The sequence below is a fragment of the Sipha flava genome, unplaced genomic scaffold, assembly GCF_003268045.1.
Source record: "Sipha flava isolate LNK unplaced genomic scaffold, YSA_version1 287_pilon_pilon, whole genome shotgun sequence".
Taxonomy (NCBI): Eukaryota; Metazoa; Arthropoda; class Insecta; order Hemiptera; family Aphididae; genus Sipha; species Sipha flava.
The window spans coordinates 114,791-238,368 of record NW_020272956.1 but is presented as its reverse complement, the minus strand read 5'-3'; the positions used below and the strand labels follow the sequence as shown (position 1 = coordinate 238,368).

General features: G+C 26.6%; 8 protein-coding genes and 1 long non-coding RNA gene across 12 annotated transcripts; 4 read left to right on the top strand and 5 right to left on the bottom strand.

Moving 5' to 3' along the window:
- Window positions 1-7,368: 7,368 nt before the first annotated feature.
- Window positions 7,369-9,884, bottom strand: LOC112685693 (iron-sulfur cluster assembly 2 homolog, mitochondrial). Of its 2 annotated transcripts, none has more exons than XM_025557634.1 (2): window positions 9,266-9,884; window positions 7,369-7,605 (listed from the first exon to the last, which is right to left on the bottom strand). In XM_025557634.1, exon 1 carries the CDS (start codon window positions 9,733-9,735, stop codon window positions 9,310-9,312), a length of 426 nt encoding a protein of 141 aa, XP_025413419.1. In that variant the 5' UTR covers window positions 9,736-9,884; the 3' UTR covers window positions 7,369-7,605; window positions 9,266-9,309. The 2 variants fall into 2 exon arrangements, with proteins under 2 accessions (XP_025413419.1, XP_025413418.1); XM_025557633.1 differs by lacking the exon at window positions 7,369-7,605 and adding an exon at window positions 8,302-8,705.
- Window positions 9,885-10,071: 187 nt separating this feature from the next.
- LOC112685692 (beta-1,3-galactosyltransferase brn-like) lies at window positions 10,072-11,364 on the bottom strand. Its single transcript, XM_025557631.1, has 2 exons — window positions 10,534-11,364; window positions 10,072-10,467 (listed from the first exon to the last, which is right to left on the bottom strand). The coding sequence occupies exons 1-2, from the start codon at window positions 11,298-11,300 to the stop codon at window positions 10,149-10,151; spliced, it is 1,086 nt and encodes a 361-aa protein (XP_025413416.1). The 5' UTR covers window positions 11,301-11,364; the 3' UTR covers window positions 10,072-10,148.
- A 3,810-nt stretch (window positions 11,365-15,174) lies between these two features.
- On the bottom strand, window positions 15,175-18,611 carry LOC112685679 (nucleolar protein 11). The gene is made up of 7 exons (XM_025557617.1): window positions 18,354-18,611; window positions 18,116-18,280; window positions 16,696-16,911; window positions 16,492-16,633; window positions 16,236-16,406; window positions 15,762-16,053; window positions 15,175-15,703 (listed from the first exon to the last, which is right to left on the bottom strand). Exons 1-7 carry the CDS (start codon window positions 18,480-18,482, stop codon window positions 15,175-15,177), a joined length of 1,644 nt encoding a protein of 547 aa, XP_025413402.1. The 5' UTR covers window positions 18,483-18,611.
- A 2,453-nt stretch (window positions 18,612-21,064) lies between these two features.
- On the top strand, window positions 21,065-21,922 carry LOC112685686. The gene is made up of 2 exons (XR_003148823.1): window positions 21,065-21,294; window positions 21,616-21,922. It is a non-coding gene; the product is annotated as an uncharacterized LOC112685686 (long non-coding RNA).
- Window positions 21,923-25,824: 3,902 nt separating this feature from the next.
- LOC112685696 lies at window positions 25,825-43,401 on the bottom strand (the record flags this gene model as incomplete). Its single annotated transcript, XM_025557638.1, has 13 exons — window positions 25,825-25,980; window positions 26,238-26,358; window positions 26,429-26,516; window positions 26,660-26,784; window positions 26,960-27,133; window positions 29,844-29,988; window positions 30,069-30,253; window positions 33,233-33,308; window positions 33,531-33,671; window positions 34,765-34,839; window positions 42,187-42,281; window positions 42,840-42,917; window positions 43,252-43,401. Coding segments are annotated over 13 exons (1,608 nt in total), but the record flags the coding sequence as incomplete, so codon positions are not given.
- A 2,095-nt stretch (window positions 43,402-45,496) lies between these two features.
- Window positions 45,497-62,711, top strand: LOC112685688 (polycomb protein suz12-B). Of its 2 annotated transcripts, XM_025557627.1 has the most exons (12): window positions 45,497-45,787; window positions 46,525-46,571; window positions 47,699-47,879; window positions 47,977-48,065; window positions 48,130-48,310; window positions 49,242-49,441; window positions 49,499-49,634; window positions 49,699-49,928; window positions 49,986-50,269; window positions 52,100-52,285; window positions 52,361-53,079; window positions 62,606-62,711. In XM_025557627.1, exons 1-11 carry the CDS (start codon window positions 45,697-45,699, stop codon window positions 53,073-53,075), a joined length of 2,340 nt encoding a protein of 779 aa, XP_025413412.1. In that variant the 5' UTR covers window positions 45,497-45,696; the 3' UTR covers window positions 53,076-53,079; window positions 62,606-62,711. The 2 variants fall into 2 exon arrangements, with proteins under 2 accessions (XP_025413412.1, XP_025413411.1); XM_025557626.1 differs by lacking the exon at window positions 62,606-62,711 and having other exon boundaries at window positions 52,361-53,231.
- Window positions 62,079-76,137, bottom strand: LOC112685691 (methyltransferase-like protein 22). 2 transcript variants are annotated; one of them, XM_025557629.1, is made up of 7 exons: window positions 75,357-75,640; window positions 72,933-73,041; window positions 63,915-64,034; window positions 63,622-63,810; window positions 62,933-63,100; window positions 62,733-62,832; window positions 62,079-62,666 (listed from the first exon to the last, which is right to left on the bottom strand). In XM_025557629.1, the coding sequence occupies exons 2-7, from the start codon at window positions 73,021-73,023 to the stop codon at window positions 62,480-62,482; spliced, it is 855 nt and encodes a 284-aa protein (XP_025413414.1). In that variant the 5' UTR covers window positions 73,024-73,041; window positions 75,357-75,640; the 3' UTR covers window positions 62,079-62,479. The 2 variants fall into 2 exon arrangements, with proteins under 2 accessions (XP_025413414.1, XP_025413415.1); XM_025557630.1 differs by lacking the exon at window positions 75,357-75,640 and adding an exon at window positions 76,056-76,137 and having other exon boundaries at window positions 62,080-62,666.
- On the top strand, window positions 76,089-81,304 carry LOC112685689 (protein disulfide-isomerase). The gene is made up of 9 exons (XM_025557628.1): window positions 76,089-76,284; window positions 78,891-79,088; window positions 79,158-79,426; window positions 79,490-79,723; window positions 79,784-79,984; window positions 80,058-80,228; window positions 80,289-80,420; window positions 80,578-80,673; window positions 81,128-81,304. The coding sequence occupies exons 1-9, from the start codon at window positions 76,110-76,112 to the stop codon at window positions 81,176-81,178; spliced, it is 1,527 nt and encodes a 508-aa protein (XP_025413413.1). The 5' UTR covers window positions 76,089-76,109; the 3' UTR covers window positions 81,179-81,304.
- Window positions 81,305-89,187: 7,883 nt separating this feature from the next.
- Window positions 89,188-108,319, top strand: LOC112685684 (fringe glycosyltransferase). Its single transcript, XM_025557623.1, has 11 exons — window positions 89,188-89,590; window positions 89,847-90,032; window positions 98,849-98,897; window positions 100,915-100,957; window positions 101,085-101,144; window positions 101,439-101,580; window positions 102,250-102,332; window positions 105,325-105,395; window positions 105,471-105,565; window positions 106,648-106,727; window positions 106,809-108,319. Exons 1-11 carry the CDS (start codon window positions 89,459-89,461, stop codon window positions 106,864-106,866), a joined length of 999 nt encoding a protein of 332 aa, XP_025413408.1. The 5' UTR covers window positions 89,188-89,458; the 3' UTR covers window positions 106,867-108,319.
- The last annotated feature ends 15,259 nt before the right edge of the window (window positions 108,320-123,578 follow it).

Below are 123,578 nucleotides of genomic sequence, written 5' to 3'. Positions count from 1 at the left end.
AAAAAAATTAAAACTTCAGCACTCACCAAAAATAATAACAAAAGTATTAAATTAATAATAATATTAATGTTCGTACAAAGAATCTAATAAACGCAAACTGCACACGGCACATTGTTTGACGAAACTAATGGCGATTAATAATAATAGTTGATCACATATTAACATCAATCTGTTTTTGTATTATACAATAATAATTATTATAGACTATAGTATTTATTTATAGTTGATTTGATGGCACACTGCCGGCAGTTGATGGATAATGTACAATGATGCGTTATCGTTTCGACGAATGACGTGATATCACGATAACGCGACACGATAAAATAAGTTTGGTCATAGAAAAGAGATTAGAGGGTTTGGTGCACAGATTAAATGTGCTCCGAATTGCCATGTATTACTAACCGACGTGTCGAGGCATGTAGCTAATTTTACACGGCCGCCCAGAGCACAAATTATTTGTGCTCCGTGATATTATTTAATCGTTTATAGACACATTTCTTAACATAAAAGTTACAAAAACTCTTTTTATTAATATATATTTTATATAAATTACAGAACATTTGAGTAATAATCAGTGGCGTAACCAGAACTTTTAATGCCCGTGGCAAAATAATCCAATCGGGCCCTTAGTTTTATAAATTTGGAAGAACGAGATATGAGGAATATCCTTCAAAAACTAACCACCTATACAATTCTACCCTTTAAGGCTACAAACAATAAAAAACATGTTTAGTGTAATATTATTTTTATAGTAAAATTTTACTAAACATTTTTTTGGTTTAAAAAATATATACAAAGCAATACAAAATTTAAATATTCAAAATTTCTTGCTTTTGCTTCGGCAAACATATCGATTAAATCTTCAAAGTCAACTTCTCGGGCTGTTTCTTATTCGATTGAAATTAATGCCAGGCCACTTAAACGATCTTGTATCATTTTACTCTTTAAATATCTTTTAATAATTTTTAGTTTCCAAAATGACCGTTCCGCGCTTGCACATGTAACAGGAATTGTCAAAAATAATAAAAGAGTAGTACATACTTCTAGGAAACTGGCTGTTAAAGAATGATTTTTCACCATTAAAAGTTGAGCAAGATCTCTAGTTGAATTAAGTTGATTTATTTGATTTTTAAGAGTTGATCTTACAGCTAAAATTTCACTTGTAAATGTTTTTGATATGCCTTTATCATATTTGTTTACCAACTTTGTAGCTTCATTTAAAAGCTCTAAAGCTGTTGCTGATGTGAGAAAAGATGGTTGTAAACATGTGAAATTTAGCATTAATTCATGAAAACTTGAAAAACGTTTACTTATTTGATTTATTAATATATCCAACGTTCTATTAAAAATAGTTACACGAAATAAGCTTTCTGAACAAGTTAAACGCATATCAGTACATAGTTCATCGAAATATCTTTTTACTACTTTACGACGTTTGTTTTGAAACTCTGTAGAGATAGACCAACTTTTAGCAACTATACTTGCTTCTTCCAAGAGATCATTAAAATTACATCTATATTCTTTTAATTGTTCATAACAGTTTTTTAATAAATTAGATGCATTATCTAAATCAAATGACTTTGACTGGAGAATTTTAGAAGTTAGGTTTATAATTTGTAAAATTTTACATTGAAAAACTAAAATGCAAATAAAATTATGATTTTCAATTTGTTTTTTAATCCCATCTGCTTCATTTCGCTCATCTAACTTAGAGTTGCAAAGTATAACTTTTGTTAAAGCTTTTTGAATTTCAACAAATCTAATTTTAAGCGCAAAAACTGATTCATAACGACCAGCCCAAACGACACGTCATTGACTAATAACAAAATAAAGTATAAATTAAAAGAACATCAAGTAATAACGACTAAACGACGGTCACTTTTTCCTAGAATAGTTCTAATCTGATCTAGTATCTAAATATAAATGTTACGTTCGGTTTCAAAGACAAACGATTGCGATACGCTTCATTGTTATTTCCATTTTACAAATAACAATATCATTAAATGTATAATAATATTAATATCGACAATGTCGACGGACTGGTAAATAAAATAATTTATAAACATAATCGTGATCAGTTATTAAATTTATTTTATTTTACAAAAATATACATATATTTTTAAACAGAATCGTATTTATAAATTTCACTATTATGATGATTTGTTTTTGAATGTACTATTTTTTTCTTGAAGGGCCCTCTAGAGTCGTGGGCCCGTGGCCCATTGCCCGTCATGCCACCCTATCGTTACGCCACTGATAATAATTAATTACATGTTACTATAGAAATCTAATAATTTTTTATATAATTTGTTTGGGTGGTTCACGTGCTCCTGTGCACCATACCACGAGCCGCCACTGATCTATGGTAGTACGGTTTAAAGTATTTAATATTGTAGTATGGATCAAAATTACAAGTCTTAACAGTGTAAATGCCAAAGATTTTGGTGTGAAACAATAATAATTGGAAGATAATTTGAGAATGTATCTCATATGATTAATTATTATACTGTATTACTTTGAATTTTTATCTCACAGATTAGAAAAGAGGTTTGATCATTTTTTCTCCTACATAGTTATGTCAATAATGGATTTGAGTTATATTTACCCGTTTAGATATCCATATATATTTTTATTATCATTTGGTATTCGTTTGGATCAATTTAAATAAAAATATATGCAACTTAAAAAATTAATATTTTCCCGTTTGTAATACTGATTTTCTGACCGTAATTGTAATTGTAATAATAATAATAATAATAATAATAATAATAATATACCTCAATTATTGATGTTCAAAGAGTAGCAATGAAATACTTGAGCTTAGTTATTAGGCAATTATAAATTATAAAATATTAATTTTTTATGCCCTATAAATCAAGGGCGAACCCAAGGGGACGGGTCCGGACCCCTCCATTGAAATTTCTACATACTCAACGACTTAATAGTAAATAGTATAATTGATTTGAATAATTAATCAATAGATTAATTAGATTTGAATAATTTTGTTAATTGTAAAATGTGTTATATTTTTACCTTGACCCTCCCCCGGAAAAAAATTCTGTGTGCGCCACAGAGTCTGACCGTAGACTAACGATGCACGATCACCGAACTCATTTTTTTCCGCGTGTACGTTTTCGACCAACGCACATAAAATGGCTACGCAAAAACAGTTTTAGATAAAAAAAAAACCACGATGGACAGCAACGTGCTGTTTGAAACTGTTTGACCAATAGAATCTAACGATCACAACGTACTAGAGCGAAACAAGATAACACTACTTAGAGCCGTGCTATTTGAAAACAGACCTCGTATAAAATTTATAAAATATAAATATAAAAGTCTTAACAATTGTTTACGCTTAAATTTAGTTTTAATTTAAAATGTGAAAATTTACATTTTTTAGCAATTTTTCAGAAACTGTGAATGAACAACATAACAAATGATGTTGTATTTGAAACTTTCATAGAAAATGTCAGTTTCTTTTATTTCGAAATTTTATGATTATAATATAGTTCGAACATTTAAAAAATATTGAATGTTTTCAAATATAAATTGTTTTAGTCCGGAACTTCGTGTTTTCAGTGCTAATTTTGTTACAATTTTAATAATGTAAAATGTTGGGATATATTATTTAGATCACCATCATCTTGTCCGAGAATTAAAATAACGACTAAAAAGTGATGTAATGAAAGTTATATGATTAGAATACAGAAGGTTGCAATAATAAACCCAAATATAAGATTTTCTAGTCTGAAATTCGGATTTGGCAGATTTTCGAAGATTATGGATTTCATTCACATCGTATTAGTATACGAACATCATCTCTGTGACAGTCAGATTATAATGTTTAAAGTATTAAATGTATTCTTTATTGATATGCTATTAATAATTGTTAAATTTTTCCAATCTAAAAAACAAAAATCAATATTTTTGTATTTATAAATATAATATGTATATGTTATGGTAATGTATGTGAAGTTGGAACTACGAAGTTCGTAGAAAATTTCAAAATAATATATTTTACCACAAATATTAAAACTCGAACTTACTTATCATAACTTAATTAACACAATACATTATTAGTAAATAATAAATTAATTTATATGTTAAATTCAATTAATTACTGTGTTAACTGTTAAAAATAAAATCATTCTTTTGACATCGAAGGAATATCATCTATAGAAATAATAAGGAGACGTCACAAACCAGTAAATCAGTAGGTACCTAGTTTTTCACTTGGCTCTTATTTTGGGGGGGGGGAGGCAAAAATTAATCACAATTTACTGACCAATTTAAAAATCTACTCACGTTCAACTTATGTAAATATTATACATTTTTACATACTTATGATACTATGAGTCGCTAGGCGGCTCGTGTTACGTTCCGTTACCGCTATAACCCCATCACGTCCGTAAACGTGTTTGGAAATTTGGGAAATTGCGGCAATGAGAAAATTTCACTTCACACCGTATACCCTCTGAGGGTCGTGGATACGGAGCAGGAGAATCATTTTGACCTACTTCTGATCACGCACGAGAGGGTAACCATTATACGTTTATCTCGAATTTTACCCGACTCGTTAGCACGCAGATGACCACGCGAGAACATAGCGTTTTCGTATGCCAAAAATGTTTCACCCGTTTCGACAACCAGCCTACGCGCTATAAGTGTAACGGTGCGGCAGCGCTCGCGGACCATATGAAAATATGTGGCCCGCACAAACCGATAGTACTCTTAATGCTGTTATGTGCATATATATTATAATGTCACGGGCATACATTCTATCACATAATGTTACAGATATATATAAATACTAAATCGATTGCATTACAATAATACAATGATTCCACTATGGCGGGCATGTATAGTTATTACACATTGTAGTATACCTACACTTAGGAATATAATAATCAGGATGCACTCTTGACCACAACATAAGGATGTTACAATCAATGCATATATTTTTAATGCTTGAATGCATATGAATGGGAAACACAGTAGTGGACAATAGTAAATATATTAAAATAATGACTAATTGAATGAACCAGTTAATGATAGGCATAAATCACGTATAAAATAATAATCATATGGATAATATATTAGAATATATATAAATGCGACAAATAATCAGAAGTTACACGTATGAATTATTAAACATAGGCCACATCCTTATCTAACAGAGAAAACTCCATACATGGAATTCGCGTATCAGTAACCACATCCGGTGGTGCATACGTAAATTACCAAACGATTAAAGATGTCCATAAGATCAGGGTATAAAAGGGGGTCCTAAACAGGCCCCATTTCAGATGTGTGTTAGTCTTGTTAATGCACGCACCTTTACGCCAGTTTGTTTTATAAATTAATTATTTGGACTTGAATAATCTTACAAATTGAAAAAATTGGAGTTGGAAATATTTCAATAAAGTTAATATTTTAAAGTCTTGAGTTATTTATTTCAACATTATTATTATTCTACATTGATTACGAAGCTGAATAGTTGAGTGTACTCATATCTCGTTGCACTGTCCGGTACCCATACACCGGCACGCAACAACGCCATCAGAGAGGCTACGGTGCGATTCGAGGCGTGGGTTAAAACGCAACGCTTACCGTTCATCATATACGCCGACTTCGAATCGTATCTCCGTAAATCGACCGAGGCGCGAGGCGCTAACACACGCGTCTCGCAAGAATACTGCCCCATGAACTACGGTTTTCTGGTAAATGCCGTGGATGGCGTGCCCGTGGAATTGCTCGAACGGTTCGAGATTCCGAGCACACCGGTCATCGTTCGCGGATCGGCTACGCGAGGGGACGTGGCGCGGCAGTTCGTCCTGGCGATCACCGAGATAGCGGGTAAATTGTACAAACTGTATAAGACGAGAATCACGGCTATCGTATGGAGCGTTGGTGAGGAGGAACTCGCGGTGCACGTGGCGAAAACGCATTGCAATCTGTGTCGCACGGCGTTCCGTGAGGAGAACCGCAAAGTCGCTCACCACGGTCACCTGTCCGGGCGTTTTATGAAAACATTGTGCAACACGTGTAATCTAAAACTAAAAAATGCCCAATTTTGTGCCATGCTTTTTGCACAATTTGTCAAAATATGACGCTCATTTTATCGCGACCGAGTTAGGGTACGATACCGAGAGGATCACCGTGATACTCAACTCAGAGGAGACGTATGTGTCTTTATATCACGTATCTTTTTTTTTTATCGGCCGGCACGTGTCGGTCGTGGTTTAATTAAATCGATAGTGGCTTATTAAAACTCTCCTTTCTGCGGCGGCCGTGTTGACCTTATGGTAAACTAAAAACTGCCCTTATGGGGTATCGTTTTGAGCAAACCGACTCGATACCGACACCGGTCTGCACGCGCATTTTTTATACAACTTTTGGTGTTAAAAACACGAAAAACGGCCTCTTGTTTCCCGAATAGATTGGCCAAGACGGTGATAACACCGCAATATCATTGCCACCCTACAACCCGTACACACCTGACAGGATAAACGCGTCCATCCGATCGTTCAAACATCAAGTTAAAACTGTTGTGACTATGAAAAAGACTGAACCGTTCGGATGACAAACGCTGTATTTTAAACGACCGTGTGCACACTTTGGCACACGGTCATTATGGTATTGAATAATTTACCCATTATTATCATGTAACATATACGATTTAATGAGCATGCTCATCTAGTCATTAGTTATAACAATTATTATTGTTATTGTATATAAATTGTATATATATTGTAATAAATGTATATTTTTATCCGTTATCATGTAAAATAATGTTTTATTATTATATATAAAGATTTTTATTATTATTATTATTTTTTTTTTTTTTTTTATCACGTATCATTATAATTATTATGTATAATCATAGCGCGAGACTGTCTTACATTTTTCTACATCTAAAATAAATTAAATCATCTGAACTATGTTCATAATTATTATTATTTTATTATGTATAATTTTATTAAAATACTGTATTACATTTTAATTCATCACTTGCCAAAAAAAAACTATACAAACCCTGTGTAAAATATATTACTATTTTATAGTAATTGCCTTTGTTATTGTTGTTTTCCATCTAGAATATAAATCTAAAACCCTAAAATTATTTGATAAGTAATAAAATATATTTTTTTTATTTCCCTGAAAACCATGATAATCTCTATAAAACATCACCGCTGTGTACCTCATGTATAATTACATGGCATGTTTATTAATAATAATATTATTAAATAGATAAGGTAATAATAACAATAAAACAATGGGCTTTAAATTAAATTTTTTTTTATTTATTAAACAAATTTAAAATTAAATGACTGACCTCGTTTATCTAAGTAAACAAAGCACAGCGTTTTTTCTACCCTATCATTGTATTCATCGATCTCGGTGTCTGTTATAACAATTGATTTTAGTAGAAATACCTCAACCCGTTCTATTAGTGATTCCTCCATCGTCGCCTTGACCGACCAGTCAAATTTGGTCTGCGCTGCATATAGTGAAATTATTCTATACTTATGATCTAAGAGTAAATCACCTACACTGATTACTGCCATTTCTTTCCGCATACGTTCGCCGAATGAATCCATACTATGGTATAGAAAAGAAAAAAAACCAAGAAAAAATGAATAAAATTATAATTACATTTTAAATGAAAAACTTTTCTTCAACAAATTATATTACAAACGGATAGTAAAGGATGGAATACTATCTAGACATTCATATATAAATTTATTAAACATAGTTAATTGTGAAAGATTTTCGTGAACGTAACACGTATATTCTACATTTATGACGTAGGTCGCGTATTGTACTGTAAATCAGTGTGTAGGTCGCATACTGGACCTTAAATCAGGGTGTAGGTCGCATATTGGACCGTTACCCATTTTTTTTCTATTATTGAAGTAATTATACCAGTTGCAATCAGTAGCGTACATACGGGGGGGGGGGGGGGCAAACCCCCAGGGCCAAAAAAAAATAAAATTGTTTTATTATTGATGACGTGTAATATATTCGTAGTTTCATTATTATGCTTTAAACTCAAAATATACAACTATACAAATATTATGATAATTAAATAATTATATTGATAGATATTTAAAAAGGTTTTGTCAACTATGCTGTTTTTATATTCCAATAGCTATTAATTTACTGTAATGTAAAAGTAAAATGTAAATTGGTAAAAAATTTGTATAAAATAATATCTATTTATAGCAGTTATTTATCTTATTTATTTGTGCAACGAAAAAAAAAAGATAACGATTATTTTTGTTAAACCTCCCCCCCTCCAGAGCAAGATAGAATGTACGCCACTGGTTGTAATCCATTGTTTTGGTTTAAGTTTTTTTTATTATTGAATTTTCTTACAATTTCAGTAGTTGAGCGTAATATAGAATTATCGATTTTACTATAAAATATATCGACTGATTGATAAACATTTTTGTTTAAAAATAGCGAGTTCCAGTCCTTATTTTTTATAAAATAAATAATATTTACAATAATACAATTATACAATTAAAATTAACAATAATTTTTCCAGGTATAGGTATTTACTAAAAACTTCCTCTTTTTGACACTTAATGGTTTTTTCTTTTTGATTTTTTATTTTATTAGTTTCTTCAAATATGTCTTTAAACCATGATTGTTTTTGCTTAATTTGTATCTTTCAGTCGTCTTTCAGATTTATTCAACTAGAATTGTAGATTTGATGATTTAATGATCAATTATACATAGTTTTATCAAAATCTCAAAAAGTAATTTTCAATAACACAAAATAAATAATATACATAACATATATACATAATATATACATACATAATATACAATAACATAAATAGAAATAGTGCTCAACAGGGACTTAGAATAAACCCTGAATATTAATAAAAACTGTATTGATGATAATTAATCTTATCAAAAAAAATTATAAATTGCTTGGATAATGAATGATATTACATAATATATTTATTAATTTTATATACACAGGTGTAATGACCTTAATTCTTTATGATCAGTATATTTTATATATAACTGTAACTAAGTGAATTAATATTACATTTAAATTTTTCAATGCCACTACGATATAAAAGTTAATTTAAAATGAAATATCTAAATGAAAATTTAAAACCCAGTTTAAAATTTTATGAATTGAAATAACAACCAATATTACTTATTTTTGGTAAAAAGTTTAACATTAAACAACCAAGTAAAATAAAAATAAACAATAAATAACATATTAACATAATATACTAACAGTAAATACTGCACCACAGAAAAATAGAGTCCAATCTAAAATATTCAGTCCATTTTTATAGAAAAAGATGCACCACATGAACAACCATCTTGTGCTTTAGGATTCCCAACTAATTTGAAAGCAGATCTAATTAACTGTTGTTCATAGTCCACTGTTGATCCTTTGACACATTCTAAAGAAGTTGAATCCACCACTATTTTAATACCTTGCTTATCAAATACACAATCATCTTTAGAAATATTTGTGTCTAATTCAAACTTGTACTGAAATCCAGAACAGCCACCACTTTCAACGCTCAACCGAAGAAATTCATCTTGATCACATATGGTTTGGAGACGTTTTATACATTCTTCAGTTACCTTTAAGTCATCTTCAACAAGTTTTGATGAAAATTTTTTTATATTCTGAGGACTTATTAATAGTTTGAAGCAGTTTTGTATATACTTGACAGTTAGTACAGGAAAAGTCATTTTACCTTTTTATTGAAGTTGTATATAATAATAAATAATAATTATTTGAGTGAACTTCGAAAATCAACAAATAAATCACAATTTATGCACTTAGAATTAATTCAGAATTATCATTTATCATCTATGAATACGGTTTTTATCAGCATAAGTACATAAGGTTAAATGTATCCTTATCATCAAATGCAAACTTGTTTACATTGAAAAATTGAGATAAAAGAATTTAACAGTCACAAGGTATTTAAAAATAATTATTTTTTTGAAATGTTTAAATTATTTCAATTTTTATGATAAAAATATGTGAACTTAAAAAAAAACGTTTATTATAATAATTGTATGTCAATATTTAATTTTATAACATGAGAATAATTTGTTAAAAATACAATTATATATTTTATCAGAAATTCTAAACAGTCTTATGCATTTCCATAACTTTTTTGTTCTAACCAAACATTATAAAGTTCTTCAGTATTATCATATCCATGGCTAGCTATAACATATTTATAACTACTTGGAGAATAATATTTTTTATAAAAATATATATATTTACAATGAAGAGGACTTATGTTTAATTTTTTTGCTAACAGGCCTAAGTATATATCATCGAAACGGAATAACTTGGTGTAATAACTTCCATAGTGAAATTTAATTAAAACTGCATGGGATAGCACATAAGCACCAGCTGTGACATAAGGGGGCCACATATGATATGGATATTCATTAAGAGAAACATACCTGTGAAAAATAATAAAATATTAAATACAAGCCCATAACAATTTGATAATAATACAATTAACTTACCATTTACTTATTTGATGTCTTAGTGGATAAGAATTAAAAACATATCCAGTAAATAATTCAATATCTGAAGGCAAGTTATGCTGTGATTGCTTTCCTTTAATCTCTTGGTTTAAATAATGTGGATATTCAAATGGATTTCGCAAATAACGAAGTAAATTTTTTATCGAAACATACATATCATCATCAGAGAAAAAATAAAATCTAGAATTATTACAGTGTGTCGATGCCCATTTAATTGCATTCAATGTCTTAATTGTGTTATTGAAGTATTGATCAATAAAATCATACTGCACTATATCACCATATTGTTTATGTTCATCTGTGATGCGTTTTTCTAAATCAATATCATAAGATTTTCCTAAAACAAAAACTGTTTTAGTAAATACATCAGAGAATCGACTCTCGAAACCCCATGTCTTCCGAATTACACTTCTTCTTTCAAAATTATTTAATGACGACTTAACCAAAATCAATAGATGAATGTTCTTATCGCATTTATTATTATTTGCTAACAGTAGGTCATATTCAAATGGATTAATTTTAATACAAGGTAATTGATCAGAATTACCGGACCGCATGTTTATTATGCATTTCGATATATTCGTTCCCAGCGGGTACTCAAAATCAGTAAAGTAGTCCAACTCGAAAAAATGAGTGAATACACCAAAATAATAAATTAAAAATAATATTATTATAAAAATATATTTTAAGTATTTTTTCAAACGAAATAAATTATACATAAAGTAAGCCATATCTTTCACTGGCATTATTTAACACAATTATTGTAAGAGCCTAGTAGAAAACTAGGTAGTTAGCAAATCATAAAATATACTGTTTAATGTTAACTATTACTTAGAATGATAACAAAACCAATGTTATGATAATAATATCACAAGCAAATTATTTTATTTTGTCTGATAATATTATGGACTCGTATAAGACTATTCTGTTGTAGTATAAGACTATTACGGTTGGTATAATTATATACAAAATTTCTTTATAAGTTTAAATTTTAATTTATTTAATAATTATTTCAGTTATAGTATTAATATTTACTTATCCTTTCATGTTATGTTACATAGATATTATTAGTCATCCTTATTATACTTACTGTACCTATTAAATATTAGTATGGACTGTGGTTCTAATGTTTAATAGTATTAATTTCAAATTAACAGTTATAAATTATCAATATATAATTAATATAATATTAGAAAATATCTCATGCTACAAATCATTATATTTCAGTTGAAACCAACTTGTGAAGAATAGTTTTTTTTTTTTGGTAAAAAATACAATACCTTTTGGTATTATTTGAATTATGTATAGTGCTTGAATTGTAAAAAATTGAGTAGAGGAGCTCAGTCCAACAATTTAAAAACTGTGTTCCATGGGCCCGATTATTTAAAACTGCTCCCACACTCCCTCTACCAATCTTACATATATTTTAAATACCACATTTCAGCTAGACAAATGCTAAGATTTCAAATATTAATTATTATCAATAAAACTAATAAAGTATATACCAGACATACAAGCTCTGTCCTTCTGTGTACCCCCCCCCCCTATTCGATTATTGAGTACATCTTAACATTCATTTTAGATACTTTTGTTCAGTAAAATTATCTTGACTGAATCCATGTGTTGTGACTATACCTTTGCAACACATGTTTGGTGACCAGATATTAAAATCTAAAAATAAAAATACATTTTTATAATTTAGCTCTTTTATTCAATGCATTAAGAGCATTTTGAAAAGTTACGTGTTTCCAGCCCAAGTGAATAATGTACAATTTATGAAAAATAATAAAATATTATAAAATTTCTATGAGCTCGATTGAGAACAAAAATATTAATAACCTTATAATTTTGCATTTGTATAATTTTAAATATTGCGAATGCAGTAAGCCTTTCTTTTGACTTGTGTTATGTTGAATATGATTACATTTTTTTTTAAAGACTATTCGGTGTATTTCAATAAATTCCCTTTTCTAATATTTTGCCACCAGTGGGCAGTTGCCCATATTGTCTGTCTCTATTTGCATTCATACCTTTATCACTAATAAAATGTTGTTTTTTGAACAACTGTTCAGTAGTGGTTCATTCATACAATGCTGAAAAAACATATTAGGTATGAGGTATTGTGGTGGATACTAGTGTACTATAATGGTACTAATATATGCATAAGGCTGAAGGCAAATGAATAATTAAATTTTAAAAAATAATAAAATTAGCCTAATATTTTAAAAAAAAAGAGTAAAATTGCATAACAATAGGACACGACAAGAAAATTAGGTAGATTTACAGAAAGAAGTATATCTGATCACCAGAGGCCGGATTTATATGCATTTAAAAAGTGTCAAATATAATGCAAATATGCAATTATATGCATTATGTTAGACTTTATAAAATGTTTTTTTTTTAAAAATACCACACTTTTATACCAAATAAAATTCTAAACACTTTATCAAAAACGAAAAAAATTATAATATCCACTGCCTTATATTTCAAATCATTTAAATCAATCTTAAACTTTTAGGAAACTTAAAAACGAGAATACAAAAAAAAAATACTAATCTTTTAAAATCATATTTTTGAAACTTAATACCTATCATGTCTATTTTTGCTCTATTCGAGGAAATTACAAAATGTACTGTAAATTAAAATAGTTAATTTATTAAAAACCTATTAAATATGCATTAACCTTCGAGTTATGCAATATAAAATTTGATGTGATATGAATCGTGGACATGTTAAATCTCCATAGACGTGCTGCTTATACGTGATATATTTAGTACAAACATGATAATGCATATAAATCCGAGCTCTACTAATAATCACCATACGTATAGTCGGCAAATGCACATCTGAACTATAGGCGCATTAAACTCTTACTATTTTCATTATTGAATATAAAATTAAATTATCTATTCTGTGATAATACTGTCCAGATGTTTGGAGGTTAGGTTCTTTTTTTTTTAAAAAAAAAAGCGCAAACGAAATTCAGGAGTTGCAGTTGTCCGAAAAATGATAAGGAACGGAATCGAAAGACGGTTGTATAAAATGTGTGTCCAACATAAAATTTCTAAAAATTATATTATAAAATTATTATTTTGTTTAAGAAGTTATACTGTTTCATTTGAATGATAATTATATTTTTTGATAATAATAACATATTTAGTTACATATAAAATAAACATAGGTATCAATTATATGAAATAATTATACATTTTTGAATGCTTATTTTTTACTACATACTTAAAACTAAAACATGTAATATTTTATATTATTTACATACTAGTACATAGAATATTAAAAAAAATTATGAAAAACATATATATTTTACGAAAGGTTCACATACAGTTAAATATTAAACTAGATATTTATAAACATACATGATATATTACATAGATATATAACATGGATATGTTTTTAGATGAATATTAAGAAGAATTGCAAGAACAGAAAAGCATTACCTTTTCCAATTACAATGGTTACTAAAATAAAACAATTCATAGTTTTAACTCGAAGACATCCATGATTTAATGTTATACCTACATAATTATTTGTTACCAAAGTTGTTTAAAATTTGGTACATTTTTATTAAAAATATGCAAACAAAAAAGTAAAAAAAAGAATAAAAAGTTTTGTTGGAAATATTCAAACAAAAAAATGAAAAGAATTAAAATTTTTGTTGAAAACAGTATAACCAATTAGTATTTTTCCCGCTTTGAAAATCGGGGGATATTGTATAACTTTTATCAATAGAAATTATATAATTGGATTTTGTAATTTTCAATTTAGTCAGTTGGTACTGCTTTTTCAAATTTCAGACCTTATCATTTTTCGGACAAGTGCCAATCACTCTCTGTCCAGATATTTGGAGGTTAGGTATGTTTAAAAAAAAAAAATGCGCAAACGAAATTTAGCCCATCAAATTTATAGATAGATACGAATTGGGTGAATTTGATCATTTCTTTACTAAATTACGTGCTGATGATAAATTATTCCATTCTTATACACAAAATTAAATTTTTTAAATACAAAACTACAAATTTTTGTCTTGGCAGAATATTAAGTTGAAATATAGTGTATGTTGTATTTTGGTATTGTGTAAAACACATCTACCTTATCGTATTGCCAGTTTGAATATGTTTGTATTTTGTAACAGTTTAATTCATTTGCATGCCCATATCAAAAGGATTATATTATATTCAATAGATTCCTCTAAGAAAGTTTAAATTAAAAAAATTACTTAACATTTTTATTAACTAATTTTTACTAACTAATTTAGCTAAGTTTCATTTTGAAAACTGATAAAATGAAATTGTGTTTAAGTACTGAATTAATTTTTAATTTTAACTGTTAATAAAATGAATGTTGCACATGAGTGTGTAGTCATGACATTTAAACTTTTTATATGACTCATATAATATTGAATATGTATTATGAAACAATTTTGTAAATTAGTTAAAATAAATCAAAATTTCAACTTATTCTCATATAGTAAATAATGATTTACATGTCCTATTCAAATGCAAAAAATCCAGTTAAAATATAAAAATATCATTTTTCTAATAACATACTTTACATGTATATGTTAAAAAATAACAAGTATGTTAAAAAAATATATAATTTTACTTAATATAAATTAATCGTTTCAATTTTATATAAATTGTTAACAGGTTCATCTCGTTTTTTTCTATTTACATTTTTATTTTTAACAACATGCATAGTATTGTTTATATTATTAATTGCTTCAACATAGTCACATTTACTATTAATTTCTTCTTGAACTTTTATTAAAAATTCAAGAACATTATGGTCGTTTGATTGTAATATTTGTTGATATGAGCAATCAATCAGCAGTATCATCCAATCAACCAATCTTTCTTCAATAAGTTTGTCTTTTATCAGTGAATATAAAGCATTTAAAATTTTTAGCATATTCTCAAATGATAGCTTATCTCGTAAGCAAGCTGGCTTATTTAAAGGTGGATAAGCAAATATTTTTACCAAAAGCATTGAATGTTTCACTGTGTTTAAGCTGCAATATGATATTATTTCAACCAAGGAATTATCAGTTATATCATTATTTTCCATTAGTAAATTAATTAATGATTTATCATCTTTTTTTTTAATATAATCACTGATCGTTATTTCGTTTAGTCTGAAAATATATAAATGAATGAAAAAGCGAATCAATTAATGACAAATAGGATTCTTACTTTGATTGAGATAATGCTGAAGTTGAAATTTTTTTATCGTTACACATTTCTTTTGCATAGACATCCCATTCAATTTCTTCATACTCATCATTTGGTTTAGTTAAATTATTGTCCATTAACAGGGATAAATTATTTCTTTCACAAGTAAAAGGAATCACAGCCAAGTTTTGACCAGTTACTAAAAGTAAATGATTTCCAAAACACCATAAATTTGGAGGGTCCGTATAGTTTTTAAAATGTTGTACAGCAACTACCATATTGTAGTGAAAATTGTATATTACTAAAGCAGCTCCTGAAATAAATATAAAAAAATATATTAAAAATGTAATATAATAATTCAACACATTAAAAGTAAAAGTACAATCAAAAATATGTATTTTATTAAATTTGAATTAGAAAATTCAAAATAGAAAGTCTAATAGATACTGTATTTTTATTTATATAGACCAATAGAGTTTCAATAACAAAACTAACCACAGCCTTTTGGTTCTGCTCCATAAAGACCTATACAGTCAGAACTGAGTTGAATTATTGTTACTTGTTTGTTTGAATTAACCAATGATATTTCAGTTAAACGTTTCCCAGGAAAGTCATTACATTCAAATTCTGCATATAATTCATTAGAATACAAGAATCCATTAGACCCTAGAAATATTACAAAATTAGATAATATAAATATAAAATTATTATTTAAATAGTGCTATTATATAAAGATCAATACAATACTTACAAAATGTTAAAACACTAAGCGAATCAGAATTTTCTCTTACACAATATCCAAGTAGTATATCAGTTTTATTCTTAAAAGATATTTGTAAATTAATAGGCAAAAATGTGTCCTCCAATGGCACTGATCGTAAAGTTTTCACATTCTGTAATTAAAATAATTTAATGAATACATAGCATATTTTTGTAAAAAAAAAAAAAAAATTACTTTGCTATCAACAGATACAACAATACATATAGCTTTTGTTCTGAGTATACATAATTTGGTTAACTCAATTGTTTCACCATCATTAATGACGGAAACTCGGACTTTTTTTCGATTTCCAATTGCTTCATATAAACATTCACAATGTCCATTTTCAAAAACAGCGATAGCTCCTTTAAAGTCCAATCTGGTTAAAAGTCTTATAATTTTAGCAGAAAACTGTAAGAAAATAAAAAAACATTCATCATATGTAAAAAATTAAAATATATTCCCTTTTGTTATATTTATTCATTTCATTAATTTAAATTAAATTTAGAATATATTTTCATAAGTAAATTTATAAAAATTACATAAGTACAGGAATATTATTATAATATTAATAATTATATTGAATAAAAATATAAAACAATAATTTAGTGTAGTAAATAATATTTAACTATGGCTCATGAAAGTATTTAGTTTCCAAATGTAGCACATAGATAATTTTTCATTGTTTAGGCATGTGGCCAGGTTAAATTATACAATTGGGGTGATCATAGCTCATGTTTACATATTCACTCTTCATAAAAAAATATTAGCAATACCTATACACAAATGGGCTGCTGAGGTTGAGGTTAGATTTTCTGAAATTTCTGAATGCAGTATATTATGTAAAATAAAATCAATTATTTTTGGAATCCTGATTCTACAGTTAATAAGTTAGTTAGTATTTGATTTTAAATTTCTTAATCATCTGTTATTACTGGTATTGTAATTAGTACCTGGATTGTTAACTGTCTTCAATGGTACAAGCCAAATTATTTAAATTTGTGTGTTCCATTATTTCTTGGCAGAAATATAATTATGCATAGTTATCTTTTCATAATAAAAAATGTTGAAGTATTTACAATTAATAAATATATAATTATAAACATATCACACCATACACAAACTATCAAAAGGAAAAAAATTAATTTGAAAAACCACAAATATCAATCCAGATCAAGTCTAGAAAAAATTAAGAAATGAATAATCATTATTATACAAATATTGAAATAGAAACAAAATTAAATTTTCTATTAAGAGTAGCGGTATAGGGTTACAGGTATTGATAAAATTGTATACAAAATGCATTAGTAGAAATTTTAAATACTTATACACCAAACAGTAATAAGAATTAAGAAAGTATGTTAATGAAATAGTATGATGTACAATCTCATCTACAACACATAATATAATACCTAGTTAATATTAACTTAATTACTCAAATTTTGAGTATTTTTAAAGTAGAATGAAGTGGTCAGTATTTTCAATGTTTAAATATGGTAGACATTAAACAAAATTTATTTAAAAATATTTAAAGAAATAAAAAAATTAAAACCTGAATCAAATTTTTAAGTTAATTTCAAGCTATAAATTATGATTTACTATGAAAATTACTCACATTATATTTCTTCATATCTTTCATTGTTAACGAATTACGTAACCACTTCCCAATTCTTGTATAGTTAAAAACACCATAATAACATTCACTTATAGGATCAAATATTACTTCTGAAGATAATTTATCAGAACTGCTCCAACAACGTACCTGATTTTGACTGGGCATCTACACAATGAAATATGATGGAGATGTAGCAAATAAAAAAAATCAATTATAATAGTTGATATTAAATACGTACATGAAAACAAGTAACCATATTTTTCGACAAAGTTACAATTACATTATCGGGTTCTGCATCGTTCGAAATCCCCAAAAAATTTGACTCAATAATTGAACCTAAACTAAAAGATGTATCTAATTTTATCATGATGTATTAATAATCATTTGCACCACTAAAATTGAAAAATTTAACTAAAAGTTTGTTGGTCGAAGTAGAAATGTTATCGATAAATTTTACTGTTAGACAAGAAATCAAACTACCGAATTTACAAATTTATACAAGAAAAACACGTGTATAAGTCTTATCATTTTTTTGATAATTATTAGCAGTGTGGGTCACCGAATAAATAAATTTGTAACATTTTTATTGTAAATTATTTCATATTATTCTATTAAAATTATTTTTCTATAGGTACAAGCAGTGGCGCATTTAATATATACTCGCCCCAGGGCAAAATAATTTTTCCGCCCTTCCCCTTTATCAAATATATATATATATATAAATATTACCTAGGTGACTAAGTATAGTATAATTTTTTTAATTTCTTATTAAATGCTCAACAATATTTTTTAAAATACTAATCAATACCGAAAAAGGTGTGAAAATTAAATAAATCATGAATACATCAATAATAAAAATTAGAATATTTTATCGCTCCCAAAAATTTGCCGCTCGGGGCATTTGCCCCTTTCGCCCCCCCCTTAAATGCGCCACTGGGTACAAGCATTGATTACAGAGTCATATACCGGGTTTACATTCAGCCACGGTCTTAGAAGATAATTATATGTTAGAAGATATCTTCTAAGTAGGGGAGGTTCTATGGGGAGACACTAGGGGCTTCGCCCCTTCCAAGTTTGTATTTCTAAAAATATTTTATTGTTAAAAAAAAATTACAAATACAAAAACAAAAAGAACATACTATTATACTATTTATTATTATAGAGACTTAAAAGTATGTAGTTGGAGGCAATAGCGCACACAGAATTTTTTTTCGGGGGGGGGAGGGTCAAGGTAAAAATATAACACATTTTATAATTAACAAAATTATGCAAATCCTTAATATATTTTGACTTTAATAATAGCATTGATAATAGAATAGACTATTCTATAATCAATGATACTATAGGTATTCAATACTAGCTCTTCATATTTCAAACTTGTAAAGTTTGGAAATTTTAACCAAGAAATCGGAGAAAATTTCGGGGGAGGTTACAACCCCTTAACCCCCCCCCACGTGCGCCACTGGTTGGAGGTAAGACTTATACCAGCTATCTATATTACGTTTAAAGCGTATTAGCGTAGCACACATTTCTGTTTCTTTACGGAGTACGGACTACGGAAAACGGGAATACTAAATAACTAGGGACATACTAAGGCCGTTTTCACACACACCGATAAAATTGGAACCGGAGCCGGAGCCGGAGCCGGTGTCGGATACAATGCAATTAAGTTAGTGCTTTCACACATAGACCGGACCGGTAAATTTGTCCGGTGGACGATTCCGGAATTCGTAGTCGGCATTGAATTCGATAATTCGAATGCCGGACTGATCTCCGAATTATCGATTTCAATGTTTTCTTATACAATCGTATACACACCGGTTGGCACAAGTTTTGTCGGTACCCGGGGAAAACCTAGAAATAGTTATATTAATATTATATGATTCCTTCCAAGTACCTTACACTTAATATAGAATGAATCCAATATCGTCTTTTAATGTTGTATCTTCGGTAATTCCTTCGAAGATACAGTGGCCCAAACAGATGGCGTTTATTAAGAGCAGCACACATTGTTGAGAACAACAGAGAAAAACTAAAACACGACTTCACCCAAGTGAGTACAAAAAATGTTTCCTCGCTGTATGTGAAATGAAACCGGAACCAGGTTAGGTTTTACCTTGTACATGTGAGAAAAGTGAACAACCGGTTCCGACACCGGCGCCAGTTTCAGTTCCGATTGATCGGTGTGTGTGAAAACGGCTGATATCTCTCGATAAGAATTGTATTGTTATTATTCTATAAATAATAATGTTGTTGGACCGTTGCGCATCGGCTTCGACTATTGGAACGCATTAACGGACCGTCCAGTGGCCTATACAGTATACACTAGTGGTGATAAATTGTGATTTTTTTTTTCAGTTGCAGTTGCATCTACTACTGAAAAAATAACAGTGAAAATAGCAGTGACTGCTTATTGATAATTTTTATTTTAGAATCACTATATTAAATAACTGCTACTTGTCCGATATTGTTATTCCAATTAACTGTTACTTGTTAGGTATTGTTATTCTCAGTGCTTGATTTGACAAAATTAAAGAAGGGGGACTCTGTTTGCTTAAAAAAAATTGCGTCTCCAAAACTTGTTAAGCGTTATAATTACAATGTATTAATAGTAGGGGGACGCTAAAATTTCTAAAAGTTAGAAGGGGTACTTCGTCCCTCCTCAAGTCGAGCATTGGATATTCTAAATAACTGCTACTTGTCAGGTATTGTTATTTCAAGTAATTGCTACTGAAAAATAGTAACTCCTACTATATGACCCATATATTAAAATAATAAAATGATTATAAGCAGTGGCGGATCTTATGGTGGGTGTTATTTTGATAATAATAATAGTCTTAAAGTACTTATTATGCAAGGCTTACAGATAATAGAGGTTGCCTAATACCGGGATTCTGTTAAAAATGGAAGTGGTGGAAATTGTACTATGACGTCAGCCGTCGTACAAAATTGTTTATCATAGCACTAATGTAAAATGTTAATTGTTAATACTTAATAGTTAATACATTGATAGTTGATTTACGTTTTACAAAGTGTTTATTACTTAACTATCAGCTAAATAAGTTTGTTTTCATGGCAATTCTAAAATCAAAAGGTGGTTCATGTTGTGCAGTTGCCTCATGCAAATATTATTCAGGCAAAGCCAAAAATACTGGTAAAACCGATTTGTCTTTTCACAGGTATGTTATACATTTTTTTTTAACTACATATTAGGCAATATTAAATTATACATATCTATTATATTTCTATCTATTAGTTTTTATTTATAACAGAAGTTTATTTTAATTTAAAAGGTTTCCAAAGGATGATTTGTTTCTTAAAATGTGGTCGAATAAACTATATACCTAATTAAAGTATTCTAAAATACTATGTCATGTTTATATTTCATAACTTAAATTCCTTGCCTTAAGTCATCACATTACAGGCTGTTATCTTTATTCCTTTTTTTACTTTAACAATGGTATTATTTTATTAAATAATTTTTATATTTTCTATTTTAGGCGCACGATGAGATTATCACTTTGGCTCTAAATGATAATGTATTATCTTCTTCTACTCAAAATTCAGAATGTGACCTAGAGTCAACTCAATTATTGAACTTGTCACAACCTCAAGATTATGACTATTCATCCAGATGAAATATTTAAATGAGCATTCCAGCAAATTATTAAAAAAAAGGAAAGCAAAATCTCAACTTGAAAAGCTCCAAAAACTAAAAAGACTAATGACGTATTTGTGGCAATATTATTATGTATTTTATATTTTTGTACAATAGTTATGTAATATACTATAAAATTGTTCTTTTTATTACATTTCCTACAATCTCCAAAAAAAATAAATATATCATTTGAAATTACTTAAATTATATTTTAGTAGTATAAATTCTTGATACTATTCTTAATGAACAAAAATTATTCATAAGAATGGTATAAAGTGTAACCATAAAATGTTATTATAAAAAAGTTAATAGTATGTACTATGACACTATGTAGTAGGAATGTGTAGTTCATGAGTTAGTCGACTCTTAAAAAGGAACTGGACGAGTCGAATCAGTGTTACAAGAGTTGACGACTCAGTGACTCAGTTAAACTCACAACTCACAACTGTACTACTGTAGATACACGAATCGACTCTCAACTCTGGATTCTTTTGATAACGGTTTGCGAATTCAAACGGAAAATGTAGTACCAACTTTAACAATAGTTCCCCTCGGATTTGGTTATTAATATTTTGTTATTGTTTCTTAAAACAAGATTCTTGACTTTCTGAGAAAAATTCGGAACGTTGTACGCTTAGTCATAATTAGTTTCATATGCGATAAGCTATTCATGAATATGGACTGTGAACTTGTGAGTCGAATCAAGAGTCGAGACTTGAAGAGTTGATTAGAGTAGTGGTAATCTAATTCAAACAAAAAGCTGGTAGTCGACTCTTTGATTCAACTCATTACATTGAACTGAGTTGAAAGATTCAGTTCAGCAGAATGAGTTGGAATTCCCATCCCTACTATGTAGTAACTCAAAAAAACAAAACAACGCATAAACACACAACCATTGTTGCAAAATAACTAGTTTACCAATTTACGAAATCGAAAGACCTATTAAGTTAATCGCAACCTGAACGCCGTGAACGATAAATACGATAAAAATGACAAATAATAGGAACCTATAAGGTAATAATCAACGAACTATAAAAGATAAAACTACGTTCGATATCGTATCGTTAATTGTGTGGGTGTTGGCGTGATAGGCGTGTGTGGTCGGTGCGAACCACTCACCACAAATGACTATCAGAAGGGTAGTCGTAAATAAGTACACGAAAGCGATGTTTTATATGAAAATGTGTAGTATAATAAATAAAGAATTTGACGGAGTAATAGTTAGCAAAATAAATCGTTCGACGGAACAGAAATATGAAATAGATATATAAAAACAAAAGGAACAAAATGGCGTAATAGACACAAGGCGAAAAAATAAAGACGTCGCGACGCGTCGGCCACGGTCGACGAATCGGTGGCGAGAGCGAGCAAAGCTCGACCGAGCGATCGCCGTAACCGTCGAAGCTCGCAAAACAGGCCGCACAACATTCACACTAACAAGGAACATAAAATAATTTAACAATAATAAAATACACAAAACGGGGTGACAGTTGGTACGAGTGATAGTGGGGCTATGCGCCGTATCTCCTAAATTGTACACTTATTGAACACTATAGTTAAAATTGATTAAATATTATGATCAGAAATATAACAAAAAATATATAGTAATAATATTTTAAATATATATAATATTTAATATTATACCTATGACTCACGGCCTAGTACCATGCTACTTGCGGCCCTTAGGTTGGGAACCGCTGCTCTATACTGTATAAAAACTTGTATATATTATAATATATAACACATTCGTCATTTATAGTAATAATTTTGTAACAATATAGAGTACAAACTACAAGTAACTCGTCACAATCAATGTGCTGTCTCAAAATGTGTACGACGGGTGACGTCACGGTCACGATAAGTGCTGCGGGGAGTCTAAAATGTTTACATGACTATGAGGCAACCTCTATTATTCATAAACCTTACTTATTATGTACAATTTGGGGGGGCGGAAAAAAATCTATTCTATAATCGGGCCGATACCGATACCCGATATAATAGCAGTAGCAGTTAAAATAAGTAGCTATAACAGAAAATATATATTATATTTACAATGTAACCAACTAATAATTTATAATAGTAACAAAAGTAGCAGTCACTGTCATTTTCATACTAGAGTGATTACTACTTTAAAATCAATTGTGAAAAATTACTGCTACTGCAATTTTATCTCATCACTAATACACACTTCTAGTTTACACTATATTATATAATATTATTTCGGCCTCTGCCAAAAAAAGTTTCTCTACACTTAGAAGAGTTAAACCTTGGCTTCGGTCAAGGATGGCCGAAGATAGACTCTCTGCATTATGTCTAATTGATATACATAACAAAGTGAACGTTTTAGGTAAAATAGATCATTTTATAGATGCGTTTGCAAATTCAAAAAATAGAAAACTGGAATTTGTGTTGTAAAAATTGTTAATTTGTATATGTTATTAAATTTTGTGGAAATTATAACCTAGGCCTTCCCCCGAACCAAGTCTCTAGAACCGCCACTGCTTCTAAGACCGTACATTCACCCATTGCCGCAGCTCCTCTCGCATTTTCCTTCTCAAAATAATTTAGTGGCAGCATCGAAAGCAGTGAATTTTTTTCAATGTCTAGCTAATTTTTCAGCAACCTAACCCGCAGTGCAAGCTTACATAATGTTCGATCAGTTTCCGTTAAAGTTGTTTTTTTCGTAGGTACTATTTACGTATTTTTTTTTTATTTTTTTACTTTTGTGTGCGTGTATTCTAATTAACTTTAAAAATGTAAGCTGATTGAAGTAGCGAATCAATAATACAATTTTTAGTACTACGAGATTGAAAGAGTCATGTATGTATTTGAACTCTATAGAGTGTCAAAACTGCAATTATTTCAGTATGCTCCATTGAGGGAGATAGAATACAAACTTAAATGTTACTAGTCAACCGTATGCACGAAAATAAAAGTAAAATCGCAAAAATTACGAACACACGATGTTCTTCGAATATTTGTGTGGTAACTGCATTCGAACAGAATGTAAATACGTACTAGCACTCGCGTTGTCGGTTCTATGCTTCTCGCTCAGTTTACCGCTGTTGACAATGCAAGGATTATACGATCAGCGTGAGCTACGTGTTTACATACTTGGCGCTGTCGGCTTTCATGTTCACTTCTCTGTTTACTGCCATGGCAGAATTTAAACGAAGTAATAAAATCGTAGAAGTCTATAATCAATGGTACAAGCCACGATTTCTTTACAGTTCTGTATACTTATTTCAATATATTTATCTTCATAGTTCATTTTTTCCGTGTTTTCACTGTTCACATATCATGCTTTTTGCCTTGTTGCCTACATACTAACCTACATAGTTCGTGGACCAAATGCCATGTGTTTACTTCAGTTTTTTTAATACAACTCTATGGTATGTGGCAATTTTTAATACCTATATGTTTTGCCATAAAATACAATTTACTTATTATTTTTATTTCGATTATATCGAATTGGCATAAATTTGGTTGTTAATAAAGGACTGGATCATAATAGCACTTTGTTATGAGATTTTATTTATTTATTATTCTACATTATATAAAGGATAAAGTATATTTTTAAATCAATAATTGGCATATTTAAGTTCTAGGTAGGTATTGAGCATTGATTTTAGAATTAACCAATTGTTTTAAATCGATTAATAAATATAAATTTATAAATCAAATTTTAATTAACAGTTGTAATAGTATTCATTTAAGTGTGCTGATGATATCGGATCGGGTTACTTCGAGTTAAGGTCCTTGTATAAATGTTTTATAGACATGTGGTTTTCTGTAAAATGTTGAGTTTAATTTAAAATTCAAATAAAGGCGTTCGTCTCATGCAAATATTAAATAGTATACATTTATTTTAAAAAGTGTAAATAAAATAAATAAAATATATAAAGAAATTTTAAAATAGTAACAATACCAAATTATGTAATAATATATATAGTTGTACTCTTATATTTGAACTTATAATAAAATAATGTAATTATTGTGTAAAGCAAAATAATGTATTGTGCAGAAAAAAAATTTGCTAAAATGTTAATATTCTATTCATTTGAAGTACTTTTTAAAGTCACAGGAGTAATAACAAACCGTTTTGAGAATGATCTTGTACTATTAGAGCCATAATTTGGATAACTTTCTTTTGGAGATTTAAAAATGGCTCTTAAGGATCCGGGTGATGTGTCATTAGTGTATGAATCTAAAATATTAAAATTTTATATATTACTAAACATTTATACTCTATAATATATTACTGCTTATTATAAATTGTAAGCATAAATTATTTAAATTATTTGTAAGGTATAATAAACTTTTTAATAGTATACTTAAATAGTGTAATGTAAAATTACAAATTTTTTCTTACTAATTTAAATTCTTTTAAATAATAAAAAAAATTTAATGAATGAAGATTTTAACTGACAAAATATTGGCGATAAGTTAAATTTTATAAATTACCTGTACTTTTTATGTGTGTATTTATTAATTTGGATGCTTCACTATCTGTAGTTTGAGTCTTCGAAAAAGATTTAACATTTTGCTGTCTATTGTATCCCGGTGACCACGTAATAAAACTTAACTGATAAATTCATCCAATATTAGTACCATTGCAATTATTTAAATAATTTATTTTGTATATTTATACTCACATCAAAAGGATTAAATCTTGAATTCAAACAGGATCCTCCGATATTTAAAGTATTTTGAGAAATTCCAAAAGCATATTCCTCTTTTAATCTAAAGTCCGTTAATCAATACATAAAGAGTATTATATAGATTTAAGTACAATATAAACTATATAGGAGGTTAGTTAATTTAATTTATGGTGTATATTAGGTTGCTACTATACTGCAGATATTTTAAATGATTATTAACATTACCTCAATGTAAGATAATTTGTTTTTTCTTCGTTTAATCCAGAGTTTATTTCTTTTATCACATTTAAGTATTCATTCATTGATGTTTTTATAGTATTATTATACTTTTTTGGTGCAACAGCTTTTATCTATAATCAATTAGTATTTTAATAGCGAATAAAATCATTGATTATTGAACATATTAAATTCTATAACCAATAGCTAACTAAAAAATAAAATATGTTTTAAAATCTACAATATAGTATAAATAATTACTATAAACACAAATTATATTCATATAATTTAAGTATATTTATACATTACTTTTAATATGACAATACCACAAGTGAATATACATATAATGTTGATAAATGTTAGACACATGCTCATTGCACCTTTTATAGCAAAGTCAACAGATCTTGTAGATGAATATTGTAAATTAAAAGTATTTATTGAATCTTGGTTAATACTTCTTACTGAAAAAGCCCATAATAGGCCCTTTAAAATAAATGAGACTATTAATTTATTTTTATTAACTAATATTTATTTAAAATCAATGATGTAACTATTAAAATTAAATAAAAATATTGACTACACGAAAATTTATTTCTATAAATAAAATTACCTATAAATGATAAACATAACCTTTTAAATATATAGGTGTAATTTTGGCAATTAAAAATTTTAGATAATTTTTCAATATTATATATTATATAATATATTACTATATTATATATGAACATACATTTATCTGATTAAAATCACAAAAGTATAAAATTATATGGCTGTTATACATTAACAAAATTTTTCTTCGGGGCCATTGGGCCAGGTAGCATATTAAGTGCAGATAAGGGCGCCCCCTTGCTATTAAAACACTACGCCGCCCAGGGGAAATTGTCCCTTTTGATCCCCTTCCCCATAACATGGCCCTGGGTGGATGTATGAAATTAATAAGACCCCTAAGAATGAATTGCTTATCAAGCAGATTGATTTTAGTAGGGTCATATTTTAAAACGATGGATAAATTGAATTAGATTTTGTTTTGTTCACATTTAACTGGTTCCATTAATAAATAGATTCTGAAAATAAATTTTGGTTTTACAGAAAAAGCACATTGAATACACTTCTTTTCAAATGTACTTTTCAGAACATCATGCAAAATGAGTACTTTCTGTTGGTAAATTTTCTGTAATAGTAACATATAATTTTGTTTGGTAATAACTATTATATATAAATAAATATATAAATACATAAACATTCTTTTACTTCTGTGTACGAAGGCAATAACTGTTGGTATATGTAATGGGCCATACATGAAGAATCTATTATAATTAGGCCATCTGGCATTTTATCAAGTTGTTTGTACTCTGAAATAATAGTCTGCATATTTGCTCGTTTTTATATAATTGTGAATTTATGCCATCTCTAATTGCATCAATAACCAATTTAAATAAATGTCACTATCAACATACGATTCATTATTTGAATTATGCTATCAAATGTGCATGTATTTGTGACGCTATAAAATGTATTATTGACTTCAATACTTTTTAGATTTCATAATATCTTAATCATATTTTCTTTATATTATATGTATAGATAATTTAATATATACTCGTATAGTTAATAAATAATTTTTAAAAACGATATGAACATGTTATTAATAATTATACTCGTGTACACATAAAAACTCCTGGGCCTCCACACAAGAATACTCAATGAGTCCCAGTATTCTTTTCTTTAGAAATAAATGAATAATAATTACATATATTATTTAGAAGTCCAATAACTCTACTTTTGGTATTGCTTGTATCATTTGAGTATAATATAGTAGGAGTTTTGTCTTAATAGGTCCCATTTCTTATTTTCTTATGAACTTTATACCTCAATACTTTCCATTTCTCAAGTACAATAAAATAATCATACGATATGTCTATAAAGGTTTTTAAATATTTTGATGATACTGTTTTATTTTTATTTGCTTTTGACATGTTTTTATTTAGATCTTTAATTCCAATGTTGGTTGAACCGGGTTTTGTTCATTCTTAATTATATATATTGATGTTCTGGTACCTATTGTTTATTTCTTCATTACTTAATGACTTTTCATATTGAATTTTTGGTTTATCTGCTAAAATATTATTTGTTTCAAGTGTGTGAATTATATGTATTTTTAAAAATTCGTCAAATCTAAGTGATAATGGCTTGTGTTTTAAAATGATGGTTTTCAAATCCTTGAATAAACTTTTTAAAGTACAGCTAGTTTTAATTGAATTTCCATACTTGAAAATTGGAATCATTAAGACTGACCAATATGATATAAATTTACAAAAATCTAATAATAGTTTTGATATTATTGTGATCCCCTGCACTACCTGTACTATTAGTTTCGTAATTTGAACATTCAATATACAGAGGTCATAAATACATTTGATTTCTTTGTAAATAGTATATCTATATAATTTATTTTTACAGACTCTTCTTGTAAATTTGTATTGTCTTTGTGGCTGTCGCTATTTATAATTGTCTGACCATAGTCAGTCCCGCATTAAATTGGATCAATAGGAAAAAATATCCTAGCCTTAGGTTTGTGCATCGTTGGAAAAATCCAAATTCATCATGTCGACAATCACCGGTATATGGTTGCATAACTTATGTAGACTATATTGTCAACATTTTTTATGCATTATAATTTATTGTTGTCAATTATCATAGGCATTTCCAGAATTTTTTAATAGGTCGTGTACAAGAAAAATATACAAATTCTTTACTGGATTACTAGAAGGAAAGGAAAATATGATCTTTACATTTTTAAAAAATCATTTTTACATTTTGATATGAGTACATACACGAATATAATTACAATTTTTCTCAATTCCTACTGTAATTTTAAACGTCGTTTTGTTGAAATCCTAAATTTAAACTAGCAGTTATTGATTCATTAAATTATTTAATTAATCAATTAAAGTGAAATTTTGCAGGTCATACCTGTGCATGAGAGCCACGACCCATAAATACGCTTATGACAATCACCACCGTTGACAATCATAGTGAGTATATCACTTCTCAACTATGGAATTTTATCTTAACATATGCATCACTTAGCCAGTGGTTACTGACTATTGACCAGTTAGTTATATACAACTTATAGTTATAAGTACTGAATATAAATTTATTATCGGTAAAACTTAAATTATTAAATACATACAGCATTGACAGAAGGTGGTAGAAGAGATGTAGATATTGCTACTCCAATCAAAGAAAATGTATTGTTTCCTAGTAAAGCAATGGGTACAGCAATCCCAACGAGAAACGCAAGTACAATACTGACCCATAAGCTACCAATATCTGTCCTATATGAAAATATAAGATAGAATAATATTAAAACCGATAATTTAAATCTAACAACATTATTTTTACTAAAAAACTTAACATGTAAGCCATTTCATCAGTTACCCACTGACTAGCATCTCGACCATCAAAATACGAAGTTATTAATCCATACCAAAATCCAATTAGTACACAAAGAATCAAACCAATTATTTCATTTACGATTCCCATATTTCTAAGTTTTTTATCTTTGATCATTGTTCCAAAGGTAGCAGCGTTTATCGGTCCCTGAGTAAAATAAAAATGTTGACTATACTGTTTATAATATTACTTTTTTACATAAATAATAAATTATAGTAGCCTAAAACTATTAAGTTTGAATAAATTGCCAATTATATTTATATACTTATCTAAATAATATAAAAGACCTTTTTTAATATTTATTTTCCAATAAAACTATTGAATATTTTTTATATTTATTTTTGATGATTTGTTCCAAATACTCCTCCAAGTGTTACTGTTTCTACGTCATAGGGAAAGTATTCATATATACGCCTTCGAGTGTTCTTTTACGTTAAATAAAACCAATATTCTGTCAATTAGAATTTTACAGTCATTTTTTCTTCAACTTGACTAACTTTAAACTTTAGAATTAAATGTATAGAATATACTAAGTTCTAAGAGTCTAAAAATTACCATTTATTTATTTAAATTCCATGGCTTATAAAATAATTTTTTCTAGGATCCAGGGGCGGATTGGCAATTATTTTCGGCCCAGGATATATGAAACAAACCGGCCCACGAACCGCAAATTATACTATTTTACCCCTCCCCCTCCCAAAAAAAATGCTTTATTTTGCATTAATTTCAAAATTTGTTTAGTTTCTAAATTAGTAAAATCTACAATAACTTTACTACAATTATAGCTATAATAGTTTTGGGTAAGTCACATGATTAATCAGTTCCAACTTGAACTTGAAGTTTGATCTTAATGCATCTTTAATTGTATATTTATTTTTTTGATAATTTTTATTTATTCTACAAAATAAAACTTCTTTTTGGTGATTATATAATAATATAGAGCGGCCCAAATAAGGATCGGCTCATTTGGAAGATTCCCGATTTCCCGATAGGCCAATCCGCCCCTGCTAGGACCAATAAGATTAATTTAACTGAGTTATATGTCTTTTGACCACACTAATCAATAATTTACTTGCCCAACATGTCGAATTTGGTTCAATCATTTCGTATTGTCAATGAATGTATTATGCACTACAGTAAAACTTCAATAAGACGGAACTTCGGTAAAACGGAAACCCCGGTAATACGGAAAATTTCTTTAGTCCTTTTTTCAATTTCATATAATTTTAGCCCGTTAAGACGGAAACCTCAAGAAGCTGGAAATGGACACGTTTTTGTATTAAGAGTGGATAAAAACTCTCGCTAAGACGGATATATGATTAACAAACATGATTTTTGTGTCACAGAATAAAAATATTTTATTATTTTTAGACAATGCGCAATGTCATCCTTACATTTAACTGTCTCAATAAAAACTATGAAGAACAAGTACTTCCCTTAACTACTCTAATAGAAAATGGCCTACAGAAGAAGCTAAAATTCAGTTAAGCTTTCATTTACCTATCAGCCGCGTACGATACGGTCTGGAGACACGATTTACTGTATAAATTTAATAAGGTCATAAAATGCCGATCACTACTGACGCTTTTAGAAGAAATCCTAGCAAACCGACGTTTTCAAGTATATCTAGGCAACAAAGGAAGCAGATGGAGGACAGTGACTAATGGGTTTCCTCAGGGTTCGGTACTAGCTCCTTATTCCATTTATATAAACATGACATATCAAATATGGCAGGAGTCAAGTTTCAATTTGCGAATGACATAGTAATCGCGTACCAAAGTAAGAATCTAAATGATGGTGTATCTTTAACTAATGACCTAGAGGTAATGAACATTTATTTCCGCAAATGGCGCTTAAAGCTGAATCCAGCGAAAACTGAAATTTGTGCATTCCACCTCAACAACAAACAGGTTAAGGATAAACTTGAAGTAAAATTTGACAAAATAAGAGCAATCCATAATATCTGTCCTAAATATTTAGGTATTACGTTAAATCGTGCACTGACATTTAAAGCGCATCTGAGTACCTTAAATAAAAAGATTCGATTTCGGAGTAACCTCGTACAAATGTTGGCTAGTACAGGTTGGGGTGTCGATACAAAAACATTAAGAATACTGGGCTTAGTATATAGTACAGCGGAGTTCGTGTTCTAAATTTGGTGTAACAGTGCCCACGTTGATAAAGAGTAGTTACGCAACTGAACAAGTTTATGAAAACAATCAGTGGAACTGTAAAATCTACATCACTTCAATGGTTACCGGTACTGGCAAACATTAAACCTCCAAACATACGAAGAAGGAAAAGAAGGGTTTGTAAAAACTGTTGTGAAAGCATGTGTTAACCTAAAACGTTCATTCCTGTATCAGATGCTACTCTAAACTCCGGAAAAAAAAATTAAAATCTAGGAATTCACCTGATGAGACTGCCAGGAAACTGATCAGTTCAAGGTACAATAGTGCTGAAGATTGGCGTTAACAGTGGGCTAAATTTTCTGCACCAAATCGCAAACTAATACCTAACTCTAATGAAGGAGTCCTAAGGATGAATCTTCCTTATAGCACTTAGTCTACATTAAGCAAGACTTCGAACAGGTCATGGCCGATACGGCGCTCTTCTATACAAATGGGGGTTCCAAGACAACCCAATCTGCGACTGTGACAGCGGAGATCAAACCATGAATCATGATGGAGAGCCAGGCCAGGGAAGGAAATTTAACCAAGGGTTCGAAGGCACACTATGGTAACTCCGGAAGCAATAAATTGGATTATAAATCTCGACATAAGCCTATGAAGATCTTAAGGACTCTTTTATCCTATATTTACGATTTTCTTACTTCCTTTACTTTTGATTATGACTCTAATTAAGTTAAACCACTATATTTCTATACGTATTATATACTACTTATTAATTTAAATCTTAAATTATCAGGTGAAGTCTACTAATCTAGGTTGTTCATTTGTTTTGCTAGTTTTGAGTAATTATACATTCATTTGTTAAACATTTATATTTTTGATACTTTTATTTATTTTAAGGATGTTTATATTTTATATACCTACAATAACATTTAAAATTAGATATATAATAAACTTATACAATTATTACATTCATATTTTTTGATTAACTCACCATCAGCGGAGACAAAAGCATGCTAGAAACAAATATTGTAGTTTCTCCTTGCATTAAACCAAGGGCTGCAACAGTTCTATAAATAATTTAACACATTATATTATCCCATAATTATAGTCTAAAAGGAAAATAATTTCTACCAAAGTATATATTTCTAAGCCAAAATAGTGTAAAATTGTTTAACAATAATTATAAATCAAATTAAATTATAATTATACTGTATAGATATTGTAAGAGAGAAAATAATTTTTTTTTATCAATTATGTTTGTAAAAATATATTTATATTATTTTACTTACACTGAAATAAGTAGAAGGATTAAAAAATCAAAGGTTAGCATTGCACCCGTTTCTATACCTTGAACGACTTGTGCAACGGCTAACCGAGATCTTACAGACTGAAGAAATTTTTTCCAGGATGATTCATACAATTTAGTTGAGCTAAAATAATACATTGTAAATTAAACTTAATTTTGATTAATTTACTGAATATTTTTCTAAAATTCTAAAATAATAAATCAAACATTTATTATATGGGTGCATAATAACAATAATTGTATTTGTTTTATTAATTTATAACTATGTATATCATACTGTATTTGATTATTGTTTATAACTATTATTGTATATTAATATCTTATGATCATAATAACATTATTACGATTATAAGTTATTATATACATTTTTAATGATATACAAAACGATTTTTTTGTGCATAACTGATAATAATATTACCTATATCAAAAGTTGTAAATATTGTTTATCTCAGGATTATTTGCAATCATAGGAGTAAATAGTATTTGAGAATTGAAGGGGGGAAGCTGGAGTATACAATATAATTATAATTATTTCTTGACTATGGCATAATGCCAAATTCCTGCAAAAATATGTACTTTTGCTTAAACTGAAATTGAATAAAATTAATATTCTACTTGCAATCAAATCAATTCCATTCACAAACTTAAGCATAAATAAGGGGTGGTTGCCCCTCTAGATTGATATTAATTGTTATTATATTAATTGTATTTATATTATATTATATATATTATGTATTTATTTAAAAATAATTAATATATAATATATAATAATAATATATAACAATTTTTATATTAATTGTTATTTAACTTAACTTACTTAATTTGTCTCTGTTATTGTAAGGTTGATTATACATTTAAAAAAAAATGTTTAAAAAATGTAATTAAGTACTACTAAATAATGAAAGTTAAAGTAAGGAACGGGGACCAAATTCTAAATCTCTCGTTTTCCAAACAATTGCTCATTCACTGAGCTGCTTGATTTTTTTTTTTACAATTTTGCAATTTCTTAATAAATGTCTAAAAATTATAAAATAGTAACTAATAGAATAGTTAATAATATAAAATCTTAAAATAGTATAATAAAAATAAAAACGCAACAAATCTTATGATGCAATAAAGACATAATTGCAATAATTATTTGATTCTGAAAACCTTGTTATGCGTTTTCTTTTAAACACATATATAAAAATATTTAATTAAGCTAAAATATCACGAACTTCTCATTTTGATTAGTTTCAAAAACTGGTTGTGTAGACTCGATATCTTGGTAATACAGTGAACAAGGCAAAACTCTAGAAAATCAAAATATATAGATATGGAATAAATTAATAAGTGTTAGAAGACTTCAATTAGTAATACATATTATATATTATTAATTATAACAGTGGTCCCCAAACTTTTTTTTATTTTATGCACCTTTGAAAAATGTAAAAAAAAAAACTGACGCTCCACCTACCCTTAAAAAATTACTTTTATTTGTTTTAGTAATACAAAATAACTATATATTATACAAATTACCATAAGGAATTATATGTTTTTATAATTTTAAAAATCAAATGTAAATTATGAAATATAAATCTACTTATGAAAAACATTTTTTACATTTTTAATTACAATTTTATAAATGTTTATACTATACATATATTAAATAAAATAATTAGGGAAAAGATTGTTTTTTTTTCTAAGTCCATAATTTATGGGAATATTTTAGAAAACGCGTAATGTACATCATTTTCCACATTCAACCGATTTCTTTGTTTCCTTTTTTTGTATAAGTAAGGAAAAACGAGACTCACAAAGATAAATAGACAGAAATGGGATTAATATACTGAATGATTTTTCTTTCACTTTTGGATACGAGGTACTTAACCTGCGAAGAAGTCAATCACTATAAAATACTAGTAAAATTATTATCGATTGGGGACCGGCTGAAAATTAATTTAATGTTTTCAAATTTATTGATTGTAAAATGGTACAATTATATGAATGAAAAAATTATTGTTATTTCATCAGTACTATATAATCCTTGTACAGTTTATAAAACTTTCCCCGCGTTGGGAACCACTTATCTATAATATATATATATATATAACTCATATCAGAGCCGTAACAAGAGTAAGGCACCAATGCAATGGGGTTGCTAAACTATGAAAATTGTTTTAAATTAATTTGGACAGTTAAATAAATTAATACTAAATTCCTTTTATCGGTAATTGAAAAAAAAATTGAAAAAAATTATGTCAATACCTTAAAAATAAGACTTATATTTTTTAAGTTTGCCGACAAAATATTGAAATTAATATTAGACTGTCGATTGACGATTGTCATATTGATTTCTAATGAGCAAAGTATAATATAACAAAGATTAGATATTATGTACTTTTACCTACAGCATAATTTCGACTATCACTTCTAGAAACTGTGGTAAAATATAATCGAAAAACCTTGAGATTTATTTCTAGATATAAACAATGCAGACGCAACAGGTCTTTTTTTTAAAGTTATTCCTCTACTAAGCCACTAGTTTTAAAACAAGAACCATGTGCTGGAGGAAAAATTTAGAAGATCGCTCAATCACTTCATAGTGGCTCATGTGCGGAATATAGTTGAGGAAATTAGGAAATCCTTGGTTATAGGCAATTTTAAGAAACCACGATGAATGTTTCTTCATAACCAGTCATATGGAAATTTAATAAAATATTACATTTTTTTGCATTAATAAATAACTGATATTATACATTAATATTATTCTAACGCAGGTATGGGATTTTAAAATAGAAATGCTCCCTTATATTCTTAGATACTGCCATGTCACACACAAATTGCATTAACATTTTTAGTTAGTACATAAATATGTTTTCGAACATTTTTTTCATCCGGATTATGATCATAATATGATGGAGCCAGGGGTGGATCCAGAGTCGATGAACTGTGGGTCAGCCATTTCAAGAGGCCATTTATTAGGGATGAAACTGAATTAGAAATGAATACCTTGTAAAAAAAAAACACAATATGCTCATAAAAGTGTAAAAGTATATATTTATATTACATTTTAGAATTAGTGATACCACCGTTAATGACTTATTTACGATTAATAAATATAATCTAATTTTATCAGTGAAAAAAACGTACGGAATAAAATATGATTTACTTTCTACTAAAACAATATAATTTAAAATATAAATTATGAATTGAAAATTTTTAAATTTTAAATAAACATGACATTCATTTTTCAATTAACTCCGATGGGCCAACTGTCCATAATTAATATTTTTTAACAATATTGGCCTCTTGAAGACTTCTTATATTTTTTAAGTGTGACTATAAGTTAAAGTTAAAAATAAACTGAAATATGACCCAGTTTCCTCTCACCCCCAAATGGGCCGTAACACGATTACGCTTGTCCTACCTTTTTATATGAAAAAAACACAAAACGATTACGCCCAGCTAATTAGATCGATAGCACAAGGTTTTACCTTTTACCTGCAAAAAACGCAACACGATTGTGCTCAGCAAAGTAGCTCGATAGCGCTCCATGAAGTATAAGGTCTTGCCTTTCTAACAATTTTCAAATATAGTATTTAACGGAGCGCTATCTAGCTAATTTTCTGGGCGCAATTGTGTTGCGTTTTTTGTAGGTAAAAAGGTAAAACCGGGTGCTATCGAGTTAATTAGCTGGGCGCAATCGTGTTGTGTTTTTTCCACGTAAAAAGGTAGGACGGGCGCAATCGTGTTTTACTGCCCAAATGATGCTACTCAGGGACGCCCGGATAGGTGGGGCTATCGCCATTCCTGAGATTTTTTTTGTCGGTTAAAAAATTTTTACAGATTTTATTCAGTATATAAATTAAAATTTAACAATGACTTTTTTACTATGTTTCAGCACTTCATACCGTTTAAAGAACCAAAGATGATAAAAACATTTTTAATCAAAAATTGTATGATTCAAACAATTTATTTACTACTAAAAATAGGAGATTTTTATTACTTTTTGAATAAAATAATTAAATATGATGTAAATTTGATCAAATAAAGTTATTTTTTGCTTAAATTGTATTATATTTTTTCTTATAAATATTTGAGCTGATAGTGTAATTTTATATTAACTTAAATTAGTTTAGATTTTTAGAACATTATTAATAATAATATTACAAAATATGAATATATGAAAGAGGTAGTGAAAAATGTGCCCATAGATTATACACACAATTTTTTTTGCCTCCCTGAGCTATATTTCTGCGGGCATCCCTGATGCCACTGATTTAATTGTATAGTAAAATAAAATATCTCTATGCCAAACACCATGTAAGATACCATAAATAAGATAAATGTTTACAATGATAATTATGAATAAACTTAGAAAACAAATATTATATGATCATATTGTTTTTTTGTTACAAGCAATACATTTATAATCCATTTTCAGCTCTTCTGGTCTCTTGAAATAACCTGAACCAAAGTTTTCTAACTGTGGATCCGCTCCAGGTTGGGCCCTTATTTTAAGAATAAATCTCAAGGCCCCCGGTGATTGCCGAGTATCCGGGTGGGCCAGACCGACCCTGGTGAAAATGGTGAACCATTGTTAGTGCTCGAAGATTTTAAGTTTAAAAAATGAACTAAATCAAAAATGGGTATTAAAGGTACGGTATCCAAAACACAATCTATTGCGGTGACATGTCGTTAGTAACTTCAAGCATGAAAATCATATGGACTGGTTTGCAACGCGCGGAAAAACACGACGACCTAATTTTGGGTTGCTGCGACCAACAACAATACTGCTCTGGGAGCAGTACTGCGCGATAAATCGCCACGAAATTTCAAAGCGATTGTTGTAAATTTTCCACGTAGTGGCTTCCACTTTAGTTTTTTCTGCATCCGAAAACGAAATTCTTATACAAAAGGTACAAAATAATTAGGTTCTTTATAACATTAGAGATTAGGCGATTGTAAAACTAACTGATTTACTACTAGAGATAATAAAAAATCGAACTGTTGACAATTTAAACGGAAATTTGGTACATTGTATTTTAAATATCTATTAATAAGTGTTTCATAAAATGCTTCACTTTCTCGATATTTAAATATTTCTTATATAGGTTTTATAGTTTTTGGTAATGAAGTAACATCCATAATTTGGTCTTCATCTTCTAATAAAAGTGTTAGAAAAATGTTTTTATTATTAGAAATATATCTATTCATTGTAAAATTTAACTTAAAATACGTTCATACTCTGACAAGTTTGAAAATAAACTAAAACCGTATTATATTAATTATTATTAAGTTAAGTATGAACGCTGATTGAAAAACAGTTGTGCCGCTGTGACATGTCGCATCTTGGAAACCTTAGTCCTTCACTACATGATTTTTTTATTCTAAAATAAAAAAAAATCTTATCTTACAGATTAATACCCGTAGAAACCAATAAAACTATTAAAATTATTCAGTTTTAAAATCTAAGTACTCAATTTTACACAATTTTTAAAAATATATGTATGCACTACCAAGCGTTATTAATATTTTTAATAATCTTATATTTTTACAATTTATATAATATTTATTAATGACAAAACAATTATAAAATCAAGTTATATAAGTTGTAATATATTGAAGATGTACTGTTAAATTGTGTTCTTCGATTTTTTTTTATGTGATGCAAGTAAAACGGTGCTTTTAAAATGTAACTTAAATCATAACCACGAAGCAAGTGTTCATATTAATAGACAAGTTGTTGCTAATTAGTTCAAAAGAAAAGCAACAGAACAAGTTGCAACACGACCATTAAAATCATTTTACAATGCATGAAGTGCAAGAAATGAGTTAGATTTGACCAGAGGCGGATACACAGCTAGAAAACAATGGTTCAAACTATTTTCAAAAGGCCATTTATTAGGGCTGAAACTGGATTATAAATGTAACCTTGTAACAAAAAAAAAAACAATATAAGATCATATAATATGTGCATTTAAGTTAATTCATAATTCTCTGTGAAAACATTCACATTTATTTTATTTTATGGAGTCTTGCGTGGCTTAGAGATGTTTAACTGTAGTATGGCGTCATTCAGAGGATGGCAACTGAGGAATTTGTCCCAGTATAGTATTAATTTCGACCTATAGTTGGTAAATTTAAAAAATAGGCTGTATGTTGATTGCGGCAAAATTAATCTTTTTCTAAAAGTCGATATGTAAACTGCGGCAAAAAAAAAATTTAAGATTTTACAATCTGCGAGAAAACTGATAAGATACATTATACAAACGGCAGTAATTTATTTTATATACATACCTATTATATATACTATTTATTATATTATCTAAATTATATATACCTACCTATGTGTACCTATGTATGTATATCGTTTAATTAATTATGAAATGTTGCGTCTTGCATACAAAGTGATATGGTAAATCCAAATATATTTTTAAGTTTTAATGAAACATATCGGTGTAATATTGGTTCTTTTACTTTTGATAATACTAATTATGTATAAGTTGACTCATATATAAAAATTAAAAGTGCAGAAGAAGGGATAATACAAAAAATAAATAAAGCGACAACGCAAAAATACAAATTTATCAACGAACAGCGACAAATGAAAGAAGATGGACGAATTTCAAGATATGAATTTTTGAAAAAAGTATGTTTTAAAAATAAACGACAAAATGTTAACCTTTAGCTACACGCAATCATTAAGGTCTCTTAAAATAATTTTTAATAATAATTATATTTTTCAATTTTAAAAATTGGTTTTTGTGACTAATACTCTAAGAGTCTCTAGACTAATAGCTGTCAAAAGACATATTATTCCTAATTAAACGATAAAAACGATAAACGTGTATATAACGTTTTTAAGGTTATCATAACAATATGTATATATAGTATATATAGAATGTATATATAATAAATTGTTGCAGTTTGTATAATGTATCTTATCGGTTTTGTCACTGATTGTATAATAATTTTTAATAATTTTAAATAATTCTTAATTTTTTTTTTTGCCACAGTTAATATTTAAACTTTTAGAAAAAGGTAAATTTTGCCGCAGTTTACCATCTTTCAAAAAATATAAGAAGTCTTAAAGAGGCCGATTTTGTCAACAAATATTAACTGTGGGTCAAGTGACCTCCCATAGATCCACCCCTAAATTAGACGATGTGCATTCTAATACGACGAAGCGTTTATCGTACTCGTAGAAAAACATTACAAATATTATCGAAAAATGAAACCAAAGTGCAGACAGCATTAAATAATTTGGATACAAATACATATAAGGGTGAGAATTTAATGCTTATAAATGACAATATGTTGAATATAACATGGTTTTTTTTACAGAACAAATTTTTAATTTTTATGCCATTGTGCAAAAATATTTGTTGTTGAAACTTTTGAATTTTGTCCTAAATATTTTTATCAGCTTTTTACGAAACATGGTTTTAAAAATTGGCACTTAATTTCACTAATATTTTCTTTCCTACTGTCAAACAATTTATCAAGTACATACAAATATTTATTTCGAGTTTTGATTAGTAAATTTGCAATGGCCAATTTGACTTTAATCTAAAATCAGTCGTTATCGATTTCGAACAAGCTATACATTTTGCAACTAAACAAGTCTGATCTTCAATATTTCTAATGGGGTGAAGATTTAATTTATCACAAGCTTGGTGGAGGAACATCCTTTGTTTTGCATTATAGATTTAATATAAAAATCCAGATTCTGACATAGGAAAATGGCTATATTTCATTTTTGGTTTGTCACTTTTTCCACGCGAAGTTGTGGAGGAATGTGTTTGTAGAAAAAATAATGGCAATTCAACCATTTAATTCAAATATCTAACCAAATTCGTTAATAATATTGTTGAAAATTATATTTCATCTAATTCAACATTCCCTTTCATATTGTGAGCCCTTAATTCAATAAGTTTTAAATTAATGCACGTGAAGCTTTTTACGCTTTATTTTCTTCGAACTTTTATTCTCCCAATCGAAATGTTTTTGTCTTTTTAAAAGCAATACCTAATCGAAACACAAACAAGCACATTTATAACAATAAATAGTACAGAACAAGATAAATATATTTCAAATAGAACATATTCAACAAAAAAATTAATAATCAATTCTATTATTGAGAAATACAAATCTGGTGAAATGACCAGAAAATAATTTTTAAAATAAATTTTTATTAATATAATAATATCAAATATTATTATTGTAAAAAAGTTTAAATGTGAATTAATGTAACTGGTATAACTTTAAATTTGAATTTATTTATTCATATTATATTATGTATTAATAGCCAAAAAAAAAAATCAGTTAGTTTATCATTTATTTTTATTATATTTTTAATTATATCTTAATTTTGAATAATTAACGATAAAAAAATAACTTGTTAAATGTGAAAAAAAATATTCATTTATTTATATTATATTAAGTATTAATACTCAAACAAAAATTGGTTAGTGTATTTATTTATTATATAATTATGAGATTTTTTTTTTTTTTTGATAAAAGGAAAGGGATGCATACTTTACTTAGGTACTAGAAGAGCTTCTTACGGCTCTGACTCATATTATATATGTATAATGTATATTATAATATGTGTTATATATAAATATTTAAATAATACAATGAATTATAATTACACTACTGTTGAATTTAATTTTACTCCGATGTCATTTTCGATAAATAAATCCAAAATATGTTCACAATGTTCATTTGAAGCAATCGTAAAGGTTACCTGAATAGATTGAAAATCAAAATTTTCAATAATTTTAGAATAATTACTTTTATAGTATAGTATAATATGCAAAACAATAATACAAATTCTTTAAGAACACTACTAACTTATGTTAATTACTTTACCAATCAACTCATAGGTGTAAACTGTAGATGAAGGGGCAATTCCCCCCCACTAATAATTTAACGGGATAATGTTCCCCTTGATATTTTGTAAATTAATTAGAAAAATATTATAGAAAAGACATTTTATATTTGTAAGAATTATTTTATCGATAAATGTACATAATTTTTTTGAACTATTAACTATTAAAAAAAATTACAGATTAATCAAAATGTACTTGTTCAATAGATGTGCCATTACAATACATCATGACGCAGATTAAGTATAACTAGTATTTTAGTATATGGTATATCAACATAAAATAAAGTTTCTCCTCCCACTTAAAAATTACCCAAGTTACGCCCATGAATAAACGAGTTAGTAAAATATAGTATACTATAATTCTTTATTTTTTTCTTTTTTCTTTTTACAATTTATATAGGTTAATATAATTACCGAATTAAACCTATTATCTTTGCTTCCAATCCACACAGAATTTGATATTTTCAAACTACATAGAATCATTTCCAATTTCTAAAAAATTAAATATGTTTAAGATATTAATCATTAAATTATAATGAATTATGATAATAAATACAGTACATATATAAATTAATTTAAATTTAATTAAGTTTTTTGAACTAGAAATTAAAAATTTGAAATTTTTAGGGTAAAAAGGTCAATAATTAATTATTATTTTTGGAAATTAAGTTTAGACAATCGGAAGCGAAAAAGTGTACTAAAATTGTTTTAATATTCTCTACATATAAATAAGTCGCATTCTGCTCATCCAAATCTTAAGAAAATTGAGTGTTATAAACATTTTACAGTTACCCATTTATTCTTTTACAGTAAATTTGACACTTACTTTTTCCATAGTTATTAAATTGATATTGGATACTTTATCATCCTCTGGTAAATTTTTTAAATCAGAATTTTTGATTTTGGCTGAACAATCACATGATATATTTCGAATTAAGTGAATTTCATGTTGTTTTGTTGGAATTAAAATATTAAACAAAGCCATTAAAAAAATAAAACTAATTAATAAAGATAATTTTCAACAATTTCTTATAAAATACGTATAGGTATACTGACAAATAATGTGTAATTTAATAAAATATTAGTAACTCATAAACTGATTAAGAAACATTATTTGTTTTTGTATAATGTGAATTATTTCAATAATTGATAAAATGTATATTTATGAATTTATAATAATAATTGATTAAACGCAAATTTTCCCCAAAACCAAAAGATAAATTAAATTAAATGTACAATAAACCCATAATTTATTGTATGCGTAGGTAGAATAAAAATATTTAAATGTAGGTTATAAAATATAGATTATTCGTGTAAACATGTCATATTAGACATTAACATTATATCCAAATAATATACAAAATCAAAAGCATCCACATAAAAACTATAGCCAAATTTTAATCTATATAAGTATTATTACTGTGAATAAGGAAATAACCCCCAAAATTATCTCTGCATTTTGGACTATGGCTCCCTCCACCTAGAAAATTATATCCTGGATCCGTTATTGTGTATACCAGTGTTGTGTTCGATACATATATATATTATAGAGACCTGATAGTATCGAAAACTGAACGATCGACATGAATCGGTTTCATCCGGCTTCTATTTAGGTTCAAAATTCATAAAAGCAATTGGTCGTTTACACATTTATGGTTTAGTTTCGGTTCGGTTACGCTTTTGACAAGCGAAAATATTATTTAATTATCAATTTAAATTGTTAAATGTTGTTGTTTCCCACGAGTGATTTGTTTGATATTGACATTAATCGGCTTATTTTATCAGTCCAATCATGTGCAGTGCTGTGGGGACAAAACAAATAATAATCTAAGCCTCCGTACTTCCTTAATTTTAATTCCTTAAATTGGTATAAAATACACCAAACCTCATCGGTGTGGTAAGGATAGAGTGCACCTAGTGAAGTCGATTATTTCTTCTTCTTTTTTTTTTTTTATTATTCAGGAACAAAATGGCAAAAAATTTGTCCTTTCTCTATATTAAATATTGGTCGACTGCGATTTCATATTTAGTTGTGAAATCAAGCCTGATACGAACCGAGTGCGTGCATAGATTTTTCATTCGTTTCAGATGGCAGTCGAAAATGTATTGAAAACTTACTGAACTGAATTAATTCGTATAAGTGTGAAACCGGTTAAGTCGGGGTCTAAACATTATTTTAGCGGCTTTTATTATTTAAAAATTGATGACCGTAAACAATGATGTATGGTCACAATAGTAAGCATTGAAGGAAGATTTAACAAATCATTTATAGATTTTTACTTATTCTTATCCCAGAGTATTTTGTTTAGTTTTTTTAGTTTTTGTTTAGTATTGAAGTGGAAAAAATGTATAAAAAAAAAAATTGACCGGGATACGTGGTTTGGGCCAGTGCCCATTTGGGCAAGCTCTGTATCTTTATACGTTCAAACCAATCCGGTTTAAAACTTAACAATAACCATGACACGATTTGTTGCTAAATAATAAGGATGTAGAAAAATATCTTTTATTTTCAAACTATACGAACCAAATAATATACTAAACTAATAAATGTTGTGCTCCTTGACTTAGTAGTTTTAAAGAATCCATCGGTTATAATATATAATATACTAATTAGTATGAAACGGTACACTTGGTACAATAATAATTATAGGTGCAACGTTACACGGTGCGTGGAGTACTTGGTGATTGGTGAATACCAACAATTGGATATATTATTAAATAATTTACATTTATACGTAAATGTTTTTTTTTTTTTGAATACAACGGATAATAATGATTCAAGTGTTGAAATGAAAAGTGTGACCAACGTTTCACGTTTGCGAGTAACAACTTCTTTAGTAATTTAAATGTTTTAAGCTATAAAAAACTTTTTGATCATGATAAACTTTCAAATATATTTATAGTCTACTAATTTTTTAACTAAACTTGAAATTTATCTTTTAAAATAGGATTTTAATGGATATTTTGATGAAGTTATATTGTCTTAGGTAATGTGGCTATACTGTGTAGCTCGTTATCGGTCGTTGTCCCCCGGAACGGCTGTTGGCTTCCCGTTGCCATCGCCTCGCCCTTTGCCAATGGATCGTTTCCAATCTTCCATTGTTTACCCTCCTCGGTTTTTAGATTTACGTATTTTTTTTTTTTTTTTTAGTTTTAGTTTCTAACTTTTTTTTACAATTTTCAAGTTTTAGTTGTGTTTATCGATATCAAAACTAACCGCTTAATTTTGTGTTCTATAATTTTTATAGTTATAAGCTTACCGGTTTTTAAAATGGCTCCTAAGAAGAGGGAAAAAGAACTGGACAAAAACAGAATAGATCATGCACAAGCTGATCATGAACTATTTCTACAAGCCTTTGAAAGTAAGTTGAACAGTTATTTAAATGGATATATGAATATTTAGTTGAGACTTGGTTGTCTTGCAAAGAAAGTTATAATATATTGTTCTTATTAACATTTAATAAATTATACGATTTTTATTATAATATAACATTGTATTTATCTACCTACCTATTTTTTTTAACAAATAAAGTTAAATTAATTTTTTAAATAATATATATTAAATAATATTAGATCAATTTGAATAAATTCTCACTGTTTTATTTAGTTGTTTTTATTTTTTTTTTTAAAAATGTATATTTAATTTTAATCTACCTAACTGAAATTGAAAATGCATTATTTAATTATTTGAATTAGTTAATAATAAGTATTGATTATATAATAAACTATATATGTATAGTAAAGAGTATAGTTAATATTAGTTTATAACATGAACAAAATTAATTTTATATTTTATTATTTTTGATTTTTTTCAGGTTGGTATTATAGTCTTAGATTAAATTTAGTTTAGAATTTCATTACTTTTTAAGTTCTGTAATATCTATATAGTATTATGTTCAATGCATTAAGTAATATTTAGTAGTATATTATTAATGTATTGATCATAGTTATACATATATATCTTAATGTAAAATGTAATAAAATTCTAAACAAGAATAAGGAAAATGTAATTTAATGCTGTAATACCATATGATGCATTGAACGTGTATTTAATTAATGATACATTTAGCAATTTTAAAATATTTAAAAATTTTTTCAGAACCCACCCAGATTTACAAATATTTAAGGAATCGTAGTTTATTTTCGGTAAGTTATTGTTATTGTTTTTAACAAACTAAAAATGTATATATATATCATAGTCATTACTAATATAATGGTAAAAATTAATCAATTTGATGCACTTAATGTAGTATATTTGTTGATGTTAAAAACATGATGAAAGTTTATATAATTAGAAATTTGGTCATTTTTATGTATTATCTACATATTATTAATTATTTCTTATTTCAGCGTTTCCTTAAGTGTGTTCTATGGAACCTTAGGGTTTCTTGGGATAATGCTAAGGGTTCTGCCAGATGTATGTGATTATTGAGAAACTTATTTTATATTATATTTGGAAAAATTATTATTTTATATTATTTAAAAAAAATTGTGTTTTAAAACTAATTTTAATAAAGAGTAATCATTAACAATATTAACAGTATTATTAAAAACATTTTTGGAGTATTGGTTTTCCTATATTTTTTGTTTTTTAAAAAAATTGAGTTGAATTGGAATTAAAGACTTATTACTAACTACATATTTTAAAGTATATATATGTACCCCGGAGGAAAAGAAAACCATGTCCATTTTATAAGAAATTTAGTTAGTTTCATGTCCTTGTACATTTTTCACATTATATAAAAGTATACAAGGCAATACGTCCAATTATCAAAAGTAATGGAAATAAGGAGCAATAAAGCAATTTGAATTAGTCACGAAGAAAAACAAATTTTTAGATGAAAATTATCGAAAATTTGACTTCCTATAAAATTACTATTTTGTGACATGGTTTTTTTTACCTCCATGGTACAGATTTACGAGTCATTTTTTTAATTTATACTTATTATTAATTGGTTATGCTGTATAAATACACATATTTAATTTAACAGCAGAAAAACTTATTTTGAACAGGTACTTAGTCTTTTTTTTTTTTATATTTAACTATAAAATTTTCAGTACTGGGTGTTTAAAAATATTAATTTTATAACAGTAAGTTTAAAATAAATGATGGATTACATTATGGTACATAAACTTTTAATTCTCAATTTCATAAATGCATATAACTACAAAATACTTTTAACTTTTATATTTAAAACACTTATTACTAAATAACAAATATTATATATCATTTTTAAAATTGTCTTTTTATTAATTAATAACTTTTGCTTTAGCCTTTATTTTTAGTCAGAACATTAAGCTACATGAGAGCGAATCGTCCAAAATCAAAGCGTCCCAAAAAGAAATTGGATATTGACTCATTGTTAAATACTGTGGAAAAAAAACTTTGTGAAAAGAAAACATGCAGCAAACGATATTTAACAATTACTTATATTGGATATTATGATGAGAAAAGTAATTTTATATTACTATCACACTGAATTAAGTGTTTTTTTTATTATTTATGAATAATACAATAATAAATATTACTTTTAATTAATTATATTCACAGTGAAAAATGAAAATGAACCTGTTAAAATTGAAACTAGTCTTATGAAAATTAGTCACAAAAAACGGAAAGATACTTGCCCATTTTCATTGGTAGAGTAATAAGTAAATAAGTATAATTTTTTAAAATTTAATAAGTTTCTTGTTATTATTTTAGGTTTCTTACGGGTTATCATCTGTTCCTGTCAACCCAACGTGCACTCAATTAGGATCACAAGCTGCTATAGTTTCTATTCCAGTTGATTCAATTAATACTATGAATGGACAATTATCTAAATCCCATCATTTATTAGTTAGGGTTACTAATGTAGCTTCTAATTCAGATTCTGAAAACACTGGTCGGTTAAATATACTTATTAATTACAATAATAACATACTTCCTAAATTCTTAAAATAATTATTTTATAATATATTTCTTAAGAGTAATATACATAAGATTATTTCATTATACTATTTGACAATTCTATGAATATAAATGAATCCTATTACAGTAGAACCTTGATTTTCTAGGATAATGGTGGGGAGAAGTTATATAGATGAATGAAAACCATTATTAATCGAGACTAATTTTTATTTATTAGTACATTTTATTTAAACTATGTTGTGTCAATACATATTGCCCTGTTTTAAAATTATTTGGGCTTGATATTTGATGTAATCAGTCTTTGTTTTATGTTTGAAATAATTTTTTTTGAATTCAGTATATTATGGAAGTCAACATTTTCCTGCTTACAGAAATTCAGGATGATATCAATTCCATAAATCTATAATATAGTCCATACATTGATTATTAAATTAGTATTATTTAATTTCCTAATCTTTGGAACAATATACTGCTTATGTGCATTTGCCTTTACTTTTGGTACATACAAATTTTGAGAAGACTGACTGTGGTTAATTGTTAACACAGTTAATCAAGGTTTTACTAAATTTATGAACTATTATTTTAAATCTAATAATATAGTTGTATATTATTTATAATTATTTATTTTCAAAAATGTTATGCCTAAAAATGGCTGTAGTTAATTTAATTCTTTTTAATATATTTTAAATTTATTTTATTGACTGTAAGCATTACTATGCTTAAGAGTAAATACTTATAATTTTACTAATTTAAAATGTATGGGGTATGTTTTAATTAAAAAAAAAATGGTTAAAGGATAAAAAATTAATATTTGTATCATTTTTATTCAGAATCTATGAAGTTAAATTTCATTACATTTGTGTGATTAATGTTTCTAACTAATATGTATTTCAAAATTATTTCAGAACCGAGTCAAAAAAAAAGAAAAATGAGTGTTAAAGAAGGCAACGGAGTTACTAAAAAAGAATTTGGGGCAAATTTAATAATACACGACAAACAAAATCGTTGTTTACTTAAAGATGGTGACTATGATTGTATCGTGGAAGAAATAAATATTAGTCCTGTTTCAGCTGCAGGAAAATCAGCTTCATGGGAACGTCTTAAAGTATATATATATTTTTTTTTATGTATTTAATTTTTTTAAAATTTAAAATTAATTTAGGAAGTAAAAACTGGACCTCAATATAGTGCTTTTGAAAATCGTAATAAGATTAAATTGCGTTTAAAATGGTCAACTGAGCCTAATAACACTACTGTTGAATATCCTCTTGTTGATAACAAAGAAAATAATTGGCCAAGTATTATATAATATATATATATTAAAATGTAAAACAATTTTTAATACAGTTTATGAATATTTAGCATCCAATTCAAGAAAGAGTAGCAGTGTACAGAATGCTAATGGTTCTATGGATAATTCATCTAATAAGTTGAAAATAGTATATCAGTTTTTGTACAACAATAATAGTCGTCAACAGACTGAAGCTAGTGAAGATTTACATTGCCCATGGTGCACATTGGATTGTTTTACATTATATGCATTACTTAAACATTTGAAACTTTGTCATGCACGATTTACTTTTTCTTATGTTGTGAGTTGTCTTAAAGAATATTGTTATTTGATTTTATATTAAAATTAAAAATTATAGCCAACAGGATCTGGTGCACGAATTGATGTTGCAATAAATGAACATTATGATGGGTGTTACATTGGTTGTCCACAAGATTTAATTGCACAACCACAAAAAGATGAAGCTAAGAGTGTTGGATATCGTATAACTCGAGTTGGTCCTGTTAGACGTGCAGTTGTTTCAAAGATAGTTGTTTGTCACCCAAAACGTCTTAGACGTGCATCTTTATCAGAATTTCTACATGAATTGGAAGATACTGATGGATATGATGGTCAGAGGCCCTATGTTACTGGACATAATAGGTAAATAAAGAAAGATATACTTAAGTATTTTATTTATTTTGTAAAGATAATATAAATTTAAATATTTAATATTACTATATTAATTATTTCCTTCTATCAAATTTATAAGTCGTAAAAATTATAAATATAAGAAATTTGGTTCTTTTAGTAAATCAACCAATATTATAAAAATAAATAGATCCATCTAACTTCTTTTACTCAGAATCATTTTTTTGAAAACAACAGTACATCGGTTTCTAGTATAAAATACCAATACAGCCATACTATTCACTCATTTTTGTATTATGTCTGACTATGGAGTTTCAATCAATCTTAGAAGCTTGCCTTTTTTCATTTTTAAAATATTTAAATTTATTAACTATCATACCTATCTTGCATTGTTTTTTGAATAATATAACAATAGTTCATCAAACATAACATAAACCTTTATTTGAAAGTATTACTGGTTTTTATTTTAAATTATATTTTTTAATATTCTAACTTATTCTATTTGTTAAACAAATAAATAGTTCTGTATTTGTGTGTATATTTGTTAGTAAATGTTGGAAATTCTATCTTATTGTTATCATTAGGGTACGGATTTTTATGTAATTACATAATTTTATTGAATGTAAATTTCTCTATTACGATTAAAAATAAGCACGTTTCATAACATCCTGAATAATATAATACTTTTTTTATTTTACATATTTTTAAATATTTCACATTTGCATACCATTTCAATACAGTTTTTATTTAATTTACAATTATTATATTGGAATTAAATGAAAGTAGATATTTCAAATCTTGATTCAGATACTATAATATCTATTACTTCTGATATTATGTAAAATAATAACTTGCAAAATAATTTAGCATATATTTCCACAATTTTTTTTTCTTGGTTAAAATAATAAAAAATTAAAAACATTAAGTCTAACAATAATTGAGAGTTTTGCAACAGTGGAAAATGAAGGAATTCAATGTAATTAAGTTCAAGGAGAATTCGGAGTTATAATAAAAATTAATTAAACTACGTACTGAGTAATATGATGGTCTACAAAAAAATTAAAACTATTAAAGATAATTTTATTAATAAAAATGAAAATATGTCAAATTATATTAAAGTAACACCATCCGACACATATGGTATGAAATATGCCCCATTAACCTCGGTAGATATTGAATGCACCCACAGCTGCTATAAGTTGACTTTGAAATCTAACCGCTGTTCATTCAAATTTGAAAATTTTTAAATGTACGTTGTATCCAATTGCTTTGAAGAAGAACAATGAAGATTAAATGAATAATTATTTATTAATAATCAAAAATTAATGTAAAATACTGATATTTTTTTGTTAAATATTTTACGTTTTTTAATACAAAATTTAGCAAAAATAAGAACATAAATATTTACATATTTTGACTTTCTTATTACATAAAAATCCACGCCCTAGTTATCATTTATATTTATATATATATTTTTTTATTTAAAAATTCATTGATAACTAGGCCATTGATATGTTCAAATCAAATAAGGTTTTAAATGATCTTCCATAATATCAAATAATTCCTTTGCATATAATGAATGTTTTAGCCAAATCGGTTGAGGTACCTTTTTCTGAATGCACTGTCATCAGTTTCACTTCCAAATGTGATGACTTCTCTGATTGAAAAAACTGCCTATACCTCCTTTTAACACAGTTGAATCTTCTAAAAACAATTTTCTTACTATAATAGTATTATATAATATATATTATAATAATATTTTGCTTATACTTTTAACATTAAAAATAAATAAAAGATTGTTATTATTATTTTTTTTACATCTGATTTAAATATTATGTTTAGATTATATCATCATACATCTACATGTCTCCCTATTTATCCAAGAGAAATGGATGTTGATAGTGAAGATGAAAGTGACCCTATATGGTTAAGGAAAAAGACAGCAATGATGATTGATGAATTCACTGATGTTAATGATGGTGAAAAAGAGATAATGAAAATGTGGAATTTACACGTTATGAGAGAAGGGTATGTACAGAGATATTTTATTTTGTACATTTAATACTTAAAAATATTTATAAAATTGTCAAAATGTTGTTTCAGGTTTGTCGGAGATTGTCAAATACCATTAGCTTTAAGCATGTTTGTTGAGAATAAAGGAAGAGATATTCTTAGAAAAAACTTATATAGAAATTTTATGCTACATCTCTGTAATTTATGTGACCTACGTCTTATAAGTCCAGTAACATTTTATACTACTATACAAAAATTACAAGATATTATAGCAGTTGATTCGGAAACTAGCAATGTTTTATATGAATCTTTCGAAGCACAGCGGAAATATTGGCGTGAGGAAGGTGCTAAAAAAGCCGAAGATCGTACTGAAATCAGGTGTTTAGTGCAAAGCCCATTGCAGTCTGATATTGGTACTAGACGTAAACCAGCTGGATCATTTTATCCTTTAAAACTTCAAGATAAATTAAAAGGAAAAGTTATGAAACAACAAAATGGTCGTAAAGGTACTACAAGACAAAATCCTCCTGCCACTAAAAATGCTAACATTGTTGATGAAAAAAAATCTGATAAGAAAAGTGACAAAAAAGGAGGATCTACTACTAGATCTCAATCTGCTGTTCGGACTGATAAGCCAGATAAACCAGTTGAAAAACGCAATAGCACATCTTTAAATGGTGAAGATCATAAAATATCTGCAACTTTCACAGTTAGACGTAGGACATTCCCTACATTGACTGATAAGAAAAAACCAGTTCCTGAAAAATTGCCAACCAATGTTTCTGAATCTATTAGGCGAAAATAAATAGGTAATTATTGTTGTGATAATTTGAAAGAAATTGTAATCTATTTCCCAATATGTCTAAAATGATTTAATTTATATTGTCTTAAACATTCTCTCAAGTTCAGAGACAAAACATGTTTATTATTACTAATATAATTACTACGATAATTATTTTATGATCAAATATGATTTTTTTATTATTAATCTTTGTACAGTGGATAAAAAAATGTAGGGTCTTGTTAACATTCTTAATTTTATAATTAAGAGTGTACAACTATTATCTCATTAGTTTCATCATAAAGTTCTAAAGTAATTGTTCCATATTTCATTTAAGAATTTCTTAAGCTATGTTGTTATTTGAAAATTTTGAGTTAAAATTATTGATATATTTATGAATTAATAGAATTTAGGTGTTATTGACTTTGTTGAGAATAATAATTATATTGTGTATTATTGTAATGATTCAATTAGTAATCATATATTTATTAAATTTCAACAGTGAATGCTATATGAAATATTTTAAAACAATTTATAAGTTTAAATATTAGTAATATAATACAATTTTGTCCTCGCCCAAGTACAATTAATTTATAACTGTAAATTTATTAATTTAACATGAAATTTTACTGTTAATAGTTTTGGGTTTTGAATATATTGATACATATTTGTATCCCACCCATATTACATTTATAAATTTATGTGAGCTCTTCTTTTCTGGAATTGACTTGTAACTTTTTATTAATTTTATTAAACCTGCTGTTTAATGAATTGTAGCTACTAAGACAGGGTTCTCATTCCACTGTACTTTGATTATATAATGAATATTGTTCATATTTTTAATAATCTGATTAACTTTAATTTATCCATCATTATTTGTACAGTTTTAATACTATATTTGATACAATTCAAAATAGCAAAATAGGTTTATTAACATTTAAAGAATTTTATTCCATCTATTTATGAATGCAGTATTGTTTTTTAAGTGTTATTAAGTGCAATGTAGCATCATAGTATGTAAGTACAAATCACTCATTTTTTTTTATAAAATGTATATAAAAGTTTTATTGTTTCAATGTCAAATCTAGTAATGGGAAATCTTGTGTAAAACTGCAGGGTGTAACTATATAGTCTTGCACATTATTTTTGGTTATTTTAGGTTTTTTTTTTTTGGTGCGACTGTAAGTTATGTTAATCCTATTAATTATATATATATCATTATTTGATATTCTTAATAAATCTAGGTATTATTTAAAAATGTAATATTGTATCATTTATGTAATTATTGGAATTACTTTTTGATATAGATATTTTTGAAACAAATGGTAGTTTTTTCTTTGTTAAAATAGAGTTTTCCTATTTATATATTATTGAAAAATAATATGATGAGCTAATTTATTTCTAAAATTGTATAAAAGACTTAAATGCTTAACACCTTATTATAATGATTTTATTGAGATAAATTGTTTAACTTATAAATATATACACAAAAAATCACAGATAATTTTAATGTATGTATAATTTACACTGGGTTTCAACTAAATACTTTAAATTATAGTTATGGGTATATTCACATATTTATACAGGGTTTGTTTTATAAGATAATACTTGTATTATTTATTATTATTTTCTATTATATAATTTTGATTTATTTAAAGTTTGAGTTTTCCCAATTACTTTTATATATTTACCTAATATTTTTTTATCAAATTTTTCCAATGTAATAGTATAAGAAAAATTTTTTCGGATCTCATTTTTAATTGGTTTTTTTTCAAAATTTCAAAATTTGAAGAGATAATAAACAACATTTAATCAAATATGAAAAATATTAAAAGTCCTCATGTAATTATTTATTTATAAACTGTCCTTAACTAAGTATTTGAAACTCAGATTAAAAATGATTATTTCTATTAAAAAAAATGTTATGGCGTTTATATAATATTATAGCACTTTAAACATGATTGATAACTTATAATGTTAATTTTTATAGGCCTTTAAGTTATAGACTGAAGGTGTAATTTAATTTAGAATTAACTTAAACTTAATTTAATATCAAGAGGATATTTAATTTTTTATTTTTAATCCATAATTATGTGGCAAACTAAAAACTAATTGATACTCATATTAAAAAAATAATGACATTTTTAAATATCCTCTTAGATTGCTTAAAGTATACACATTTGTGGAAACTGATATATATATATATATATATGTTTAATGTCTTATAATGTATTCATATTAGATAATATTTTGAAGTTTAGATTTAATTATTAAAACAAAAAAAACTAAGAGTTCAAGATTAAATAATATGTAATCAACCATTTAGATACTTATCTTTGTTCATCAGTTTTCAAAATTTTAAGTAATTTTTTTTCTTTTTCACTGCCTTTAGTTCACTGCCTTAGTATCTAAATTATTTCTAGGCCTTTAATTATTATTATTTATTTATTGATCAAAAAAGACGTACTTCAAAATCAGCTTCAAATACAATTACATTTTTATTTTATAATATTTTAATGAGAATATTATTATATTAGAAATTAAAGTATATTGACTGTAATATAACTATTATCACTCTAACAATAATTTATTATAATACAATCATAATATGTACAATATCAATATGTAATTTATATGTTTAAAAATGTTGTTGTGTCCATATTATGTGATAATCACATTATTTATATTATAATTAAATTGTTCATACAATGCAAACAAACTGCAGTCTTAAATTTATTTTAATTTGTGATGTATCCCTTTTGGGTTATTAAATTTAATTTAATATGTATTACTATTCATTTTTGATTATAGTAAATGGGATTATTAAAAAAAAAAAAAACCTAACTGTTGACAAAGGAATTTGTCTGAAAAAAAGGTTTTGTAGTTAATTTTTTTTTATTATTAAATAATTTTAGTATTAATATTAATTTATTTATTTTGTTATATATTAAGCTATGATTTCAGATAAAAATTACTAATTTGGACAAAAATTATAAGATTTTTATTTCAAGTTTAAATTTATAAAAAGGTATATTTCTTATTTTCTACGATGAAGCCTTTTCTGCCCCCAACTGTCTTATAATGCGGGTGCATTAATTGCTTTCGAATTTTTCTTTTTTTTATCTACTCTAAATCATCTCGAATGTTCACAGTCGTATTTTATATTAAAAAAAAATCTGAAATAGATCGGGATACTTTTCTGTTATTATATCAAATTTATCCCAACTGTTTAATCCAGAAATGTAAATATATTTAAAATTTTTAATTATAACAGATTGATAAAGGTACTGTGGTATTAATCAATAATCATATCGAGCTCTCCGTTTATCAGCTCTCGGCAACCTACACCTTTCTTAAATCCTCATTCACGGGTATGTTCGAAAATTCAACTCTAGTTAACTACATATAACCCCCGTTCGAAAATGTCATGTTCTTCAATCTGAGTTAACTCCTGTTACCCTAGTGAAATAGGTTATTCGTTACTCTATTAATAATTAATAATAATTGATAATTCTTATCATAATAAATAGATAATAAGTAATTATCATGTATAATCATTTATTTTAAATTATTTTCAACACGTTATTTTGTTGCTTTATGGTAACTTTGTAGATAAACTTTTCATCTTAAACATTCTAGTGATAACCGAATATTATAATTTTTATTGCACAACATTATAATCTCACTTGAATAACTTGTTTGTAATATACTAAGCAATGATTTTCCCATTGAATCGAATAAGAAACAGATTTTCAATTCAACTTGTTCCATTTTAGATTCTGAGCGAAGCGAGGCATGTATTGGTTTTACAATGATGTTTATTTCTTTTTTATTCTATAAACACTTTTTCTCCCCTTAACTTACTCAAAAGTATCAAGTGTAGCATCTTTTCTGAAAGGTAATTTTCTTGAGCTGATACTTAAGAGAGCTCATTTTTCGATTTTCGAAACGGTACTCGAAATAAAAGCGGTTAAAGGACAAAAAACGTACGATTTCATGATTTTATTATATTAAATAATTACGGACGACGTTTTCTACCAAAATTATTGCTTTAAATGAAAAATTACAGGAGATCTTTTTTGATGTATTTTGGATTTTTTTCCTTATGGTTTAAAATTCGGAAAATGTTAGCTATTTTTGAGCTATTTATAGACATTTTAATTTTGGCAGTTTTTTGTTGTAATTCGGTTAAAAACATTCTTAAACACTTGAAATTTGGGTTGTTTACTTATATTATCCTTACATAGACATGGTAAAATTTTCAAAACATTTGAACGACTTTTGGACTTTTTCTTTTATTTTATATTTTTTTTCATTTTTATGATAATTTCTAATTATAAATTATAATTATATAAATTATCTATTTATATAAATCGTTCTTAAGCTGTTCTTAAAACGCTTTGTTTATCACCATAAAAACGAATAAAATTAAATAAAAAGATTCCTTCGTTCGCTAAGAATCGTTTTTTTATGGAATGTAATCATTGCATTCAAATCGAATACAGTAAAATTTCACTATCCTGTCCGAGTTATTTTTTTTTAAATAAGTATACAATAGAATTTAAACAATTTTTAAAATATATTTTCTTAACAATTTTCAATCTCTTATCAAAAAAATCTTATCATTCGAATTTGAGGAGTGATCTCGATTAAACTCTATTCTTATAAATTTAACTTTATGCATTGACTACTCTAAAGCCGGGTTTATATTGATAAAGTATTTAATATACCTAGCAGTTGTACACATAATGTGCAGTTCATAAAAAAAATAATATGATTTTAAATTATTTTTAATATTTTTAATAATTAATTTTTTATGTCTAAGAGTTTGTAACATAGGTACCATTTGACATTATTTTATTTTCCGGAATTATTAGAAATTAAGATTAAAACTACGGTATTAGTAATTTATTAAAGTCTCAATTACATTCTGCCATGAATGGTTCAATTGAAAATGTGTACTTATACATTAATTATAACTTGCCTCCCTTGTATGATGGGATCCTAATATGTCAATTGTCAAATGGATGAACAACAAAAAACATAGAGTACCTAATTACAAGAATAAAAGCTAAGCAAAAAAATTATTTCAACGGTGTGTTTACAGATGCTACAAACAAACATCACCAATTTGAATGTAGTGATACTGATGATGAAGAGGTTGTCACAAAAAATAAAAATAAATTATTTTAAAATTAGATTAAAGAAATTTATTTCAATTATTAAAATCTATATACATTATGATGTATCATATAAAATATTATTTAATATTGATGTTAGTATGTATTATTTATTATATGCAAGCGAAGTGAGCATCAATTTTTTTTTACTTCTGTAAAACAAACAGGATGTGCAGTTTTAATATTCCCTTAGCGCAAGCTTTGGTACCTAGTACACTAGTCTACTATTTTTCCTACCACTTCTAGTTTTAATAGTTTAACAGTTTAGATGTAGCTATTGATTTAGTTGAAAAAAATACAGTTGATGTATAAACTTACATCGTCACCAACGTATAATCACATTAAAATCATAATACCTTTTCATCGCAAGTTTTAACTTTAATATGATTTTTACTCTTTACTTAATTATATAGAGATCGCATGTCATCGTCTTTATTGAAAATTATTAAATATATGTCTGAGTGGTAAAAAGTGCGTTAATAAACGAGATTTTAGAAATTGTAGATAATATTAATGAAAAAAAAAAAGAACCTGCGTGCAGGTACATCTTAATTTTTGCTGAAGAGTACTAGCTCTTTCATTGTACTGTACCAAATTGTCCACCAATGTAAACCCGGTTTAATTACAAATGTTCAAACGCACCTCTCAACGATCTTAAATAAAAATTCATCAATCAAAAAACAATAAAGGAATTAAAGAAATTAATATAAATTCAAAAATACTCCTTCCATTGAGATTCCTTAGTATATCACTTGATAGTGATGCATTCGAGAAAAAAACCGATATATTTCATTATCCTGTTTTATGTAACGTTGATGAAGTGAACACGCACGGTCGTAATCCATAATTATGTACTGTTAAATATTCCGCCACTACGGCCCATTATAGTTCACGGGGCAAATTAATTATATTTCTTGAAGTATATCTTATCTGATTGCCTCAGAAAATTCCCTACTTCAATCAATCACAGTTCATCTAAAATGTAAACTGAAAACTGGCCCATATAAGCGGTTATTTAATTTTTCGATGATAAAAATCCTATCTCCACATTAACTAAAAAGGTGAAACAAAAAAATAATTTTGAATAATAAACTGTAATATTCACTCCTTTATCCCAATTACTGAGATCGGAATAGCTATACAAGAAATTGGTTTTACTGTTAGATAAGTTATTAACGTCAACATTAACAAATACGTTCTTCCGAAATTGTTTGTAGATCTTGAACCGACCGTGTTAAACAAAAATATACTTCATGAGACAACCATTCTTCACCCTAGATAATAGTTGGTTTTAAAAATAAAGAATATAAATTATAATAATATAATTAGATATGAAAGGGGTTAAATTAGTGAAAAATGCCAATACAAAATAAATTAAACAATATACTAATATTGCATATACCTACGGTGTATTTGTTTAGCAACGATATTAGAATAATACTACGACATTTATACATGATAACATGATTTTGATCATTTCATCGACTGATAAAATATTTTATTTTGCTATAGAACGTTATTTAGTACAGCAAAAATCGTTTTGTAAAACTCAATATTTGTTTATCTTTATATTAAAAGGTTTTTAAAGGTTTTAAAAGGTTTAGGTTTGTAGTGAAACATTTTTCTCTACAGGGTTCCACTCTGTATGATTTTTAGCTTCCTAAGTGAAATCACTGGAAAATGGTTTTTATTGTATTATTTTAGAATTATCAGTTTTATTTATTTGAGTTTGAAAATATTAATAAGATAGAGTTCTGAATTTTGATTTAATATAAGACAGTTTTTGTCTAATTTTATGTATTCGAATTTATATAGGTTTATAAGTCCAGGGCTGTGAATTTAATGCACTATAAAACTATAAAATATGTGCTAAAAACGATCGAAATATACATTATAATATGTTATTAAATTTATTAAAAGATGCCATAAAAGCACTGTAAAATTTAATTTTTATGAATTTTATAATTTATTATTGAAATGTTGTTAAATACATACAACGAATTTATATACATTTAAACTGATTTTGATCTGCTACATTAACATTTAATGTTTTATCTTTAGATAAATTATTGCATTGTATGAACAATGATTTTTTTTGAGATTTTCGAAGTTGAAACACCTGTTTGATGCCAATATATTCTTGTACTAAGTAAACAAGCGTTCTACATCTGCCAATGTAGGTAATTGGGACAAACTTGAAACATTTTATGTCGCTACTAGTTAGTTCCTGGTACAAACCTATATCCTTTTCTTTGCCAGTTAATATTTTTGGAATATTACAAACGATTTGGTATTCTTTGTTTTTGTTGAGACCATAGGCATGCGCAAACCTGTATTTCAGGGGATGCCTACAATAATTGTGTCCTTCTCTTAACAAAACGTGTAGGTATATTCAAACATTATATAAATAAATAACTAAATAAACATATAACTTTAATTTTTTGAATTAATTTTGTGGTAAGTATATTAATCCCAATAAATATTTTTTCTTTGAATCTCCTTGATATCTTGTATGACTTGAAAATACAAGACTAAACCTTAAATTATTTTATATTGTGCTGAAAAATTAATAGTTTTGACCCAAATTTTTTAGAAAACTTATACTTTTTACGAACATTCTGATTATATTTTATTTTTTAAATACATTACAATGCTTAATCATTGTGTTTGACTTCCAAAATATTAAAAATAAAAGCATCAATATAATGGAAAATTGGCACCATACTCACTGTTCTAAAGGGAAAACGATTTTTAATATTTTTAAATTTCTGTTAAATTTAAGTGATTTTTATATATGTAATTATTATTATTATTATTATTATTATTATTATTATTATGCGTTTATCATTGATTTTAAATCAAACACTGGTTCGGTTTAATAACATTTAATAACAAGATGGACTAAGTTATATGAATTATTTCGGACTTTTTATATTATATTATTGGTTTTTTTAAACTGTAAAAAATAAAACAATTTTACAATTTAGAGTATTATTTATTTTCAGAGCTGTAAAGAATACTTTTAAAAAGTATTTAAGTAAATACTCAAATATATTTTTTTCAAGTATTTAAGATACTACTCAAATACTTTAAAAAAGTCTTTGGAATACTTTTCAAATACATTTGTAAAAAAATATTTAGAGTAATTAGGCCATGGTAAACTAACATCTTGCAGAGATATAGTCGAAAGAGATGCATTATGCGGTTCTGAATCACTTTCATCTTCAGAATTATGGCTAGAATTGATCATATTAAATCTTGAAGTAATTGTAGTAGCCAGTAGGTTATAAACACAACTACACAAGTATTTAAATTATAAATAAAATAATAAATAAAAACAGTGTAAGCTTGCAGTTACATACGAGTATACAGTGATTAGTAGTAAAATCTTTATTATCGTTATTATATTACACGTTATTCTCGTAATCCCGTATAACCAGGTATAGATATCGTATCTGATATTAACAGTTACATATCTAATAATACAAAAGGAAATTTTTTATTGAATACTTATTTTTAGAAACCTGGTTTTCACAAACCTTGGAATAGCTTTTGATTATAATTGGCAATATTTTTCCAACCAATTATTTTGAATAAAAATAAAATGTTCGAGAAAAAAACTAAGCATTCAATACAAATAAGTATTCAATAGAAAAAAAAGTATTTAAAATACCATTAAAAAAACTTCTTTCTGAAAGTATTAAAAAAATTACTCAAATATTTTACAGCACTGTTTATTTGTTAAATATGTCTAAAATTTCAAAAACAAAAATGTTATTATTTTTATTATGTTGATTTATTAGTATATTTGTTTATGAAATTTTAAGTTCGATGATCTACTCTAAAAATATAAAAAAAAATCCAATCTTTAGAAACATTCCAGTAACTACAACGGTTAGAGTGATTCTGTTATTAGTGGATGTAAAATAAATTAAAATACTTAAAAATATTATGGAAATATGTAAAATGTGTAAATGAAATGAAAGCTGTAAGAAATTTTCGGTATATCAAATTATGAACTAGGATGTTGGATAACTTGTTGCATATAAATTATGCGTGAAAGGGCAAAAGTAAATTTTAAAAATATACACGAAATATTTGAATAATACATGTATATATTTATATTGGTTTGATTATAATATTAAGTTTACAAAACGGTCTGAGCATTATGAGTATACATACAAATAAATAAACATTTTGTTTTTTTAATCATACGATATTTATTATAATCCGTTTTATATTATTGTTTTACATGTAATTATTGGCAGTTAATTTAAATATCACTAATTCTTTAACTTTGCGGTATTGGAAATATTGTGAAAAATTACAATCTAATAATTCTACTTGACACCAATCATTATTTTGTGTTAACAGCTCGCTGAAGTATTCAAAACAAGGTGCACATACTTCCAAATCGATTGAACTAAACACATATCTGGTGAAAAAAAGTCAGTTTTAATATGGAAATGCAGGTTTAATTCAAAATGTGTGTCTTACATACCTTTTTTCCATTCCTATATAAGCAATTTTTCTGGGAGGTATAGACATTATTTTTTTTAAGGTATTGACAAAATGTTCTGTAATATCATTATCGTATATCACTATAAAAAAAAACATGTATTCATTTTTTTTTGTAAAAGTTTAATTAAAAAAAATAAATAAAATTTTTTTTTTTTTTATACTTATTAAAATTGTACGAACCATCTGCTGCTATTATAATATTGACTTTTGGTAGTTTTTTCCTTAGTGCATCAGGTAACTGAGATTCGTTGAAATTTAATGGGATCACTGTTGTACAACTGATTATTAAATCTTTATTTAAATTTATATTTTTTTCAATTGTAGATAATATATCTTTATTATTAATATCTAAAAATCAGAGTTCACTTATTATAGTTATAGTTATAACATTTTTTTATAATAAGCCTATTGAAGAGTTCTAAGTGTAAAATTTAAAATCACCCATTCTTGAATTTTTATTATTTATACATTTATAATTAATTTAATACAAAATTATTATATTAACACTTATATCTAGATATAATATTTAATTTATTACTATAAAATAAACAAATATCAAAGATGATGAGAAATTTTAAATATTTAAGCTATTTTGCTTATAAGTTGGTCATGGATTAACTTAATTAAACGAGGTACCTACATTTATGAGTTTTTTATGCATGATAATTAAGTACATAGTACTAAATGTATTGTTTGTACAGGTTTTATCTGTAAAAACTTATGCCCAATTTAAATTCACAGAAAAACCTGACTTGTTATGAATAAATATAAATTAAAAATTAAAATGATGTTTTTCTTATTTTATATACTTGTATAGTAGTACAAATTATTAATTATAATATAATTTTAATTTATATAAATTGACTCACCTGTAAAAATTACTTCTTTACAACACATGGCTGTTACAATACCAGTCAATCCAACTCCTGAGCCAAGTTCCAATACAACTTGGTCATTGGTAAAAATATGTCTGTTATCTAGTATGAAATCACCCATTAATAAAGCGCTTCGCCATACTTGCATACCAACCATATTTAATGAAGTCCTATTTATATGCTCTATAATTATATTATTAATCAATTATATTTAAACGATCCATAATTCAGATCAAAGGATTTAATTTATTCGTTTGTTAATAAATTATACAATGAAATTAATTTACCTATTGTGATACTCTTGGAGAATGGACTTCTTTGTACTATTAAATCTCCATCTTCATCTACGGATAATTGTTTCAAACAGGGTTCAAGTTCCCATTTGAATCGAAATAAACTCCTAACACCTTTAAAAATGGTCAATACTTGTATTTTAAGTTATTATATTTTGTATAGCTACATCATTGTTCCTTTGAATATATCTTATATTTGTAATAATTATACAAATTAAATTATAAAAATGTTAAAGTGCTTAATGTTTTATAAACTAGGTGTAATACATAGACACTGTTACTGAAAAAAACCATTTAAGTATAGTGTATACCAGTAATTTTAAACCTTACCGATCCTTATTAGTAGATTTCATTTTCATTTTTGAATTAATTATTTTAAAATTGTTAGTATCTTTTTCGCACTAATTATAAATTGGAATTATAATTTAATTTCCACCAAAAATATCAATGTTCTTCAACACAAACATTGCTTTTAGAAGGTAGATAATCTCTTTGTTTATTATGTAATTTTTATATTTATGTAATAAATGGATTATTATTAAAAAAAAAAAAAAAAAAAAATTTAATAAAGAGTGTGCATCAGGGGTCAGTTCTAAGCCCTTATTTGTTCTCTGTGGTAATGTATAAAGTTATGAAAGACATACTGGGCGAGTTTCCAATTGTATATGATATTTGCTAATGATATAGTTTTGATAAAAGAAAATCTGGAAGAAGTTAATAATAGGTTAGATAAATGGAGGTTAGCTCTTGAAGGAAAAGGATTGAGAATTAGTAGAAATATAACAGAGTATATAGAGTATGTATATAGAGTATATATAGTATGACTTAATGACTTGGGCATGTGATGAGGCGAGAGGAAATAAATGCAGTAAGAATTATTATAAAAATGAACGTTGAAGGGAAAAGAGGAAGAGGAAGATCAAAAAAAAGATAGTTGAATACGATTGAGAGTGATATGAGTGCCCAACGACACTGTGTGTGCGTAAAAATCAAGACAAGGGAGACCAACTCTAAATAGTTAGAAGAAAGGCGAAGGAGAAGAAATAGATGTATTAGAAGTAAGTATATACATTTATTTTAGAAATATTTATGAATTATATTCTTAGTTATTTAAACGATAAAGAAAATGAAAACAAAAATTAAGTTACCTATATTAAAACAATACGGTTGAATTATATCTTTTATACTTTTATTATTTTGTTTTTATGTACTTAATATTTTCATATTTTTCCGAATAATATTAATATTTAATTATAACATATGCACATTATTCCACTATTTAAATGTTGTTAAATGTAAGTATTCTTTTATATATACAAAATAAAACGAAATCTTGTAATTTTTATTAAACCAAAATTCCCAAATGTCAAAATTATTAGTATTCTTTTTTTTTTGTATACGCAAAAAAAGTTAAAATTTACATATCTGGTAACACGTTTTGTTAGTTGAGTAAATTTACATACTTGAAATTATATTTAAAGTAGAGGTTTTTTTTTTTTTTTTGTTAATTTTTTGTTGTTTTTACTAGTTTTATAATTCCTACTAGCTATTGCCTATTACAATTAAATTTAGAGTGTGTAATATTAGGACCTAATCTTTAAAATTGTATACTGATTACTTACAAAATATAAGAATACATTTCAAGTTAAAATTATAATATATTAAAATTTAAAGTGTTTTACATTTTACAATTTTTATATTTCTGTGGTTATCATAGACACGAAAATAACTATTCCCATATCTATGTATCTAATTTGATTTGCTTTGTAGCAAAGTTCGTGTTTTATTAAGGAATCACAATTTATTACAATTAAAACTATACTTTTTAGGGAAAATTTTTCAAAATAAAATTATTTTATTTTTTTTCAAAGTCGATACTGCAAAGTACTTGCAGGTTAGTTAGCAGTTAGCAATTAGTTGGAAATTACTTAGGTCGTTATTGGAGTTACTTATGAATTATGTTTTTTAATAAGTAATAATTAGAATTGATTAAATATGTTTTAGTAAATTTATTCGTTTAATAGTAATTTTCAAGAGCGAAAAACAATGTATTTATTATATTAATACCAATCCAACCTGCAGACACATATTATTGACTGAAGTTAAAAGTTAAAATTAATATATTTTATACAGGTATATTTTTTTTTTTAAATAATGACAAAAAATAAAAATAGACTAATATAAATTTTATACTTGTTTACCCGTGTATGGATTTTGTATTCGTAAAGTCTAACTGTACGATACATATTTTTCATTCCATCGATTCTTAAACAAAAATAGATATGTATCAAGAGTAAAGTATATACATCACATACATACATAGGCGCCAGGTTTTAAAAAACTTAAAGTGTGCTTGCCTGGCCTTTGTATCATAAGTATAAATGCACAATTTGGAGGATGGGGCTTAGCCCCTTATCAATAACTATGTCCCCCTAAAATTTAAATTCATGAAACTGCCTTGGGGGCTAGTTACAATTTAATCTTCTATAATTTTAATTTTGGCTCTCCAAATTGCGCATATTGGTGTCATGATTTTACTGCTTAACTAAAAGTATTTAAATTTTTATTAATCTATATAAATATTAAATAATACAATATAATAATATAAACCATATTGTACACTAAATTAATTAATAATCATAGAACAAAATAAATGTATACCAAATTGATAGCTTATTTATAATACTAAGTAAAACAAAAAATTAATTTAATTTGACTGTTTACATAAAAAATGTATTTCAACGTATATTAGTTGAATTTATAAATGAGTTAGCTATTTGATCAATATCTATATCTTCATTACGATGGACATGCAATAAAGCAATATCGTTAAAACGATTTTGTGTTATTGTAGGCCTTAAAGATGTTTTAATCTTCATAGTGCTGAAAAAGATTTTTCCGCAGTACAAGACGATACTGGAACCGTCAAAATAAATTTTAGAAGTTAATTAAACTCTGTTAAAATACCTCCAAGCGAATTATCCGATTTAAATCGGTAATATTAAATTGAGTCCCGCGTACATTTTTGGGTTATCGGAGTTGAGTCCCTTCAATCTATTAGCGTTACCCAGGAGACACCACGTGGAGGTTGACTTTTTTTTGATCGTTATAAAACACAAGTCAGTATAAGTTAGTATGAGTTACTATAAAAAACAAAAAGTTAATTAATTTAAAATTAAAGTTAAATATAAATATAAAAATAAATTTAAATAGTTGCTGGTAAAAATTTAAAAGATACAGATTTTAAAAACTCAAATCTGCAAATTTGTTTACTACTGTATTTTTTTATATGTTCCCGTAAAAATTGTTCCTTTTCTAATGTAATTTTACATTTTTTCGTTGCTTTGCTTTGTAATTTAACGTATATATCTGACTGTATACCCAGAAGAGTGTCAACAAGAATAAAAATATTTGGATGTCCTAATTGAAAAAATCCATTTAATTTTGAGTGAAAACTTTCACAACTGTTAGTGGTCCGATTAGTGCTTGCTGAAAAATCACTCCAAATTTTCAGGGGAAACTGTGCAACATCATCGTAAACGTAATTATTTAAAATGTAATCTGTAAACTTGTCAATTTTTTCGTCATTACATGGTTTTATTGCCATTAAATCTTCCGTGAAACATTCCACTACCTCGTTTTCGTTTAAAAATGGCAAACCGAAAAAATACTTAAGATCTACCTTTATCAGAATCAGACTTGTATTTCGAAGACAAACCCAACTTCTGAATTGTTCGCACCAGCTTTGGCCCAAATGGAATCGACGACCTTTAATTCTAATATCGGTCCAGACTTGTTTAATAGCATTATGGATTCCATTTTCAAAATCTACATACATTTCTGGAGGGTGAAATGTCATACTTAGCGATGTACAATAGTAAATAACATGTTGAAATGCTTTAACATAAATATTCGAATCTTTCGTGGGCAACAGCAAAAATACAAGAGGAACATATATATCTTTAAAGTAACCATGAATCGTAAAAATCTGGGTGAAGTATTTAGGACAGCTCTTAAACGTCCCGTCAATATATGTTTTTTTGACCTCACATAAAACATCTAAATTAATTTTCGTCGAAAATCCTACTATCGATTTTTTAAAGTAATTTAAAAACATAAAGTTTTCGTCATTATTTGTTATAATCAGTGTCGGCCTGGCTCTAAAGGGCCCAGGCAGGATTAACCTAATCTAACTCCCCATACTACAACATTTATTTATTACTCGTATATTGAAATTAAATATATCTTAAATATGTAAAATGGTCATTAAAATGTAATACATATAGATTCTATACTATAATAATGAAGTTAAAAATTCTCTTAATCTAAATTTACCGTTAAGTATTCAACTTTTATAAAAAAAAAAAAAACTATGCATGTATAAAATAAATACATTTAATAATATATATTATATCATATGAAAAATCTTGTCGTTTCTTTTGACAATTTTTCTATGTCATCTATTAGTTTTATTTTATCTACATTTAAAGTAATATATTTTTCTAAAATAAAAATCATTACTTTCGTATAAAACAAAGAATCTAAATTAAGTAAATGTTTGTTGTAACCATTGGCTTTTGCTCCATTTTCATTTTTTCCTTTGAAATATTATCAGAAAATTCTATTAATACTGCATAATTATCACACAGTGTTAAGAGATTATAAATACGCGTTATAAATATCCAATATTCTAATGGATGACCAGCCCCTCCATTATAATTTTAATAGATGCCTAGCCCCCGGGCACTCATGTACATGGCGCCTATGCATACATCTGACTTTAGAGTAATTTATTTTTATTAGTTATTAGCAAATAAGTATTACTTATGGCCTACAATAAATATTCATTATATAGACCAGGGGTGGCTCCAGGGGGTGGGGCCAAGGGGCCGTGTCCCTCTCCCAAGCTCTTACCATATTTATAAAAAAAAGTATATTGTTAACAAAAAATGCATATTATAATATGTACTATCATAAGACACGCACAAGTATATAGATAGAGCCATAGAGGTATGACAGTTGAAAGGAGTTTCTCCACACTTCGGAGACTAAAAACCTAGCTTCGTTCAATGATGACTGTAGATATACTATCAGCATTATGTCTAATTAATGTATATCATAAAGTAAATATTCTAGATCAAATAGATCATATTAATAATATTTTTTCCAATTTTAAAAATAGACGACTTGAATTAGTGTTGTAAAAAAGGTTGTTTTCTTTTTGTTATAACATTTTTTAAAATTATAATTTGGCCCTCCTTAACCAAGGCTCTGGAACCGCCCCTGATACATACTATAAATATATATAATGGTCATAAATGTGTGCAAGAATAGGCTACCGCCTGTGCCGTATCTGTAATCAATATTAATATTTAATTCCTTGAATCTCGTTTTCCTAAATATTACTATAAAAATTATACTTTTATTTTTTAATTTTTTTTTTATACTATGAAATTTGTTGTATAATATCAGTGAATGATAATATATGTCCCACAAAATATTCTGTTATTTCATTGGTAAAACCACGGTCTTATCCTTTTCTTTATTATCTATGTTGCCATATCGATAACTCAATTTTGTATAGGCCAGCGATTCCCAAACTTTTTTAGCCGTGCAGCATTTTCTCGTGGAGCTCCAAGAAATATTTAGAATTATATTTTATTTTTCGTGTTCTATAAAGCATATTACACATGGTATGTATTTATATAGGAGGAAACTCAAAACAAGATAGTGTACATTTAATATAATAAATCTGACCGAGAAATAAGTGGAATAGGAATTATTTAAAATTAAAAATTATATTTTGTTATCGGGAATTTGATATTGTTTTTATACGTATTAGTGAATTACATTTGAGTTGACGGAGTATTATAAAAATATATACGCTCGTTGTTTTAAATAACGATTAATAATTGATACGTTCAGTGCTCGAATTGGGGAAAATTAAGTTGAGGAGCTCAGTCCGACGATTCGAAAACTGCGTTCCACGTGCGCATTTATTTAGCACAAAACCGTAGGGGACTTCGTCCCTCACCTCTACCCTCCGACAACCTTACATATATTTTGAATACCACATTTCAGTTAAACAAATATTTTAATTCCGAATATAATATATTTTGATAGCAATACCAACATCCTAAATGTTACAATAGAAAATAAAAATAAAATAAAAATTAACATAATTGTAGGCGATCAAGCAGTATCACGAATCGAATGATATAATCATATATTTGGTTTTTGTTTTTATCTATTTTTATTCTTTATTGCAGACCACGGCCGAAGATTAGTCGTGGTGCGGGCATTAATTTTTTGTGAAATGCAGATATCGTCGATCGCCAATATTAATAACAAACCGTACAATGTATAAAGTATAGTACACCAAATTCACAGACATTGCTATTTATATTTTTCCAGAAATGACGACGTTGTCCCTTATCAAAACCACCATATAATCTTTAATTATGAAAATAGTTTTGATATTATAAATCGTAAAATTCGTTTTTAAATCGACGTAAATTGAAATTCACATAAAAATTATTTTGGACATCAATTAGGATGAACGTGGCGTCTACCCAAACTAACTGCTGGATTAGAAAATTTACACTTAAATATTAAGACATCGCAATAAATAAGGTTCAGATTAGGAAAAACTTGCAGTTGATTTGATAGCATAATTGAAAAATACCCTTTCTGAATTTAGATCCAAAGACAATGATTTCGAATTGATATTTTAGCAAAGTTTATGTTGAATTGAATATGAAGATTTTTAAAGTTAGGAAACGGGCAATTTCATGTATGGTTAGATGTATGGTTGATCTTAATAAAGATACACAACATATTACAAAATCTAAAAAAGAAGAAATTAAGTATTCTTGTTATTTTGTAATAGTAGATAAAATTTTAAATGGTTTAGGCCTTCTACACACGGAGCTATTTAAAAAAAACTAAACTGTTTTGTGATTGAAATTACTAATCGGTTACTAACACATTAGTGACTCAGACCCATACACGAGGCTACTCATAACATACCTACTCGTGATCGAGTAGTTTGTTGTAGTTTGTTCTGAGTGACTATGGATGAAGGACGTTTTTCGTCATCTTTTTGCTACACCATGGATGTTGACAGTGATTCTAGTGATGAAGAAGTAATAACAGCATACTGCTATTACAGAAGAAATCAAAAAAATAGAAGGTTTTGGGTTCATCCATACCTCGAAAAAAATTTTCATCACCGATTTTTTGTTCGTTCATTTTTACACAAATAACAAATTTTTACAATAGGTAAAACAGAAAAAGCTTCGTTGAGCACTAAAATATTAAAGTGAGAAAACTCAAAAGTGACTCGACAGTTGAATCACTCGGAACTTATCACTAACGCGTTAGTAACTGGTTAGAAACTAGTAGCGCCGTCTGTTGTGTTCCATTGAATAACATTGGTAGTGACTCTACGGGGCTAGTTAGTGATTTGCGTCAGTATTTAGTTTCAAATGAGTAGCTCCGTGTGTAGAAGGCCTTAAATTCACGTTTTAATCGAGAAACTTTTGATATCATTTCTACAGTTGGAAATTTAATAAATCTTACATTCACTGATAATGATCATGCTTGTATGTCAAAAACATTTGGTATTAGTTTCGATAAAGATTATTATGCGAGTATTGATGAATTAAAAACTGAAATCAGACTCTTAAAAAATATTCCTAACATAGAATTGCCTAGAAATTTATCAACGGTAACTATTATTAAGTGGCTTTAATGGCTATGTTAATCTGGCTGAGCCAATATTTTTATTAATTTCTATAAAACGATAGAATAATTTAGTACAATACTGTCACAAGTCGTTTATGTAAGAGAACTTATTCTAAACTAAATACTATAAAGTCTAAACTTCGGGATAGTTTGAATCAAGGAGCATATTAACAGCTTACTTTTTATGAGTATCGAACAAGAATGACACTTGATTATAAAGAAATCATTAAAAAACTAAAGAATCTGGAAACTAAAGAAGTGTTAGTTCCAGGGAATCGCTATATAACCATATATCTATTTGTTTCTTTGTGGCTAATATTATTATTTGTTATTTACTTAGCGTTTAATATTGTAATATAACATTTTCAACAAAATGTAAAATTTTATTTTTATTATATTGCTACAAAATTACCATTACCTAAACTCATTTCCTGTAAGAAATAATTGTGCCGAACCTGCACTACTGTTTTGCACACGTCTATAATCATGATATAATATACTTAATAATATAATAGTGTTATTTTAATTGAGCAACTTAGTATTAATGTGTTATAATTTAAATTAATTTTAATTTTAGAACAATTCATAAGCGTACACAATATTAAGCTAGAAACTATTTTGGAAGGCTTGAAAAATAAAGCCTCTTATTTGCGTTTTTAGTATTACCAAGACATTTAATTAAAATATATTATTACATATAAAATCCCACCCCCATTGAAAATTCCTGGGCACGTCACTGTTAATAATAATTATAAACAAATTATGACTCCTTTCAACTTTTGGCCCGGGGATATAACACATCCTACTCCCCCCTCCTTTGTTACAACACATATTGCCTACGAGTAAAATTTTAAATAATTAATGTACGTAAAACTGTAACAAGTATAATTTCTAGTACATTGAATTAATTTTATTTAAACAGTTGGATATAAAAAAGGTTGGTTATCATAATAAATTTTCCTACACAATATGTATTTACTTAAAAATAGGAATGTTTTATTCGAATAAACCATACGAAATAAAATGTTATATTAAAGTTAATGAAATTCTGCGATGATCTATCTAACCGTTAAAGACATTATAATCATTTATAATAAAAATTATTATGTATATAAATACGAAATAACCGTTTTGTTTAAAAGTGTAAAGCTCTTTTAAAAATGTATACATATTGTAAAATTAATACACATGTATTAATTAATAAATTTAAATAATTATTCTAGTTACTAATCCTCGTGTTATATAATAAAGAACAAAATAACTTACTTTCAAGGCAATCGTCAAGTCCTTGTTCCTTATTCATTTCTTGCAATAATTCCGATTGTATAGTGTACGTGTTTGGCTTAGTAGTTTCCATAACGGTTAATATAGATACCTAATTACAAATTCAATACAAAATTATAAAATATTTTTTTGAATACTAAAAAAAAAGAAAAGAAAATCTAATGACAAAAATTGCAATTTAATTTATGCTTAAACTTAGACATTTAAATGAGTAAATAAGTATAGCCAGGATTTTATCAAACTAATGCCAATAAAAAAAAAAAAGAAAAAACTCTCAAGGTTCGTATTATGGTTATAAGTATAAGCCAACTAACTTAGCCAACTTTATTACACTTCCAATTTTTTTATTGTACGCTATATGTTTTTGTTACATGTATTATTAATAAAGTGCACGTGAATATTATGTTATGTTATATACTCATAATATGTTTTTTATTTATTATTGTATCATACAAATTAAAGACACTCGATTTAATAACTCGATTATTAATTATAAATATTGGTATTTCATGAAATTAAAAATCTAAAATATACGAGTTGTTATACCAGGAGCGTATTTTAGGGGGGGGGCGAAGGAGGCGATCGCCCCCCTCTGAATACATGTTTAAGGAATCGATTATACGAGTATATGAGATACACATTACATTTTTTCTTAATTTGGATTATTTTATAATAAAATCAAATTACGCGTGTCTATGAATACTGTATTGGACTTTTTGTAGGGTCTATACTTAGTGAAAAATCAAATAAAACACAAGCGTAACTTTTAAAACACAGAGAGGTGTTAAAAAAAGAACTACACAAGTCCATTCTAAGTGGATCCGACTTTAGATTAAAAAAAAACCACAAATATTAAGAATTCACCCGATTTAAATATTACCAAAATTTGACTTGTAAATTTTGAACCTGAATTAAGAAAAAATTTGAGTCTCCCCCCTCCCCTTAAAAGTATAGTTACGCCCCTGTGTTATCACGAATTACGAATTACCGAATTGAATGTCCTTAAATGTTGATGAAAATAAAAATACCTAATAGGTATCAGTAAATTTTCTCGTTTGAAAAATATCTATGGTAGCACATTGATTTCTTTTATTACCTACAAACAAGGTGCAAACATACTACTAACTTATAAATAAAATATTTATCAGTATAATTTTATGAAAATAACTTCGTATTAGTTTTTTTTAAACTTTATTTAAAATTCAAAATATTTACAAATTATATAGCTTTATTATACAATTTTAAAATTTATTGTCAAATAAATATTAGATTTTCAACAAATTTTTATTTTGATATTGGATTTATTTATTTTCCTAAGCAAATTGTTACAATATAAGAATTTGATACTCACTTAGTCACTTACAGACTTTGTTCTTGATCAATAATATAGTTATAGAAATCTTAAAGTATACAAAAATTCATAATAAAAAATTTAGTGTACCTAGTCCGATTTAGTTGATGGATTGGAGTATTTAGGAGGGTTAGAGATAAAGGACACGTGAAACAGAAATATTCTGTTGTAAATGTTTATGAGTTACGAGTAAAGTAATGAGACCTAATATTTGTCAGTCATTGTTTCGTTGTTCGGATTGGATACCGATGCCCGGTCGGACATTATAAAGGAACTAGGGAGTGTAACATATTCTAAACTTTGGGTAAGTTAAACATTTTTCCTTTGCATGCAATGATAACAAAATCATTATCGTTTCAAATTCAGCAAACCTATAAATGAAAATGCGTTTTCGATGGATTCACATATCCATCTATTCACGATAATCTCGTATTATTATAAAATAAGCGAGCGCGTGAAGTATGAGACTCGAGTCGATAGGTAACAGTTTCGTTGGTCATTTCACATTTAGTGAAATTCGAAGTCATTCAAGCATTCGGACGAGCACGTCATGGTTGTATGCGCGGGAGAAGGAGCAACGGGGTCAATAGTTCGAAATAACCATGTTTTGAGCCAGGGGCGGGTTTTATCACTAACCAATGGAGGGGCTAATGGAGGTTTAAGAATTTAGTTGGTTGGGCTTTTAAATCTATATAAATTTTAAACTACAGAATATGTTTTTGAGTCCCTCATAAGTAAATCATTTTTTTCACAACAATGACAAAGTTTAAATAGTTACATTATTGGCATCAATTTTAATCTGAAATCATTTTAAAATATAGGTAAGTACATATAATTTACAACAAAAGTGAGCTATTTATTTATAAAAAAAACTATATAAAATAGGTACCATATTCATCAATGATCATTGACGATATTTTATTATAATTATTAATATATAATAATACTTTGCTTTGTAAAATAGCTTAGTCCCAATGGGAGGGGGGGGTATAATGTCTCCTTAGCCACCCCCTTAAACCCGCCCGTGTTTTGAGCCACGTGTAAATATTATGTACCTATTCATGTGGTACTGTGAACACGGTTATATGTTCCACAATCGAGTCGTCGGTCCAATTTCGAACACGAATCTAATGAAATGAACAAAAATAAAAAAATAAAAAAATTTCGCAGTAAAATCGATAGTAATAATTGACAAAATAGTCGTAATCTTGTGCAAGTTCAGTATAAGTTCCGTGCGCGAGACGGAAGACGCGGACCGAGAAAGATGGTTCGACGGACGGACGAAGGGCGAGTGAGAGAGTAACAGTGAAAACGATACGCGAGACGTACACGACAATTATTGGCTCGAATATATGTGCGCGCGTGTACACTGCGGACCGCGGACCAATGATAGCGCACCACGAGCCAGCACGAGTATTTTGTTTACATCATCATTTTATCAGCGGCTAAACGCACCGCACATTTCACCGTCAATAGTCACCATCCTTAAGCGCAGAACAACGGAGTAGCGGTCACTTCGTCCCGGGCACACGTCGACAACGGAAGCAACAGCAATAGATTTACGGTAGTTTAGTCCGTTCGTCAGCGTTCACTTATACACGTTTTACCTACCCTAGTTGTGCAGCCGCGAAGCCCGATCTCGGCCAGCGATTGACCACGTAATCGCGGTAAGCACGGACGGCCGCCGTCGGGACGCGCGCGTCTCCACCCCGTCGTAGCAATAGCAATAGCAATAGTTGTAATAACAATCTGACCTTTTTTCTGTTCTCGTACGCAGGGATCCCGTTCAGACAACCGACGAAGTCATTATGTTCGTTCACGCAGCCTTTGCAGCGTTGCTGCTGGTGCAGTCGACGATCGCCGACGCTGGTGTCGATGCCGGTGAACAGGTGGCCGTCGAGTCAGACGAGGGCGTGCTAGTGTTGACCAAAGACAACTTCGACAGTATTGTCTCGTCGTCAAGCTACTTGCTCGTCAAGTTCTGTGAGTATACGTCATCATGGCACCGTCGTTTTCAATTTTAATCTCTTCCCGTTCTCTTGCCGTTGTTTTCTTGTAGTCGGGGCGAACGCGTTTGTTTTGGTTTTTGATATTTTTAAAGGTTATAAAACTCGTCGTTGCTGCTTCCCTTCCCACCGTGTGTGCCGAACACGGGGGACGTGGCCAACGATTTTCAAATCGGTGGCGGCGGCGGCGGCGAGTATTTCTTGTGTAAGTTTTTCGTTTTCACGAGTTGTGTACTACTCAAAAAAATTATTGGGAGCCAGGTAACTGTGGCCATTTGATTATAAATTGTGAAATTATACTGCATTAGTACGCCCAGTTATAGTGAAAATGGTATTGTTTTTTCTTGTTGGAATATCGCAAAATTAGTTATTTACTCAAACCAGTTTGAAACTGTTCTGTTACTAATTACGTTCTTAACTTTGTGTTCTATAGTTGATTTCTTTTACCAATTATAAATGTCTATGAATTATTTTTTACTCTAAATTTCAATTTTATAACTATAAATATTATAAATATTATTATATAATTATAATTATATTATTTAATTATAATTTATGTGCTATGATTGCATAAAGAGAATAATATGGTACAAATAGGTACTTATATTTAGTGTAAAATATTGCTATTAATTTTCTTATAGTTGGTTTAAAAAGAGAATAGGACTGTCCAAAATCTAAAAACTTCTCACAATCATCTTTCCATCCCTCTATTTTGTAATATATTTAATATGCAAGCAAAGCTTTAAAATCTAAGATATAGAAATAAGAGAATACATTTTAAAAATGAAGTAAATCAATTACATGAGGCACATAATAAGAGTGCTAATAGAAAATTATATATGAAAGTAAAGGTGTTATATATTGTATGTTTCTATAAAAGTTTTTCAATTTATAGAGTTCCTAATCTTAAATTTGTGGGGGTAATTAAAATATTCCTTTATAATTAATTTGGTAATATCCATCAAACTCAAATTTTGCTATTTAATTTAATAATATAATTTTTATATTACGCATATTATAATTTTTTATATTTCTTATTAATAAATCTAAATGTCTGAAAATATTATATACATATAATTACATATAATCCCAATATTTTTACAATATAGAGCTTCAAACAAAGTACTTTGAAAAAAATATGTTTTATAAATCATTTTATACTTACTCAGTTGTCTAAATTAACATATTCCTTATTGCATTCTTATGATTTACGTATAAGTACTAACTTTTACCTTTGTAAATAGTAAATGGTACCTATATATAAACCAATGTTATAATAAATTGTATACTATTGTATACTATCTATTGTAAAGTTATGTTTGATAAAATAAATAAATATTATTGGTATTATATAAATTAATATTATTTACATGAAAAGCAATGTTAATTAAATTATAATTAGTGGCTAATGATAAACATATTTGTTTGTTTTTATTTTTAATATGCATTTTATTGCTATTATCAAAAAGGAATTATTTACAGTATTTATACCAAATAATTCACATTAAAACTAGATTAATTTATGGTTTATGTGTAGTTAGTAATTCTAAATATATACCTACATAATTAATATTTTTAATATGTCTTATGTTTATTCTTTATATTCTAGTTTTTTATATATATAAATATAAAAAAATTGTTTTGGTGCATTTTATAATTTTTTGAAGTACAAATGATTTTCTAATATGCAAATAAACTAAATCTATAACAGATTCATAATTAAACATATTTTATATTTTTTTATCATTTTTGCTAGTCTATAGAATGTATATTTGTGTAAATTGTTTATAAATTATAATAATAGACAACATTTTATAAGATTATTGCTGTAAATTGCTTACTTTATTTAATATTAGCAATTAAATGTTATTATAATATTTATTTAATAATATAAAAGCATATATATGTTTACTATGCAAGTCTAAAATTGACCCTTATTATAAAACATAATTCAAATTTAATATTTTTGTTCGTAATTTTTTTCTTTATTAATAACCAGTATGGTACATTTTTTAATTTATTTAAATGTACATAGTAGGGTATTTAACTTTTTGCAAATATATTTATTGACAGAGTTGTATCTGAAAAGTTGTTATGGGATCATAACTCCCTCGTAAATGTTTACTAGATATTTAAATAATAATATTAACTATGAACAAATAAAATATTATAATTAAAAAAAAGATCTGGATGTGACAGTAATAATCATATTACCATTGATAATCATATTTATCGTATACAGTTTTAATTATATCTTAAAATTATCATTTATATTAGTAAATCATTGTATTTATATATATTCATGATAATTTAAATATTTGTGTAATTGATAGAGATTGAATATTATTTAATAATTAAATTATTATGAGCTAATGTGTCAAAAAATGTTCATTACTTATTTATAGAGTTAAAAAAAAATATTATTTATAAGTAATAAACTATTATTTGTATTATGATTTATTATAAAATACTTACTAATTAATTAAAATAATTAAATACTAAATTAACTAAATAATTAATAATACTATAACTTAAAAAATAAAATAAATTTCAAGATTTTTATTTTTTGTGTATATTTAATAGATGCACCATGGTGTGGTCATTGCAAGCAATTGGCACCAGAATATGCTAATGCAGCTCAACATTTGAGTGAAAGTGAATTAAAAATTAAATTAGGCAAGGTAGATGCTACTATTGAAAGCGAGTTGGCTGAAAAGTTTGGTATCCGTGGATATCCTACTTTGAAGTTCTTCAAAAATGGAAAACCAATTGACTATTCTGGTAAAAATAATATATTTACCATAAATATTATAACAATGTATTAATTTTATTCTTTAATGTTGTCAACAGGTGGCCGAACTAAAGATGATATTATTCAATGGGTACTTAAGAAATCTGGTCCAGCAGCAGTACCTTTACATTCAGAAGAAGATGTTTCGGCATTTATTGAAGGAAAAGTTGTTTCTATTATTGGTTATTTCGAAAATGTAGACTCGAATGCAGCAAAATTATTTGCAGAATTAGCCGACTCTGTTGATGATCATCCATTTGGTCTTGTTTCAGACTATTCTAAATTCCCTAATCTAGAACATAAGGAAAAATTTGTTTTATATAAAAATGTAATTAATTGTTTAATGTAAAATTATCTACAAATATTATACATCTTAATTTTTTGATTTTAGTTTGATGAAAAGAAAGTTCCATATGATTCAGAAATAACTAACCTTGAAGAAATCAAGACATTTATATTTGTTCATTCATTGCCTCCCGTAATTGAATTTAACCAAGGAACTGCTCAGAAAATATTTGGTGGTCAGATCAAAAGTCATTTATTGCTTTTCTTGTCTAAGAAAGAAGGTCATTTTGAAAAATTTGTGGATGACATCAAACCTGTTGCTATTGACTTCAGAGGAAAAGTAAATTAACTAATAAACTGTTTTTGATTAATAAAAATCAAATATTTAATTTATTTTTAGATTGTCTTTGTTACTATTAATGCTGATGAAGAAGAGCATCAAAGGATTTTGGAATTCTTTGGAATGAAGAAGGATGAAGTACCTTCTATGAGAGCAATCAAACTTGAAGATGATATGACTAAATTCAAGCCAGAATCTCCTGAGATAACTGGTGATAATGTGAGAAAATTTGTTTCAGATTTTGTTGAAGGAAAAGTGAAGGTATGATAAAAATCACATTTTATTATTATATAATATTTGTTTTAATTTTATTTTATAAATTGCTTTTCTCTAGCAACATTTACTGTCTGAAGAATTACCCGAAGATTGGAACAAGACTCCAGTTTGGACCTTGACTGCCAAAAACTTCGATAGTGTAGCTCTTGATCCATCCAAGAACGTTCTTGTAGAATTTTATGCCCCATGGTGTGGACACTGTAAACAGCTTGCACCAATTTTTGATAAAGTAAATTTCTTATTGGAATTTTATATTACTATATTTATTATTTATATCTATGTTTATTAGGTTGGAGAACATTTTGCCAATCAAGATGATATTGTGATTGCAAAAATGGATGCTACAGTTAATGAACTTGAACATACCAAAATTTCTAGTTTCCCGACACTAACATATTATCCAAAAGGAGAAAATCCAAAAGTATGTTTTTATATTATTTTGTAATTTTAATTTAAAATACTAATTGTTTATTTATAAGTTTAATACATGTATAAACTTTAAATTATAAACAAGAAGTATTACCTTTAAGTAGTTAGGAATTGCTTACAGATTTTATAAAATTACTTAATATTTTTAGGCCATTGAATACAATGGAGACAGAACTTTAGAAGCAATCATTAAGTTTATTGAATCTGGCGGAAATCAAGAAACAACCAGTTCATCATCATCATCGGTAATTACTATTTTTTGAAAATTTGAAAACAATTTCAGCTATAAGTTCTCTAATCAATAAACATATATTTAATAATGAGATATCCTCCTTGTCAAAAAAATAAAAAAAAAGGATAATATATATTGTTTAAGCAACTCTTTTTTGTTTTGGATGAATTTAATGAACATAAGTTATAACTTATAAATTGAAAATATTATGAAAAATAGGCCTTAGAATCTTGTTACTCATTAATGAGATATTTAAAAATGTTCATGTACAAAAAATAAGTAAAAAGCTTAAATAATCTCTAGTTATGATTAAAATATATAGTTAAATGTTAGGACAGGACAAAATAGTTTTAAATTATTGAACTAATAGGTATAGAATATGTTTAGGTATTAAATATTTATTTTAATTTTATAATTTTATATTTATCCATAATTGATGAGTCAAATGTGAATATATTATTTTGCAGGTTGAGGAAGATGAAGAAGAACCACAAGAAAAACCCAAGGATGAATTGTAAATAATAATTGTGATTTCAAATTCATTATTTAATATTTTTTTTATATGTTTCATTTTATTTGTGAAAAAATTCAACACATTTAAAGATAAAATTGATCTAATATATAGAAGTGTATGTATATCTAACTTTTGGTTGTATTTACATTTATTAAGTTTCATGAAAATTGTATTATTTTTGTTGCAAACAATAACAATTTTCATTTAATTTTTGTAATTGTATTTACATTTTCTCAAGACTGTAATAAAAAGTTCAAAAGTGGACTTCTTACTAAATATATTAATTTTATATCCACACTGGTGTTTCTGTAATAAGTAAAATATAAAAATACAATTATTATTGATTTTTTTTTTAGTTACAACAATTTATTATTTTAAGTTTTAGTTACATAATTTTATTGATTAAACCACAAGTATTCTTATGTGTTTAATTTATAGATCTTTTTACTAATTTTATGTACTTATAATTAATAACATTAATTACTAAAACTAATTTGAATGGTAAAGTTTAGCCATAGTTGTACTTATACATTAATTTAAATCCATATATATATTTATATTTTTTTTTACATTTGTTACGCATGAATAATATAAACATGGGTTTATTTTTATTTATCGTAATATTTTAACATCACATAAATTCATTTTTTTATATAATTTGGATTGTTAAAATGTTATCTTATTCTAGTTAATTTCAAATAAATGATTTTAATTTAATATATTTCTTTTAAGTTTATTATGATTATTTTGTTATTTTAATGATTTTATTATATTTTTTGTCTTATTTGTCATATTAAATTAATATAATGTATAGGTCTTAAATATTTATGTGTATATATATATATATATATATATATACACACATTTATATTCTTTGATGAACATCAATATAATATATTTTATTCTTCATGTTACATTATAAAATATATATGATCCTACTTACTGCTGTTAGTAAATAAAAGCACCTAAATATTAAGAACTAGCAATGGTTATCACAAACTTTACCGGAGCAAGGTAGGTTTTGTGGTATCGGGGCAAATAAAAAATATGGGGCCCTCATTTGTATCTTCTACATTACATCCACATTCTAAATTAATAATAGATTTAGTTCAAAAGGTAATTTTGTCCATCGATTTTAAAATAAACAATTATTGTACATTAGGTATGTAAATAAAATCAAAACAATCAATGATAAATATATTATTTGTATAGAAAATAAACTTATAATCTTAATCATTATTATAAAATATCAAACACAAATATTATTATTAATTATTTTTACTAATCAAATATATAATAACTAATAAGTAAGTTATAACTTTAATTTATAAAGGAAGTTTAATAAAGTTAGTATGCTGATCATTTTATATTATTTTACATATATAATACATGGTTAAAGTAAAATATTGTCAGTTTTAATTCCTTAATTTTTCTGGCTTTTTTGGATGCAAAATCATTTATTATGTCTTTATAATATAGTTGTTCTGAAAGTTATTTTTCTTTTCAAATTGTAGCAAGTACAGTAAGTCTTTGTTGTAACATGGTACTTCGCAAATATGTTTTAATACATTTTAATTTTGAGAATGTTCTCTCTGCTTAAATGGAATTGTCAACAAAATGCATAAAACAATATTCAAGTTGCGAAATGCGTTCGTTTTTGTGATTTCAGATAGTACTTGAAATGGTGTAATATTTTTATCAATTAAATGGCGGAAAATTAATATTTATTCACATAAATCATAACCATTTAAACCTTTTTGGTCATTTTCTGACAAACGCATTTCCAAATCTTTGCAGCAATTTAAAATTTCTTAATCAGAGATATAACAAAATTTCCCACATCATACAAAAATCCAAAAACTTCATTAAATGTATTTATTTGATTGAATCGCTTTGTTATTGCACTTATTGCACCAACTACTATAATAAAAAAGTAATTGCTATTTTGGGTATTATGTTGTTAGTAGGTATATATCCAAAATAAAAGATATTACAACTTTTATAGTAGTTTCAAATTTAGTATTAAGTATGAATATTAATTTATATGAAACCAATTTTACATTAATAATTTGCATATTAAACTATTATAGTAAGATAAATTTCAACTTCAATCAATAGCATAATATATTTGTAAATAAATCAACAATTTAAAATACCTAAGCCAATGCCATAGCTTTGGGGGTAAGAGGTTCTTAAAATAGAATTGAATGATTTTAAACGATTTTAAATTACATTAAAAAATTTTAAATTTACCAGTTGAAAAACATATTTATACCCTAAACCCCCTACAAAATATTTGTCTAGCTATTGACCTGGGCGTAATTTTTTTTTTGATTTACAACAGTGTTTCTTAAAATTAGGACCCTTAAATTAAATGCAAAACTTTCAAGACCCTATTAAGTGGATTTGATCCAGCTTAATTTTTCTATAAAAATATACCTATATTTTGCCAATTGTACTGATTTACCCAGTACAAAGATTATCGCTTCCTCGTGTTGTTTTCTGGATAACACTAAATAATACACAAATATTATAATACTAAATAATCTAAAATAATCATTGCCAACTCAATTTTAAATTAATTTAAACTAGTCCGGGCGAAACGGACTACGCCCTGACATACCTACCTAAAAAATATTTTAATTTTTTTATCTTATTAATTAAAGATTAAAGATTTAAATTCATTTCTCAGTACCATTATTTTAAATATAAAATTTGAATATGCACATTTTTGCATATTTCATAAATTGCGCAGAAAAGTGTTTATTTGGACTTTTTTTTTTTTAATTTATTTTGCTAATTTTGACAAAATGTTCAAATTTAAAAATTAAAAGTTATACAAAATTCAGTCTGATCAATTCCTATCGAAAAAATAAAATATTAATGCAATCGCATAACCTACCTGTTTGCAAGTACACAATTCATAGGTTGTCATAATTTTTGTGTTGAAAAAATAACTTTCTTCTTAAAAATACAATGATCTGTATTGTCCGATGTAATTATAAAACGTTCATGTGAAACTAAAGGATTCCCGATAAACATAATTCGGACGACTGGAGGTCTACATAATGATTAAGTTATTTAATAATTTTGAATAAAATTAAAAAACTGGGAAGGTACCAATTTCAATAAATTGAGTAATTTTCAACAAGCATAAAATTAATTGTAAATTTTTAAATTTTGATGTAAGCAATACTAATTAATGATTATTAATAAAAAATATATTAAATGCAGATTTTTAGATTATTTATGCATATTTTTTCGTTTTTTAATGCATATTTTAGCGCGTATTGCTGTGTTTTTAAGTGCTGTAAGTCCCGGACCCTGGCCATAACAATAAAATATCAATATGCTCTTGGATAATAAATAATCCATGAAACCATATAAATCTAAGATTTTTTAATAAATCTATTAAAATCTAAAGTGGGTGATTCATGCATCACCCACCAATCATATACGCCTTTAACCAATAGGCATATACGTAATTAGTAGAGAGGTGTTGAAGTAATAAGCAATTTTGGAGAAGAATAAGTTCCCAATATCCTTCAAAAGTGTTAACGATTATATTTTTAGATAATAATATGGTAATGCGAGTCTCCTCCCTTCATAATTTAAGACTTAGTCACGCCATTGGGGCCCGGTCATCCCGTAAAATCGTCACTGGTTTCATACGATTAGTGGTAAATATGGCATTTCGAGTCCTTCCTCCCCGCGGTCATGACTTGATATCCGTCCATGATATTTATGTGCTATAATGCTTTTAAACAGGTAAGTAGTGACGCTAGAATTTTTTAGATTTATATACACTTCGAAGGCGACGGAATGGTGTTGCCGGTAGTTGCACTACGGGAGATGTCGTACCATTATATATTAGACTCGTATTATATAGGAGTCGAGTGCGTGTAACGAAAGCGGCCGTGTCGCACAGCACTACATCAGTAGGAAAAGGACGTCGGTAATTATCGTATTATTAGCGCGCGTGAACGGATATCGTTTCGACGGGGCAAGGAGCGGAGGAAACGAATAAATGTATTTTAGATTGGGTGTTGTTAATCAGTATATAACTCTCCTACTCAATATTACCACCAACTTGCGTATTAAAAAAAAAAAAAAAATTAATTATAATCAAAAGTCATTATTACTTTGATGACAAAATTGAAGTATTTATCAAATTTAAACTTTTTTTTTAATGTCAACGTGTAACTATTTTTTTTTTTTGGTGTATTCAAATTAATAAAATTAAACAGTAAACCAGCGACTGTTTGATTGAGTGTTAAAGGTATTTTATACTCGTGCTTAGACTTATTTGATTGACTCAATATTCAAGCTATACACTAAAATGTTGGTCCACCATTATCTACTCATGACTCATTTATATTAGATACGATTATAAAACTAAAATGAACATTCGAAATAATTTTATAAATTATTAATTTAAGTTTATCTTAAAATATGAATTATTAATTTTTGCACACTGAGAAAATGCTATTACACATTTACACATTTATAACCTCTCTATAGTTATAGTTAATAAAGAAAAAAACGGTTTGTAACTTTGTAGATGGTTTGTACTTTCTGGGTGGTGGTGGTGGAGAAATCAAAGATAGTTTGGACTTATAAGTCTTTATGGAGTGAAATGTTGATCATGTACCATGGAGCACCAGTTAAGGTATGGAAAGCAATATTTTGGAAATTCTGTACAGGACGGATGTTAGAGGGTTGGCCGGCCCCCAAATCTGAATGCCATATGGTCAATATTGGTCTAATTATTGACTTATATAAAATAATTTTGGTTTTGAGATTTAATTAGGACTTAAGACGGAGATGGAAGAGATGGAGTCGACTGTTAGCAAGATTTCTTTTGAATTAGAAGTGAGATTTTCAAGTGAGATGCTTATCAAACATTATGCCAAAGTATTTGGTCTCATTTTAGACTGCCAAGGGTGGACTGGGCGGACTGGCCACTGTGCCACTGAATATTTGCACTGTGGGCCAGTATCATACTACAACATTTATATCCATCAGGCCGGTATAAAATTTAACGTGTTAAAAATGTATTATAATTGTTTTAATAATATTTGTAAAGACAGATATAATTACTCTTATAAGTAAAATTATATTAGATTCAATTTTATGTAAGTTTGATTCCCTGCGTATTACGTATTAATAAGCTAGTTTCTCTCTCTCTCTCTCTCTATATATATATATATATATTTACATATATTACTAAAATCAATATATAAGACCTTTTTCTTATTATTATCTACCGAATGTTTCTGAATAATGTTTACTAACGAAAAACACAAATGAAAATTGTGAAAAAAGTACAATGTTATTCGTTGATAGATGACGATCGAATATACACCCAACAACCCGTACAATTCAACAGTTACTAAAATATTTAGTAAATATTTAAATATTTCTAAGTTTAAATTGTTCGTGTTGATTTTATATTTTTATTGCGCATATAATGAATTATCCATCTGTAAACACAAATATTTCATCACATAATCACTTTCAGATTCTGATTGAAGCAAAGAATATTATGGTTTTATAATGATGTTTGTATCTTATTTTTTTAACACTTTTTCACTTAGAAATACTGGTTCAAAAGTTTTTTCTAGGAAATGTTTAGATTTTAAATTGGTATGTAGTGGTACTTTAAATAGGTCATTTTTTTAAAATCTTAATAGTTTTTCTAGGTGTGAGGAAAAAAACTGTTCCGAAACGGTAAAAAAAGCTGTAAATGAGACTTTCACTTTTCAGATTTTAGTTATTTAGTCATAATTTCAAAAGTAATGTGGCTAGAAACTTGAAACTTTTACCCTGTAGTAAAGATATTTTTTTTCGTATTTGATAAAATTGTCTAATGACAATTTCGATTTAAATATAGAACTTTAAAAATACCTAATTTTTTGAAAGTCTTTTTGAGTCATTCAATATAATGATTTAAGTTTAGGGATTTCAAAATCTGGTAACCCTACCTATTACTATTATCTAGTTCGACGACCAAAAAGACGAAGGACAAACTTCTATCACCATTATTTAAATAATACATTTATACATTTATACAATTAAAACTTTATTTTTCTATACATAATAAGTAATGAGTATTTAAATGTAAATTAACTTGAACACATTTAGGGGTGCTAAGCACACACAAGCCCCCCGAATTGCGCCTATGATATTACGTCTATCTCATATGTTACAGTTTAACCTAATAATCTCATAACATAATTATGATGATCATTATAAGTTTATTGGTAACGTGCAGGGCCGGCTCAAGCAAAATAATACACTAGGCAAAACTAAATTTTTCCGCCTCTAAAAAAAAAAAAATTGAGCTCTTATTTTAACTTAGCCTCTCCCCCTATTTTTTATGTGACATATCTACTTAAAATTTTTTTTTATTTTATGGATAAAATTATATGTAAAAATACTTAAAAATAATTTTTATTACTATTACTCAAAACCCATCACTACAGCGACTATCGGATATGTGGTTTTTTATATTTTTTGAATAATTAAAAACGCCCAGCGTAGGCTGTAATATAAAGTAATATAATAACTTTAGACAATATTTTTTTATTATTTATGTAAGTGGTTTTCATAAATTAATTCATTTAAATATTTTTCTTATAAAACACCAATAGAACCATTAGAACACCATTAGAAAAAAATGTTCGAGTCAATTTTGAAAATGCCGCCCCTACTAAAGTGCCGCTCTATGCAAGTGCCTAGCTCACCTATACCTTGAGCCGGCCCTGGTGATGTGTTAGATAAAGTCGATAGTTTTAAATATTTAAGATTATTTGAACAAAAGTACGGGGGGTTTGGCATGGATGTAAAACATAGGAATGCGGTTGAATGGAACGGAGAGGAGCGTCGAGCGTTTTACGTGATAAGAGAATTCCAATGAAGCTGAAAGATAAATTTTACAGGAGTGTAGTGAGACTAACTATGCCATATGGTTTAAAATATTGGGCGGTTGACAAAATAGAACAGAGTATGAGTGTTGCGGGCGGAAATGAGAATGTTTAGAATGGATGAGTGGAGTGACAAGAGAAGATAGAATAATGAACGTATAAGTGTGAGTTAGTATTGGTGTAGCGTCTATAGTGGACAAGATGAGAAAATAGAGTGAGATGGCTGGATACGATTGAGAATGATAAGAGTTGGTATGTGCGCAAGAGATGTAAAAGATTGAGATAGACGAGTGGATGTTTAGAACAAAGGTGGTCGACCCCAAATAGTTAGAAGAAAGGTTAGGTATTTTATTGTTGATTAGTTATCGACGACGTCGTCATTTCGGGGAATAAACAAATTCCAATACTAAAAATAAACTAGTAACACCACCGATTATGATAACTACGCGTTGAGATCAGGGCGTTGAATGTGTTAAATATTTTGAATTAAATAATTTGGTTAACTTATTATTTATTAAATTATTAATGGAAAATAGTGATGTGAGTTGTACATTTTTTTTTATTGTAAAAACGTCGAATAGTTGTATGAATTATTGATAGTTCAAGATTTGTTCAAGATCATGTCATATTTAAATCGATCGTAGGTCATTAAAAAATCTACTGTTTACAGTCATATTCGTCATTAGGTAGGATAAGCAAATGCCTATAGTCTGAGTTATTAGGGGGCCTCGAGTACATATGAACCCTTTTTATTTTTAGAATACAACTTTCATGGTATAAAATAGATATAAAAAAAATATAATATTAATAAAAAAAATCAGCATAAAATGTCACATTTTTTATTTGGCCTGTATCAGGCCCAACTTATATATAAATGTATTATATTTATACGTAATAATAATAATTATTGTTATATTTGACTTCGAACAATGGAAATAGTATAGCCGGGCTACGGTCCGGGGAGTATTGAATAATTATAATACCGTTGTACCGATGCCGCATATGCCTCGTTTTCCTCCACACGCCACCTCGGTTCACCGTTACCGGCATCCGCAACCGATGGTATTCCCTCCATTCACGCGACGATACCGTCCAACTAGCGCATTCGCGTTCTGTCCGTCGGCCGGTGTGATCGTACGCGCCGTCGCAGTTGTAACCTACGCGAGTGTTTACACACTGATAACGGATCGCGCCGCAATCGAGTGATAACGAACGTGCAACTACATCAACGATTACGGTGTCTTTCAAAACTTGGATCACTATTTCGCTGTAAGCAAACAACACAGTTCAGTAGTCAGCCGGTGTCCGGCCATTTGGTCCGCGAAAATGTGACCAGCCGATCGTCGACGCGGGAAACCATGTCCAGGAACACCAAAAGATGGTTGTTACAGTTGCAGATACTCCTGGCCCTGTTGGCGCTCGCGTCGTTCGTGTTCTATCAACAGGTCGGGCTTTCCGGCGGCAACGCATTAGCCCACGGCCAGCAACAGGTTAGTCTGAACCCTAATTACGTGCCACCTTAAAGCCACATCTACAGAAGAGACAGTTTGGTTAGAATGGGGCTACTAGTTAGCCACTTACAAACTTATCCACCAGGATTTTAGTCTAATGACATTATCTGATATGTTTGTTTGAAAAATTATTCAAGACCAAATTGTTATGTCTGTTATTGGTTTTGCTTTATTTTCTATCTGCATAGGCCCTGTGTTAATTTTATCTTTTTTTCTTTTTCATTGTATCCATCAGCAATTGAAAAAAATTACAAACTCGACTGACTATTTGTTGCCTGACCAAAAAACTGTACGACACAGCTTGCCAGTTGATGATGATCTAATAGACAATGTGTTTATTACTGTAAAAACCACCGGAAGAAATCATCTAACTAGGTTGCCAGTAATTATTAAAACTTGGTTTCAACTTGCTAAAAAACAGGTACTATTATATTTTTATTATAGTTTATATTCAATGTAATTTTTTAATGAAGGATAGAGTCCAACTGGTTCTTAAAGGCTTCATTAACAATCTCTATAAAGGGCCTCCAAAAACTATTTTTAAGATAAAAATTTAATCTGATACATTTCTAGTATAAGTCCAAAACTTTTATGATTTTAAAACATGGTTCATAAATAACAATTTTTTTAGAATTTTTATTAAACTTAAGTATTTGTTGTATGATCAGAAAAATAATGAATTTTCAAAGTAAAATATTAAATGAAATTAATTAAAATTAAAATGAATAATATTTTGAAGCTATAGAAAATGTTTTTTTTTTCATAAATTTATAAGCATAGTAAATATTATTGAAACTACATGATTGTTGAACCATATTATACAAAATGTTAAAAATACAATTATTACAAATTTTATAATCTTATGGTTCTTTAGTAGATCGTTCTCTTTTGGAATGCGATCCATAGTCATGGTATTGATTATTTGTATTAAACATTGTTTCATTAAGTTTTAGTTATGGCATCAAATTCAATAGCAAATTGCTGCAAAGCTAAAATATGTACTTCTATATTACTTAATTCACCAAGTTTAACCAAGGAATTATTAGGTATACTATTTTTAATAGATTTAAAAAATTTTAAGATCTAGACTAATATAATCTTTAAGTAACTCTGAGTTACTGAAGAACTTCTTCTATTCTAGATATCTAATATATAGTTTTATGTTTTAAATTGAAATCGGTTTTTTTTTAAAAGAGAAGGTCTCTCATCAACGGTTAGTTCTCCAAGCAATTTTTTTTTTTTTGCTACTTTCTTTCCTTAAACATTTGTCTTTAATAAAGTCATGACCATATAATTCCAATGCATTGCTAATTTGTTGTATAAAGTTATGGATATTAGAATAAAGTTAATTAAATCTTTGATCAGAATTAACTCTCCTTTTTTAATTTCGTATAATAAGTTTTTAATCATGTTAAAAGCAGTGGCAACTCGTCAGGGGAGGCAAGTGAGGCTTTGCTTCACTTAACTATTGCAAATAATAAGAAAATATACTATATATGTAGTTATTTCTTATTACCTTTAAGATTTATTTTTTTTTGCTACTCTAATTTTCTCTAAACATTTGTCTTTATTAAAATCATCCCCATATGATTCCAACACGTTGTTAAATTGTTGTATAAAGTTATAGAAATCAGAATAAAGTTCATTTAATCTATGATCAGAATTATCTCTCCTTTTTTTAATTTTATATAATAAGTTTGTAATTATATTTAAAGCAGTGGTGACTCATCAGGTGAGGCAAGTGAGGCTCAGCCTTACCTAATTGTTGTAAATAATAAGAAAGTATACTATATGACTTATAGTACATATAGTACCCATTGTGTAGTTATTTCTTATCGCCTTTAAGAATATTATATTCAGTAATAATACAATTTTAAATAGAAAAGTTTTTTGTTATTCTATGTATTATATATCCAATGCTACCTATTAATCAAAAACTATGACGGAATGTTCGTGCCTCCGTGGAATGATAAAAATTAAAATCACAGAAATGATAAATTAAGATTTTAATTTAATTTTTTTTTTTTGATGAATGGTTGATGAAACCGAAATCCGGAGAGTGGCGAAGAGTTCCGAGAGGCTAAATATATTTCGCGGTTGATTTTTGGTATGAATATAAAATATATAAAGAGGGTGTATGTCAAAAATTGTATGAAGAAATGAGGCAGAACGATTTTTGTTTCCGGGTAATGTTAACATTATTATTGGTCTTTTATATATGAGCGACGTAACATTCACTAATAAAAATAGGAACGGGGAGACAGTCATAATGTCGTGTACTGTACACTTACCTGTAATGCTTTTATCACTAACTAAGGATATCAATTCTTAAGTGTCCAAGTTCAAAATTACCATCATTTAGAAAGTGGATTGAACCGTATTATAAATGGGCATGGCCGTTTTCGACCAAAAACGTACTCTTCCCTTTTCGACCAAATTTAAAATAGGTTGATTCACTTTTCGTCCAAAACAAAAATGTATGTAATAAATTTAAAATAATAAAATAATTATGTACAATTTTTGTCAATAATTATTAAAATATTAATGTAAAAGAGAACGATATTTTGTATCTAATTTTGATCTCTTATCGTATTGAAAATTGTTTGCATTGTTTTTAAAAAAATCGGAATTTTAATTTTAAAAATGTTAGGTCATCGCTCGTTACGCCTGCCGGATTCACTCATCAACTCAAGTGCCACTGCATGAAACTTTTCGAGCGGATGGGGTTTCGCCCCAAAGAGAATTATAGTGTAAGCCTAACCTAGTTTTTATACAAACCTTGATACTGTTGCAAATGGGATTATGTTCTGTATATGAACCTAAAACCTCGCTACGTGAGTAAAACCCTGGGTCGTCATTAATATATTATAGTAGTTTCCATCATAATCAAACATTGTATATCATTATTTTATTATTTTAAATTTATTATATAAATTTTTGTTTTGGTCGACAAGGCAATCAGCCTATTATACATTTGATCGAAAAGTGAATTGGCCGAAAAGGGAAGGGTACGATTTTGGTCGAAAACAGACTCGCCTTAACAAATAAGGTGAGGTTTTCAAAACTTTAAATAATAATTCATTTTTTTGTCAATATTGTAATAAAGTAGTTGTAGTACAAAAAACAATTCAATTTGATCAGCACGTTAATTCATTTTCACACGAAAAATATTCGAAAACTCCCACTTCTAAACAAACATTTATTAATCAATAGTCAACATTAGGTGAAAATCAATCAGTATTTTTCGAAGACCTTTGTTCAGCTTTGATTGCTTCTAACATATCACTGCATAAATTACAAAATACCAATTTCACATATTTTTTGGAAAAATATACTCATTTACATATACCTGATGAAAAGTACCCTAAGGAAGAATTATGCAATCAAATGTTACACAGACGTTTTAAAAAAATACGAGAAAATATAGGAAGTTCATTCATATATTTTTGTATCGATGAAACTACTGATTCATTGCGAACTTTATTGTTGGAAAATTAAATGTTGATTCACCATCAAAATCGTATCTTTTAGCATCTAAAGTTCTTGAAAAAAACAAATAATAATATCATAACAAAATTTGTAAATGATTGTCTTAGAGTATTATGGTCAGAGCAGTGGCGTCTACATTATTTTTGTATGGGGGGGGGGGGGAATCAGTTGCAAACAAATCATTATGGAAGGAAAATTCCTAAACCTAAGTACCTGTACATTTAAATAATAAAAGTTATATATATTGAATGTGTCAAAATAATAATTTATAATCAGTTTCGGGTTGGGGGAAGGGGCAGCTGCCCCGGGCCGCAAAATTTTAGGGGCGGCAATTTTTTGACGACGTCAACAAAAGTTTTGAAATTTTCTAATGTATATACTAGTTTTTAGGAAAAATTATTGATTTAATTTTGAAAAATATTAATAACAGTTATATAATATTATAATTATAATAGTTATTTTATATTATATTAAACCGCTGAGTTATTTCGTCTGTGGGTGTTGAGCATATTAAGGGTAAAACCATATTATTATTATTTAGCGTTCGGACCTATGCATTTTTATATTCATTACACTAACATAAAATTGTGTTTTTTGTATTTCTTATATATCTCTACGTGTGTATTATAATTTTAATATTATTAAATTTGATATTAATAGTTTCAAATAATTTATTTACAAAGTACTAAGTAATTGTTTTTGTTATCTCTCTCTCGTCTCGTGGTCATACTTGTAGTTGTCGTCGTTGTCGAGTTCGATTCACGAATCATGATTGATTGGAAAACAAACGTACCTAATATTTTATTTTCAATCAATACGAATGGAAAGCGCATACAAATGCATATATTGGAAAAAATGAGTTGTTTGAGTTTTTTTTTTTAATGTGGAAGGAATTGACGATGATATTTTATGAGAAAAATCAAAGCAATTAGTAAATATTTATAGTTTTTTAACCGGAACTTAAAAATGAGATTATACAATTTAAAACAATAATCAAGTATTTTTCAGAAGATGAAATATTATTTATGCACAGTTTTCTTGAAGTATTAACAGTATCAAAATTAAATGATTCATTTCCTATTGTGGAAATAGCTTTAAAACTTTTTATATGTATACCATGTTCAAATGCTAGCGGAGAAAGATTCTTCTCAGTTTTAAAAAGAGTCAAAACTATCAGAAAACATAATTATCTAATGAAAATATGTCATTATTTTCTCTAATATCTATTATAAATATTTCCTATAAATTATAAGTTGGAATGATATTATTAAAGAGTTTGCTACACAGCAAGCTAAAAAATAGTTGTAAATGTTTTATATTGAATACATTTGTATTAAAATGTTTATATTTAGTACCTACTAAGGTCTATAAATTTAAAAACTACTGGTGTTACAATATGTTTATAAATATAAATAAATTAAACAGTCTTAACTATGATGTTACTTGTTGTATATATATATTTTAGTTTATGGAGGGGGTTGAAGGGTGGAATTTTAAAATCTGCCTCCATGCGGCAAATTTGTTAATCCAGCGCTGTTTACAATAAATTCTTGCAATATTTTTTTGTTTCCTTATAATTTCCTTACATTAAGAACACTATTTTATATAATTTTGAAAAAGCCTATAGAGGGGGGGGGATCTGACCCCTGTATACGCCACTGGACCAGAGGGAGGTAACAACAAAAAAGTTTTATTAATGTTACCCGATGCAGCCCTATATATGGTTAAGGCTGCTAACAATTTAAAACCATTTTATTCCAATTTTATTCATGTGACTTGTGCTGCTCATGGGATTCATTGAATCGCAGAAAAGATTATGGATATTTTTCATGAAATAAACGATTTAATTAACAACGGAAAAAAGATATTTTTGAAAGCTCCTTATAGAATTCAATTATATCATTGAATCATTTATCATGAAATGTTACCTAATACACCATTACCGCCTCAACCTATAATAACACGATAGTGAGCTTGGTTAAAATCGGCAATATTTTATGCAGATAATTTCGAACATTTTAAAAATGTTATTCAAAACCTACAAGAAAATGGTGTCAAACATATGATTTTGGGAAAAAATACTTTTTTTTAATGTAAAACGAGTTCCCTTCTTTAATTTTGCCAATTCGACCACTTTTCTTACACCATATTAATATTATACCTACTTAGTAATTTGTTACCAACCATAAATATAGATTATATTATTTACAATTATTTAAAAATTATAAAAATATTTTTTAATTTTTTTGCATTTCCATTTTGTAAATTATAAGATCTAAAACAAATATTTAATAAATTAATAAATTAACAAGCTTTTCTTACTATTGTAAAAATAAATAATAAGTCAAAAAATAATTTGGAGTTGCGAAACATAGCGAGTGGTTATCAAACACGCGAATTATCCATTACATTAAAAATTATATGTCGTATAGATTTAAGGATTAGTATAAAAGAGTAAAACAATGTATGATATTATGGAGATGACAACTAAGAGTTCCTATTATTATTACTTATGTAGGGTTAAAGTTTCAAATGTTACGTGAAAATGTCGTGTTTCAAATAATTTCACAATTGGATTACGTTTTTATTATTATCTATAGATTGTTATCTATCAAAAATATACTCTGTACGTTTTAGCGGTTATGATGCAATTTTAATTTTTTTAATTTTGAAGAAAATAATAAGAAACAAAATTAAATTATTTAATTCCTTGGGACTAATTTTTTTTACCAAAATGTTCCTTTAATCATTGTTAATAAAAATAAAAAATATCCTCCCGTAGCCCAAGGCTTCAAATCTGTTTTTACCAAAAAGAACACTTACAGTATTATTAATTGTATCATACATATTTTGTATTGAAAACAGTTTTTTTTATTTTGTTAATATGTTAAAATAATTTAATTTTAATATTATAATTTATATTTCAGATTTTGAAGGTAGGAATTTATTATTTATGTTTTATATAATATAGGAGGTATACTTGTTATTTTTTCAGTGAAATAAGTGCTTAAAGTTTCAAATATTTTTATCACCAAATTAAAAATCATCAAGCATTTAAATCAAGTTTTTGGTGAACTTATAGATTTTTGAACATTTTAATTTTGTGATTTTATGCAAGCTAGTTAATATTTTATTCTAACTATAGTTTACTTATTCATTATTTGTGTAGTTACATTTAAAGCATATCTAGATTTATTTTTCAGACTTTCTATAAAATTCGGTACATAAGTGTCACTTGGTACTTATTTGTATTAATTTTGATAAAATAAATGATTTCTTTGTTTTATATTTTCTAGACATTTAAATAAGATTTTTATAATTATATTTATTATATTTTTATAATGATGTGTTAGTTTAGACTGATTGAATACGGAATTTTAATGAAAATGTTATATTATGAATTCATTTAAATTTTCATGTATCTACATGGCTGCATCCGAATTGGGTCCTGAATTTAAAAGTACTACATTAGTTGGGTCTTTTAAATACTACACTAGTTGGGTCCCGGATTTTTATAAGTAGGTACTACACTAGTTCCTGAATATTTTTTGGTAAGTTCTATAATATACTAACATTTTTCTTCCCATTTTAATAGACTTAAGACTGTCTATGATTTATTTAGACCACAGGTATGGTTAAAAATGTTTTTATAGTTTTTCTTTTGTTTTTTAGTTTCTTTTCCATTATTTTTTATTTATACTATATAATGATTTTAACATTTTTAATATTTTTACCAACACAATTCTAATAAATTATATTTTAATGGAAAATAAACTAAAAAACCAAAAAAAAAAAACTATAAAAACATTTTTAACCATACCTTTGGTCTAAATGGATCATCTATTATAGATTATTATTATTATTATTATTATAGATCGTCATCTGTTAAAATGGGAAGGAAAATGTTAGTATAATGTAGTACTTACCAAAAAATATTCATGAACAAGTGTAATACCTAAAATAATTCAGGACCCTACTAGTTTAGTACCTATAAAAATCTGGGACCCAACTAGTGTAGTGCCTATTAAAATCCGGGGTCCAACCTGTACACTACCTGCAATTAGCCTCAAGTACTCGGGACCCAACTCGGATACTCCGATCTATGTACATATACCTACTGCGTATCGACTTCAGTGACTTTCCCAATTATTCTTGTGTTGGTTGTGATCCATTGACAAATATTTTAATAAAATAATTTTCAAACAATTATTGGTATGTATAAATGAATATGATTTTTAATAGATGAAATGTTATAATAGTTTAAGTAACTGTAGTTTAAAATAAGATTATCTTATGGTATTTACGAACTTAAGTGTCATTTAATTTATGTAATTCAGTTGAATTTAAATAATTCATGGAAGCGTCTTAAAAATAATTTTATTTTGTGATCATAAAACTGTTTTACTTTTGAAAACCGGTTCATTGATATCGGTTATTTCTCGTAGTACTATATACATATAGGTAGACATAAGTAGTTTTTGTGTTGGTTAATATATGCAGAGATCATTTAGTTACCTAATCGATTATATTTCATCAAGTTATTCAATTTAACAAAAAAGTTATTTTTTCAATAATAGTAAAATATATTTGAAGAATTATTTAAATGTATGGGAAAATCTATAATTTTTTAAATTAAAAAGTAAAAAATATTTTTCATTTAAAATAAGATATTAAATATATAAATGATTTAATCTGGTTCGTTAGTAGATATGTCGATACATGCAATTATCAAATGTCAATAATAATATATTAATTATCAATATAATCAAACAATAATGATTTAAAACATAAAAGTAGAAAAATATTAAAATAAATGTTACATTTATAAAATATGTATAACATTTTAGCCAACCTTCTAGAATTTCAGTAGGAGGACTTGTTAGTTTTAATCTATAATTGTTTTCAAATGTCGGCTACATTTATTGCATAGAAAAATATTAAATAAATAGTTTTGTATAGTATGTAGATAAGTTAATATTGAACCATATATTCCTTAATTTTAATATTACAATTGATATGATTTTTTCTACTCGTATATTTCTGCATTTCCTTAGTTATAGTTATTAATAGTGAATACAATATGTTGGTTATTTATTTATTTCTTTGCTTTTTTGTTATTTAATTTTTAAAGTAAATTATATGTTTTAGTAAAGTTTAAAATATTAAGCTGATATTTTTACTATTCTGGGTTATTATTATATTGTAATTAAAAAGTATAAATATACAGTGAAATTTCAGTCGCTTGAATTGGAAAGTAATAAAATAATTGTGATAGTTAAGAAATGAGCATGTCTATAAAACATGTATGGTATTATAGTATATTGTATTTATTACATTTTTATCGATTTCTATATGCTATGTGTATATTACTGATATTTTTACACATTACACAAATATTACTATTCAATATGATATCGTTAACTTTGCAATATTCTAAAATAAATAATGATATTAATTTTCCTCGCTAATTGAAAAACCAAGTTATAATTAATAGGTAATAATAGTAACTAATACTCGTATATATGTAATAGTGTTTAAGTATAAAATGTATCCAGAAACGTAATATTCATTATAAAATCAAGGTTATCTAGATCTACTGTATTAAAAAAATGTAGGGTGATACGTGAAGGCATTTTCTGAGTTGTACATCTATGAATACCTATAATTATAAACATTTTAATCTAAAAATATGCCATGTTGATTATTAATTAAAATAAGTTTTCAAATTAATTTATTTTATTTTCCTAGACTTGGTTTTTCACGGACACTTACGATCAACATTTAAGTCAAGTGACGGGTAAGTTGTATGATTAATAATTTATATTTGAATATAATTTAGTTGTTAATATTCTGTGTAATTGTATTTATTGATATGAGAAGTTATAATATAATTAACCTATGTCATATTAAAAAAGTTACTTAAATATTATTATTTATTATATTCTTAATTATGTGTTTATACATTTTGATTTTTTGATATTCTATTGTGTGTAAGTTTACGGTTTAAAATTATGACTAAAGATATTTATTTATATTTTGATTTTAATATTAAAATGAAAAATGTATATCTATTGGTTATTTTAAAATATAAATATTTTTAAATTAATAAAAGTATAGTCAAAAATTAAAAATAAATTATAAACTAATAAGACGTGATTGATTATTTAAACAATCATAAATTGTTTAATTAGTATTATATCAGCCAAAATAATACTTATATCTTATAAAACTCAATGTTGTTATACGTACACAAATCTTAAAACCTTTATTTTTTACTGATCATTTAATTATAAAAATCTGATAAATTGCTTGCGTTTTTAGCAGGTGCTGTAAATGTACTTTTTTTGTTATTATTTTCATGTATCGTACCAACGATTTATGTGCAAGTAAATATTGTAGGACTGGTACTGAAATATATGATTATATACTTGAACCGCATACTTTATCGTACTACTTATTATTTTCGGTTTATATGGCTTGAATTAATGATAGTAATCAAGTATTAGTATTCATCGCTTTTTTATAATCTTACATTTCCTACCAAGTTTATTACATTTATTGAAATAGGATTTTTAATGCTTATTCTCTACACGTAGGTTGTTTAATTTACTCCAGTATATTAGATTTCTTAGAGATTATATAACCGTGTTCCTGAGTAATTGTCAGTTTTAATATTTGAGCTCTAACTAATAATTAACCAAGTAACATTCTGTAGTATAACAATTTTAACGCGTTCACATTTGTTAATACTATTTTTAGTTGATATAATAAAAAATTCAAAGCATTTTACTGCTGTAAATAATATTGATCTTGTTTTATTTAAAATTTTATTATAATTGAATAATTTGTGTTAAATATCTAATAATTCTTTCATATTAGCTTGGAAAATGTTAGTAGAAAATATTTTTTTCAGCAAATGTTGTTTAGAAATTAAATTATTAAAAATAAAAATCAATCACTTATGGAAAAAATTCACTATTTATGACCACGTATGCATGAAAGTTGTGTGTTTGACCATGTTAAAATGAAAATGTACCCAAGTACTTTAATTTTTAGAGTTAATAGAAAAAGCATTGAATATTTATTGCTATCTATACTTTTGAGGTTCTCATGATATAATAAATATATATAAAAATATAGAGTTTTCGTTAATTACATTTTATGACATTAAGTATAATACCTTTTTGTTCATAATAATTATGTATAAATTGCAACTCAAAAAGAATAAAAAAAAAAAAATTCTATAAGGTTTTCGTATTTATTCATTTTAATCTCAAGTTATTAATTTAAAAATGATGAAGATTTTTTAACTTGAATAATACTTCTTTGTATCTTCAAACAATATGAGTTTAACAATGAAGTTTTTTGTATGTGTAGGTTAATGTACACACGGGAAATAATTATGCGTATAAGATCATTGTTCATAAAAATTATTTGCTTAGTACTCTTTTCAATCTCCCAACTATTAAAAAAATTTAAATTATAATTAATAATACCCAATTTTCCTTTAATTACTGTGTAGTTTTGTTTTTTTAAAACTAGTTCATATCAATTATGAGACGAATAAATATTTATGTCTGAATATATTGTACTTAAGAGTAAAACTAAAACGTAGTTTTTGATTTTAAATAATAATAATAGTTATTGAATAAATAACAAAATAACATTTAATATTAGATTTTTAATTAATTTATAATTATTCTGATATCTAAAATCTCTTTAATGTTAATTAAAAATTATTTGAATGAAAGAAAACATAAGCAAAATCATCGAAGTGATCATCGTTTCAATTTGTTTTAATTTTTGGTTTTCAGGTGGTCACGTCATACATACTAACTGTTCGGCCACTCACAGTAGGTAAGTTATATATTATATGAACTTAATATTGTTAATAAATCGCAGTAGGATATCAATAAATAATTTTTTTTAAATTAAAAATCTTCATCGTTATTATATTTCATTCTAGTTTTAATTTGCTTTTTAGGCGTGCGTTGTGTTGTAAAATGTCTGTTGAATTAGACGTGTTCCTCGAATCGAAAAAGAAGTTAGTATATGTTTAGTAAAAAAAATTTAAATTAGTGTTCTAATATCTTTGGTATTTCATGTAGGATTCTTGTACTTTTTTTATAATATGACACTAATACATTTTTGTACGAAAATATGGTGTGTACATTTGATTTCAAAAGCTTAGTTAATTAATTATAATTTATATGGTGTAAATCATGTTATATTTGAACTAAAATAATAATAATTTGTTGCAATGTATTTTATTTTATGTATTCATATTTTATTTTACTCGTATTTGTTATTTTTTTTTTTTTTTTTTTATCGATTTAAGGTGGTTTTGTCACGTGGACGATGATAACTATGTTAATGTTCCTGCCTTGAATGGATTATTGAAAATGTATAATCCAATTAAAGATTGGTATTTGGGACGAACTAGTACAACAAAACCATTACAAATTCGCACAAAATCCCAAGTTAGTTTTCATTTATACAATTATGTAATAGATATATTTATAATTTATTGACCATTTTATTGTTTAATACTTTTACAGTAAAAAAAAAAAAAAAAAGTATATAAATAATATAAATACAAATAAAAGTTCCTGTTAGGAAGATTATTTATGTGAATGATTTTTAATAAATTATTTATATATTTTAAAATTAATTCTTTTCAAAAAATTTTTAAAATTATTTTAATAATTTTTTGGGAGATATACTAAATTTATTTCATTTTTTTCAAACTGTATTAAAATTAAAAATGCAACTAATAGAGTTTTTAAACTCAAGGAAAATCCTGTGTAGTAATTATATTTTTAACTGTGAAATTGGATGGAATTTTAATAATTATTTTTATAATTTAAATATTACTTAATTTAAAAATGTAAAAACTTTAACTAAATCATAGTTTTTTAAAATTAGTATTTGAAGTACTTTAAATTTATTACGCATTTATACTTCAAAAACACAATTGTAATTGTTTTGTCGCCTTTTCAATTGAAAGATTATTTTCATTCTTTTTTAATATTTTTTATAATTATTATAATTTTACTATCTCAGTTCAACATTAAAAAAAAATATTAGCATATTTATTGTTATTATTACTGCCTTAAGGGTTACTTATTTAAAATTTTATTATTTTTTAGAAAACTACTTTTTGGTTTGCTACTGGAGGTGCTGGATTTTGTTTGAGCCGTGCATTAGTGCTTAAAATGGCTCCAATATCTGGGTAAGTTATTAAAGAAAAACACTAAAATTATAAATAAATGAAAATAAATTTTCTATTGTCAAACTTGTTTTGTGTCACATTTAATCTCCTAATTAATTTTTTTAAATACACGTATTTTTAATGTGTTGCTTATAGTTTTTATAATGTGGAGTTATTGTGTTAGTTCTGTATTGATTTAAATCGGGAGAAAGATAAAAACAAATGAAAGTAACAATTGTTTGTTTGGTATAATACTTAATGGGCAGAAATTAAATTTTTTTTTTATCTATTGAGTTACAAATACTAGATTAATTAAAATAACATTTGATTGATTAAAAAATATGGTTGTGTTATTATTTATGATGTATAGACATATTTATACATTTTTGTTGCAGGTTATGTTAAGTAGGTACAATGTTTATGCTAATTATTTTTGATATTCTAAACCAGAATAATAGTCGTACGGCGTCAAAGAAGATGTTCTCGTGCGTGTCATGAAATTTGAATTTTTATGTGCATTTAATCTAAATTAGATATTGTATTGTTGAAGTTCCATCTCGTTCAATTTATTGTTCTTTTAGGTTAAACAATATCAACCAAAATTATACAATATTTAACATACTTTAAACATTTTTAATCAAATTGTTACCTATCTAGTTCTAAAATTTGTTCTTTATAAATTATGTTTTTTTTAATTTAATTTTTAGATTTAATTCTCAAAGAACCAATTCGTGGTTTATCTCGTTAAAAATCTAATGCTTATTAAAATACATTAAACTTTTAACATTGATATTATAAGTGTGAACTGCTGTGGATATATTTTTACTGTTTTAACTCATTTTGATGTATATCCAATATAATATCAGGTTTTTAACAGGTTTTCTGAGGTGAATAACATTTTAATACAACTATGATGACTTTTCGATTTATTTTTTTCATTTGTCGCTTTTAACAGTTGACCGATAAAAAATATCTGTTTTAATTGCTGGGACAAAACGAACTCAGTTATTTCCAATTTAATGATATGCAGTCTCTGAAAGTCAAATACATAATCATAACCCGTTTTTTTAAATTGAATAATAAATTGAGAGTTCCGATGCAGCTGCTAGTCGACACCCCTCGTCCCCTCTGTTTTCCTTCATCCTTTATCGTTAATCAAGTTGCTGAATTGACGAGTTAACCGGTTTATCACGTCAAGGCTCTCCGAAAAGGAGTTGTCTTGTTATGTGTTTTTCGCACTAATAAGCTCAAATTCCAATGGTAGTAAAATATGTTTCTATATAAATTATTTGTTAAATAAAAAAAGAAAGAATGAAAAGACAATTTCCCGCCATTGTTTAGAGAACCAAAAAGGTTTTAGATTGGTGTTTGTCGGGGAATGTAAGACGATTGTATAATTGGCAGATTTTAATTGGCTAAAATTCTTTGTGGAAGAAAAGTACCTATTTGGAATTGATCCAAATGTGAAGGTAATAGAATGAAAAAATTTAATTTCAATACATTAGATATTATGTTACCAGTTAAATGTTTGTATTGTTGATTCATTTTTAACCTTTAAGTATACGTTAAATTCCAACCAAGCGGTTTAATATTAATCAATCATAAGTTATAAACTTGTTAATTCATAGTAAAGTTTTAATTTATTTTAAAATAATTATATTATAATTTTTTTTATTAATGGGAATTAATAATTAATTGTAAGTATTTTACTATTTAACTAAAATCGTATTGAATCCTCTTTTTAGACGTTCCTCTATTTTGTTTGGTGAATGACAGGTATTAGATCAAGAACTTCACAACATTTTGCAAACTTACACCTCTCTAATTAAGTCGAGTTTATTGAAAGTTTGCCATATAATTCACCACAGATGGTCGAAAGTTTTAAAACTTGTTTAGTCTTTTGTATGGTGTCCTAGGCGTTACACTTAAAGATAAATTGATGGGATATAAAAACTTTTTAATTGGGTCAGGCTTAATAATAGTTGAGTAAATTTATAATTAATATTTGTGTATAATTTATAATAAAAAAAAAAAAATTAAGATAACTTTAGTAATTATTATACTTGATTAAAAAAAAAAAAATACAATGAGTGGTTATGTCGCTTAAAAATGATTTTATAAAGAATTAGTTTTGTTTCATTGAATGTTCGAGAATCAGATTTTTCCTATCAATATTTTAGGTATCTCATTATATTAAGGGTGCAAAAACCGTTTATTTTGTAGATTGTTAACTATTTACAATATTTTATACCATACCTATACTATTATTATAATGATAAATTATATACATTATTATTTATTCAACGTTGTAAATAACGTAATTCTTCTTTTTCTTCTCCTTCGCCTTTCTCTCAACTATTTGGGTCAGCCACCCTTATAAATAACGTAATTATTCAATGAAAATATACTTTTCATTAACAATTTTAAGTGTAAATCCAAATGCGTTTCTCATTAATTATCTGCGTTTTAAGGAACTGACGTCCCATAAATAATGAATATATATTATAATGATTTACTAATAACATTAACTGTATATTTTGTTACTATTTATATAATAAAAGTGGGGCTTAACTCTTTGTGTAATTCCTAGTGTTTCTAATTTTAAAACAAGTTTTTTTTACAATTAAAATCTTACGACAGTAAAACTGTTTTGAGTTTTCATTCATTCGTGAGTTATATAAGAAGTACATTTAATCATACTATCATATGGCTTAGTAAGACATTTACTTTGAAAACAGAAAGATGACGTGTGAATGATCGTTTATTAGACGATTTTATTTTTTCACATGCCATGTGTCACACACTTACATATAAAGAAGTTTATTTGTCAACCATCCAGAAAATATACATATTTGAACACTTTAAGAATAACAATGTATAAGAGTTTCCTAGATGAATAATTTAAATCATGGCTCTACGTTTTTATTATGCAGACACAGTAAACGTCTCAAAGTGTTTTATTTAAAAATTATTTTGTTTTAATTAAATCATTTTGCTTTTTGTTTTGTCGCAGGAACGGGAAACTTATGGCGATTGGTGATCGTATTGGTCTCCCAGATGATGTCAGCGTCGGTTATGTTATTGGTATGAATCACGATATAATTTTTAGATTAACACTATTGTTATTATAATTTTAATTAATTAATTTCATTTTTATAGAACATTTACTAAAAATACAATTGACTAGAGTAGAACAATTTCATTCTCACTTGGAGCCAATGAAACACATTAAAACACATATGTTTAGTGAACAAGTAATAACAATAAATAATAATAGTCAGTGGCATCATTTGGGAGGTGACAAGGTGGGCATTTTCCCCTGTCTGGTTTTAAAGCACCCCAAAGAACCGGTCGTTGTCGTTTAGCCATAAGCCGTTATTTGTGAAAAATCAAGCATATTTTTATAATTTTGAAAATACTGCTTACTAGATAATTATTTACTGCCACAATATTTGGTAATTGCCAATTGGTATAAACTATAAATAGACATATGAGCATTTTGCAAGAATATTAGATTTTTGAATGAACTTAATCATTGTTTCAGCAATTCTAGCAATGAAATAATTTTTAATAGTAATATTTTCTTATCTTCCAGTCTTCATTATTTTAATTTCAAAAGTCCAATTTCAAAATTGTCTTTCCATAATCATTAGTAGTAATTTTGAAATTGATAATTTAACACTCTAAACTGAATTCTTATGTGCAAAAAACTTAATTAACTTAAATTATTCTAATATAGAACAAGATGATGTAATTCATGATTTTTTTCTATTTCTGAAATTTTAAATGAACTTTATAAAGCTTTAACTGAAACTCTTAAAATTATAAATGTTATTTTAACTTTGCTTGTAACAACTGCTTCCAATGAACTTTTTTTTTCTTCCCTTAAATTAATTAAAACCTATCTAGACTTGATAATGGGCAATGGTCGGCTGAGTGATTTTTTGGTTATAGTTGTTGAAAATGATATTACTGCAAAAATCAGTTTAGATGATGCATTAAATGTATTTTCAAAAATGAAAAATAGAAGATATCAGCTTACAGCTTAGATTAATTTAGGATTAAGTTAGATTAAGTTAACCTTGTTTAGGTCATGTTAATAAAATACAAAATTATATTTTGCAAAAATTTAAGTTGTATATTTATATAATATATAAAATATGTGCTTTAAATATTAGTTAAAACGTGTGAGCGAAACTCCATATTTCCCCCGGTAGTATGGTCTAGTCAAAAACGTGACCCCCCCTCTATCAAAAACTGAAATGACGCCACTGATAATAGTTAATGGTAATTACGAGTAATTCACATTCATAACGAGCATGTTTGTTTTATATAGCTGACGTTCAGTTATTCTTTGGACAATGAACCAAATACTGTTGACGTGAATGGATTCAATGAAATCACCGACCCTACGAGGTTAGCATTTAGTTTTTGTAATAAATGTATACTCTACAAGAAGTAGTATAGGTATATTTCAAATTGTATTTTTAATTTCAGATTTTTTTCATTACATTGCTTTTTGTTTCCTGAATCTTCGTGCTGTGTTGAGAAATGAATTATTTCATCGTTCTTGATACAGTGAGAGTTAATGAAATCAAATTTAGAATCGTTTTGTAGTATTGCTCGTTAATTTTTAAGTTTTTTTTTTTTTATATTATTTGTCTTGTTTGGCCTAACGTTTTATTAATCTGAAATATAAAAGCCATTAATCATAAGGTCTTCAAAGAAAGCGCATGTCATGGTTGAGCATAAGGTGGGAAACCGTCATATAACGTCGACTTTAATATTCGTTATTTTACAGTTGGGTACTCTTTTTCCATAATGCGTCCAAATGGTAGGACCGATAACATTCCCTCATTACATCGTTTGTTGCCATACTGACAACAATAAAACAATTTTCGAGTAACTTCGTGTTTTCCTTAATCAAATTGACAACAAACACGGAGAATACGGTATATTTTAGGATTTGATTCACTTCAGTTTTTGAAGTAGAAAGATCTCGGAACGAACATAATTGTAGTGTTATTATCATGTTTCTGGTTTTATTATTATTTATTAATTAACAGTACAATAGTATAATATAACATTTTTTAAAATAGTTAAATAATATTTACTATTTTAAATAAATTTTAAACTTAACTTGAATATACCCTATTTATAAAGAACCTGAGAATATTAATTGTTTCTTATGTACACAAGAAACGTTGAAACAATAAGAAATATTTAGTCAAAAAAAAGCATTAAGATATCAGATGGTATACTTCCCTATTGGTCGTTAATTTACTTATGATTCGAACATAGTAAAATGCAAAAATAGTGTGATTTTGGTCTATAAAAATTAATATATTAATAAATTCGCGTATTATTATAATAGAATTGTATAGTGGTATTAAAATCACTTAAGAATATTCGTCTGTTACTAATAATTTGTTATGTTCACTATAATAGTTTACTTTAATTGTTATTTAATAAACGAAAATATACTATAACCTCAGAGAGTTGTCTATAAAACTCATTTTATTTGGTGGGACTAATATTAGATAAATAAAAGGTTTCAAGTTAATAACGAATCGTATAAGTGTAAATGAAGGATCTGATCATAACTAGCTTGTTTTCATTGCCTTGTGTGTCGTCAAAAGTAGATTACTGACGTATAATGTAACTATAAGTCAACAAAGTGATATTTTAATTTTAATGTGTGTGTATGTAAAGTTTACACGTTATTTCAAAGGTTTCGCATCGCAACTCATTGATCCCCTTGTTTTTTTTTTAAAATACTCGTGTATGAACTATCCAAATACATGTTTAGATCGTAGGTTTGTGGTACGTGATTTATCCGACGGCACCTTGTTAGCGTGCATGTCAATTGTTTAGTTTTAGTTTTTTTTAAAAAAAAAAAATGAATGTCTGTGATATAGAATTTTAAGCCATTATTTCTACGTAGATATATTATTATTATACCTTATTTATTTGTTGTTTAATCAAAACTTGTAACATAAAATAACAGATTTTTTTTTACCTTTTGTATTTTTTTAACAGTTAAAATATTTTTATTTTTCGTTAATTTAAATAAATTGTTCATTTTTTTTTTATTATACTTTAAGTGTCTATTGCTGATGTATTTTTAATGACAATAAAGGTTTTTATCAACACTTCCATTTTATTTATTTTGATTTTTTTCAGCTGTATAACAAAGCAGCTCATTAAAGTCGAGTTCTATCATCTGATATTTCTAGCAGATTATTATATTATATATATGTTCCAGTTATTTTTTATCATTTTAGATTAAATAATCATTGAAAGATGGGTTTGGAAATAATATTGATTAGAAATTGAAAATAAAAATTATTTTTGTTGTTTGTGTTTTTAAAGCTTTTGTTTTAGTTTTTACTCATACATCAATAATCTACAGAAAATGTTATTGTATTCGAGGAATGATAATTGATTTATTTTGAAAAAATGATTAATATTATGCATCACCGGCCACAAAGTTTACAAGGTTTAGTGCCAGGATAGGAGAAAATTGTGATTCAAATCTGTATTCATCATTGCGAACGCATCTCGACCGACGGTGTACGTCGGTCGAGATTCGTTCGCATATATATTATATTATATAATATAAAATAATGATAGGTTGACAAAAGTAAGACTAGCGATTTATTCGTTTAAATGGTTTATTTTGCGTGAGAGAAAAATAAAATAGAAGAAAAAAAATTTCGACGTCCGACGATGAGGGAACGTCTCGCGCGATAAATGCTGTCATACGCGAGTGTCACGTACAAGCTTCGCTTAGGTTTTTATATATACCTACCCTTAGGACATCAATTGCCTTCATATCTATAAAGGACTTCCCCATCGATGGCGGTATAATATTATATATATGTATCGTATTGATTCAAATAAAATTTTTCAATCTCTCGGGTATATATATATATATATATATATAGATTTTATTATCATTTTTCTTTATACCGCTCTCTCTGCATCGTCTTTATTGAATATACATGTATAATATTTGTCTACGATTTTGGTTAAAAAGGGTTGATAATTATTTGGATCATTAAGAATTAAACGTGTTTTTGTAATTTAAAATATCGGTATGTAGTAATTAAAATTTTCAAAACTTGTAATGATGGCTTAGATATGCCTTGTAATACAAAAAAAGACACTGAGTTATAATTTATGAATGACACAAAGATTTTTTGTGTTTAAAACGTAATTGGTCCATGATAAGTTATAGATATTAAATATAACACTTAAGATTGTAGTAGGTACCTTTAATTTTTTTTTAAGTTACTGTATATCATATTTTAATATAATATAGTAATCATTTAATGAATATAATACAATTAAATGAATGATTGACAAAATAACGTATACTGTTAAGTCAGTTAGGTAAACATATTGGGGGTTGCAAATACATTTTTTAATCCATATGTAATTCGTGATTTCTTATATAAATTATTTGAATTTCCAAGTTTTCTAGACATAATCGCACACACGCTCATAAACAAAATTGTTCTATGAATATTTATCAGAATAATATGTGTGCTGTTAGGTTAAAAAATCCATCTGTCTTAATGTTTATATATATATGATAAACTATAGTAAAATGTATATGGTACAATACGGTCTATGTACTCAAGCATATATATTTATATTTTTTACTCATGTTTTTCTCGTCTCACGTAGTAAATAGAATAACACACATTACACGCGGTTTAAATAACAGTCATCGGTTTGTACTATAGGTACAAAATAATTAGTGGGTCTTGTTCCGAGTTATCTTACACGTGTTTACAACGTGCAGCTGTATTGCAATAATACCGGGTCTTTGCCCGTCCTAAGTAAATTATATATTTATACTACCCTTCTCGTTATATATATATATATATATATATATATATATATATATATATATATATATATATATATGTGTGTGTGTATTAAATATACGTATTAACGTCCGTTAAACGTTACCTAAACGAGGCGAACGTTTTAATATATATAACTTACATCGACGCCTCGGTAGTTTATAGTATATCCGCCGGTGGAAGACATAAGCGCCAAAATGAAATAAGAAAAAAAAATAACCGTATCATACGAAAGCATCAAAATACTATTTTGTTTGGATTTTCTTATGTGCACCGAAGTATCTAATATTTTTACAGATTAAATGTCCATCGCATCTGAAGTTCAAACAATTAACAAATTTATTGATTACATTTTCGAAACATACATTAATCACAATATATTTCTTTCTAAAACGTGTTGCCAAAATTCCAGATAATGAGATTATGCGGACTAAAAATACAGTTGAATCTTATCATCGACATTTAAAAAATAAATTTTCTGCGACTCAGTTCTGTTCATATATTAATTGATGTATTATTAAAATTACAAAGCGAAACATATTCATTTATGAACTCTTCTGCTAACAAAAGTTTAAGGATATCTCGCGAAAACATAATTGTTCAATGAAAGACACCTACCAATATGGTGACATTCGTCGTTTAGAATATGTGAAAAAATTTTGATATTTTTCCAATTTTTCCAAATTTTAACCAATTTATTAAAACTATATTTATTTTCATTTATTTTATGTATATTATATTTGATCGATTGTTGAAAATTTTAAATATTGATGTATATATAAAATATAAATTTCGAAGCTAATGATCTAATGATATATCCTTTTTGCACCTTTGGCACTTGTACCATACAACCAAGGCGTATTTTAGGGTGGCGAAAAGAGCGATCCCCCTCCCCTTGAATCCGTAATTAAGGAATCGATCATATGTGAGATAAACATTTCAATTTTTTTTAATGTGGATCATTTTATAACGATACTTGGTGTCCATACGAGGGCACCAAAACGTTTTTATAACGTTAGAAGTATAACGTTAAACTATTCAAAAAGCAATTGAAATCGATAACAGATAACGAAACGAAATGAAAAACGATTAAAATTAATATCGAATAATATAACAGAAAACGATTAACGATTGAAACAAAATAAATTGCCATCGAAAAATATTTATAACTATCAGTTAAATAGATTTGGAACATAGTTATTTTTGTAGAATTGACTTAAATTACTAGGTAATCTAAATAAAATATATATATAAAGGATGTTTAAAACAGCAATACATTTATCAACTAATAATATATAAATAAGCATTACCAATTATAATTTATAAATATGATTTCTGAAAATACGTCGGATATTGTTGGCATGGAACCATTTGGCCTGCCTCATCAAAAATAATTTCGATGAACACCAATGAAACATTAGTAGTAATACACCATACATAAGTTATAAATTGACAATAAATACATATTTTATGTGGTATGTGCATTTTATTGTTGTTATACAACAAATATGATTGCTTAATTTATAAGTTATGAGTTATAAGAATTACAAAAAGAAAATATCGTTAAAGGCAGGGATGTATTGGTACCAGTGTTGAAATAGATAATGCAAAATTTATCTAGATAAAGATAAAAGATAATTTCATTTTTATCTAGATAAAAAAAAGATATTTTCAGAAAATGTTATTTTTTGGTCATTATTTCATATTCTAATAATATCTAAGAAGACTCAATTATAATCATTATTATCAATAGGTACCTAGGTTTTTAATGTTTATTGTAGTAATGTAGTGTACCATTAAGCAGTATTTATAAATGATGTACAATATTTAATGTTAGTTAATCACTAAAATGTTACACAAAAAAAAAAAAAATGAAAACTGCTCTGTACGTATCAGGATGAATACAGAAAACATAAAAAATTATTTTATGTTTACAATATTGTTTTCCATATAATATTAATTAGATGATTTTCATTATTCTATAAGTAGTTACGACTTAACGGGTTTCAAGAGTGAAGTAATGACTATTCAGTTACATGTGTTTACTAAAATCAAATACCTACTATATTTGGAACTTCCATGGAAAAATAAGAAATTAAGTTTAAAAATACCAAAAATATTTTCCCGACATGAAAATACAAACAAAATGTCATATCAAGAAATAATAATTACTTATTAATAATACACGAATTATGATTATGAATCTATACGTATATAAAAAAGTCAGGTTATTTACATAATTTATAATTCAAGAACGGCTAGACCGATTTTGATGATCTCTGATTTGTTGGATTCGTCTCCGTACAAGAATAAAAATAACTCTAATCTTGGCAAGAATAGAGACAATTAACTAGTTAAGTAAAAATTTTATCTTAGATAAGTAATTAGATAACTTGGCGTTATTTATCTAGGTAAGATAAAAGATGACAAAAATTTATCTAGATAAGTCCCAACACTGCCTATAATGTTTATAATTATTATACAAAATCATAAAAGATTATTTTTCATTTTAAATTATTCTTTTGTAATTTCCACGTATATAATCCCATTGATTAATATTATAATATTAATCAGCTACCTAATTAATAAGCTCGACCTTTACATAAAAAAATACGTATGCATAACTAAAACATTTTAAACTTTAGTTTTTAATCCAATTATTTTTTTCAAAACAAACATTGCAAAAATTAAAAATAGGGGTTACAATATTTATAAAATATTTAAGAAATATAACTACGGATTATAATAATATGCTAATTTATTTATATTTATATTATCTTGTAATTTTCAATTCAGTGGTATGTGTCTATGAATTATTGATATTAATAAGTTTCAGATTTAATTTATAGGTAATAGTGGGCATATCCGGATTTAACAAGCTCAAGGGGGAAAAACGGTCACTCCGTAACCCTCCCCCCATAAATCCTCCCTTGCATCATATAAAAAATCATATTGTTTTATATTTTGTTATTCGGCACAAAAAATCACCCGTACAATTATAAATATTTAATGGATTTTCCTATTTAGAAAGAGTACGAATTCTAGAACAGAATTTTCACGTATCAGTTTATATTTTAACAATCAGTGCTTAATTATATACATTATGTCACCTAATTAGTAAATTTAATTACTTTTTTAAATTGTATCTGTCCTAATATCGATTGATGAATTTAAGATTTATGGACAGATATACATTGAAAAATTGACAGATTAATGGATGTTCTACCTAGACTGATGGATTAATCTACGTTAGATAATTATTTTTGGCTAGCAGCAACTAGGTTACTACATACATATGACGGCGCTAGAGGTGTGAGAGCTGTGCGGTCATACAGGTCCCCGCGCTTCCTGGAGTCCCACAGTTAACAAAAAGTCGAGCAAAAATCTGCAGTTCATGATTTACTATGAAAAATCGGGGGCCCGGAGTAAAATATTCAAGTATAAACCCGAACACCATTTATTATTGTCAAATACTTAAAATTAAATGTTACCATGAAGTAGTCGTAATCTTGGACATGCTAGATAACGATTAAACATTACGCCGATAGCGCGTAGTGAGTTGTTTACAGAAAAAATTAATAATTAACATCATTGTAAAACCATAAGATCCGTCGCTTCATTCAGAATTTAAAATATTTTTATAATGAATTTGTACTTCTTGAGAACACTTAGTCATATACATATCAAATAGTTTTCTAAATAATTCTAAATAATATAATATTTCTAAATAATTAAATAAATAACCAAACATTTTTATTGATAAGAAAATAAAGAAAATAGTAATTTTTATTTGTATTATAAGGTGATAACGCTTTTGTTACATCTTTTGAGCCTTTAGTTGAAGACTTCAGTCAGAAAAAAAAGTAGAAGAATTTATTTTTGAAAGCATATGTAACCATAACTGTAATGTAAATACAGATTCATACTGTACCTTGTGCTAATATTATATTTAGTTCTTAATCTATTTAACTTTTTGTTTTATTTATAGATTGTTCAAATATCTCAATAGGTATTTTATTTAAATTAATTATTATTTATATAAAAAAACAAACCACTCTTTGAATAAAAAAAAAAAACTGTGATGCATTATAGGTTGTATATGCAATCTATAGTCGTTAAACAGCGGTAATGATGAAAATCTGCTCTAAAAAACATTAAAAATGCATAATTTTGCATCTAATTAAAAAAAAAAAAATGAATACCCTCAATACGGTAGCAAGGGCCTTGCAAATTATGTGCCGCACAGGGCCTTGCAATGGCTAGGGCCATCACTGTCTATGAATCTGGTACAAAAAAATATTTTGTAGATAATTTTTGTAAGCCTATGTAAAAAGAGATTGATGATCATGAGATTTTAATCATAATATTTTTTTCAAAGAATTTTAATCAATAATCACAAATATTTTTATAATTTTAAAATACCTTCAACAAATAATTTTAATACTAGAAATAATTAAATAGAAAAAATAAAGCTTATGAAGTTATTATACCCAAATAGTTGTATAATAAATATTTTATATTAAATATGTATTGAGAGTTTACAGTTATGAACGAATCACGTATTTTTAGTATCTTCCTATTATTACCTAACTATTATGAAGTATATAGAATATATAATATATACCATCAATATATAGTATTTCAAAAGGTTATGTATGGGTTATAAATGTATAACTCAGTTAAAACAGAACTGAAACCTAAGTTGCTTCATTTAACAATAGGTAGATGTGTGTTTTTTGTAGATAAAACTTAAATATGCTTCATAAATCTTGTCAAAATAAATTGAACAGTCTTAGAAAAATAAATAGAGTAGAATTAATAAATACGGTTGAACGAAAATGTAAACATAACAAAATTTTGTAACTAATTTGCGGTTTTTATTGATAAAGAGGCAAAAAAACTAAAATGTACAATAAAGGCAAACATTTAGATAAGAAGAAGGATTGAGCGTTGAGCTTTCCTTAAAAGTTCCAATTAAATAGCAATAAGTAAATAAATAATAATAATAATAAATTTTTAATTTTGATGTACGAGTAGATACTATGGAGGACAATAGACTTTTTTCAAATAAATAAAATTATTTTTAAACTATACTTTATAGGTAGTGCTCGTAAATCGTAATTAATATTGTTTGTAATAAAATTTAAAAATATACGTTTTAAAATATATATAAACTTTTAAAAAAGATCGTTATTCTTTCTTTGTTTATGGGAATTGTGGAATGTCTTTTTTCAACTTTGAAGCGCTTGAAGATATATTTAAGAAATATCATAAGTAAAGAGCAACTAGCTGGTCTATAACTTCTTAATAAATACAGAGACATCATTGTAGAGCCATTACAAATTGTGAACAAATTAGATTAAATTTACTAGAATCATATTTAATAGGATCTAGATTTTATACATGTTAAATTTATTAATATATTTTTGTGTTTACAATTTATCTAAAGTTCTTTTTTAACCCTTAATTCTCTTATTTTCCAAATAATTAATTATCAGAAACCCCTTCCCCTAAATAATCTAAACATACGCATCTTAGAAAAAAAAATGTATTATTTATATTATTTACTTTCACATTTCAAACGCTCTGTCAACAGCTTTTGTTAGTCAAGACTTGTGGTTTATTTAAAATTAAATTATGTTGTATCAATGATGATAAGCTTATAATATCACCTTTACACTATAATTAAATAATTGGTTAAAATCAACATTTTGTTTTTCAGATTAATTAAATTTAGAATAACATGTGTAAAATTGTTTAGAATTATTTCGTTAATCAACCATGCATTTACCCATGCATAAGTATTTAATTGGATTAATAACTCTGTGTAAATAATGTAAATTTTATGTACATGAAAGCAGCGTAGTTAATTTTTCAAAATAATTATAAGAAACCACATAAATTATTGCAAAATTGTGGATAGACTGTTGAAAAGTAAAATTATTACACATTTGGAATGTCGAAACGTTAATATCTCTCAATTAGTCGATTTTCAAAATACAATACATTTTTATGATTCAAAGTTGTTAAAAAATTTATTTAATCCAAATATGAATGCAAAAATAGAGGTTGCTATTAAAAAACAATTTATTTTACCGTACATGGACAAGAAAAAATTGTTAAAAATTTGAACATTTCAAAAATAAGTGTAAATTCAGATCTTTTAACAGATAAAAAAAAATTGAATAAAATACAAATTGATGCGTTTGAAATACTACGTGTTACCATTATCATTGAATACACTGCACTTTATACTTATATGTACGCGTTGTTTTAATGTATTTATTTAGCATTTATATTTATATTTAAATATATACACCTACATTTGGAGGATATCTCAATACAAATACAAATATATATATTTTACTTTAATGTTCAACTAATATAAAAATTTATTTTTCATTTAATATTTGCACTTTTTTTTTCTACTTAAAAAATTAATTTAAATAACTACAATTAAATAAGGCTATTTAAAATTGATACTAATACAGGTCCCTACTAAAAGCATAGATTGATTCGTTAGTGAATCACCAGCTGTATTGTACTTTTGTAAAAGAATGTCTAACATGACCCCCTTTTTATTTGTGTGTGTTAAACTTTTAACTTAAGTTTTTGTATACTTTTTAGATTTATGATACCTTGTCTCATTTCAGTTCCTACACTGAGTTCAACTCCGCTAATAGTGCTAATATACCCTCAGATAAGTTTTTTAGCAAAAATTTTCCGTCTCTAAAAAATCGTATCGTTAAAACATAATAGTAATATTGTTTAACATTAATTTTATATGATTTTATATGGATATAATGAGTTTTTAACGATTAATACTGTAATGTTATAGTAAAAATAATTAATATTTTATTATCATGAACATAAAAGCATAATGTACATATGATTTAATAAAATGTATAAATATTATATATCGTATGGGTGAAATATAACGTATAAGATAATGTTTAAAATACGAAGAAGGATACTAAATTATATGATTTTTAAAGCAATTGCTTTAATAAAACTCTTAGGAGTATATAGGGATATAGAATATATAAGTACTCTTATATATTATTTAAATTATTATAGGATTTTTTTTATCTTAATTGATGAAACTCAATATCAAGCTTTCAAATTTAATTTTTTCAATATATTATACTAAATCATGCTTTATGAATTTGTTATGGTTATCATACAATTGTTTTTTATGTACCTCTATATTTGTTTCAATTAAAAAAATTGTACTAAGCTTTATTGATACCGTAAACTACAGTTGAATAGATCAAATATCAGTGCATGGTGTTATTTAATGTAGTTAAAATTTCGTTGGAATTAATTTTATATTTCGGAAACATCTAAAACCTTCAAGGGCGTACCAACGTTACGATAGCAACGTACATGAAAGTAGGTGGTGGTTAGTGGCTATAGAATTCCCATCGTACTTTTTAAGTAACGTTTTGTTATAATTCACTACAATTATACCTACATGCATATATATATAATATACTGATTTACACATTGATCACATGTTTTATAATGTATAATATATAATATATAACGTCGGACTGACCAGGTCGGCTAATCGTTGATCACCGGCTGTCGCTTATATTATAGTGTATATTATTATAGCTTATATTATGGGGGCGTATTTACGTATATTTCTGTCCATATATCCATAAAGTTGAAAAAAACCAACTGAAGCGTTGAGTGGTATTTTGTTTTGTCAGTCTACTTTTAATCATGTGGCTATGCATATTATATTATTAAGATTCTTGAAGATAATGTATACATTACATATACGCCATTAAAGTAAAAAAAATAATAAAATAACATTTTTGATGTGTAACAAAGAATAAAAAAAATCTATGAACTGAATTCAAAGTAAATATTACTGAGAAAAAACGAAATACCCGTAATAAATAAATTAAAAATCTTAATCATTAAAATATTTTAAATATAAAAAAATGTTATTTTAATTTTTTATTTGAAAAGAAGATAGTCGTAAGCATAGTATAGTAGTTGGTTCATTAGACTATTAAAAAAAAAATTCAATATATATCTGAACGCCATGTGTTTTGTAATATTTAATTTTCTTTGTGTGGTTAGATACAAAAAGCAATATAAAATTAAGGCACGTATGATTCTAGGCGAAAAAGTACTATGGCATTTGAAAAAAACTTATGTTATAATTAAGAACATTTATTAAAAAACTATAGATAATAATCAGATAAGATGTATTTTTTTAAATATTTTGCAAGTTTAAAATACCAGACTCGAAAAATATCTGTCAAGTAACTAGATTGGTGGTAAAAGTGTTCATCCTCTAAATTATTCAAAATACTTAAATAGCAGTGGGCTGAGTAGTGAGTGGTTACGTTTACTTCCTATTTTGGTTTTTGATGACGTTTTTGATATGATATTCGATGCATGTGAAATTGTATTGCGAAGGAGAAACATAACCGCTATCTTTAATACGACAATATATCCTGGGCTTTCTTTTAAAAGTTTCGCAATATGTGGCTGAGTTGAATGTTTGTTATTTTAGCATAAATTTAGAATAAATAACTAGATTAACTTTCTGATTTAAAAAAAAAAGTTAATTAGTGTTCCTCTAGAAAAAATAACTTCATCTTTTATGGTAAATCTTATAGAAAAGACAAATTTAACTTTTATTGGAAAGTCTTCAATCTAACTTTTTTTTTTAATTCAGATTGAAAATAGTGAGCTAATTTTAATTTGTGATCGTTGTTTTATCTAAAAAGAAAATTGCTACAATTTTTACTATCGATTTGTTTTCACAATCTTGGCTGAAGTTATTTAGGACTGTTATTGCAACATTTTTTTAACGATTCGAAAAATATAAAAATTATTTGATGATAGAAAATAGAGTTTTGAATTTAGTTTCTAACTAAACTAAGTTTTTTTTTCCAGAATTCAGATCAGTTTTTTACTCATAGATAAATGCAATACACCTACTTTTTTCTGTTCTCTTATTGTAATTTGTTACCAACAAATATACAGCAATGAGATTCGTTCTTTAAATTTTTGTTTGTGAAATAGTGAATAATTTATATTTATATTTAATATTTATTTTATAGAAATATGCTATTGATTAGTCATTTTAAATGTTTTTGTAGAAGTATATTAAAAGTAAATGTACTCAAGGTTAAATTGTTTATTTGATCACTTTGAAAAAATTATTCCATTGTTAAGCTTCTAAGCATTTAATTTCAATGTATTTTAATCCATTGAATTTTCACTGATAATATATTATAATTTAAGACAATGTTAACATCCAATATATCGCATACTGAGTACCACTGATAGTGTGTGCGTTACAAAGAGATGAATGGCAAGCTTTTCATTTTATGTACTCATTATTATTACTCCGATGCACTTAGTCTTTTATTATTATTTTCTATAGCATAAAAAGGGAAACTCCTTTGCTTATGTGGCTAAGTATTATTACCAATCCTATACACAGTCGTATACTTGTACATCTTGTACTGAATAAAGTCCCGGCGAATATTTTATTATACCAATAGGCAGGGTAAAATAAAACTGGCAATACCAATACACATATAATATGTAATATATAACTATGCAAATCGTGCGTGTCATAAATATTTTTTTCAACTTTTCAATTTCTCCATGCTAAGCCAAATTGTATTTTTATTGTATATATATTATTATTCTCAATTAAATTTAACTATTCGCCAACCATATTTTCACGTTTCTCATTCTATTCAGAAAAGGAGGATATCTAGTATACCTTGTGTTTATCAAAGTGTATTATACTGCCATTCATCTTCACCACTGTAAACATGTATATACTTATTAATAAATTGTAAATGTAATTTATTTTCTCTCTCTCTCATAGTTTAAATTATTTCGGCACTATTTCGCGTATCATATTCTATTCAACGCTGTCGAGAGACATCTCAATTTATTTTTATTCGTTTTATCTACAAATTGCGTCGCTCTTAAACTTTCACCCATAAACTCATTTATTATCGTATCTACCCACATCACTCCGGTAATCCAGTCTATAACATTCGCATATCTACCACAAGCATTATTATACTTCCTATACTTGCTCTTGTTCCTATACCTATACTGCGTGAAATATCACTCGACTTTTAAACTTTTATGCACGGTGGCTTCCATACATATTTTATTAATATTTTGTAAATTTTTAATTGCCTGAATATTCATATATATATATATATATATATATTATAATATTGAATTAGAAAATTTACGGTTTGAATAAATTACAATCGATGATTAAAAAACCTTAAATCAATATTACAAATACCTTTATGTTAATTCTGTTTTATTGATACATAATTAACTAGAGTGTAGGGTATACAATATGGTATGCTACAAAATTAAAGTTTAAATGAAGGTATATTCATTTTGCACACTTTATTCAGTGATCGGGATGAACGAGATGTTTTTTATCTTCTTATATGTACGGCATGATGACATGAAATTGTAGGTTTTTATCTCGGACTAATATTATAACTATTAAGAAGAAATTAAATTTTAATTTCATTATATAACATACATTAAATAATATTTACATTAAAGAATATAATATATGATCATCATTACACCTATGGACTTCTATCAATATTTACTGTGCATTGATATCTATAAGTAACTTATAATATTTTTCTGGTAAATGGTTTGTTTCTGTATTACTATTTATGTAATAAAAATTTTAATAATTTATAAATCTTTAAAAAATAATTTTATGAACATATCTATAACATTTTACTGATCAAAATATTATTGATATAAAAACATTTAGCTTTTATTTGTAAGATATATTATTATATTATGTATTTCTATCTTATAATATAAAATGTTTATACATTCTTAGACAGCGTAACCATTCTAATTGGTCGTGTTCACAGAATGGAATCCAAGCATACAATAGTAATTTATTATATATCTACTACAAGTATTTGAAATGGAGTGGATTTTGCTTTAATTGCATTCTTCAAATTGTCGCCGTAACCTGATTGGTGAACCTCGAGTTCGGTTTGCATTTCACCCCCTCTAGATTCAATCGTGAGTAAAAACATGTCATGGAAGTCACGAAACATTTTTTACCTAGATGAAAGAATCTAAAAAATTAAAGTCATTAATCATTGCATGCATCTGGTTTAATTTTCATCTTTTTCTTTCTGTACCCTTTTAAAGTTTGAGTATACATAAATAACGTATAGTAACTATATGAGTATATATTTATATGTTGCATCTCTGAGGTTTGATAGGTCATTATATCAAAAGAGCTTAATAATATTGCTTGTTTTGTACAAAAATCTATAGCGAAAATGGAATTGAAACATTATTTCAAATCATAATAATCATTAAGAACTCAATGAATAAATTAGAAGGTACTTCTAAAATTTGTTCAATTACTGAAATTTTGAGTATGCGAAGTATTCATGTTTATTAATTTGCATTGAAATATTTCATACTTTAAATCAGATTTATAAAACCTTATTCATGAGTCGTAATCATTTAACTATGGAAATTATGAATCATCAAATAAGTAAATAATGATAATAATAATACATCTAAGTTTAGTAATAAATAAATACATAAATAAATACATAAATAAATATAAAATATATGTTACTTAGACACATCCAAATGTTAGATACATTAAATTTTAGATATGCTATTGATGAAATAGTATAAACATAAATAAATATTTGTAAATTTAATATACTATCAGTTAATGACTTGCATGTAATTGTTTAAGTACGTACACTTCTATATGTAACCAATTTCCATAAAAAAGTATCATAATTAGTCGTAAACATTAACAAAGATCGAAAATTTGCTGAAAATCATATTTCTAGAGAATAATGTGACTGCTAACTGCTATAGCGTTTATAATAATCGGTACAAACTGCACTAAAGTATTATAACGATAAGGGAGAAACCATTTATTAATAATAAAACATTTTTTTCAATATTTCTCGTTATTTTTAAATTTTTCGAGTGACGAAAAGTAGTTATTGATTTTACATTGGTATCAAGTAGGTACCTATGTTTATTTGTTTTTAAATAATTATTAAATTATATAAGATCGAATAAAATGTAATTTAAATTGTAATATATAATTTCTATCTCTATAATCAAAACACTTTTCGGTTCTTGCTAAACGTCATTATAATTTAGAATATATTACATTTTTTTTTTTAGGTTTTCTATTACTAAAAATATTTATATTATAGTAGATCTATATTCTTTCAATAAACTATTTTTAATTTATATTTAATTCTATAGGTATGACATTTTATTAAAATTCAACATTAAAATTTCCACACCAATTCTTGCCCTCTCGCATATCATCTAATGCACCAATTTTATTTATTGAGTATATTACATAATAACGATTAATAACCGTAAAATTAACGAAGTCGTAACTTTTTATTTCACACATTTGTTAGGAGCCATCAATTTATCGTGTGGCGGCGTGGCGCTGATGTTCTGCTTTGTTCATGTATAATATATGATTTATGACTGTCATAAAACAAGTAATCATAAAAATAAGTTTTCGTACGTACATTTTGTATACATATAAATCGTGTGTGTACTAATAAGAATTTAAGTTAATTAATTTATGACAATTCAATCTATCTGATCCTGTAGTATTCCACTTTTTTAAATCATTTAATTCACTCTTCTGTATTAGATAAATATTTGTTGTGATTATAGTATAATATCTATTATTCTACAATTTTAGATTCTGAGCAGACCCAAAAGAGTTATTGATTTTAAAATAACGATATGTTTTTTTTGTTGCTGCAAAAATACTTTTTGAGGCAATAAATGTTCTTGAAAAGTTTTACGTTACATCATATATAAATTAGAAACAAAACACGTATTGTTCGTTTGTTGCCATTTTTTTTATTGCATTAATACTTTTAAATACTCAGTAATAAATAAAAATTTACGGTACACCAATTTTTAACATTAAATTTACTATTTCTTAAGTTAGAATTATAAAGTCTCAAATTACTTTAAATAAATAAAATCATGTCATTTTATAATTTATGGAATATCACTGAAATATTTTTTAAGCTTGAATACATTCTTCAAACGAATGATTAAATGACGTCAATTAATTTTTTTTTATTGCAAATTAAGATTTAATATCAATAATAATACATTTTAATATATTGTGTATATCTATCTGAACATTTAAAAATATATTTATTTAAAAAACTTTATTAGTTAATTTTAAAAACAAATTTTGAGATTGTATTGTGCAGAATTACTAAAAGGTGTATTTTTACTACTTAGTAAAATTTTATATTTTTTTGCAGAATTATAAAGTATACAGTTCAGTTATATAAATAATAAATGTGATTGCATGTAC

Coding starts and splice junctions, on each gene's coding strand:
- LOC112685693 (XM_025557634.1), bottom strand. CDS start 9,735: ATGACTTTTCCTGTACTAACTGTCAAGTATATACAAAACTGCTTCAAA.
- LOC112685692 (XM_025557631.1), bottom strand. CDS start 11,300: ATGCCAGTGAAAGATATGGCTTACTTTATGTATAATTTATTTCGTTTG. Junction 10,468..10,533: donor AGACATCAAATAAGTAAATG/GTAAGTTAATTG, acceptor TATTTTTCACAG/GTATGTTTCTCTTAATGAAT.
- LOC112685679 (XM_025557617.1), bottom strand. CDS start 18,482: ATGATAAAATTAGATACATCTTTTAGTTTAGGTTCAATTATTGAGTCA. Junction 16,912..18,115: donor AAGATATGAAGAAATATAAT/GTGAGTAATTTT, acceptor ATTTTCTTACAG/TTTTCTGCTAAAATTATAAG. Junction 16,634..16,695: donor TTGTATCTGTTGATAGCAAA/GTAATTTTTTTT, acceptor TTTTAATTACAG/AATGTGAAAACTTTACGATC.
- LOC112685688 (XM_025557627.1), top strand. CDS start 45,697: ATGGCTCCTAAGAAGAGGGAAAAAGAACTGGACAAAAACAGAATAGAT. Junction 48,066..48,129: donor ATACTTGCCCATTTTCATTG/GTAGAGTAATAA, acceptor TTATTATTTTAG/GTTTCTTACGGGTTATCATC. Junction 52,286..52,360: donor TTACACGTTATGAGAGAAGG/GTATGTACAGAG, acceptor ATGTTGTTTCAG/GTTTGTCGGAGATTGTCAAA.
- LOC112685691 (XM_025557630.1), bottom strand. CDS start 73,023: ATGGAAACTACTAAGCCAAACACGTACACTATACAATCGGAATTATTG. Junction 63,811..63,914: donor CTCCAAGAGTATCACAATAG/GTAAATTAATTT, acceptor ATATAATTATAG/AGCATATAAATAGGACTTCA. Junction 62,667..62,732: donor TATATAGGAATGGAAAAAAG/GTATGTAAGACA, acceptor TTTTTTCACCAG/ATATGTGTTTAGTTCAATCG.
- LOC112685689 (XM_025557628.1), top strand. CDS start 76,110: ATGTTCGTTCACGCAGCCTTTGCAGCGTTGCTGCTGGTGCAGTCGACG. Junction 79,985..80,057: donor TTGTTGAAGGAAAAGTGAAG/GTATGATAAAAA, acceptor GCTTTTCTCTAG/CAACATTTACTGTCTGAAGA. Junction 80,229..80,288: donor TTGCACCAATTTTTGATAAA/GTAAATTTCTTA, acceptor TATGTTTATTAG/GTTGGAGAACATTTTGCCAA.
- LOC112685684 (XM_025557623.1), top strand. CDS start 89,459: ATGTCCAGGAACACCAAAAGATGGTTGTTACAGTTGCAGATACTCCTG. Junction 90,033..98,848: donor TTCAACTTGCTAAAAAACAG/GTACTATTATAT, acceptor TTATTTTCCTAG/ACTTGGTTTTTCACGGACAC. Junction 100,958..101,084: donor TGTTCGGCCACTCACAGTAG/GTAAGTTATATA, acceptor TTTGCTTTTTAG/GCGTGCGTTGTGTTGTAAAA.